Here is a 144,179-nt window from a genome sequence, read left to right on the forward strand (position 1 = left end):
GTTGCAACATGTGCACAGAATGAAATTTTCACTCTGCAGCGGAGTGTGTGCTGATATGAAACTTCCTGGCAGAATAAAACTGTGTGTCGGACCGAGACTCAAAGTCGGGACCTTTGCCTTTCGCGGGCAAGTGCTCTACAAACTGAGCTGGTAGAGCACTTGCCCACGAAAGACGAAGGTCCTGACTTTGAGTCTCGGTCCAGCACGCACTTTTAATCTGCCAGGAAGTTTCATATCAGTGCACACTCCATTACAGAGTGAAAATTTCATTTGGAAACAACCCCAGGCTGTGGCAAAGCCATGTCTCCACAATATCCTTTCTTCCAGGAGTGCTAGTTCTGCAAATTTTGCAGGAGAGCTTCTGTGAAGTTTGGAAGGTACAAGACGAGATACTGGCAGAAGTTGGGCTGTGAGGACAGGTCGTGAGTCGTGTGTGGGTAGTTCAGTTGGTAGAGCACTTAGCCGCAAAAGGCAAAGGTCGCAAGTTCGAGTCTTGGGCTGGCACACAGTTTTAATCTGCCAGGAAGTTTCAGCATCTGCATGTTTGAGGTTTTCAATAGGTGCTGTGTTTGTTGCCCATTTTTTGGGCAAGAATCTGACAAAAATTTATTTCTCTTTTCTTTTGAAATCTATTGTTATTAGTACTTGCTCTTTTTGTGTCACCATTTTGATTCCCATTCGAGTCTCTGTGACTGAAATCATCATGTTCTTTGTTCATTGCATCTAGACTTTCCACAAACATCAAAAAATCATTCATTGTGGACCATCCCCTATATAGAATCTCTTCTACTGGATTACTAAATATTTTGATCATGTTAAGTGCCATTCAGTATATTTCTGAAACTACCTCAGGAACTGTTATAGTATTTAGGATGTAACAACTCTAATGTTAACTTATACTGAATTCCCTGAGCCCAATATTACTTCTTAAACTTTTTCTGAAAATTGGACCAGGATTATAACTCCTCAGAGTAGACTGTTCCCCATTCTGCCACATAACAAACTAAATAACTTAGTGCAAAGTCTATCTTTTTTGTGGCAGGCATCTTGAAAATACTCTCAGGAAGTACGGTGGGTGTACATCTCCATCTGGCTTGAAACTTAGACAAATTCATGGCACTCCCTAATTTCAACTCTTCTACTAAATGTAGGCTTGGGTACTATTCCCCTGCTTTCCTGATTTTAGTGCCTGTCAGGTTTCAGCAATTTTGTCACATAATTTTTTAAACTCCTCCCTTTATCTAGTAGTATCATCCCTGCATGAGTTAATACTACTCAAATTCTTGGTGTTTTCTTGAAACTTCTGGTCTTCTAAAGCCTATAACTTTCCCTCCAAACCAATTGTAGATTCATTTGGCACAATAGTGTCACTGGACACACTGTGACATTCGAACACTTTGATACATGTGCATGCTTCTGAGATTCATTCCTTAATATCTTCACATTCATGTTCTGCAAATCCTCTGACCTCCTCCACATTTCCATGAAGCTCCTTACCATATTCATCTACTTCCTTCCACACTAAGTCACACTCTGATGAAATCTCTTTATGTACTTCTTCAGAAAAAATGGTAACCTTCTGTTGCAGTTCTTCACACTCTTGCTCCTCGATGGTACTGGTCACCTCTTCATTCTGTAGCTTAGAACTTTCATCAAAACTTTTATGTAAACTTTGGATTTCCTCACTTGGCTCAGTTTTTACATTTTAGTTATGTCTTTTCATTTCTTCGATGCAACATTGGAAGTGTTGTAACAACTTTTCATGCCTCCTCCTAGCCTCTTCGCCTCTCTTTTGTGACTCTTCTTGAAAGATGCAGAACCACTCAGGAATATCTGATGTCATTTTCCTCATAATCACAGGCATACACTAAGTCACCAGTCAAATAATGACTTGAATGGTATTGACATCTTTCACAAAATAGTTTCTTAAACAGTACTATGATCCGCAAAGGTATGCCGTTCCAAATGTCAGTGTGAAAACTGTTGTTCTCTCAGACTGATGAGAGGAAACTGTGTCACAGTGCCAATGACCTGCGTCACAGCATCAGCAAGTTGAACAGAGTGGTGGCAAGCAGTGGCATGATGTATAGCTTTTTGCATCAGCCCAAAGCAGCTCACTATGCCTGCTCTCGGATCAATGTGGAACCTTGTAATTGCGGGTGCTGGTCTTCCAGCACATACTTCAGCCACCTAATATTTGCAGCCACTACTCATCTTCATAATTTTAAATTTCAAAAACACCTTAGCTCTTACTTGTGTGAGTGACTTCTTATTTGGCGAGCAAAAACCATAGTCTATGGCTCAATAGCCTCTTGTTATTTTGTAACTAATGTTGATGATTGCCCTTGGCAATGCCATATATCTTCTAATAGCTTTCTCTTCTTCAGCTCTTATTCACTTATTGCACTATGCCCTGTTCATAATGCAGTGTTTATCATGTTCCTTGGTGCTGCTGTGCTTCACCATACTTGATATCAGATGTAACAGCCTTCTCTTCAGCTAGTTGAATGTACAGTATATTAAAACAGAACTGACAGCCACTTTTAATAAAAGTTATGAGCTGAAACTGCTAGTCAGTTCCAACTGGACTTCTCACCATGCTCAGCAACTACTTTTCCAAGGTGCAAGTGCTTGACTAGAAGAGAGAGGGTTTCTGCTATCTTTATCTGCATAAATTACTTTTGATGGTGACTTTGCTTTAAATGCTGTATTTTCTTCCATAAACTTTCACAGTTACAATTAGCAACCATATAACAACAACTTCTAATCTGGACCTTCACCCATAATCAACCAGTCTCTTTCGTGTCTTTACTAGTATTGACATTCTTGGAGAGGTTTGATTGCGTATTCTATGGTGGCCCCTCCAAAGCGCCTTCAACTTGCAGCAGTAAGTGTAGACACCCGCTCACCATTCAGACAGCACACTCAGGTGGCGCCTTATCTCACTTGACTCTGTACAGAGAGACACCTCTTGTCAGTGTACTATTTTTACAATGTCCCTCTAAGCTATATATGTCTCCTGTATTTTGTTCATGCAGCTTTTTTCAATACCTTAAAGAGCCTAAAGGTGTGCCGAGACCTTTCCCATGAAAGGTTATGGGACACCACAAGTGAACAACTGATTTAGTGATCAGTTGCTAGCAGCAATAAGGAATCAGGAAGGGAATCTTACACTAAAATTGGAATATCAGAAATACATAATAATGTTCAAAGATAAAATGGAATTTGGGCTAAAAGGCTTTTAAGGAAAAAATGGAAAGCCTTGTAGAGGGAATGGGGCGGTAAACTGAGGAATTAAAACTGGATTTGAAGGGCAATGTTGACAAGATTTCTAAGATCAGGAAAAATTTCCATGAAGAACTGTCAGGATCTAGAATTGAAATAACAGAAACAATTGAAGAGACAAAACCATAAATTTGTGATAAGACAGTCTGATGTGGAAGTCTCATCAAAAGAAAGAGCACAAGTGCTGGATAATGCTGTAAGAAAAGAGGTTCCCCTATGCAAGAAAGGATAAGATGAAATTAAAGATTTCTATGGTTGTCTGGTCCTGGAGCGCACTAACTATTGTAAATGGAAAGTATAGCTGTACATGAGAACCACTTTACCAATTTAGAATTTAATCCAAAGAGAAGTCTACATCATGTAGCACTTGTTAATGAGTTACAAGGGGAATTTGCAGAAGACTGGTCACAAATGGATAACCTTAAATGAACAGAGGATTGTTTGAAAACAAAAAAATATTAAATGGTGTTCATATATGACAGAGATATGAAAGTTTTCAGGAATTTGACAAGACACATTTGAAGAAGTATTGGTGTAGGAAAAAAAATGTATAAAGATCTTTCACAAGGACACCTCATTACGTAGGGCAGGTGTGGAGATCTAGGAAGCATTACTGTGAAAATTCAAGCAAGACACAGATAACAGTGATACGATAGACATTTTAACGGAGAAATTGCCAATTAATAAAAGATGTTATAGTGTGCCCATGAATTTATAAAGACAGCAGGTGAAGTTGACAGGTGGGATGTAAATAGTTATGGACATGATTTCAGGCAATATGAGGAGCCTTAAGATAACAAGACACACATTAATGGGATGGGTAAATAATGACTGCAGAGGTAGAGATGGCACACGTCGTGGTCTCTCTTTTTTTTTTTTTTTTTTTTTTTTTTTAAATGTAGATGTTACCATCAACAAAGACTTGACCCAAGATATGGAAACACATGAGTAAGTGTCCATGTTGAATAGGGTCACAATGAATAACCCAAATGTAATGTAAAATAGTACCTTAATAATAACAGAAGGAGGCATTCCACTAAAGTGGAAAAGATTACACTTGGTCAAGAAAGAAGGGAAAGTATTTGTGAATATCCAAGGGGAAAAAAGTGCAAAAGTTACAGATAAATAGAATGAAATTGCCAAGTTTGAATGTATGCTAAAGGTAGCTCATATAGGAGCAGAGCTAAAAAAATATAGGAAGGAAGAGATTCAGTAGGAGGAAAATGAAAGTAAAGAGAATAACAAAGTGGAGGAGGAGGAAAATGAGAATGAAGAAAGTAGTGGGAATGGAGGTAGCAGTGAGGATAGTGATGAAAACAGTGAGGTGCACAATGATGAAGGAAGTAGTTAAAGAAAAAATGAATTGTATTCAGAATGAATCTATGATACACAATGGCATTGCTCAAGGTGAGACTGGTAATAATGTGCTAAAAGACAGTATGAGTATTGCAGATCTATTGAATTCTTTAGAAAATATGGCAGGAGAGTAAGTGATAGTAGAAGACAGTGAGTGAATGCTATGAGAGAAAGCACCTAAGATTCTCTTGCACAAAGAAAGGTAAGTGATGAGTGGTTACAAGAGGCTATAAAGAAATGTCTACTCCAGGAGGAGGATGAGGAGCAGGAGGTTGCTGTTGGGCAGCCATAAGCGTGCATAGAGCCAAGGCCTTTAATAGATTACGCGAGTGAGGAAATGCAGGTAGAATACAGTTTTATGGCAATTCCTAAACATTGTGTGTGTGTTGTTATTGATTTGGACTGGTTAGTTAAACATAAAGCACAAATAAACTGTCAAAAGCATTATTTAACCTTTAAAGTTGAGTGAGTGGTTGCAGTATCAGAATTAAGCAACTAGTACTGACAAAGTTTATTAATTGTTAAGTTAACTTATAATGGATGCTCAAGATAAAGTTTATACCACAAACTGAGAAGAGAAATAATAGGGAAAGTGTCATCTAAACAACTTAAAACTTCAACATTTATTCGCTAGCACAATATTCATACAAACTTCTTAAACAATATTTATAAGGCAGCCTTTTTCCTTATCTATTATGTTTTTTTCCGTTTCTTTCAAAATAGCAAATAACATCAAAACATCTGTATTTTTCTTGTTTAGTAGAGCTGATTGTTAAAAAAGGCATTTATTGCAAATTGCTTCATCTATTTATGTTCTTATTTAGGTAGAGTGTAGACTCTTTCTCTGTCTAGGTATTTTAAAATTTAAATCATTTTTCAGTTTCTGACACCTGGCCTCTCTCTTGTGGAAGAATGCTCATAGAAAATATACACAATTCATAATAAAACATATGCAATTTGTTATGAAGATAGGGCAAAATAATGGAATAAAAACTGTAACAACACAAAAACTTGACATCTGCTACATCAGATATTTCTTCCAAAGAAACCTTAACCCTGACGTCGCATTCCATTCCGTTGACAGCTTGTGTGAATATAGTAATTTGAATAATCAGCGAGAAATGTTTTGATATTCCATTCCACTTAGTTCCGTTCAATCAAATGGGAATTGACTTTTGATCTGACAAGCTGCCCCCAGCCCTGGCAATGTATTCTCGACATTCTTAATTGTTTAGGTTAGTTTATCATCATCCTTTGCATCACATACATGATATAGGAATCATCATAATTCTGTACGGCATACCTATGCACAATGCAATTCTATAAAATTAATATAAAAAATATAAAATTAACATTTTATAATGTATTTAAAAAAACTGATACAATGAACTAATGCATTGCTCTTATACATGTTCTCTGAACAAATAAATAATGATTTGACATATACTTTGAGAAACACATTTATCACCTCATTCAGAGTTAAAAGTCTCTCCAAACAAAATATAAAATTGACAATGAGAACAGCATGATTCACATGATGATGAAGGAAATACAAATATTTCTTTGTGTTGGCACCAATATGATGCTAACACTGAGCAGGAACAGTTGTTTACTGTTTATTTGTGCAATTTTGAAGTGTGTGACAAAATGAATGATCACATCAAGTTTGAAGTTCTTAGTGTATTACCATTTCTGAATCCAAAAAATTCACTGAAATTTATAGACAAGACAACTGAAGTTTTTTGAAATAAGATGAATGAAGCTTCAGTTCGAAAACAGTGCATCATGTTTACTGACGGAACAAATATTCATGATAAAGAACGATCAGGTGTACCTTCTGTTGTGACTGGTGAAAGATATGCTTTGGCAATTTAACATGGTGGCTTCCACACCAAATGATGGATGTTTCACTGCCAGGACACTCCAGTCCATGGCATCAGATGTGAAGCTCTGCTCAGGCTACTGGCACACAAACAGTATCAGGCATGTGAGAAGATCGTAGTATAGGCCAGTATTTACAACTGTCATAAATAATAAATGCAGTGGATACAGTTATCGAAACTTGATTAGCCAACATAAATACATGCCTCTGCCTTCGACCTTTCTCTCTCTGCACAGTCCAAAGATTGTTCTCTTCTTGTGGTGAAGGGTCTCGGAATACTGTGTCGAAACTGATACATTCACAAAACCCTCCACATTGAGTGTGGAGCACTGTGGGTTGTTTTAGTCATATGCGTGGCTGATACAGGTGTGTTTGACCAACAAAGTTAAGGTTGGTGCGCAAGTGGACACAGCTGGACCATTTCTTGAGTAATTGTCATAATTGATGTGTAAGTTGTAAATGCACCATGGCACCGGGTGCTGCAGCAGATGTCGTGGGCAGCCGTAGCGTGGCCTGGACAGCAAAGCTTGGGCTGATGGTAGAACAGCAAGGGATTGGTCATTGAGAGACAACTCTGCTGGTGGGGAAGCAAGGTGCAACGTGCTTTGGTTGACAGTAATGTCAACCAAGATGTCATCCTCTGAATGCTGTGCATCCAGAGAATCTTGTTATACCCAAGTCAGCTTTAGTGAGGAGATAGGGACTGCTGTGGGCTTGCTGTGAAGCAAGATAACAAATGTCTGCAGCCTCATTGGAGTACCCGATATGGGCCAGTCTATGGCAGTTGCAGGGCTGCCCGAACTGTATTCTCCCTCGCCACAAATTTGTAAGTAGAGAGCTCTTTCTGTATGAATGTCTTGAGGACTGAAAGGGGAGTTGGAGGTGGCAAGTGCATCTTGTGAATGTGGTGACGGATGCACTGTATGAGCACCAGTAGAACCTGTTGAAGGACGTCAATAATAGGTTTACAAAGTCAGCAGGTCGGACTAGTGGTCCCCATACAGCACTTCTAATAGGGGGGCACATTAGATGAGAAACCAGGGCAGTACTTTGGATCATGAACCAGTGTGGCACATTTAGGCTGCCTTCATGGTGTTGTGCCACCTCCGTATCAGGCTATTGCTCTCCGGGTGATACACTTTTGTCTGTGCATGGGTAGTCCCACACAGCCGGCACAGGGCATTGAATAGACCCTTCTTGAACAGGCAGCCCTGATCAGTCGTGACCAACTTGGTTGGGTGTGCCAAAACAAGTGAAGGTGCATGCTGATTGAGTGGTGATGTCATGTAGAGGAATTACTTCAACCCAATGAGACATTTATTTGACGATGGAAAATGCACAATGGAATCGAAGGGGATGTGATGGAATTTTGTCTTGGGAACCGGGAACTGTCTGAGTTGTGGGTGGATATAGAAATTCATTTTTGTACATTGGCATGCATGGAAACTCTGCACCCAATGACGGCAATCATGCTTGATGTTGGGCCACACAAACCAGTCTGTCACTAATCATACCAATGCTTTGATACCCAGATGGCTACAGTCGTGTAGTTTGTCAAAAATTTGGCAGCTCATGGTGAGCGGAACTATGGACTATGGTCTGTCTTGAGAAAATTCACAACATAATGTCTTATTAGTGGAAGGCAGAGTGCTACGTTTGATCTGCAGGTCTGTAGTGTATTGTTGAGAAGATCCGTTATGATGGAGTCTTTTGCTTGCTCCTCTGCCATAAGTTCATAATCGTACTGCAGGGATATCGCACAGATTAGGGACAGCTAATAGATGATGATGTTATCTGTGATGTATATGTGGTGCATGTCAGTAGCATACTTCGCAATGAGTCTAAATGTGTGTACCACCAAGGGCTGGAATCTTGGGAGAGATTTATAATGACACTGATCAGTGACTTGTGGTTGGTGTTTATAGTCACCTGACGCCATTCAGTATCTTCCCAAGAATGTCTGACAGCCATGTACACTATGAAAAGCAGACAGTCGAAAGCCGACGATTTAGACTGAGACTGTAAATGTTTCTTGTTTGAGGTACTCAGCAATCTGCTGAAGTATCGCGCCCACCACACACACACACACACACACACACACACACACACACACACACACACACACACACACACAGAGAGAGAGAGAGAGAGAGAGAGAGAGAGAGAGAGAGAGAGAGATGGTTTCTCGTAAGCTATTCTTTGCTTTATGGAATACCTCAGACATTTCCTCTGCCTAGTCGATTTTCCTCTTACCCTGCTTGTCCTTGCCTGATAAACTGAAGCTTGGCAGCATGTGGGAGATATCTGCAATAAAAACTCGGAATCCCAAGTGAAAGATGTACGCCATGGTAAGTGGTTGGCTTAATGCCAGATGCATTAAGTGTGTGACCAAGAAATGTTACTTCCAACTGATATAGATGTGACTCAGCATCATTGACGATAACGCCACACTGCTGCAGTGCAGCTAGAACCTGTTCTAAGTTCAGCACGTGTTCCTCTAAGGAATGTGAGAAAACCAAAATATAGCCAAGATATGTATAGCAAAACAAAAACGCTGGAGGAGGCCCTCAACAAACTGCTGCCATGTTCGCGCAGCATTTTTTTAAGTCACATGGCGTAAAGAAGTATTCGCAAAGTCCAAATGGTGCTATGATGGCAGTTTGTTGTATGCCGCCAAAGTGCATCAAAATCTGTAGATATATGTACTTGCAGTCAATGACACTAAAGATTGTTGCACCTGTGAATGCATGCATAAACTCTTGGAGATTTTGGACTGGGTAGTTGTCATGGATTGTTCTACAGTTAAGAACTAGGTGGTCACCACAGAGTCTTGTTGTATGGTCTTTCTTGGGAACAAGTTTAATTCTTTACGCTCAGGGGCTGTCAGATCGGAGGATAGAACCTGCTTATACAAGTTCATAAATGGTGGTTTTAGCTGTCTGTAAATCTGTGGGACACAGGCAACGAGGCTTGTGTCTGATGGTGGACCATCTGTTGACACAGTCATTTGGATCGTACTGCTGCATACTGCACATGCCTAAGCTTGAGTATTGACAGTGGCTGGGGCTTGATGCACCATTTACTAACGCTGCAGGTAGCGGCGTGCTGACCTTGAAGTATGTGTTGTTGTCAGATGGCAGTAGCTGAGGCAAGCACTGCAATGAGACTGGTGTGGAAACAGATGGCAAGGAGGAGAGAGGTACCTTGTCTGCAGTGGCTAGTTTGAAGTGATTGTTGACATCTGGCATTTGCTTGTGGTGCAGCAGAATGCCTAATAAGTCCAGAGGGGGGGGGGGGGGGGTTCGCGGTGCATGGTGCCATCCCGTACATCAAAGCTGGCTGTTGTGAAGTGAGCTTAATTACATGTGTGTATGCTGTTACAAGTTCGGCTTCCGCAGTGTTGATGTGGTAGCGGAGGTCATAATTTTTGTTGTGAAGTAATCGTGCTTCGATGATGCAGTCAATGTACTGCTCTGAGTGGAGAAAATGCTTTGAATCATGGAGATGTACTAGTAGACTGTTTCTATAATAGACTCATGAATATAAATGCATCCGAAGAACAAGGTGTATTGGGCATAGTCTTAAAGAATTGTCCTTGAACCTGAACCCCCATAATGTGGTGTGCTAATGCCGAATGCTGTATGTCGGGCGAAAGTTTGTAGTGGTGTAGGAAATCCATATCGATAATAGGCTTGCACATGCCCATGACAAAAATTGCCCAGGTGCATTGTAAATCTGGTGTAAGTTGATCGGCATGTGAAGGGGTGCCGTAGATGTAGGTTTCCAAGTCATCTGCTGGGTGTAGACTAATAGCGCACAATAGCTTGAAAGCAGGCATGCTGTCGTAGGGCCGGAAACTGATAACCAGAACCCAACCCACAAGGAAGAATTGCTTTGTAGTTAGGTCCTGAATGAAGAGACACCCATCCACAGGTGCTGTAGAAGTGACATGAGCCTGTGCAACATGTGAATGTGATAGGCAACTATATTGTGTAGAGTGGGCTGAAGTGTCTGTTTCAGCCTGCTGGAGGCAAATTTGCCTGAAGGTAGTACGAAACCAGCAGAATGACAATGATGAACGGGTCGCATCTCCGGACATGTCCTTACCCATGGTGTGTGTGGGATGTTCTTGCTGTGGCTTATTGGAGCCAGATGGTGAGGTGTGACATCAACCTCATACTGCACTGATCTGGCTCAGAAAGCAATGATTGCTGTTGAAAATGATAATGCTTGTGTGCTGCCTGGTGTGTCATTGTCCTGGTCGTTTATTAGCTGACGGTGACAGATGACAGAAAACATAAGGCTTGCTAGCATGAGTTGTTTGTTGAGAGGTTCAGATTCACGTGTAATCATCACTAGTTGTAGTTCCATCAGTAGTTTAACCATTCATAGTGTGCACAGTACTGTGTCTGGTATGCGGGCACAGTTGACGGTTACATGGAGATGTTGCCAGAGGTGTTGTCGTGTAGCTGTTGATTGCACATAGGTTCCTGTTCTGTTCTTCAGGGGTATGTGAGAGGCATTGTAGGATTGGAAACTTCACTGCTTTGTACTTGTTTATTTGATACAGTGGCACTATGATGTCACTGATGACTTCCACTTAACTTACTAGATGGCAGAGTAAACTGATGTATCTAGCGTTGTCATTGAGGTTTCTTGTTGCTGTAAAAATATTGTCAATTGTAGGGAACCACAAGGTGGGGTTGGCGACATCAAAAGATAGCAATGTGAGGTGAGTACTAAGCTTTGGAAATGAAGCATGACCAGAATCTGCAGCATTGTTTCTTGTGGCAGACAAGGTAGCTGCCAATTAAGCATGAATCCCAGTCTGTTGGGGTGAAATGTTAAATGACTGGACATTTGCATTTCGCAGTGCAGACAACTTGGGATGCACACAGTTTATGTCCACGTATGTTGCACTCGTTTTCAAATGTGGGCATTGCCTGCAAAGGCACGATCTTCCAAATCTAAAAGCATGTCCACAGTGAGAGGCAACATGGTCGGCGTTTGTTCATGAGACACAAATAGTTGATGCACAGCTGTATGTCAGTGTCCATATTGCATACGTGATGCAGAAGGCACAGATGTCGCAAAACTGTTCCTACAAACAATGTTGGCTCATTGTACACCAGTAACATTGTTAATGGTGCAGTTGTACTCACAGTGTGAGGAGGGATTCGTAAGTGATAGGCACTGTTGATGTACTGAAGGTTCGACGATGTTGGTAGGGATGAGCCTTCAGTCATCAGCGCACTTGGTTCCAACATTGTTTGTGCATACTGAAAACACTTTATATCCTGCACTGCAATCTAGACGCAGTGTGCTGGTGGAGCATTGTGTGACAGCCACATCTTCGCGATGAAAAATGGTGAAAATTCAAAGAATTTTAGTTTCACAACTGACATGGGGTCAACAATGTGGGTGGATCATTGCATGGGGTGGTATTTATGACTACCATAAATAACAAATGCAGTGGATACATCTACATAAACTTTATTAGCTAACATAAATACATACAATTGCCTCGGACCAAGACTCAGATTGCACTACCTCTCTCAGCACACTCCAAAGATCATTCACTTATCATGGTAGAGGGGGTGTGGGGACTGTTGAGATCCGTACTCCAAGTGTTGGGCTCTGCTGTAGCTGCTGACAACATTGTGGCAATCAACATGTTAAACACTCACATTCTTTACCTAACTTTCCAGAAATGAGTATAAGGGACGGTGTTCTAAATTTTAAAGAAAAGGTTAAGGTTTTGGTCATTGGGAGTGATTTTAAGCTTACCTGCTTCAACACCTTAAGAACTTGAAAGCACAGTCCCTGAAACACCGAATATTTTAAAATGCATTAATCAAGATTTGTGGGGAGTGGCCATGACCTGTTTTCTCCAGTTTTGCAGAGCCATCATGTGCCACCAGTTTTATATGGGTGCAATGTTTATGGGTCACCTAGACAAATATTTGAAACTATTAGACATGGCTCACAGTAAGGGGATTGGATTAGGCTGACTACTGGAGCCTTTAGGGCCTTCTCTGTTGACATCTTCTGTGCTGAGGATTGTAAGCCACCACTTAAATTCATGTGGTGACTTATGATGTTATTAAACTCTATTCACATCACGAGCACCTAAACACCATATTTTTGCTCACCAACAATGGAAAAACTATCTGCTCATCATATGAGAGCAATGAGGCATTTGGCATTCTTCAGACCAGAGCTATTTTATATTTGACAGATGTTAAGAGTAAATTTTAAATCTTTATTTCACAACATTTTAGAAAAGCACCACAATATCAGTATACTATGCTCTAATGGCTGAAAGCAAGGGGGACTCTCATGAATTTCAGGCTTTGTGTTCCCAGTTGAGTGCACTGTATTTTGTGCAGAGCTACATGCAAACCTGGAGACACAGGAGTGGTATCCATTGCTATTGATTCAAAAGCCATACAAATGTTGGAGGAGCAACTCGTGGGGAGGGAAAATGAGCTGCTGTCCATAAAACCAATCATCCAGCCAAGTGATACATCGTACCAGTCACACTGATGGGACAAAGTAAACCTGATGTACCTCCAAACAAGACACTGTCATGTCACACATTTCTTCATACTCTAGCAAGAAACCCCTGCTGTATGTTGTGCCTGTGATATATAAAAAAACTAAACATGCCATTTCATTTGAGGGCATTTTATGTTTTGACAAGAGGGTGACAGCAACCTTAGGTGGGGATATACCCTCCTCTTTAATTGCTCTGCAATGGGTGCAGAAGAACTTTATGTATTGTCTGCACTCCAGCATAAGTTCTTAATTTGTTGTAGAGTGGCTGGCTCATTAGGCAAGAGAGAGTGTACACACAGTTTTAAGGAACTTTAGTTCTTGTTGAAGTTTTTATCACTGTGCAATTTTAAACCAAAATTCTCTCATAAGATTTTAATACAGAGATTATAGACTTAGCTTTTTTGTTCCCAAACAAACACACCCTTATTAGAAAAAAGTGAACAAACTGGATGTTGAACAAGGTGAACTATACCAGCACACTTACATAACTGAATGTCATCGGTGAGACAGATCAAGGAAAACAAACTAACAGATCAAGGAAAACAAATTACGGAAAACTTATAAGATCAATTTCAGAAATACTTAAAATGACTGGCACAATGCTTATTTGCTGCACAAATATACCACTGACACTGCAATCCTCTTGCATCACATTATATGTAAGATAGAGAATAACAGAGATGGCTGTCTTAAATGTTTATCCTCCTCATATGCATAAAGTTTAGTGACAATTTCTGATCACTGGTTTGGTATGCAGAAAAATTGGCTAAAGGCAATGGAATGGTCCAGTAAGCAATATTTGCTGTACACATTTTAGAGAGTGATGAAGTGTGATATCATTGGAAGTTGCACCAATAAGGCTTACGTCAACAGAATATGTGCAGTAAAAGCAACCCCAACTGCTTGGCACTGAAGAGTGTTTCCACTGGGCACACCAATATGTCCTCTAAACTGCAGATTAATACAGAGCTCCCTTTTCATGAATGGATCTTGGTTTACTTGAAACATACATAAGTTTTGATATGACAAAATTCAAGGACCCATTACTTTCCATTTAGTTTCTGTGAAAATGGTACCTCCACACCCTGTACATGTATCAGATTGTATACCTGCAGGTGGACACATTGACCTCTATGTCTTTCCCATACTATACCACAATTCCATTTTATTAGTCTCTATTGTGGGATCAATAGCTTCATAAATAACTGGTTTTAACCATACTTGAGAAAAAGAATGCAAAAAGGACTGCTAAATAATTTTAACAGTACAGGAAGTTGAACATTTTAATGACTGGGGAGAAGGAGAGAAATCACAAATGTAGTCCTTCAAGTTTCAAACCTGGTCTCACTCTTATTCCTTTTATGTTTGAAGACCTTCCACTTATGCAGCTCACAGACTGGTTATTTTTATAGACGATGCAAGTACAGGGTGATTCAAAAAGAATACCACAACTTTAAAAGTGTGTATTTTATGAAAGAAACATAATATAACCTTCTGTTATACATCATTACAAAGAGTATTTAAAAAGGTTTTTTTTCACTCAAAAACAAGTTCAGAGATGTTCAATATGGCCCCCTCCAGACACTCGAGCAATATCAACCCGATACTCCAACTCGTTCCACACTCTCTGTAGCATATCAGGTGTAACAGTTTGGAAAGCTGCTGTTATTTCTCGTTTCAAATCATCAATGGTGGCTGGGAGAGGTGGCCGAAACACCATATCCTTAACATACCCCCATAAGAAAAAATCGCAGGGGGTAAGATCAGGGCTTCTTGGAGGCCAGTGATGAAGTGCTCTGTCAGGGGCTGCCTGGCGGCCGATCCATCGCCTCGGGTAGTTACGGACAGATAAGTGCCAATGTGGTGGCGCTCCATCCTGCTGAATATGAATTGTTGTGCTTCTTGTTCGAGCTGAGGGAACAGCCAATTCTCTAACATCTCCAGATACTGTAGTCCAGTTACAGTAGCACCTTCGAAGAAAGAGGGACCAAAAACTTTATTGGCTGAAATGGCACAGAAAACGTTCACCTTAGGCGAGTCACGTTCATACTGAGTTGTTTCCCGCGGATTCTCAGTGCCCCATATACAGACATTGTGACGGTGGACTTTCCCGTTAGTGTGGAAAGTTGCTTCATCACTAAACACAATCTTTGAAACGAAAGATTCATCTGTTTCCATTTGAGCAACGATAAAATCACAGAAATCGATTCTTTTAATCTTATCAGTTGCAGACAGTGCTTGAACCAATTTCAGACGATAAGGTTTCATAACTAACCTTTTTCATAGGACTCTCCATACAGTTCATTGTGGAATTTGCAGCTCTCTGCTAGCTCTGCGAGTCGATTTTCCTGGGCTGCGAACAAATGCTTGCTGGATGCGTGCTACATTTTCATCATTCGTTCTCGGCCGTCCAGAACTTTTCCCTTTGCACAAACACCCATTCTCTGTAAACTGTTTATACCAACGTTTAATAAACCACCTATCAGGAGGTTGAACACCATACTTCGTTCGAAATGCACGCTGAACAACTGTCGTCGATTCACTTCTCCCGTACTCAATAACACAAAAAGCTTTCTGTTGAGCGGTCGCCATCTTAGCATCAACTGACGCTGACGCCTAGTCAACAGCGCCTCAAGCGAATAAATGTACAACTAAATGAAACTTTATAGCTCCCTTAATTCACCGACAGATAGTGCTTAGCTCTGCCTTTTGTCATTGCAGAGTTTTAAATTCCTAAAGTTGTAGTATTCTTTTTGAATCACCCTGTATTATAAACAGTCCTGTTGGAGAGACAGCAACAAAATAGTTAATAATATTTTTCAAAGAATTATTAAGTGGTGTTTGGAAACATGCCCCCACTTGACATGGTAACTGCCACAAGGCTGCTGGCAACCACAGTAGAGTGCTACACCTGATGCTATGGCCTGGCAATGAAGCATCCATTGCTATGCATGTGGCAGCCAGCATGTTAAGGAAGATACAAATAGATTTCTTAGTTATAACTTTTTACCCAGCAAAATGAACTGAATACAATTTGCATATGACAATTTGTTTGTTCTAGTTTCTTTACAAACTTGAATCCCACAGATAGAAATAAGCTGTGAAGTTTTTCCAAAGTTGGTATCTTGTTGCATTGTTCATAGCATCTCATGAATAAGCTGTGAAGTTTTTCCAAAGTTGGTATCTTGTTGCATTGTTCATAGCATCTCATGAATTTCTGGCTAACAACACACAGATTTCTGAAGAGCAATGGGATATTTATATATAGTTGCCTATCACATTCACATGTTGCACATGCTTACGTCACTTCTACGGCACCTGTGGATGGGTGTCTCTTCATTCAGGACCTAACTACAAAGCAATTCTTCCTTGTGGGTTGGGTTCTGGTTATCAGTTTCCGGCCCTACGACAGCATGCCTGCTTTCAAGCTGTTGTGCGCTATTAGTCTACACCCAGCAGATGACTTGGAAACCTACATCTACGGCACCCCTTCACATGCCGTTCAACTTACACCAGATTTAGAATGCACCTGGGCAATTTTCGTCATGGGCATGTGCAAGCCTATTATCGATATGGATTTCCTACGCCACTACAAACTTTCGCCCAACATACTGCATTCGGCATTAGCACACCACATTATGGAGGTTCAGGTTCAAGGACAATTCTTTAAGACTATCCCCAATACACCTTGTTCTGTCGGGTGCATTTATATTCATGAGTCTATTATAGAAACATTCCACTAGTACATCTCCATGATTCAAAGCATTTTCTCCACTCAGAGCAGTACATTGACTGCATCATGGAAGCACGATTACTTCACAACAAAAATTATGACCTCCGCTACCACATCAACACTGCGGAAGCCGAACTTGTAACAGCATACACACATGTAATTAAGCTCACTTCACAACAGCCAGCTTTGATGTATGGGATGGCACCATGCACCGTAAACCCCCCCCTCTGGACTTATTAGGCATTCTCCTGCACCACAAGCAAATGCCAGATGTCAACAATCACTTCAAACTGGCCACTGCAGACAAGGTACCTCTCTCCTCCTTGCCATCTGTTTCCACACCAGCCTCATTGCAGTGCTTGCTTCAGATACTGCCATCTGACAACCACACACACTTCAAGGTCAGCACGCCGCTACCTGCAGTGTCAGTAAACGGTGCATCAAGCCCCAGCCACCATCAACACTCAAGCTTAGGCATGTGCAGTATGCAGCAGTACGATCCAAATGACTGTGACAACAGATGGTCCACCATCAGACACAAGCCTCGTTGCCTGTGTCCCACAGATTTACAGACAGCTAAAACCACCATTTATGAACTTGTATAAGCAGGTTCTATCCACCGATCTGACAGCCCCTGAGCGTAAAGAATTAAACTTGTTCCCAAGAAAGACCATACAACAAGACTCTGTGGTGACCACCTAGTTCTTAACTGTAGAACAATCCATGACAACTACCCAGTCCAAAATCTCCAAGAGTTTATGCATGCATTCACAGGTGCAACAATCTTTAGTGTCATTGACTGCAAGTACATATATCTACAGATTTTGATGCACTTTGGCGGCATACAACAAACTGCCATCATAGCACCATTTGGACTTTGCGAATACTTCTTTACGCCATGTGACTTAAAAAAATGCTGCGCGAACATGGCAGCAGTTTGTTGAGGGCCTCCTCCAGCGTTTTTGTTTTGCTATACATATCTTGGCTATATTTTGGTTTTCTCACATTCCTTAGAGGAACACGTGCTGAACTTAGAACAAGTTCTAGCTGCACTGCAGCAGTGTGGCGTTATCGTCAATGATGCTGAGTCACATCTATATCAGTTGGAAGTAACATTTCTTGGTCACACACTTAATGCATCTGGCATTAAGCCAACCACTTACCATGGCGTACATCTTTCACTTGGGATTCCGAGTTTTTATTGCAGATATCTCCCACATGCTGCCAAGCTTCAGTTTATCAGGCAAGGACAAGCAGGGTAAGAGGAAAATCGACTAGGCAGAGGAAATGTCTGAGGTATTCCATAAAGCAAAGAATAGCTTACGAGAAACCATCTCTCTCTCTCTCTCTCTCTCTCTGCGTGTGTGTGTGTGTGTGTGTGTGTGTGTGTGGTGGGCGCGATACTTCAGCAGATTGCTGAGTACCTCAAACAAGAAACATTTACAGTCTCAGTCTAAATCGTCGGCTTTCGACTGTCTGCTTTTCATAGTGTACATGGCTGTCAGACATTCTTGGGAAGATACTGACTGGCGTCAGGTGACTATAAACACCAACCACAAGTCACTGATCAGTGTCATTATAAATCTCTCCCAAGATTCCAGCCCTTGGTGGTACACACATTTAGACTCATTGCGAAGTATGCTACTGACATGCACCACATATACATCACAGATAACATCATCATCTATTAGCTGTCCCTAATCTGTGCAATATCCCTGCAGTACGATTATGAACTTATGGCAGAGGAGCAAGCAAAAGACTCCATCATAACGGATCTTCTCAACAATACACTACAGACCTGCAGATCAAACGTAGCACTCTGCCTTCCACTAATAAGACATTATGTTGTGAATTTTCTCAAGACAGACCATAGTCCATAGTTCCGCTCACCATGAGCTGCCAAATTTTTGACAAACTACACGACTGTAGCCATCTGGGTATCAAAGCATTGGTATGATTAATGACAGACTGGTTTGTGTGGCCCAACATCAAGCGTGACTGCCGTCGTTGGGTGCAGAGTTGCCATGCATGCCAATGTATGCCATGAAATCAAAAAAGATAAGGAATGCTTTATTCTCCCTTCGGTGTACAGTATTGGATCCTCTCACAACGAGGTGTCACGTGCTAGAGACTGCGGTATCCAGATGTCAAATGGGGAAGGGGCTGGTATATGCTTTGCCATTGGTAGGTCTTGGTGGCTCCCTGCTCCCCTCTCACTCCACCTCCACTTCAGTGATAACTCTGGGATCGGAAAGCTACATCCAGTCAGCAAGGGACAGTAACTAGCAACCTGCTGTTGGTTTTCCACACAACTGTCCCATTTGTGGCCTGGTTAATGGTGTTTAGGAACATGATCTTTGGTTACTGCACAAATTTGTTAAGGCCTTTATGGCTACTCGATGACAAACTGCCTGTTGTTTTCTGTCTCAGGTTCTTCCGCCCATGTTTGTCTGATGATTTTTCTGACGTTTCACCAGCATGAGTGGCTGGTGGTGTTGGCCACTTGTGCTGGTGAAATGTCAGAAAAATCATGAAAAAAATGTTGACCAAATAACCCGAGACAGAAGCAAACAGGTTGTGTTTAATAATTCAACATTCTGGATCCATCACCTGCTGTGAGGTACTCTGCAGTTGGCTAGTTCTTGAATTTATGCAGAGTGGCTTAGTTAACACTAAATATGGAATGGCACTCATTGCTCCACTAGGGGAGTGAGGGGCTTGTTGTAACAGGGGTAAGTAATAACAGGCTCTTTTCACTAGGATCTTAAACTTTATTAGCGTATTTCTTTGACTCGATTTGACCTATAAACCGAGCTGCATCATGTTGCCATAGCCAGTGTCCCGCTGGCCAGTGCAGTGAGCGGAAGTGTGCACACGCTTCACTTTTGCCAGGTAATATAAAATTGAACTGTCGTAACATTTTGGTTTGCGTTACTATTATCGACCAATTGCACACTTCCTATATCTTATTTCCATTCAAATTTATCTATCTCTGATAATGTGTAACAGTTTTTCAGATTGCTGAATTGTTTAAATAGTTATCTTGATAAACGTTAAAAATCATAGCATGGGTTAGTTGTAACAAAATGCCGGGGCTTGTTGTAACGTGTAATTCCTACTTATTTTTTTCCTTTCTTCTAGAATGAGGGTGTATAAAAGAAAGTCAGATTCAGAATCTGAATCAGGAGAGTGGTATTGTCTGGTACGTGGTGACGCTCATACAGATTCAAATTAAGAAGATTGGGTCGAGTGTTGCATTTGTAAGATGTGGGCACATGTAGGATGTGTTACAGGAGACACTATATCTTTTATTTGTATTAACTGTAGCTCAGATGAAGACTGAATTTAATTATAATGAAACCCACCAAATGTTGATTCGTATATAAGTGCAATACTTTATTAGATAGATATTAAAGAGAGATAATTACGAAGCATACCTTAGATATAAATAATTTAATTACTTACTGTGATTGAAAAGTGCCATGATGATTATAAGTAGTGTTAAACTAAATAAAACTGTTAATTACTTAATTTTTAGGTGTTGATAACTTAAAAAGTGTATTTAAGTTGATTTTTTATAATAATTACATAATACCTACTTTAGAAAGATGTCAATTTTGATAACAATAAACAAAGAATAAATGATTAGAGGTTTTTTTTCCGTTACTACTTGCCCCGGTAGATGTTACAACTTGCCTCAAGCATGAGGTAAGTTGTAACACTGCACTACTTCTAGCAAATAATTGATTGTAAAATAATGACCAATAGTTATGGTATTATTTTTACTTGATTTGGTAGAGGAAAAGTTACAGCATCCATCAATCTTTATTTACCATAGTAGCAATTTCATCAATGGATCTCAAGATATAATAGTTTTCATGAAATCTGTTACAACAAGCCCCTCGCTCCCCTACTGTACAGGATACTTCATATTTTGCCTGAAGGAGTGTTGACATAAGCTAAATATACTACATTCATTCCCCCCAAATTTCCTACTCTGTCTGTGTATGGTGGATGGAAAGAATTGTCAGAAGGACTGAAACTTTCTGGCAGACTAAAACTGTGTGCTGGACCGAGACTCGAACTCTGGACCTTTGCCTTTCGAGGTGCTCTACCATCTGAGCTACCCAAGCTCGACTTACACCCCGTCCTCACAGTTTCACTTCTGCCAGTACCTTGTCTCCTACCTTCCAAACTTTACAGAAGCTCTCCTGCGAACCTTGCAGAACTAGCACTCCTGAAAGAAAGGAATTGCGGAGACATGGCTTTGCCACAGCCTGGGGGATGTTTCCAGAATGATATTTTCACTTTGCAGCAGAGTGTGCGCTGATGTGAAACTTCCTGGCAGATTAAAACTGTGTGCTAGACCGAGACTCGAACTCGGGACCTTTGCAAAGGTCTCGAGTTTTGACTCAGTCCGGCACACAGTTTTAATCTGCCAGGAAGTTTCACATCAGCGCACATTCTGCTGCAGAGTTTTGTTAGCTCATACTTCTGTGATGTTATGATAATGATAATTTCAGGATGGTGGAGGTTCAAATTCAATCTGGCCATTCAGACTTTTTATTTTTCTCTAACCACTTGAGGCAACTGCAGGGATGATTTGTTTGAAAAGGCACAGTGACTGGCTTACTGAGTCTAAGCTTGTGCCTTTCTAATGACATCATTATATCCTAATATTCCTTCCTTGAACTGCCAGAGCAAGTCCCAACAGCCTAATTCTGAAAGTTAATTGGTCTGTAAGTATATCTTCCTTTGTTTTCCATCCTCCAATAAGGCTCACCAAAATAATTTCATTGCTAGCAGCAACAAGAGAGAATATCTCGTGGTAATTAACAATGGGCTAGTAATTGACACTAAAAAACTTTCATTCTGCATTTGTACAGTTCTAGTTTCAGTACGGAACCAAAACCCAACCTGCAGTTAAGTTGTTCTTACTTCCTTGTTTTGTTGAAGTAATACACACTTGACAAATTCAGTTGAAATCCAGGCACTCAGTCGACAAGAAAAATTAACTTCACTATATGCAAAATATAATCATCCAAGGCACACAGCCAGAACATTTGTGCAAGTCTCTTGAAAAATATTAACTTACCCAGTCTGGCGAGCACAGTCTACCACCTTCCACTTCATCAGAAGAATATGTCTGCATATAACATGGCTGGAATCATTCTTACCATACCAACACCACTCACCAAACAATAACAGGTTATATACTAGCTGATTTTTGTTACTATAACTGGCAATGCTCAACCACTAAAACAAACTGATATTTGGACAAAACAAAGAATACGAATTTCAAACAACGTAAGTATTCAACTAGGCAGTGTGAATATGTCTTTATTGTTTGTCTCAAATGAGTATTTGTATGGGCATAGAGGTGTTAGGGAGGGGCTTAAGAAAGGATTGTGGCAGCAGGAAGGGGAGGAATATTTGCAAGAGCAACATGGTGAGTGAAGAGAATTTTTAGGGGAAATGGCTGGGAGAGCCAACGATTTCATAATGGGGGCTAATACTGTGTGATTCCATCAGAATGCAAAAGGGGTGGTTGAGGATGGGGTATAGTGGCAGTTCAGACCAGGGTGATGGCAAGTACATGTGTGAGACAGTTCTCATATGCGAAGTTATGATGAGTAGGTAGTGGGATTTGAATTGAACATGTATTGAAGCAGCATTTGAAGCCGTCAGTGCTACGGTGTGCTGCATGTTCAACTACCAAGTGGCTAATCATGTGTGCTGTTGGTGATTAATTGCCGGTTGCCATACCCACAGAGAACACTGCACTGTAGTTGCAGCACAAGTTGCAAGTAGGACACAATAAATGCATGACAGTACAGAAATAAAGACATGGGACAGGTCTCGCATGTCGGAACTACATGGGAAAAATGTGCAGAGGTGTGTGTGTGTGTGTGTGTGTGTGTGTGTGTGTGTGTGTGTGTGTGTGAATGAGGGAGGGGTGTAGGTCTAAGTTATTGCATGACCTAGGTGGGTCATAAAATTCTATCTGTGGAGAAGCAGGGGAGGATATCCATGTCAAGGCATGATAAAGGATGTGATAAGTTTCTCATGATATTCGAAAGGGAATACTAGTCAGTGGATGGTATAAGGAGAGAGACAGTCACAGGTTTAGCAGATACAGTTGGAAATTGGAACAGAAATCCATAATAGACTACATTACAATAACTGAAAAAAATCAGAAGATGCCTGACAGATGTGAAAGCAATAACAAGTATTAATCTCAACCCCAACAAATACCACCGACTGTTGGGAGGTAAATTGAAAAAATTCAGGAAAGATACATACGGGAGAAAAAAAGACAGGCAAAAATCAAGCGCCGGAAACTGAAAAGATGGAGAAACCCAAGAGATATACAGAGAGAAGATTAAGACACAGCTTCCTATAGATGAGAGGAAGAGATTATAACGGACCCTAACCAAGGCAGCAGAAGAAACATGTGGAAGGACATCAACAAAAGTCAGACAAAAAGAAACTTCATGGTGGGAACAGAGAATTGCAGAAACTGTCAAGAAAATAAATATCACATGGGAAGAATGGTTCAAAAACATAATGGAACATAACGCAGACAAATAAAATGACTAAACAGAGCAGCAAGACAAATGATAGCCCTGGTTAAGAGGATGTCTTGGGAAAAATTCACAAAAGAAACAGAAGACAATTTTAAGGATGATACTATACCACACATTACATAACAGAACAAAGCAAAAAGAAAATACTTCAAAAAGTCATCAACAAAGAAGGAAAATCTGTTTGAGAGGAAGTAGTAATTTTGAAAATATGGAAAGAATAATTCCAAAATCTATTTTAAGGAAGGGATGAAACAAATACACATGATGAGAAAGGGGGAGACAAAAGAAATATCAGTATCACAAAGGAAACAGAAATAGATCTGCAGATGATGGCTGCAGAGAAAGCTGTATTAGAAATGAAAAATGGCAAAGCTTCTGGAGTAGATCACATCACTGTAGACATGATCAAAGACACAGGACCTATCGGAATACAGAGGAGAGTATGGACATATGGACAAAGACAATTATTGTATCTATCTTTAAGAAAGGTAACAAGGTGCTCTGTGAGATCACAAAGAAATAGCACTACTTTGCCACTACATGAAGATTTATGAAAAGATAATTTTGCAGACAATCAGGAGTAAGATAGAACTACAATCAAGAAAGAAACAACAAGGATTTAAATCTGGAAGGTCAACTTTAGATGACATATTTGTAGCCAGACAGGTTGTAGAATAAAATGGGAATTTGGGAAAAACATCGCAGTTGCATTCGTAATAATAAAAAAGTCTTATGATTTGTTAGAAGGGAAGAGATATGGCGAGGTCTCAATAGACTGGAACTGTCAAAAGAAATGCAACTGAGAATCAGAAACATGCACAAACAATGCTTGAAATATGTTATAATAGATGGCAAAAAAGTGTTTACAATGGACAGAAGGGCTCAGCAGGGAAGTATGTTCCCACCAGTGCTCTTTAATATAGTTCTGGACAAAGAAAGTATGCCGAAGGTCAACAGCAGATGATATGAAAACCATAGCATATGCAGATGGTGTGATAATTTGGAAATAAAATGAGCAGAAATTGGAAGAACAACTAAATATCTAGCAAACAATAAATTTAAGATACAAGCATGGAGATAAAACATGAAGTAATGAAAATCAGCAGGAAAATGATGTTACTTGCAAAGGGAAAATTATTAAAGAAGTAGATGCTTTCAAGTATCTAGGTAGCAAATTAACCAAGAAAGGAAACATCATGCATCAAATTTTGGAGAGAATAGAAAATTGTTGAGAATTTTATTATTATGTATTGGACATAGTTAGAAATTGGAGAATATCTGCCAAAGCAAAAATCATGATGCACAAGTACTATTATCTACAAATTTTCTTCTATGGATCAGACTGTTGCAATTGAATAATGAAGATCTGAGCAGAATATAAGCAACAGAGATGTGCTTCCAATGAGGGATCTTAGTAAGACGAGAAGTGACAGGATAAGGCACGAAATAATATGAAACACCCTGCAGATCAACTATGGAGAGTAACAGGCTTAAATGATATGGCCACATCAGAAGAACGGGACCAGAAAGACTTCCGAGAAGAGCCCTAGAATGGACAGAATCCGGATGAAGACCAACTGGAAGACCATGAACAAAATGGAGAGAACAGGTAAAGGATGATATGAACTGAAGAGGACTGCAATGGGAGGAGATGCTAAATGACAGACTGTAGGAGGAAAGAGAAGCTTGGAAGAGGCTCTGTCAATGGCCTGCACAAGCAGGAATGTTCAAAGAAGAAGAAGAAGAAGAAGACTCATCAGTGTGTGGTGATGAGTTTGTATGAAGAAAAGCTACACACGGTAAATGTTTATAGCCTATTTTGGAGGATATTGACAAGGCCACTGACCAAAGGCTTTTTGTACAAATGAATGAAAATTCCTTTCCCTCTGGTTGTTAGATTTATCTTTTAGGCTTCAGCTACAGAATAGCCTGTTCTGAGGATGCTGTGTGGAGAGGAAAGGTCAGCATTTTATGAACCGATTTTACTGCAGATCATCATCTTGTTGTTGTTGATCTTATTATTATTGTTGTTGTTGCGTGCACACCAATGTGGGCACCAGCACACAGGCTCAGTTGGTATGAAGTTCTGTCAAATGCTCTATTACACATTGCAAAAATATAGCATTTAACTTTTTAAAAGCATTAAAATCCTTGGTTCTTTACAAGAACTTACATTAAAATTACTCTTTAAGGCTGCACAGCTGATGATAGCTCACCAGCAATGACTGACAGACTACGAAGAGAAACAATTTCTTTTTACCATGACACTTGGAACTGATGATTTTACAAGACTGATTTCATCTGGAAACATTTTTAGGCCACTTGAACAGACAAAAAGGTCAGATATACCTGTTGGTAATTCAGTGAGAAATGTGCTACATGAAGTATATTTTTATGGCATTTAATCAATAAACAATACACACTGAAACTTCATTTAATAGGACTTTTTCCACACACTGTACAATATTTAGTACAAAACTGCTCATAAAAATTATGAACACAAACATGCACATTCACAAACACACAAATTAACAGTAATAAAATTCAACAAATGATGGCTGTAAAAGTAAATAACCAAAGTTAATATTGCAGGACTGTACAAAAACGTACAAAGTTTACTAAAAATTGGCATGTGTTACCGATTGCCTCTTCAGCCAGGTGCAGCGATACCCAACTGATTGCAATCAATTATGACTCCTGTGTATGACTCAAATGCAATCTTTCACTGCACAAAAATGATTTTCACTTCAGCTACATGAATAATACATGCATCTGTGGGCTCTTTCACATGAAATCTGCACTACAAGGTATGACATACATAGGGGAAATCACTGTTAAATGGTAATGTCAAAACACGCATCAGCAGACAAGATACAGATAAAGAACTCACTCACACCCCCAAAAAAATTATATATGGAAAGGAAAAATTCCAGATAATGCTCCTGGTGGGGCTAAGGGATAAAAGAGTGGAAAAGCAAAATGATGAAAAAATCAGAACACTAACTGGGCAACAGTAACTGAGAGCCATCAGAGAAAGAAATGGACTGCACTGAAAGAAGACAAGGTATGTGACTCGACAAGTAAGCAGTGGATGAAGACAAGACAGAAGGAAAGACGCAGAGAAAGAAGAAAAAGTGACAACAATCTATCTTTTAGACTCATTTTTATTTAGCCAGTTTCCTCTTGAGAACAAAGTCTTTTGCAGTGGCACTGTTGTATAAAACATTCTCAAACTTCTTGCTGCATCAATTCAAGGTAAAACCTTCAGATTTTGGTGATTACCTCCATCGTTAGGAGCAACTGACTGTCAAAACTGCTGCTGTAGTGGCCTTATATAGCCGACAGAAGGCTTCTGATTGGTCAGTAATTACATAATGCCGTTGCTGATGGTGGCAACACCTGCATTGGTGGCTCCTTTGCATAAATATTGCAATGAACATCTCCAGTTCTTCTCTGCATTGAGACACTTCCATGCACCACTAAGATTATAGCCACTGTTAAGGTTGAAGATCTTCTGACACATTCTTACTTCTACAGCTTCATTATTACAGAGTCCCAGTATGCAGAAGCCTGGAACAAGACTTTCATTTTGACAAATAGTATTTTATGGTTGTTTGTGTGGCTGCACTCAGCAACTGCAGATCTCTTCAGTCCTTGATTTCTAATATGCCTTTGATTTCCTTGACAGTGTTTGGAAACGATGTGGATGGACTGACCTATGTGATTGTATCTGCACTCATAAGGGATGTTGTAAATCTAAGGGATCCTGAAGCTGAGACTGTCCTTAACAGTGTGTAGCAACTCCTCTATTTTCTTAGGAGGTTGAAAATACATCTTGTAACTCCTCCTCCCGGGATTCTTCCTACTTTGCTGGATAGAGTGCCACAGATAGGAAGGAGTGTGATCGGTGCTTCATCATGAGAATACTCAAAATTTTCACGTTTCCTTTGACCAAGACACCCATCTGACTTACAATGTACCAAAACATCTAACAATGGCAGCATTCCTTGTTTCTCTGTCTCAAAAGTGAACAGTTTGGGTGCATACTGTCCATATGTTCAATAGCTGCTACACTGTGTGGCTGGACCATAAATGTGTTGTCAAAATAACAAGAAAATTAAGATCGACAAGGAGAGCCAAATTTAATGCACATACTTCAAGATGAAAAGAGAGCAGTTTTAAATACATACTCCGGTACACAGGGTGAAAACTATTTCTGACAAGGACTACCTGGATTCTGAAATTAATCATCTGAAGTATGTGTACCGACACAATGGCTATGAAGTCAGCATTCTCCGAGAAAAGGATACGTGAAAATCTTGAATATTCACATGATGATGCACCAATTGCATTCCTTCCTTTCTGTGGTATTCTATTTAGTAAAATATGAAGAGCCTTGGAAGACAAGGCACAAGATCTATTTTCTGACCTTCTAAGAAGATAAAGGAGATGCTACAACTTGTTAAGGGTAGTCTCGACCTCAGGATCCCTGGAATTTACAACATCCACTGTGAGCGCAGAAGCAATTACATAGGTTGTGAGCACAGAAGCAATTACATCAATCAGACCATTTGCACGATTTCTGACCACTGTGCAGGACATCAACGGTACTTTACAAAATTGAGAACTGGAGAAATCTGCAGTTGCTGCGCACAGCCTCACAAACAAACATAAAATACAATTTGACAAAACAAAAGGTTTTCCCAGGCTTTTATATGCTTAGAGTCTCTAAGTACAGAGGCTGTAGAAATAAGAATGTGAGAGAAGATCTTCAACCATGACAGCAGCTATAATCTTAGAGGGGCATGGAAGCGAGCTCTTAATGCAGAAAAGGGCAACAGAGGTTTGTTGCAATGTTTACACTACAGCCAGAGTGGTGGCGCCATCAATGCAGAAGTTGACACCATCTGAAATGACATTATGTAATTACCAACCAATCAGAAGCCGATTTTGGGCTGTATAAGACCACCACAGCAGCTGTTTGATAGTCAGTTGCTCCTGATGATGCAGGTAATCAATGAAAGCTCGAAGTTTTACCCTGAACTCATGCAGCAAGTCTGAGAATGTTTTAAACATTTTCCTATTGTTATCACTGAAAAAGACCCTCTGCTTGCACCACATAACCACCTTCTTTTTAAAACCGAAGCAGCTACAGTTTCTGTCAAATTTTGTTTTATTTAAACCACATACCGACTCAGCTTTATGTGCATTATCAGAGCTTAAGAAGAACCATGACACACGAAGTGTCATAGGGTTTTGGCTATTTGTCCTGTCTGTCACTTTTTCTTTTATTCAAAGGTGGTTGTGAAGCTGACACCTACAATCTGTTTACATAAAACCAAATGTTACTAAGCCTGACAATTCTTCAGTTTGTTTAGATATCAAGGTCACGAGTCTCCTGCAAAGGCCCAAGTGCCCTTCACTTCAAGAATTTTTTTTTTTACTAGCATGGATGATACAATATATATTCCCAACACATACTCTTAAGGCAAAGCTAGTGATACAAAAAAATTAACATGTTACATGATGACATATACAACTGCAGAAGTGGCATGTAAACTCACATAAAACCAAAGATTTTTTTATAGGGCATGGTGAATCACAAGTAATACAAAGATATGTCAGCAATAGCACTGCTATTCTAAATATGGTATAAACAATGCTATCATCTGTAGAAATATGTGGTGACAAGGAAACTAGATGCAAAATATTTTCAAAGAAAAGGCTCTCTAAGCCAATGAATTTTCAAATGAATTGTAAATTAAAAAGACATATGATAAACTCTATCATCATCTCCAGCACAGTTTTGTTGTTGAGGTGGATTTAATGTTGCACCAGACTACTACTTCCACAAGAAATTGTTGGTCTTCCTATTATTCTAGTTCCTACTGTACTATAAACATGATCCAAAGGTAGGATGTAAACATAAACATGACTACCAAACAAAGCCCAAGTATGTTCCCTTTAGCGAATGGATGGGAAGACCACAAGTGCTAAGACATAAAAGACAAGACATAAAAGTCATTCACAATTTACTAACAATAATGTAGCCAAGGGAAAAGTATTAACATCTGTGAGCTCTGAAAGCTTTGAACATACAGAAAATACAATTTTTATGTTATTTTCACAATTATCACACTTAATATAGCTGTGGCATTTTACAGAACTGAGATGCATAGAATCCAGTAACTTATCTTCCAAATGTGAATTTTTCCACCAGAATTTGTTTCACACATGTACAACAGACTCTGTTCATTCCTGCTGTTGAATACTATCACCAATTAATGATAAAACATGTATCTAACACCAGATAATTGTCTACAGCACACTTGAACATTTAATTTTTAAACTGTTGCTATTGTGTTACTCGAGCTGGAGGGAAAAACAACTTATATTTCACTTAAGGATAATTATTTTGTGAATCTTAGCACCACTTTTTCAGTAGTAGAAAATATTATTTTGAAAATTATGTACTTCTCTTTTATCTAGCCTAAATAAGCAAATTGAACACAACCTATCATTTCTTATGGTGCATTATAATTAATCTAACCACATCAAATGTCATTTATCGTGAAAATCATTTCCCTCAGAATCTTAAACTTTGATAAATGATGACAAATTGTGTCAAAAGAAAATTTACTCTAGAGAATTAAAAAAAAAAAGTTATGAAACAGATTTGTTGGCATGTACTTTCCTTCAGGGGGCGAAAACAGACAGACAGAGTGGCAAACACACACACACACACACACACACACACACACACACACACACACACAATTCTAGCTTTATTAGTACCTTTGCCAAAGAGAGGAGGGAGGGAGGGATGGATATACTATGGATAGTCAAAAAGGAAGGACAGGTTACTCAGACACCAGAATGAGGGGGACCCCTCCTGTTGTGACCCACATATCTTTTTCTACACACACACACACACACACACACCTATTGGCAGTACTATACATCTTGTCTCCTGAAGGTAAGTACTTGCCAGCAATTATGTCTAATATTTCTTTTTTAAATAATGACTAATAATACAATAAGACACATTATAAAAGCATGAACAACATTAGGATACTAGTGTAATTAACATTCAAACAACTGTCCACCTAACCTCCTCTACACACACACACACACACACACACACACACACACACACACACACACACTCTCTCTCTCTCTCTTTCAAGTAACTTATTTACACAGCCAGTTCTCAAGAGTGCCATGAACTGATTCCTACTTACATACTGTACTGATGACATTGGTTAAAGAATAATGATCGTAAGGCAAATAAAGGAAGACTAAATCATTATGTATTACAAGACTGGCTTCTTACACTTTTTGCCTCCTATATTGAACTTAATACTTTGGAGACCAAGCCCGAGCATAATCTGGATCGTAACTTTGTGTTAAAAAGGCTGTGCCTGAGTAGAAATCGGGCTGCAATTTTGTCAATGGTTGAACCACCATTCATTTGAAAACTGGACTCATTTTGTGTGAAACGATATACAGATGTCTCGTGACCTGCCCCCTGACTGGTATTGCCTTCTGTCATCAATTTCTAGAGTTATTCTGAAGAAACATTAGTGAACATATGAGCTGCTGTCATCAACTGCTGAGGCAATATGATCACATTGATGTAATTTCATGCTTCTAGTTGTTAGATCTAGCTGTTTGTCATAATACTGCTATAAACATGTTACATTTGCTGAGTGAGCAAGAAATTTTGGAAGCTCAAGAGGAAGAAATTGCTCAATAGCTCACCTCACACTTTTTTTTGGGAGGACAATTATACTTTCTGTCATCATGATTTCAAAGTTTGTAACCTATCAAAGAACTAAAATAAAAATGAAAACAAATCTTTAAGTTACATCAACTGAAGGTACATCAATTATATATGTGCCAGTAATGCATAAAATAACAGCATAAAAACTGCCAGTTTCCTAGGCTCAATATTCTTCTAAGCGGCTCTTCTAAGTAACCGGTCTCCAAAGTGTTAGGTTTAAAAATGTAAAAAAAGTTCAAATTGCACGTAAAAACTATTTTTTTCGCCGACAGTGCAAGAAAATGCAAATAATTCTGCCTTACTGAGCAAGATTCTTGCTATTCAATATTTGTTTTTGTACAATATTTTCAGAAACAGACACATATTATTAATAAGTAACATTACAAAAATTCCAGAACTATGAAACTCATTTCATACAGAATGAAAAATTCTTATACGTATGCATAGTAGCTGTTGCTTTTATACAACATACAGTGAAGACTGAAGTAAAAGACCATACATATTTTGATCACATCTCACACATGGAAAGATGAGCAACTCACTTAAGTAAGTAGCTCGTAAAATCCAAATTGTAGATCTCTTCCCACATCTATACAAAAAATATATTTTATTATTTAGTTCACTCCTTCTCCGCAATGTTAATTGTAAGAGGAGAAATGTTGCCACTCACAATATTACCAATCATATGAATGACTAATTTGTAACTGCTAACCAAATTAATGATTTGAATGAAATACTGCTAAATTATTTGCAAGACTTCATTACAGACATTGAATTTCAAATGTTAATAAGTTGGCAGCAACGAAACTTTCAGAACTAGGCAATATAGAATTATACTTTCTTAAAAATGCAGTATTGTGAAATTTGTGGTAACACAATAACCAACAGCAGAATATTTAAAATAGACTAAAGTGTATCGCATAAGAAATTTAAGAATACTATGAAGTCAACTTCCAGTGACATTTGTACACAGACTTGTGAAGATAAATATACAAAATTAGCACGATTATGTGTACAAAATATTATAAAGTTCCTAAATGTTCATCTCCGTGTTTCCACACTTACACAGTCTTTACTGACAACACATATACATGTTACAAATGAAAATGAACGCTAGAATAAATAAAGCAAAAAAGGAATTGAGATTTTAGAAAAAAATATAAATGTTTATTACAGCTCTGTGAAGAAGAAAAATATCTATAATGAGCAGACAATTACAATATCTGACTTCTATTTAAAATAAATAGTTTACAACAGTGTACATATAATAAGTGCCTTTCTTCTGAGCATGAACAAGCTTTCATTTTGTGTTAAACACAAACACAATTTGCCAATTAGTTTTTTTGCACCATCTGTAGACAGAATTATATATGTACTGATTCTCATAGTTTTATCCCATATTTCACCATTATTATGGACCATTTATCACATCTAATCTGATTCTGTGACAAACAATGTGTGTCCTCTTGGTACCTATACATTCAGAAGGAAATGTGTTCAAATCTGATTCATTTGTAAAACACAGCTTGGCATTTCCATTATTTTTCACATTTTGCAGAGATTAAATCTAATCACTCGTAAAATGTCTGGCATGCCACATGTTAAAATCAAAATTCTTTGAATGAGATCACATTACAATAATGCAGCATGTGAATATGAACAGAAATGGATACTGTAACCAGATACTCACAGGGCAATGTACACCCAGACAACGTCATACATGTCTAATTCTTAATCTTGGAAACTGTGTCAGCTTCCACCACTCTCGATGTCATGTCCGGAGAGATCTACCACCCTACAGATTTAGGCATTACAGGCATCTGACATCCGCGCAAATAGATCTCACGCGGAATGTGACTTGAGTCAGACGGTGCCAATACCGAAGGAGGCAAGATATTTCCTCTTAATGTCAAGTACATGCAAAAGCTCTGAAAGAGAACCACGATGACTATCAGAAATGCGAGTATTGACAACATTCTTATGTTGTTTAGTTTCTTCTGAGATTGTCACCACAGCATCCAATTCTGGTGCCAGCTGCTGTGTACGCCAATATTCCAGAGCACCTGATAACTCATCAGTTGCCTCACCCAGAAGTCGCACCAGTTGACCGAATGCTATCAGCTGCCTCGTTGGCACTGGTGGTGCTTGCGCCTGCCAACATGTAGAATATAAGTAATTTCCTAGTATCAACTGTGGAACTGCGAATAACAACTGTCTGTTTGAAATTATGAAATGTAGAGGGAAAAAAGGGGGGGGGGATGATGTGATGTACATGTACAGACAAACAAATGATTACAATTTTGGGAAAAACTGGATGACTTATTCAAGAGAAAGAGCTTCACAAACTGAGTGAGTCAATAACATGTTAATTGACCTCTGACCCATAGTTCAATGGTGTGTTAGTTTGTCAAAATCCCCAACCGATTGAGGACCCTGCCCATAATGTTCCAAATGTTCTCACGTGGGGGGGGGGGGGGGGGGAGGACCTTGCTGGTCCAAGACAGGGTTCAGCAAGCATGAAGGTAACGAGAAGAAACTCCCCATATGTAGGAGGCATTATCTTGCTGAAATGTAAGACCCGGATGGCTTGCCATGGAGGGCAACAAAACGGGGCATAGAATATCGTCGACACACGACTGTGCTGTAATGGTGCCACAAATGACAGCCAAAGGGGTCCCGCTATAAGAATAAATGGTAGAGTCTTTGGCCTGGAATTTCATTGACTGGAGCCGAATTGCCTTCAGTGGTGAGTCTCGCATCGAACTGAGCTCTGATGACCAGTGAAGACATCTTGTCTGGAGATGCTGTGAACAGCACTGGGATACTAACCTAACTGTCATCTGCCATACGGCCCAACAACCAGGTGTGATGATCTGCGGTGCCGTAGGAGAATGCTTTTGGGGTCATCTGTGACATGCTTACACCACATGTCCCATTTAATTGCTCTTCATGCAAACCCTCTTGGGCTTACATTTCAATGAGATAACGCTCGCTCACAAACAGAGTTTCTACTGCTTGTCTTCATGCTTGCCAAACCCTACCTTGGTCAGCAAGGTTTCCGGATCTCTCTACAACTGAGAAAGTTTGGACCATTATGGGCAGGGCCCTCCAACCAGCTTGGGATTTTTATGATAGAATGTGCCAATTGGACAGAATATGGTGCGATATCCCTCAGGCACACTTCCAACAATTTTTATAACCAATACCAAGCTGAATAATTGTTTGCATAAAGACGGGAAGTAGACCAGCATATTACTGACTTGCTCAATTTGTGAAGCTCACTCTCTTAAACAAATCATCCGGTTTTTCTGAAACTGTGATCATTTGTTTGCCTGTATATGTACATCACATCTACAGATTTCCATCCCATCTGGATAACTCCATCATGGTGATCATATTTTTTTGGTCTTAGTGTGTACATCTTGTTTTCCCCAAATAGGGTATCTAATTAAACAACTGAAAGATATTCTATGGCACAATTTAAATGATTGATTAATTTTATGTGTATTACGAACATTCAAAATAATACACTACTGGTTTATAAACAACAGGAGTGAATCAAATATTATAAATCAAAGCACACTAGAATTGCTGATGCATCCTGCTTTGACCATACAGTGGTCAATGCTGAAAATTCAAATACTACTTCAGCTTTGCAGTGGAGAAGATTAAGTAGAAGCTCTGGCACATTCCTTTCTTCCATTTACTAATATAATGGTAGACTCACGGAAAATCTGAGATAGATACTACACACCCCCAATGAGTACACGCGCAGATGTATTGTGTACGACAGATGAGAAAATCTCACTAGCATCTACTCTTATTTTAGTCTGTCTCTCTCTCTCTCTCTCTCTCTCTCTCTCTCTCTCTCTCACACACACACACACACACACACACACACACACAGAGGTACACACATTCATTATGCGCTCAATGATGATTAAGCTGGGGTGCACTTCTGGAAGAGCGAGTAAGAGGATGTGTGCGTACGGGCTTTGGGCATTGTTTTGGATCTCGGAAGAAGTTTGTCCTAATGATATTTGTATTCTATCCTGGAATTTCCATTCCCAAAATACAGAAGTCGCCTGTTAGCAGAATCTGCCAAAAGGAATAACTCATTTGTTGGCAGCATATTGTTCCTGTAGGAAACAAACAACAAAGAGATTACGCAAAGGCCAAACGTAACCAGAAGTAAAACTGAAAATACTTAATCAAATAATAAAGAAAATAAATTTAATCAGGTTATATAAAATAATAAGGGCAGTGGAAGCCCTAAAGAGAAAATAAATCAGCACATTAAATAGAGAAGATCAGATCCAGCAAAAGAATTCACCCAGAAGCTGGAGTCCCAAGAGCCAGATAATTGAAAGCAAGTGCCAGAAGCACTAGTGAAGACAGCTAACAAAATGGCTCCACTAAGAAAACTGAAGAAACATCCATGGTGGACACGCAAATGAGAGATGGTTTTGAGATGAAGGCAGCTTGTGTGGCAGCAATGAAACTCACAGAATAAAGGTAACTGGATGAAATTCCTTGATGTGAGAAAATACACTGCTAGAACTATCTGTGTAGCAAAATGTGGTTTCCACAAGAACCAACTGCTAAGGATTGAGCAAGACTTCAGTAACAACATTTTAGACTTCTATAAGACTTTATAATGAAATCACAGCAATTATAATCCCTCAAATTACACTTCAAAGGTCCTGAAGGTAAAGTTATCTACAACAATAAGGATAACTGTCCTACACTGGCAAATTATTTTGATTTCACCCTCAATTGTGAGGCTCCTAAATCAAGTTTCTAGTTTGAAAGCAGCACACTCATCCATTCTGATTCATCATCTCCTAGAAGAGAAAATATTAAACAGAGCATACATTTACTACTGCAACAGTTGGGGAACTGGGGATCTTCCATGTGCCTAGTCCTCTACACTGATTCACCGATTTCACAAGAGAGGTGACAGAATGAGCATAGACAATTATCATGACATTTCTCTTCTCCAAATAACATACAAGATTCTTTCAAAGGCACCTTCACTCTAGGAGGAAAAAAAAGGGGCAGGGTTGTACTCTCATTAGGGGGAATACTGAAGACAGTTCCAGAAAGGATGATCATGTGCCAAATACATGATGAATCTTAAATGTGTTCTCTCTTACCTGAAATGAAGACCTCCATAGATTTCAAAGGTTTAAGGTTCACTTGACCAAATAATGCTTCTTTAAATCCTCAAAGTATCTGGCTTAGATAACAAAACAAGTGTTTTTATCTGACAGACTCTTACTGACACTACCTCCAATGTGAAGTTTATGGGCAAGGTTTCAGATGGTTTTGAATTCAAGATGGACTGGAAAGAAGATGTACTGTGGCCTCTACTTTTCAATTGGGCATTTGAGAAACTGAGCTGAGACTGGCCAAAAAGGGCTGAGTGGAGTCATGCTTGCTATAGAAACACGAATCAGCCTGCTAGCTTTTGGAGATAACCTTACAATTGTTTTTCTGATTCACTGGATACAGTGGCAGAACACAAATCAATGAACTGAAGATGCAAGCAGTGGGGACTCCTGGTCTCCTACGAGAAAACACGCACACACGCACACACGCACACACACACACACACACACACACACACACACACATAAAATGGTTGGGGGGGAGGGGAAGGGGGAGGGAGAGGCAGAGGCAGAGGCAGAGGCAGAGGCAGAGGCAGAGGCAGAGGCAGAGGGAGAGGGAGAGGGAGAGGGAGAGGGAGAGGGGGGAGAAGAAGAAAATCTGATAGAGAAATTAGAAATAAGAGGGAGACAGATCATGTGGAAAATCCTAGACCTTGTCAACAAAAATGGTGAATCCAGGAGATAACACAACAATGCACTCTATAAAAGCATGTAGAGATCACAGAAATCATTCATAGGACGACGATTGTTTTCTATGGCTACACTGCTCATTCGATTACTACAAGGTTGAGCAGTCAGATATTCCATTAGCTTCTCAATAAGAAAACCAAAGAAGCATGGTTCCCTGATATAGAAAAAAGATCTGTAAGAAGTGGTGATAACACTGGAGAATATCCATAGACACATTCAGCCTAAGAACAAACATTAAGCACACTTTGGTTTCCAAAAAATGCCAGAACTAAAAATTGGCAAAACGTGGACTGAAATGACGAAAGAATAGTACAGGAAACAAATGCAGGAATACTAACCTGGAGTTATAGCTCAGGTACAAGGAAAAGGAAGAGTGTAGTTGAAAAGGGTGTAGTCTGGATATGACCAGGAAATGTATATATACCAAAAGAGTAAAAATGACCTGGCTTCATTGTGGTAAATCAAATATAGTTTTCAAAACATTGATTCCAAGGAATCTGGCATGGGAAGTTAACGAGCATTATCTGTTATGACCTATGGCAGTAACATATTTATGAATTTTAAATATTACAACAATTAGCAAGCATTTCTCAATAGGCCTTAGTGAGATGCAAGCTGAAAATTACTGAGAGACACACGAATATAAATGGGTTAGAACACAATTACTGTTAAAGATACATTATGACAGTAATGAAATAGAGGTGGAGGAGGATATGTAGCCATGAAAGTGTATGGTAAATGGGCAGGAAGTTCTTTGTTGGGTCTAAAGAACCGATGAAAGATCAATATGACGAGCTAGTGTAGGTGAGTAGACATCATTACTTGATATGTAGTAGAAGTATAAACATATATTAATGAAGATTGTAATCAGCGAAAAAAGTAAAGAAGAACACTTTATCCAATATGTGTCAAATTGTTACTGCTGCTCATGATGATGATTCACACACAAAGCTATGTGATACAGCTGGAATTGTTTGTGTTACAAGCAATAACCACATGAACAACAAATCAACCATAAAAACATAATCTGTGCTAAAACGGTGCTGGCTGTCAGTTGTTGCTGATCATAAATGAGCAGCAGTGCTAGTGATCACACACATATATCACACTTGATGGCCAGTTCACCATCCGTGGCTTGCCTTCATACTTTCATACCAAATGTCTTATCTCATGATCATTTAAAATTAATTTCACACTTGTATCAGATAAATACAAGTTGTGTATGGCACCATATTACTACAACAAAGAAAGTGAAACTGTAAATTAGACCTCATCTTGAAAACTGTGCAAATTTTGAATTGCTTTGTGTTCATGATATCCATCATCTGACATGAAAAATCAAGCAGAATTTTAGATGTGTCATAGTCCACACTAAAGAGCTCAATGAATGTGCCAACAAATGAAATGTTCTCTTCAATCATTTTCTGAATGTAAGATGTGTCTTCATTGGCAGTTGCCACATACAAGAGAATTTTTTTTCATGTAATTATATAAGGCTTTCACAGCAATTAACACTACTAAGTTAAAAACTACTTAGGTTATAATAATGCACTATCTTCAATATTTTTGAAACTGCCCATAAGCTGTCTATTGTGCTTTATGTACACAGAAGTGAGGAATACTGTGAAAGACAGTTCTACGAATGGTGACAAACACCAAACAATAGAAGACACATCTAGTTGCAGACAGGCATGATTAAAAGATGCTCACATACAGCTTTCGGCCACAGCCTTCAACAGTATAAAAACAAACAAACAAACAAACACACACACACACACACACACACACACACACACACACACACACACACCTCATGCACACACTACCACTAACTCCAGTATCTTGGGCCGGAATGCAACATTACGTGGGATGCAAGCAGCATTCTGGAGGGGGAGGGATAGTAGTGTATGGGTGGAAAGAGAGACAAATCCTGTCTGGTGGAGTGTACAGGGACTAGACTACCAACAGGTGCTCTGTCAGGAGGTTGTGGGGCAGTGAGGAGGTGAAAAAAGTAACTCTTGACACTGCACCTATTGGCAGTCTAGTCCCTGCACACTCCACCAGACAGCATTTGTCTTGCTCCCCACCTGTACAGTGTGTAAACTTTTAGATGGCAGACCTCTCCCTAGTCCTGAATCGGCAGAAGTCGGTAAACGTCGGGAGGCTTCGGTACGCACCCAATTTCGACTGCTGCCAACATTACGTACCTGACTGTGTTGTACAAGGTAGCCATTGTCGTCTGCTTCGATATTGTTTTGCGCTGTACTGTTCTGCGTGTTTCTATTGTGCAGTTGTGCTAAACATTATCAAAATGAGTGAAGAGGCAGTTGCTTGCCCATCTCGGGAGTCGCCAACAACCCCTACTGGTAAGCCTACGGTTAGAAAGAAACCAGTATTACGTAGAGATGCTCGCAGAATTGCATTGCGTGTGATTGAATGCTGCGAAAGGGAAAGGGAGCAGAAAAAATTGCTTCACTCCATTCACAAATCTTCAGTGAGAGCTGCTACATACACAAAACAAAGCATGTGTAACATTGGAAGATTCAAACAGTTTTCCAAGAATCATCCTGGTGTATCACCACAAATGCCTGGCAAGAAAAGGTGAGTTTCCATTTCAGATATTTTGTTCGCAATCACTTTGAAGGAATCACCAAAATTTCATCGCAATCGGATGAATGGTTTGGGAACGCACAGAGGGCAGACATACATACATTCATTTTTATATATAGATATAATAGAAGGAAACATTCCACGTGGGAAAAATTATATATAAAAAAAAGATGAGGTGACTTACCGAACGAAAGCGCTGGCAGGTCGATAGACACACAAACAAACACAAACATACACACAAAATTCAAGCTTTCGCAACAAACTGTTGCCTCATCAGGAAAGAGGGAAGGAGAGGGAAAGACGAAAGGAAGTGGGTTTTAAGGGAGAGGGTAAGGAGTCATTCCAATCCCGGGAGCGGAAAGACTTACCTTAGGGGGAAAAAAAGGACAGGTATACACTCGCACACACACACATATCCATCCACACATACAGACACAAGCAGACATACTTCTGCTTGTGTCTGTATGTGTGGATGGATATGTGCGTGTGTGCGAGTGTATACCTGTCCTTTTTTCCCCCTAAGGTAAGTCTTTCCGCTCCCGGGATTGGAATGACTCCTTACCCTCTCCCTTAAAACCTACTTCCTTTTGTCTTTCCCTCTCCTTCCCTCTTTCCTGATGATGCAACAGTTTATTGCGAAAGCTTGAATTTTGTGTGTATGTTTGTGTGTCTATCGACCTGCCAGCGCTTTCGTTCGGTAAGTCACCTCATCTTTGTTTTTATATATAATTTTTATATATAGAGATTGACAGTTACGTTATACTATATGACCTGTTTAAGTATATTTAAATTTTATAATTAATAGTTTAACACTGCGGGGGCAAAAAAAAAAAAAGCGAGTAATGGGAATCGAACAAGGATCCGCTGCGTGACAAGCCCCTACCTAATCAATTGCACTACGCATACAACTATGTCCAAACTGTTTTCGGGTGTTCGGAGAACAGCTAACCAAAGTTTCATTGCAATCGGATGAATGGTTTGTGAACGCATAGTAGACAAACATACATACATTCATTTTTATGTATATAGATTTTAATGTACATGACGATTTCAGTTCCGTTTACGAACAACTTTTAAAGCGAGTTTTATTTCCAAGCCTTTTGTCTGCTTTCGTGTAAGCATGACGCGCAATTTGTAGTGCCAGCACTGCAACTGGTAGGCGTGCTTTCTCCCCCCCCCCCCCTCCCCCCCAACAGCTCCTCTTCCCTCGCCAGCCAATGCTTGCTTCCTCCTCTCACTGCACTCCCCTCACAACTCTGCCATTTTACAGTTAACACACTGTACACTACTATCCCTCCCGCTTCCCCACCCCCTCCAGATTGCTGCTTGCATCCCACGTGATCTTGCATTCCGGCCCCAGATACTGGAGTTGGTGGTCATATGCATGTGAAGTGTACTTGCTTGCTTTGTGTGTGTGTGTGTGTGTGTGTGTGTGTGTGTGCGCGCGCGTCTCTCTCTCTCTCTCTCCCTTTACTGATGAAGGCTGCAGCTGAAAGCTATATGCGTCTTTTAATGGTGACAAAACATTGAAAGGAAAAGTATTGAAGATGGTGCAGCCCTATAATCTAACTTCATCTTCTTTTATGTCCGAAACCACAGAACTATTCAGTTCTATGGGCACGGCAGAAACAGGATATCCAAATTATTCAAAATTTGATTGTCAAGGTAACAATTTGCACTCAAATCTAGTTCATTAAACTTACTTATGTAACTTCCCTATTCAATTCTATGGGCATGGCAGAAAAAGGATATCCAGATTCAAATTTGATTGGTCAAGGTGCCAACTTGCACTCAAATCTAGTTCATTAAACTTACTTATGTAACTTCAATGTGACACATATATAAATATTTCAAAAATTAACTACGCTGAATTTATCTTGGATTAATTTCTTATTTTTAATTTGCTGATTCTTACAACGTATGTACTTCTCATGAAAGTGTTGCTAGCAAATTTTGCTGCTGTACTTGTTAGATTCCAACCTTTTCCATTATACTTTTCTTGAACTGGTTTTTATCCACAATGTCACATACTTCATTCATTAATTAAACAATTAATTCAGATCTTTGCATAATATATCATGATTTTCAATGGCCCAACGATTACTCATACCGCAGCTACATGCAACCTGTATGCGGCAGTATGCATCTCAGTCAGGTCAGTGCCTAAGAACTTGCATGAAGCTTCTATAATACAAGTTTGTCAATATTCTGATTAGACTTTGTTGTGGTTGGTAGAAGGTTTGGACCACCATTGCCATTGGAATGACTGTTGTGGGTATAGTGACTTTCATTATGGACTGCACTAGGTCAAATATTGCTGTGTATCTTTCTTTGAGAAATTTCTGCAAGAGTATTTTTCTGTGTTGTGTGGTGTAAATAAGAATAGTGTCTTCTGCAAAAGTTAATAATTTCACTTTTGGTGACTTGTTGCACCCACTACTGATTCTTGGACAGTGTTTCAAAAAAACTGTGCTCCAAATAACGCCGTAATTCATCTGATGAATTCTGCAACTGGAGTCTTGTTTGGCTTTGTAAGGAGAACATGGCTTTTGTGCTATTCATCTTACGGAGCTGAGAAGCTGGTCACTGTCCCAACAACAGGACATCAAGGATAATAAATGTGTGAAAAAGTGAAACCAAAACTGTAGTGTTGTGTACATTATTAAGTAAACATCATCCACTACTTATTAAGATTTTCAGTTTTGCAACTACAAACTGAGATGCTACAGAAAAGGCAATGGCAAAGAGACTGTAGAAATCAGGTGAGTCACCTTAAGAAAGTAAGGAAGATTGGGTTTAACATCCCATCAACATTGAGGTCATTAGAGATGGAGCAGAAGCTTGGATTGTATCACGGATGGGGAAGGAAATTGGATGTGCTCTTTGAAAGGAGCCATCCCAGCATCTATCCAGAGTGATTTACGGAAATCACAGAAAAACTTAAAATCTGGATGGCCGAACATGGGTTAGAGCCGTCGTCCTCCCGAATGCGAGTCCAGTGTGCTAACCACTGCACAACCTGGTTTGGTGTGGGTCATCTTCCAATATATAAAAGCCACTATGGGAGATGGTAATCCTATCCAATATCAGATTGCTTGTTGCTATCATTTGCCTGTATTGTAACTGCAATAATGGACCAAAACATTCCTCAAACTTTCAGAGGGATTCTTGTATTTGTAATAACTTATCAACCCTCTTTCTACTCTTTACAGATAACAGTAAGGTGAGTGATGACTGCTCTATCACTTAATTTCACATTTGAATATTTCCTTTTCCATCAACTTTTCATTAAATTGATGACGATTTTTTATCTATACACTTTCAGTAATACAATTTAGCCTACAATAATCATAGTTATAACAAAGAAAGAATTACCTGTTGATTTACTGTTGCATCTTTTTTCTTCTTTCCTTTCTTTGGAACAGGTGTAACTAATGGTTTTAGGTGACTATGACAAACACCACAAAGTAGGACTGCCAGGCTAATAGACTGTAATGCAAGAGGAACATTCTTCATGCATAAATTGCTTTACAAACAAGATAAGGGAGCAAAGGGAGGTAAATTTGTATGTACATAACATTATGAACACACATTTAATGACAATCATACATATTTATAGCAATAAAAAACAACAGATGTAACATCTAATAAAGTAAATTGACTCAGTAAATGTCTGAAGACGGCCCAGTAAGCCGAAAACCGGTTAACAATAAAAGTAATACTGTAGAACAAAAAGCAAACTGGTGCTTTTCATTTATTAAATTGACTTTATTTAAATACCATTAAATGATGTAATTGGTTCAGATCACCTATAAAATCTGTACCACGTCTTTCAACCATCTAGTATACATTACATTAAATGTAGAATTTCCAATGAATTGATCAAAAAATAAAACTCAATTGCATATATTCATTGATTCTCATGTTCCTATAGAGGGCCATGAACACAGTTCCAAAAATAAATTAATTACATTCCTGTCCTGTTAACTATCAGATGATGTATTGAGTTCCCTCGATACATAAACTGTGTAAATTCGTAATAATACATTTAAAGCTCTAAATGTCTGGCCAGTCAGCCCATTAGTAACAGGTAAGTCAGTTTGGGTTGAACTTCTTGTTGTATGTTCTTTGTGACTCATGCCACTATCTTGGCTTACTTGAAGAGAGCACTTATATGTCTGGTGGGGACAGCACATAAACTTAAGGAAAGGTCCCCAGCAGTGCGACTGACTTTGTCGTTTCCTTACATATATAATGTTGATGGTGCTACTCATCCTTACTTTGTGCGATTGCGATCAAATGCAAATAATTTGCATACCCAAACATGTACATTTCATGACTTCTGACATTTGGTGTATACTGTCTCCACAATGTTGCAGTTTTAATGGCAGAGTAGTGAAGTTAAGAACCAGAGATGGCAGCCTTTTCTGTTCTCTTTGTGAGTACCATTTGTTCCTGTTCATCTTAAGTTGAATGAATTTTCTCTTAAAGTTAAAAGTTTTCTGTGGGTAAACAGCTTCTTTGGAGGAACTCCTGTGTTAGTGAACATCATATGCTCAATTTGTTTGTGCACTGCAATCTCTGTGTTGTACAGTTTGCCTCCATAGCTGAGTGGTCAGCATAGATCAATGCCAATTGATAGGCCACAGTTTGATTCCTGGCCAGTTTGGAGATTTTGTCCACTTGGGGACTGGATGTTGTGTTATCCTCCTCACCATTTCACCTTCATCAACAGGCTAGTCACTGAAGCAGTGTCGAATAAAAAGACTAGCACCAGGCCATCACAATCCCCAAAAGGGGACTCCTGACTAAAATAAGCCACATGCGCATTTCATTTCTATATTGTAAGATTTCATATTTAAAATGTGTGTACAATTTAAGTAAAAATGAGAAACTGTTCTAGTGTCGAACAAAATAACTGTGGAAAACAGCACCAAACTCATATGTAGAATGAGAAATATAAAGAACCAGCGACAGTTAGTTGAAAGAACAGATCGGACACTAGTTCAATTAACATTCCACCTCAACGTAATTCTTCAGCAGATTACATTAGCCGAGTAAGTCCAAGCCTGTTTCTTATATACTAAATAATGTTTCATGTAATATGGATTACTGTGGAACAAATCTATCTTCTGAACAAAGAAACCTAAATTCTAGGTACATTATGTATCATCTTCATAGAAAGATGTCAGAAGTCTAAGTAATAAAATGCAAAGTAAAATCTAAAAACACACACACACACACACACACACACACACACACAAACACAGAGAGAGAGAGAGAGAGAGAGAGAGAGAGAGAGAGAGAGAGAGAGAGAGAGTCAGTAGTAAATATTAATTTTGTTAATGACGGAGTAATGTGTAATGTGTACACATAACATACACAATGCCCTTATTGACAGTAAAACAACTAAGAGGTTATCACTCAGTATGGTTATTTAAATGTTTTAATTTGAAATATTCTAACCTCAATAGTTATGACTGCAGTCTCCAACAAACTGTGACGGTTGCCAAGTTGCTCCATTGCTGAAAGGGATTCTTCAGAACGTATTCTTGAGGAAACTCGCATGGCAGCAGCTTCTGCTAATCCAGCAGCTTTACCACAAAGAAACATTGTGGCTTGACCACTTGCATCATCTCCACGAGATACCGAAGATACTAACCGCAACATCTCCACCAAGAGTTGTATGTACAATGGGCAGCTCAGGTAGCCATGTAATCGTGATGGCAAAGGCGCACTGACCACATCCTGTGCAACAACAACAAATGGCTGATAAAGGGCAGCAAGAATGAGCTTTTTTATTGTAGCCTTTCCTCCACTTAGATTTAAAATAATAACATTTTCTTTTGCTAACCCATGTATTCCTGGTATTATTCACTGATACTAAAGAACATCAATAACTGCCCAGCTGAGATGATCCCGTTTCTGTGCACAATATTTTGTACACTGCTCTAATCACATTTGTCAGGTGATGAGTGTAATGATCTTACAACTGTTTCATTCTGGACTTTTACAAGGCACTTGTAAACGAAAATTAAAAAATACACACATAAAAAAAAGTTTTGCATCACTCTGGTTCCCAGAACTCTCATACATAGATGTTGAGTGTGAATACCGTATCACAGACACAGTCATTTTGACTGTTCAGAGATGTCACTAAACCAGCCCAAAGATGTTAACAACCGTGCATGAGCGGCACCTATTAGACAGAGGCGGTCCGACAGACGATCTGGTCCAGTCATTCCACCAGGAAGGAAGTACATTGTTCGTGTTGTCTGTAGTTCAACCGTGCCTAGAAGGTCAATACCATGGTTTGATCGTGTCCACATTGTTACTTTGTGCCAGGAAGGGCTCTCAACAAGGAAAGTGTCCAGCTGTCTCGGAGTGAACCAAAGCAATGTTGTTCAGACATGGAGGTGATACAGAGAGACAGGAACTGTCGATGACATGCCTCCCTCAGGCTGCCCAAGGGCTACTACCGCAGTGGATTATGACTCAGAGGAACCCTGACAGCAATGCCAACATGTTCAATAATGCTTTTCGGGCAGCCACAGGATGTCATGTTATGATTCAAACTTTGTGCAATAGGTTGCATGATGCACAACTTCACACCCGATGTCTATGACGAGGTCCACCTTTGCAACCACAACACCATGCAGCGCGGTACAAATGGGCCCAACAACACGCCGAATGGACCGCTCAGGATTGGCGTCACGTTCTCTTCACCAATGGGTGTCACATATGCCTTCAACCAGACAATCACTGGAGACGTGTTTGGAGGCAACTCGGTCAGGCTGAATGCCTTAGACACACCGTCCAGTGAGTACAGCAGCAAGATGGAGCTTCCCTCCTGTTTTGGGGTGGGATTATGTGGGGCCAACATACGGCACTGGTAGTCATGGAAGGTGCTGTAATGGCTGTATGATACACGAATACCATCCTCCGAGCGATAGTGCAACCACATCGGCAGCATATTGGCGATGCATTCATCTTCACAGACGACAATTCACGCCACCATCGAGTACATCTTGTGAATGACCCCCTTCAGGATAAAGAAATCGCTCGAATAGAGGGGCCAGCATGTTCTCCAGACATGAACCCTATTGAACATGCCTGGGGTAGATTGAAAACGGCTGTTTATGGACAACGTGATCCACCAACCACACTGAGGGATCTACATCGAATCGCCACTGAGGAGTGGGACAATTTGGACCAACAGTGCCTTGATGAACTTGTGGATAGTATGCCACAAAAAATACAGGCATGCATCAATGCGAGAGGATGTGCTACTAGCTATTAGAGGTACTGACATGTACAGCAATCTGGACCACCACCTCTGAAGATCTGGCTGTATTATGGTACAACATGCAATGTGTCATTTTCATGAGCAATAAAAAGGGCAGAAATGATTTTTATGTTGATCTCTACTCCAATTTTCTATACAGGTTCCGGAACTCTAGGAACCGAGGTGATGCAAAACTTTTTTTGATGTGTGTGTATTGCTTGATTATTTCTTTTCTTTCTACCCCTTCCCCATCTACAAATCCATAACCACTGCAAGTAACAAATCCTTTGTAAAAGTTTGGTGAGAAAATATCCAGTTGTACTGGAAACATCACAGGAAACTGTTTGTCAACTGTTCTCACACATGCAGGAAAATAGAAAAATATTTTAGTTACAGAAAATAAATCAAATTCTTCTCATCACTCAATAGGAAGTTGTTTATTATATTTTCTCTTAGAACTTATTATTTTTTGCTGCCCTTTAACTTGATTATGCTTACAAGTTAAAAAAAATTGGTGCAATCAAATTTGCCACCTTCCTAAATAAAAATTGGAATTCACAGTCTTAGTCACATTTTATTTTTTTTGTATGGATAACTAGTTTAAGCTTTCCAGAAATCAGATACAAGTGTTACGATATTAAGATTGTCAATGTGTAGACTGCTACATAGCAGAAGATACTCATATGGCTGCAAATTCTCTGCATTGCTGCCTTATACAATATGATGGCGGCTCTAAAGTCAAAACCAATTACCTATTCGAATAAAATAAAATGTGACCAGAGGCCACGAATATTATAATTTATTTAGATATCAAGGTAACTGGCCTTATCTAAAAGCCAAAGTGGCTTTATTTTATGACATTACATTTCTCTGGCCAGTCAGGTTTTTGTCTAGTTCATTTGAATTTTCTGTTCCTTTCCAAAAGAATAACACACGATTAAAAAGCCAATATTCTGGTATGGAGGTTCTTGACACTTCAACTGAACCATCAAATCAACAATAAGACAACAAATATATAAGTTAAAAAAATGAAACTAATTCATGCATTCTGAAAGACACCATCATCTTTACACAGCATCCATGCAAAAAACTTAATCTAATTAAAAAAATCAACTAAAGCCACAGAAACAGTTTTAATATATTGCTTTGTAACAGTCAATAGCAATCAGATCACATTATATTACTGTTTATCAAATATACCTGGGAAGTCCCCTGACTAATGCGAAGTTATTTAAAATTTGTTTTTACATGTCACAAAATGGGGGTGTATTATGAATAAAACAGGCTAGAAAAACATCACAAAATTGACAAGTTGTCTAATAAACTTGCATATTGGAGCATCAAAAATTTTATTTAGTCACACATTTTTCTTTTTGCCCTTGTAGTTCATAATGCACACTCAACAACAGGAAGGTAGACAGTGCATGAAATACTGAAACATATGAAAAGGAACCAAAGGATCAGCTTACAATGTCTAAAAAAGTCACGGTGTTCCCTTTTCACAATCCTTTGACAGAGTGGTATACTAGAGCCAATTAAAATGACTCCAAACTGACAACAATCACAAGAAGTGATCAGCTCTGAATTACTATGTATTAGGCTATGATATCATGTTATGCTTTTCGTGCATTAGACTTTGTGATAGAGTACCAGAAAAGGATGCCAAAGATAAATGTTCAAATTTTACACATGACAAACAAAGCATTCTCTGGCAGGATAAATTTAGATATGAACTGATGAACCACACAAAAACTAGTAGCTATCCAAATTGCACTTGTACTCATAAATCAGTTGGTACCCAAATTCTACTCATCCTAAGAATCTGCCCTGGTAACAGTTAAGCATTAATTTTTCACGCTAACATTTATTGCAATACAACAGTCACTTCTAACTGATAACCAAGATGAAGTATCTACGATTGGCAGCTTGACAAGGAGCTTACACTGCTGGCAAACAGATTAGAGTCACCTATCTATCTGCTTAGTGACTTCACTGGTCCCAAAATGAATGGTGATATAGAGGAAGATGAAAACTGAACTCCCGTCATATGAAATGATCTCACCAAGAAGATTTCATGATATTTAATCTTTTAAATCATTACACAAATTTTGCAAAAATGAACATATAGCCTCTGTTTTAGAAAAAAATCCACAGTCAATGGTTTTACCACAAATTTTACTGTTTTTCTACATATCGGAAGTAGTTTGATGGAACTGAAACCGTTTGTAACATTAGTACATTAAAATATATGCAAATCTACAGGACGACAATAAAATTTGTTGGAAATTGTTCAAATGCTGAAATGACTGATAGGAGAAAAGCAATTTTTTTTGATTTTCTATTCCATGATCACCTAACGGCGGAAAAGGAAAATAGGCTTGATGAGCTATCTGTAGGGTTCTATATAGATTAGGCAACTTAACTAGCTCCCTTTTTAGCAGCAGTTTATTACAGGAAACAGGCAAAGGCCTTTTTTTAAGTCGGTTTGTTGGACAGTTTAACACAACTATAGGCTTATATTGCTGACATGAAGCTGTTGTAGAATTGTGAAATGAATTTTATGCTGGTTTATTATGACAAAAAATTTCCTCACGAGATATATATGACAGGTACTAGTATGTTGCTTGAGTATTCTTGCAAAATAAATGCTTAGAATTTTAACAGCCAACCCCACTGTGCTGCACAATGTTCCTCTTATAGTTTCTGTCATAAGTTGCATGAACACCTTTGTGACGCTCCCATGCTTATTAAATAAACTCCTGAAGAAGTGGCTACTCTAGTTTGGGTCTTCTCTATCCTTTATTAATCCTACAAAGCAAAGATTCCAGTGTGACAAGCAGGACTCGAGAATTGTTTGAACAAAGATTTTTCGTGGGTATATAACATTCCTTTAGGACTCTTCAAAGAATGTCAGCCCAGAATGTGCTTTTTCTACAACTAATTTTATATGGCGACGTGAATATTCCACTTGATTTGAAACACACACAAATTCAAACTTTGTGACCAATTCAGTGTTGAAGCTATGGTTTGTTTGTTTTGTTTTAGGGCACAAAAACAACTAGGGTCATACACGCCCATATCAGAACTGGAGAACATGAGGACAGGACAGGAGTTAAAAACAACTATACGTTAAGCCCAATTGATGGAAGGAAAGACAGCTAAAAACAGGGTCTTGGAGAAAGGTTCATAAAAAAAGCCATAGAGAAATGAAGATCCTGAATTAAAGATTAAATTCCTTCGCCATAAAGTTACGACACATAAAGAGCCCGCGCATCGTTCGCTAAAACGGCCAGAGGATGTAAGTGTTTAAAAAAAAAGGCATTCTGTCCGGAAACGGCGAACTGTCAAAGGTTGAGGGCAATGAGGACGAAGTGGTGGTAAAGCACTACTTAACAAATGGCGATGGCTAAAAAGACAGTGCCCAAACATTGCCTTTCATGAGCACATTATTGTTGCACCTTAAATCACTCTACAAACATACAAAATTTGTACTGTTGTCACCAATTCCTGTAATGGTTCAATAACAGTTTACTATACCATAAAGGCTGCTGAAAAGCAGAGAAGATTGTAAGGAAATAGGAGGAGAAGGCTAAACTAGGAATAAGGAAAAAATGATGCTCTAAGGGTAAAAAAGTCACTCACTAAAGAAAGAGGTTAGTAACTGAAGAAAAAAGGTTACTCAATAAAGAAAAAAAGGTGGGAGGGGAGGCATTGGCAAACAAAGATAATGGATCACTAAACAGGTGTGAAGCAGAAGAAGAAGAAGAAGAATTGCTAAGTATGGAAGAAAGATCACTGAACGTGGAAAAATAATACCACTGAAGACATTTATGTACATCATGAACAGTGACAGTGCTATAACACTCCCTTAAGGTATTCCTCAAGCTACTCTCAGATCTGTCGATATATCTCTCTTGAGTAAACAAGGCTGTCTTCTATTTCCTACGAAGTCTTCAATCTAACCATGATGGTAATCTGATATTTTATAAGCCCACATTTTGTTTGCTGCATGAGAACTCAGAATTGAACCAAATGCTTTTCATTAATTAAGGAATAACATTTCAAACCGTACACTGCATCTACTGCCTTCTGTACTTCATGGAAGAGCATAGTAAGCTGCATGAAACTACATTATGTTTTAGTTTGGTTTCTATGAAGAACTGATGTTGTCTTTCGAACTGTAAATGTTAGTTTTCATTCTGTAACTTGGACATTTATTTTCTCTTATTGATGATTTGGTGGTCCAACTTAACTGTCACGAGGATTCAACCAGAATGTTGCCTTTGTCACTTCTATTATACTGTTAGGAAATGAACTGAGTAAAAATGTATCTGGTCATATAACAAACAATTTTAAGGAGAGCCATACTGTTTTGTAAATTTTAAGCAAGTACATGCATGTTCATGAACAGCAAAAAGTGATAAGATTTAAGCAACTATATGCAAAACAATTTACTATGTAAGGAGGATGAGATTTATTTTCTGGAACTGAAGTAATCTTTTGTTAAAAAAGTATTTTTTATTGTTACTTTGTTTCCTGCAAATATGTGAGAAAAACTGTCTGCAAAAACTGTTACTGATCTTTCTGGTACAGCTAGATATGGTCTCACTAAAATTTTGCAAATGACTTGTGAATTTTAGTGATAAAGTGTTTACAGATGGGGAAGGATAGAAGGAAGAGAAATATGCAGGCAATATGTTTTTGGATTTTCTACATTTACATCTACATCTATAATCCGCAATACACCTGAAGGCATGTGGCGGATGGGTACTCTGTGTATCAATGTCAATTCCCACGTTCCTCGCTCCAGTTGTGGATGGTTTGCAAGAAGAATGATTGCTGGTAAGCCTCCATGGGAGCTTGAACAACTCTAATAACTCCACGTTCATGGTCTTTTCCTGAGCTATACGTACGAAGAAGCAATACATTTGTTGACCTTCTAGGAATGTACACGATCGGAATTTTAACAGTTATGCAGAATGCCTCTTTTTTAGCATCTGTCACTGTAGTTGGCCAAGTATCTCTGTGATGCTTGTACACTTACTCAATGAACCTGTAACCAGTGTTTAATTTGTAACGGTACGCACCAATACCCCATAGTGGTACCTCTGACAAAGAAAAATCACAACCACAAAATCTGAATTGTGGCATGACAGAACTTTACTTTTTACCAGTATGAGTGTTGAGTTCATACTTAGATGCTCAGAAAAGCATCAAAATAATGTTTTAAGAAGTACAAATTTCCAAGTCCCCCAGAAGGTCACAGTATTGGATCTTCTTTTCTTATAAATCAAGTGCTGCCTGTACCGAAATGTGCCCTCTTCTTAGGATCTTCTTAGCTTCCTCAATCAATCCTATTTGGTACAGAAATCAGACTGACAAGTAATATGAACAATGGTTTTGTACACTATCTCTTTTGTGAGTGGCCTACACTTCCAGTGAGTCTCTTGTCTGGCATGTGCCTCACTTGTGAGAAGTTTTATGTCGTCCTTCTACTTTATATCACTCTACATGCATACTCCACATATTTTATGGCCATGTCTGCTTTCAGTGACTGTTCTGCAATTGAATAATTGAACAATAATGGGTCATTTTATATATTTATGTGCAATGCACTACATTTGTTTATGACAAGGACCGACTACCAATCCCTACACCATTGTCAATCCTTCGCAGGCCTCCCTGCATTTTGATACAGTTTACTCATATTGTGAATTCTCTGCGTATAACAGCATCATCCACAAAAATCCTTATGGAACTTCTGATGTTATCCACTAGGTCGTTTATATATAACATGAAGAGTAATGCTTCTGTAACACCCATTGGGGTACAAACAAAGTTACTTGTACACCTGAAGATTTCTGTCCCTCAGGAATGACATGCTGTGTTTTGTTTGCTACAGACTCTTCAATGCAATCACACAGGTTGTCTGATATCCTGTACATTCTTATTTTGCTCATTAGGTGGTAGCGCGGAAATGTATCGAATGCCTTCTGGAAGTCAGCAGCATGGCACCAACCTGGCCCCCAGTACCTAATGGGTTCTGGGTCTTGTAACTGAACAGAGTGAGTTGCATTTTTACACGATCAATGTTTTCAGAAACCATGTTGATTCCTAAAGAGAAGATATCCAATTTACAGATATATCATAATGTGTGTGCACAAAATATGTTCCAAAGTTCTGCAATAGGCTGACATCAGAGATATACCCCTATAGTTTTTTTTTTCTTCTTTCTGTTTACATGTAATGAGGAGGTATTGAATAGAATTGGGGAGAAGAGGAGTTTGTGGCACAACCTGACTAGAAGAAGGGATCGGTTGGTAGGACATGTTCTGAGGCACCAAGGGATCACCAATTTGGTATTGGAGGGCAGCGTGGGGGGTAAAAATCATGGAGGGAGATCAAGAGATGAATACACTAAGCAGATTCAGAAGGATGTAAGTTGCAGTAGGTACTGGGAGATGAAGAAGCTTGCACAGGATAGAGTAGCATGGAGAGCTGCATCAAACCAGTCTCAGGACTGAAGACCACAACAACAACAACAACAACAACAATCATGTAGAATTGTATAAGTATCTCATCAAGTCCTGTGGCCCTTCTTCCGCTCAGTCATTTTAGTTGCTTTTCAATCCCACAGCCACTTATTTCGATATCTGTAATTTTAATTTAAAGGAGAAGGCGCTGGAAAAAGGCATTTCTGATGGCAGCATCCATTGCAGCATCACATGATAAGCCTGTCCTGGCTGGCTGCCGGCCTTCAATGATACCTGATCTTGAAATCGTTTAGTTGATACAAGCACTTTTGCACATGACATACAGTGTGTTCATACACACAACAGACATTTGGGAATGAATTTCACTTCCTGACACACATACTACACCTTGCATTTCTCTTTCCCAGCCTCCACAGAGAAACTGGACACACACAACACATCGATCTACACTGAACATGTCTAACAGACAAATGTCACAGGGATGAACTTTTACGCTGTTCTTTCCTGATTCCCGAGAGGGTACTTCTATACATTATACACACCTACCTGCATTACAAATGGCTGTACCGTGCTCATTACATAGTCTGTCTCATTTTCATTTGAAGTAAAATTGTTTTGCGTAATGTAGTCCAGAACTATCAAGGGTCTTGAAAGGAGCTCACTTGACTAGCAACTGCTGTTTCTGCTTGTGCCAGTTACAGTATGATATGTTATGTTAATAACTTAGTAAAGTGTAATTAAAAAGAAACAATATTTACATGATACACATAAAATAAGTATACTGACATAGTCAGAATATTTTAAAATCTGTACAGAATTACATTTTGAATGGTTGGCACACAATTAGTAACACTTTCGACTATAGAAGTAGCCTGCTGATATAGCTATGGAGGGAGCATGCAGAATGGGTATCCCAGTATTCGGCTAAATGTTCAAGCTGTAAACTGACTTAAACCATTGTAGAAATAAACAGGTCTATGTACTTATAAAAAAAATAGGAGACCTTACTTTTGGGATTACCCTCATATTTCTTTGGTATCTCTTTCCTATTTCCCTTAACCCTTAACTCACGAGGTGTGGTCTCTCAGACCAAGTGAAAATTTTCGAACTTGCTCTCCAAGGCCAGTTGTGGTGGAATGCTTCTATACTCCCCCTACCTTCCTTAAATTGCCAAGCCTACAATGCTTTGTTGTTGATTGCATTATCGCCTTCTGCGTTTATTGCTGACATGTGTTATTGATAGGTGTTGAGTCTCCAAGACTGCACCTCGTGAACTTTGTACCTGTTTTCTTCAGTACGGTGCCGTACAGCTCAAAATGTGTTGGCACGGATGTGTCCTTTTAACTTTCCTGAGTTTGATGAAATTGTTAATCGGTTTATGGAGGAAAGTGTCAGTAATATATATCAAGAAATAAATGAAAACGACTATGATTTTACGTTAGCCAGTGATCACAGTTCTGCTATTGAACAATCATTCAAAGGAAAAACTTCTAGAAAGCTGTGATGGGGCTGTGTCTATTTCTTCATTGAAACACTTAAAATGTCTCTTAAAATCGAATGTGTTATGAGTGGTGATAAGAAAAATGTAGTCCTCAGCAACGAATGTCAATTTGACAGACTCTTTTTGTACCTATCGGGTGGAATTTTTAAGCACAAATTTAAACCCTGGAATTTAGTTTTATTTGAATATTTATTTGCTACAGAGATTGTATAATTTTTCAGAATGTAAAAGTCAGTACTCTAACAATCTATTTTTGTGTACCATTTAAAAGAACCACACAAAATTATGTAAAAAGCTGCAGGCTTTGTTTAGTGCAATAAAATAAACTAGAAGCATTGAAACAACACTTAAATAATTGTACAAATAAATGTTATATAGCATACATTAAAAATTTCAAATGAGTTTTGCCTTAAATCTCGGTTTAAGCTTAGGTGTCCCAGAGACCCGTCGTGGTATACGTTACAGGACAGTCACCTCGCAAGTTAAGAGTTAATACAAATCTTATTTTGTTATGACTGACATCATTCTTTAAGAGTGGGCTTCATTGAACTCTCTTGTCCTTGGAGAACACCATATTATCAAGTTCCATCTATTTCTCAACACATTTTGCAAAAGAGAACACACTGTCAAAGGCACACAGTCAGACATCTCTCTTCATACCAACGATTTTGTGTTTGTGTGTGTAAAAAAAAAAAAAAAAAACAACCACACTTCTTACTGTCATTGTCCATTCATTTAAAGTAGCCGTAAACCATGGCTGTTGTTCACTTCTTAGTTTATCTAAATATTACTTTAGACTTTTTTCGTTGACATCTATTGAATGATGTCCAGGCACTAATTCCTCTATTTTGCACTTTTGTTAAAGTTCAAGGACTTCTTCATTGGGACCCATCAAGAGAGATTTTGCTATATCCACATCTATTTGCTTCGCAATGACTTCACAAATACTTATTCTGGTGATTTGGTAGAGACTTCATTTCTCTTTGCTGTACGTTCCTTGTGGTAGTGTGTAAAGTATTTTGAGCTTCTGTAGTGCTTCTGAAATAGCTTAGGTGAGGCCCAATGACAATATCAACATGAAGAAAAAACACATCTGAGATACAAGTCAAACGGAGATGTCCTCCTTTAAGACCTGGAGGAGAACAAGTAAAGAGTCACAGAGTTATTAAACTTTGAAATCACCCACTCTGTACAAAAATAAAATAAATGCATTTGATATTTCACACACTTTGTGTTTTTCTCCTCCCATTTTTTCTGTGGTGTCACCGCCAGACACCACACTTGCTAGGTGGTAGCCTTTAAATCGGCCGCGGTCCGTTAGTATACGTCGGACCCGCGTGTCACCACTGTCAGTGATTGCAGACTGAGCGCCGCCACACGGCAGGTCTAGAGAGACTTCCTAGCACTCGCCCCAGTTGTACAGCCGACTTTGCTAGCGATGGTTCACTGCCTACTTACGGTCTCATTTGCCGAGATGATAGTTTAGCACAGCCTTCAGCTACGTCATTTGCTACGACCTAGCAAGGCGCCATTATCAGTTACTATTGATATTGTGAATCATGTACCGCCATACCAATGTTCATCATTAATGGATTAAAGTTAAGTATTCCACCAGCTACGGCCGTTTTTCTAAATTCTAATTTCCTTGTCCTGTTCCAGACCTCTCGCCAGCCTGCGTGAGCTAAAATGCGTGCATTTCGGCCTCCTTTAGTAAAACGGTGTTGGCTCTCTTGCCAACCACAACATTGGCGATGAGGCAAAACCACGTTCTTATGATATTGCCCTGATTTACTTCTGTAATGGCTTCGCCACAATCTCCAGACATACTGTCCGAATTTTATCGCTTACAGAATCAGCAGACGCAGGCCTTACTGGATGCCCTTGGACAGCTCGTCCAGGGTCAACGTGCGATGCAAAATGATGCAGCAGCAGCTGCTCCACCGCTAACGCAGCCACAACACGCAGCTGCACCAACTTTTTGACCTTTTGATGCTGCACTGGAAAGCTGGACGGAGTGGTCACACCAATTTGGATTCCACCTCGCTGCCTACAGAATTCAAGGTAACGAGTGGCGGCCGTTTTTGCTATCATCAGTCGGGGTGAACACGTACCATGTGATAATCAAATTATTTCCCCAACGCAACGTTGCAACTCTGTCCTACGAAGAAATTTTGTCTGTATTAGATGCATATTTCAAAGAATCAGTCAATGTAGTTGCGAAATGGTATACCTTCTTTCGTACAAAATGTACGGCAGGTCAGACTAATCGGGAGTGGGTTGCAACCTTGCAAGGCCTTTTGAGTGTCAATGTGGACTCCCTTATTCAGATACTATGGTACGTGATGCAATTGCACAGAACGTTTCTGATGTTCGTATAAGGGAACAGATTTTGTGACTAGTCAATCCCTCTCTTTAACAAGTGATGGACGTATTGGATCGGCAGGACACACTTGACTTTGCTCAGGAATCATTTGAAACTTCACCAGCCGTGTGTCAGGTTAACTGGCCCGCCGGGCGAGCTGCACGGAGCAGTAAACAGCCCTCGCGCCCGGCCGTGCCGCTGCTGCCAGGCTCTCAGCCACGTGTGCCGCGCAGGCAAGCAAATGCAGTGCTCAAATCCTGCCCGCGGTGCGCTACTAGACATTCGCTTGAGAATTGCCCGTCACGCCAAGCTATTTGCTTTTATTGTAATAAAAAAGGACATGTTCAGAGTGTTTGCCAGAAAAAGCTCAGATCAGAAACTCACATACATTCCAGGCCCTTTGCTTTGCGCCGGATTCGAACCAAAGATACTCAGGCTCGTGAAACTTCGCCCATGGAAATTCATGTAGTTCATTCCACTCCGCTCAGTGCCACTCTCTCTAACAGTGACTGTGTTCGTCCCACAAATAGTGTGCGTCGACATTGCCGGAAATCCCGTCAAGTCACAAGTGATTATGTACCAGTGTCAGTTCACATTGCATGAGACAGTTGCTCTTGTCGTCAGCAAGACAATAAACTTTTTGTAGACTTGGACATTAATGGCAAAGTGATACCATTCCAGCTCGATACCGGAGCTGCAGTTTCACTGATCAATCAAGACACGTACAAACAGCTGGGCACACCTCCGTTGCATGCCGTAAATGTTAAGTTAACTAGTAATTCAGATCAAGATATCCCTGTGTTAGGACAGTGCAGCCTTCTTGCAACATACAAAGGACAAACAAAACTTTTGTCATTTTACGCCCTTTGTTCTTCTTCTGCAGTAAACTTGTTTGGTTTCGATTTATTTCAGTTGTTTAACTTGTCTATAGTAAACCAGGTCCTACCAGTGAACCAAACTGTGCCTTCCGACAGTGTTTCTCGTCTATGTGAAGAATTTGCAGACATTTTTGCACCGGGCCTCGGTTGCGCTAAGAACTATAAAGCACATTTGGAACTGAAAGTAAATGCGCAACTGAAATTTTTCAGAGCGCGCAATGTTCCCCATGCTTTGCTTGATGAGGTCACAAAAACATTACACGATTTGGAATCACAAGGTGTAATTGAACGTGTGCAGGCTTCTCACTGGGCATCACCCTTAGTAATTTTGCCAAAACCTTCCGGAAAATTGAGACTTTGTGTGGACTTCAAGGCAACAGTGAATCCACAACTAGTGACTGCAACTTTTCCTTTACCCTGCCCGGAAGATCTTTTTGACAAACTGTGCCCGGGTAAATATTTTTCGAAGTTGGATCTCGCAGATGCGTACTTGCAAATACCGGTGGACGAAGAATCCCAGCGCATTTTGGTGGTTAACACACATCTTGGGTTGTATCAATTCAAACGACTGCCATTCGGGAGTGCATCCGCCCCTGCATTGTTTCAGCAATATCTACAAACTGTGCGTCGGTCCCTACTGCAGCAAATTATCTGGACGATATTGTGATCTCCGGAAAGACGGAAGAAGAACATTTGGCCAATCTCAGAACATTATTTCAGGTCTTGCGACAAAATGGTATTCGATTGCGGAAGGACAAATGTGTGTTTTTTGCTCGTGATTTGCCATACCTGGGACATGTACTCAATGCCCAAGGCATACATCCCAGTCCCACGCACCTTCGTGCCATACAAGACTTGCCTTCGCCACAGAATTTGAAGCAGCTACAGAGTGTGTCGGGAAAAATAAATTACTATAACAGATATGTTCCACATGCCTCTTCAATTTCAGCTCCGCTTCATCGCTTACGCCGCAAAGGTGTTCCGTTCGTCTTGACGACGGAATGCGAACGCGCCTTTCGCCAGTTGAAACCGGCGTTGCTTTGCAATACTTGCCTTACGCCATTCGATCCCCAGAAGCCCCTTTTGTTGATGGTGGATGCATCGGATTTCGGGATCGGTGCTGTGCTTGCGCACAAAGATGGATCGCACAACCGCCCTATTGCCTTTGCGTCCAAATTGCCCTCGTCTGCGCAACGAAATTATTCACAGATCGAGGAAGAAGCACTGGCTCTCATATTTGGTGTTACAAAGTTTCATGATTTCTTGTATGGTCGTCACTTTACCATAATCACAAACCACAAACCTTTGACATCGCTTTTTCATCCAACCAAGCCTGTACCTCCACGTACAGTGCAGAAATTCATTCGCTGGTCTATTTCCCTCTCGCAGTACCGCTACGATATCTTGTATCGGTCCACTGCTAAGCACGGAATCGCCGATGCATTGTCCCGCTTGCCTGTTGCTGAGGATAGGGCATTCGATTCCTCCGAACTTGCTTGCATGTTCATTGATGCGGAAACTGATGACATGGTCAAATCGTTTCCGATTGATTTTCGTAGTGTAGCTACAGCCACAGCTGCCGACCCTGACCTTGCTACCGTTCTGCGTTTTGTTGCTACGCAATGACCCTTGTCAAAGTCACGGATCGGGGACCAGTTGGTTCGCCGATTTTTTGCTCACAAGGAGAGACTTTTTGTTCGACGTGGTGTTCTGCTGTTGCGTTCTGATAATGATCAGTCCAGGGTCGTGCTGGTCCATTCTAGAATGCTCGATGGTTGGTTGTGGTAGATTCATTCAGTAATTTTCCTTTTGTTGTCCGGATGTCTTCCACGACGTCACCTGCCACAATCCAAGCGTTATCTGCTACCTTTTGCATTGAAGGTCTTCCACAGACTATTGTTTCCGACAATGGCCCACAATTCATGTCCGCAGAATTTCAGTCATTCTGCAAGGCCAATGGTATTCAACATCTGACGTCCGCACCGTTTTCGCCACAGTCAAATGGTGCCGGTTTTCGCCACAGTCAAACGGTGCCGCTGAACAATTGGTCAGGACTTTCTAGTCACAGATGTTGAAGTTAAAAGAGTCGCATTCTCGGGAGGACGCGTTATTGCTCTTTTTGTCCTCGTATCGCTCTCAGCCCCGAGATGGTCGCTCACCGGCTGAGTTGCTCCACGGTCGCTCTCATCGAACCTTGATGTCTTTGCTACATCCGCCGCATCAGGTTCCTGTGCAGCGTCAGACACCTGTTTTTGCCCCAGGCGACGTTGTTTACTACCGCCAATACCGAGGTTCACGGCGTTGGCTCGAAGGGCACATTCTTCGCTGCCTCGGACGTGCTATGTATCTGGTTTTGGGGCCCTCTGGTGAGGTGCGCCGGCATCTCAACCAGCTGCGCCTCTGTCATCGCATGGGATCTGCCGCTCGCCGTCTGCTTTCAGCGACGGTGCCGTCCGGTCAGCGCCCTGGGGACCCATCTACTGGCTCGCCTCAGCCCCATGTGTTACCAATGCTGCCTTCCATTTTGCCCCATGGTGACGCGCCACCGCCGCCGCTGCCTGTTCTCCCGCCGGCGACGCCCGCAGTGGACGCGTCGCTGCAACCGCCGGGCGCCTCCCTGGGTCACGCTCTGTCGATCACTTCCCGTGACCAGTTGTCCTCCGACATGGAACTCTTGCCCGCTCCGGACCATATGTCATCTTCGCCCGTTGGCTGCCCCGGCCTGATGGAGGTCGACCCTTCGGCCCCTCCTGTCTCTCTGCGGTCGCATACACCGCATGTTGGCGTGCACCCTGGGGCAGGTTTTCAGGCGTTTCCTAGCTCCCTGCAGTCCGAATGGCAGGGTGTGGGTGGCACAGCCTCGCCTGTTGTTAGGCCTCCCCACCTCATTGCATACGTCAACATGGGGTCCTCCCCACGGCGGGCGGAAGCCTTATGCCACAACCGTATGCGATTTCTGGGGGAGGAATGTGGTGTCACCGCCAGACACCACACTTGCTAGGTGTTAGCCTTTAAATCGGCCGCGGTCCGTTAGTATACGTTGGACCCGCGTGTTGCCACTATCAGTGATTGCAGACCGAGTGCCACCACACGGCAGGTCTAGAGAGACTTCCTAGCACTCGCCCCCAGTTGTACAGCCGACTTTGCTAGCGATGATTCACAGACGATAGTTTAGCATAGCCTTCAGCTACATCATTTGCTACGACCTAGCAAGGCACCATTATCAGTTGCTATTGATATTATGAATCATGTACCGTCAAGACCGAAATTCATCATTAATGGATTAAAGTTAAGTATTCCACCAGCTACGTCTGTTTTTCTAAATTCTAATTTCATTGTCCTATTCCAGACCTCATGCCAGCCTGCATGAGCTAAAACGCATGCATTTCGGCCTCCTTTAGTAAAACGGTGTTGGCTCTCTTGCCAACCACAACATTTTCCATGGTCTATATTTCACTTCTTTGCTCAACACAAAGTTTTATAAGCTACTTCACTGTTTCATTAATATATGGGACTAAAAAATCTGCCTCTCAAGCAAATTTTTCTTTGCCTGGATCAATCTGCTTATGTCTCCACATTTCTGTGGACATGTGGTGTAATCTTGATTCCCGGGTCACTAATCGAGTCCTCGCAAAATCTGTTGTTTTTCACCATCTAAAATTCTCTCTCAATCCATAGATGCGAGGAAATTTTTTGGATTTTTTTCTTATTCTTCCTTCCATTATTACCCTCACTGGAACCTTCCTTTCATCTTTTTCTCCTCTTCCGATCACAGCTGGTGGGTTCCTCTCAGCCTGCAATCTGGATGACCAGTTATTCCTTTTAAACCTTCCTCAACCTAACCCTCTTTCCTCCTCAAGGAAGGAACTAACAGTTCTGAAAGATAGGATAGCTTTATTGGCAGTACTACATGTCACCTGCTGAAGAAAAGTACTAGCAAGCGATTTTGTCTGATGATTTCTCATTCTATATACATCCTTTCACTGCATTTCTCCACAGTGCAACTTAGTTTTGACCACAAACCTAGCCTTAAGCAGTTAATTACTTTCTCTGCAACAATTTTCAATACTACATTAGGGTTCTGTACAATTTGTTTCTTTCTGCCATTTTAGATGATTAGTGGGTTTCTATATTCTCCTTCATTTTCGAAATCTTAGTTATCTGTTTAACAATATTTCAATTACTTAATCTCCTTAATTTCCAAAGGCAAAGCACAACATCACAAGCATGCACGATTCATAATGTACCTTTTCAAAATACTTCTTGTGCTTTTGTTTGCACAAAAATGCTATCTCAATTTTTAGCTTGGTACAGTTACTACATCAAATTTAAACTTTATATTTTTCTTTCCTCATAATGATTCTCTTGTTTCTCATCTGAAAAAGTTTCCTAACTATCGAATTACAATTAATGAAACTTTCCATCAAAAATTCCGCTGGTCCAATTCCATCTTGATCTTAAATTAAGTGAAAAGAGGGCTATCTAGAAAGCAGATTATGTTTCCAACTGCAGCAACAATGGACAGAGCTAGTGTGGCCATACTGTTGTCTGAGCATTTGTCCATTTGGTCAGTATGCAGTGGTGCCAATGTGAAGTTCATGCCGTTTCCAGTTATAAATATGCGCAGCAATTGAAAAACGCGCAAGTTGTGAAGCACAGTCAGTAATAAGATTTTTGGTCACAAAAACCATAAACTAATTGAAATTTATCAGAAATTGAGTGAAGTATATGGAAATAAGGAAAGCACTAGCCAAACAAGCACAGTGACTGATGAACTAGTTGCAAAAGTTGGTGAGAAGATTCAAGGAAGCTGTGACAGAACAATACACTGAATAAGGTATTGTCAAATTTTGGAAAACTTTAGAAGAGCAGTTCAAAATAACCACGGAGGAAAGCTGAGCTCAAAAATTTTGTTCTTGCATGACAACAGTTGACCACACAAGGCATATCACACTGGAGAAGTATTCGATGCATGCAAGTGGGAGGTGTTTTCTCATACACCACTGTCCAGATCTTGCCCATCTGTTTCCAACAATGACAACCTGGCCTCCAACACAGCATTTTGATGGCAGGAAACTGTGGGAGGGTGTGAAGTCTCAAGCAACAGAATTCTACAACACTGGAATTTCAAAACTTGTTCACTGCTTTGGTAAGTTCGTAAATTTGTGTGGAGACTATGTTGCAAAATAGTACTTTAAGGGTTGCTTTAAAATGTATAAAACATTTTTCTTTCTTTTTTTTAATACCAATACACAAACTACTTTCTGGATAGCCCTTGCATATCAGGATAAATTGTTTTCTCTCCACAGGAAACTTGAATATATCCTAGACAAGTTGCCAAACTAAATGAAGCAGTAATAAGGCTATGGTTAGCCTTTCACGACAGCTGAAAGGAATACAGCAGTCCTTCAGAATGTACCTCAACAAACTGTATGCCTCTCTGCCCTACAAGTGATAGCCAACTCTTCTCTAATGCAAATTATTTTACCATTACATACACATTGCATCAATTTTAGCATTCATGTTGCAGATCATGCATATAAGTTTACGAAGTTACCACAGCATTCACTGCAGTCATTTCCACTATCTGAAATTTACATAACAATGATAGATCATAAGCACTGCCACAAGAAATGCTGGCAGTGTTTAACAGAAAAATCTATGAAACTGACCATAAGTGTTTTCACTGAACTCCTGTGTTCCAGTTCTGCTTGTAGCTCCATTAGCTCATCTGTGAGAGAAGATAACAGGGTCCTTGAATCACAGTCCAGTTCTCCATTCATGATGTCAGCATTGTTGTTGCTGTTGCTACCACCAATGTTGTTATTGTTGTTCATATGAGCTTTTTGACTGTTGCTTTTATGGTGAGAATTTCCATGATGACCTTGGCAGCAAACATCAGCAGACTGAGGAACTGTTGAAAATGCAGCACCCAGGCACCGCAAAATCAGACTACGAAATTTTAAGAAAGCCTTTTCATCAGCAAACGTCTGCTGCACAATTTCTGGAGACATCTGCCTGTTACACAGAATAAGAAACTGTAGCTGCTGGTACACAATGGTGTGACAATAGAAGTATACAACTTATTCAAATACTTTTACAAATAGAATAAGTTAAGAAACTACAAGCATTGGATACAGAATAAAATTGTAAGTACTCAACACTAATGTAATTGAACTACATGTTTACAAACTTGAGAATTATCCACATAATGAGCAATGAAACTCTCACTTAACTTAACCATAAAAACTAAGACTGCTGCTACAAAATACAAACCTTGAAACAGGCTCCCATGACAGCATCACAGTCAAGTCACGATTATCTTGTAAACTGTTCCAATCTATTTTGTCTTTTGCTGGATTTATCTCCATTGCTGTTACAAACTGCAAACAGACACACATGAAAAGCATAAAGTGTTGACTATTAGTAAACGAAACAAATTCATTATAAACATTCATTATGGCCTTCATCTGTTGACTATATTTACATAATCTGGCATGAGTACTGTGAGAAAACAATAGCAAAATACAGTAATAAACATACTGGGTTGGCACAACTGTAATGTCCAACACACACACACACACACACACACACACACACACACACACACACACACACACACACACACTTTCTTGCATTACATGTGAGGATCATTGCAAAAGGACTACACATTTCTATTTCAGATGTAGTATGAATAGAAGCATATTTCCAGATACACATATCAAAAAAAGTATTGCATCACCTCAGTTCCAAGAGTCCAGAACCTGTACAGAAAATTAGAATAGAGATCAATATAAACACCATTTCTGCCCATTCTGTTGCTAATGAAAACCACACATTGCATGTCCTACCACAATACAGCCAGACCTTCAGAGGTTTACATACTAAAATGTACACTTTCACAGCAGGAAACGTCATGTCCATTATAATTATCCAGGCTGTTATGCTGTGGTCGGTTGATAAATTCTGTGCCAATTCCCAACATTTCGTCCCCGTCTGCGGAGGACATCTTCAAGGGAGTCTGTAGATCGATGGAAGGTCCAACACATCCACTGGCTCACTACTGACTGCCGCTAAATTCCATGTCCGTGCGCTCCCGCACCGAGGTGTGATGTCACGTGTTTTGAAAATGTCACTGCAATTGGACACTGTCCGCTGCCGTCGACCGCCGTTGCCATCACCCAGTAGTGGACGGGTGGTACACATCTTCAACACCAGTATCCATACACCATTTAATTTCACGCCCTCCTCCTCTCGATTGAAATTATTAGGGTGTTTGGCGATTTCGATTGCCTCCCTGTAGAGCCTTTCTTAATATCCACTTGTGGTCGCTAGTACTTGCGTCTCCTCGAAACGAATATGATGGTTACCTGGCTGGAGATAATGCTCCCCAACAGCTGATCGTTCCGTTTCTCCTCTTCTACAATTGCCCTTGTGCTCTTCCAAGCGTTTTGAAACAGTTCTTTTAGTGGTACCCACTTAAACATCTTCACAGCTGCATGGGATCCTATACACTTCAGTTTTTTCCAATATCTTGCAAGCGTCCTTGGCAGGCTTAAGGTATTCCTGTATCTTCCTGGTGGGCTTGTAAATTACGATAATATTCCGCTTCGTCAAGATCCTCCCTATTCTTTCTGTTACATTTTTAACAAACAGCAGGAAAACCTTAGATTTTGCAGTAGCCTGTATGTCTCTATGACTTCTGCGTGGCTGTCTCAACGCACGTTTTATTTCAGCGGATGAATATCCATTCTTCAATAGTGCATTGTGGAGATGTTCCATCTCAGTGTCGAGCAACTCAGGTTCACACATATTTCTCTCTCTGTCCGCTAACGTCTTGATAACACCCTGCTTCTGTTGTGGGTGGTGGTTTGAATCCTGGTGCAAGTAACGGTCCGTGTGTCTGGGTTTGTGGTATACTGAGTGGCCCAAACTACCATTACCATTTTCATTTCTAAAGACAAGCACATCGAGGAAATATAATTTGCCGTCTACCTCCTCCTCCATTGTTAACTGAATTCTTGAGTTATACTATTCAGATGTTCCTGGAACCACCTTAGTTCCTCCCTGCTATGTCTCCACAGCACAAATATGTCATCCATGTATCGGAATCCTACATTTCGTTTTTTTTGTTGGCCTGTTTTCGAATTTCTCCATAAAGAAGTTTGCAATTATGGGACTTAGGGGGCTTCCCACAGCCACGCCAACCGTTTGTTCATAAAACTGTTCATTCCACTTGAAGTATGAGGTCATCAAACAACACTTAAACAGTTCTGAAATATCGTCAGGAAAAATTCGATCCAGCTGTTCCAATACATCATTAAGTGGAACCATGGTAAACAACGATACCACATAGAATCTGACCAATATGTCCTCCGGCTGGACCACTATGCCATTCAATCTGCTGATGAAATGTGTCAAATTCTTTATATAAGAGGCCAAACGGCCCACATGTGGTTTTAACAGCATACTCAAAAACTTGGCTAACGAGTAGGCGGGCGAACCAATGGCGCTTAGTATCGGTCTTAACGGCACATTTTCTTTATGAATTTTGGGCAATCCATAAAGCCTCGGTGGTAGCGCAACTGAACTGCAGAGACCATTCTGTACATTCTCTTCAATGGAGGACTTTTTTATTAACCGTGACATAATTCTAAGAACGTTATTAGTGGGGTCCCTATTCAGCTTCCTATATGCTTGCGGATCCAGTAGATCAGTAATTTTACTCTGATAGACTTCAGAGATATGCTATACACGTCGGTACCTGTAATAGCTAGTAGCACATTCTCTTGTATTGGTGCATGCCTGTATTCATCGTGGCATACTATCCACAAGTTCATCAAGGCACTGTTGGTCCAGATTGTCTTACACCTCAACAGTGATTCAGCGTAGATCCCTCAGAGTGGTTAGCGGGTCATGTCATCCATAAACAGCCCTTTTCAATCTATTCCAGGCATGTTTGATAGGGTTCATGTTAGGAGAACATGCTGGCCACTATAGTTGAGCGATGTTGTTATCCTGAAGGAAGTCATTCACAAGATGTGCATGATAGGGGTTTGAACTGTCATCCATGAAGACAAATTCCTCGCCAATATGCTGCTGATATGGTTGCATTATCACATATCATACAACCGTTACGGCACCTTCCATTACCACCAGTGATGTACGTCGGTCCCACATAATGCCAGCCAAAAATAGCATGGAATCCACACCTTGCTGCACCCGCTGGACAGTGTGTCTAAGGCGTTCAGCCTCACCGGGTTGCCTCCAAACACATCTCTGACGATTGTCTGGTTGAAGGCATGTGTGACATTCATTGATGAAGAAAACATGATGCCAATCCTGAGCGGTCCATTCAGCATTTTGTTGGGCCCATCTGTACCGCGCTACACGGTGTCATGGTTGCAAAGACGGACCTCGCCATGGAAGTCGGGAGTGATGCTGCACATCATGCAGCCTATTGTGCACAGTTTCAAGTCATAACACGATGTCCTGTGGCTGCACAAAAGCATTATTCAACATGGTGGTGTTGCTGTCAGGACTCCTCGGAACCATACTCCACAGGTAGCGATCATCCACTGCAGTAGTAGCCCTTGGGCGGCCTGAGTGAGGCATGTCATTGACAGTTCCTGTCTCTCTGTATCTCCTCCAAGTCTGAACAACATCACTTTGGTTCACTGCAGATGCCTGCACACTTCCCTTGTTGAGAGCCCTTCCTGGCACAAAGTAACAATTCGGACGCGATCGAACCGTAGTAGTGACCGTCTAGGCATGGTTGAACTACAGACAAAATGAGTCGTGTACCTCCTTCCTGGTGGAATGACTGGAACAGATCAGCTGTCAGACCCCCTCTGTCTAATAGGCACAGCTAATGCATGGTTGTTTACATCTTTGGGTGGGTTTGGGACTGATGACCTCGGAAGTTAAGTCCCATAGTGCTCAGAGCCATTTGGGTGGGTTTAGTGACCTCTCTGGACAGCCAAAGGGACTGTTTCTGTGATACAATATTCACAGATAACATGTATCTTCAGGAGTTCTGGGAACCGGGGCGATGCAAAACTTTTTTTGATGTGTGTGTATCCCAATTTACTTCATTTCCCTATGCAAGAATTGCCGCAGCAGTTCATCAAAACAGCTGCCGCACTAAATTTCAATACATCATCAGGTGGCAAGAGTTCTGGTGATGTAGGAAATAAATAGTGGGGATATAATCATCAGCAAAGGGAGAATAATGTTTGTGGGAATAATGTGGCCGGCTATAATACAGCAAGACAGTCAATGGATGCACAGATTATCTGGTGAAGATAAGCACAGCTGCAGTCAGGATTCTGTGTGTACCAGAATACCACAGACAGCCTACACGTAACATGTACAACATGACGATATGGTTTGGAAGATAAAAATGACTGTCAAAGAATTGCCAGGTGTACTGAGAATAGGTGTAGCAAGTGTGTGATAAGTGGAAAATACCACGGTTTTTGTTCTTATTCTATTTTTTTAGTTTTGAAAACATTTTATGCAGAAATAACTACAAGAAACCATGGCAACTCTGACTAAATTTAAAGCCCAGCAATATGAATTTGATCTTATCAGGGGGTACAGGTTTCACTACAGCATGACAATGTGAGGCCCCTTATCTGCCAAACTCCTTGATCAACAAAATGGGACTGAAAGTAACACCTACTTGCAGCGTTCTTTTCTAGCTCTGTAAAGGTTAGTTCTTTGAAAGGTTCACAGAATCTCTTTGCATGAAGAAGGGGATCATGCCTACTGACAGCTACTAAACAGTTTAATTTTAGAGATTCTGTGAAGTTATATTTTGACCTAAAACACATATCAATGTCATGCACAAATAGCTAAACCACACAGAAGAAACAACAAATTTGTGGGGAAAAAGCCCTTATGTTATTCTTTATAAATAATATTTGTAGATGAAATCAATACTACCTGCTTAATGAAAACAGCTTGGCATACAAAAATTCTAATTAAATATGTTTCTAGTATTCTTTTATTTTTGTGCTAGGGTGAGGGACAGGACATCAATACTGAAATTATTAGACACTGGCTTCTAATTCAGTTTTGAAAAATATATAGAATGATATCAAGAGTCCCCTGTGGAGAAGGAACATCCCAGCATATGATAGCTAGGATTCATGAAAACAATACCAATCTCGAGTCAGAATGGCCAAAAACCACCATCCCAAATAAGCTCCCTGCATTCTATTGTTGTGGTACACTTGGTATTTCTTCAAACAGAGAACAACTGGATTCAGATGAAGTCTGCAGATACATTTGTGACAGGAGGGATCCACACACATAAAGAGATATGCAGCAACTTATCATTTTTGTTATGACTACATCACAGAACAAATCATAGGATAATGAAGAATGATCACAGTAAACACATTGGTCATCACAATCAAAGTGAAAGAAGTTACTCAATTCCACAGATCATTGCTTGATAAATTGTAATGATGGGGAACAAGCCATTTTCATCCGCATTGAAAATTAATTCATAAATATGACTACACGCTGAACAATTATTTATTAAACAATAATAATTATTATTATTATATTATTATTATTATTACTATTAAATATACAGATATGTGAGTTAGTAATTCCTACCCACCGCCCTTTATGCAGCGTAATAATAGAAATTCTTCTTAGGAATAGTAGGATTTGTCAAGGACGAAGTTTTTCAGTTTGTTTTCAAATTTTACTTTGTAGTCAGACTGGCATTTTATATCACCGGGTAAGTTATCAAAAATTTTAGTTGGGGCACTGTGCACCCCTTCTTGTGCTAAAGCAATAAATGTAGTATTTTCTTGTAGTTTTGTAAGAAGTACGTGTCGTCATTCCCTTTGAACTACAATGGATTACTTACGACATACTTCACATGGATCTAAATATACTGTGAAGCGCTATGGGTGAGTTTCACTGAGTTCCCTGCTTAGTTCCCCACTAGTTACTGAAGCGAAATTCCAACCCGCAGTCTACATATACCACTCCCTCTTTGACTATCCTAGGGCAACATCCTCACTTATCACACATTGCAATACAGATTACACACTTAAAAACAAAATCAAATCACACTTTACATTACACCAATTTTCGTTATTTACGGGCCACAAAATTTAGGCCTACAGGTTATTGCTTCAGGTTTATGATATAATGTAAAAAGTCAATTATTTCCACTTACAAGAAGAATTCAGCTCTCACTTAACTGCAGTATCTGTTAATTAACTTACAATGTGACAAAACTCATGGGATAGCAATATGCACATATACAGATGGCAGTAATATTGTGTACACAATGTATAAAAGGCCAGTGCATTGGTGGAGCTATCATTTGTACTCAGGTGATTCATGTGAAAAGGTTTCTGATGTGATTATGGCTGCACAATAGTAATTAAAGACTTTGAACATGGAATGAGAGTTGGAGGTAGGCAATGGGATGTTCTATTCCAGAAATCATTAGGGAATTCAATATTCTGAGATCTACAGTATCAAGAATGTGCCAAGAATGCCAAATTTCGGGCATTACCTCTCACCAAGGACAAAGCAGTGGCCAAAGGCTTTCACCTAACGAACAACAGAATTGGTGTTTGCACAGTGTCATCAGTGTTAACAGACAAGCAACACTCCACGAAATAACTGCTGAAAGCAATGTGGGACATACGATGAATGTAGCTGTTAGGACTGTGCAGTGAAACTTGACATCAACGGGCTATGGCAGCATATGAACAACGCGAGTGCCTTTGCGAACAGCATGTCATCGCATGATGTGCCTCTCCTGGGCTTGGACCATAGACAACTGGAAGATCATGGCCTAATCAGATGAGTCCTGATTTTAGTTGGTAAGATCTGACAGTAAGGACAGAGTGGGGTGCAGGCCCCATGAAGCCATGGACCCAGGTTGTCAACAAAGCTCTGTGAAAACTGGTGGTGGCTCCATAATGGTGTGGGCTGTGTTTACATGGAGTGGACAGGGTCCTCCATAAAGTTTGCCTACTTTGAGACCATTTGCAGCCATTCTTCATGGAGGCCGCGTTTCCAAACAACAATGGAATTTTTATGGATGACAGTGTGCCACATCATTGGATGACAACTATTCATGACACGTTTGAAGAATATTCTGGACAATTCAAGCAATTTGGCAACCCAGATTGCCTGACATGAATCCTATTGAACGTTTATGAGACATATTTGACAGTTCAGTTCGGGCACAAAATCCTGCACAGGCTAGATTTCCGCAATTATAGATGGCTATAGGGACAGCATGGCTCAATATTTCTAATATTTTTGCAAGGGACTTCCAACGACTTGTTCAGTCCATGATACACTGAGCTGCTGTACTACACCAGGCAAAGTGAGGTCCGGGACAATATTAGGAGGTATCCTATGACTGTTGTCACCTCAGTGTATTCAAATCGAATGTAACTTTAACATATGCAAACTGTATATAAACAAAGTATTAATGCAAAAGTTTCTAAATGAAACAGCTTACGAGTTACACTATTTTCCAGAAATACACACTTCATAATGAATAGACACGATCTACTTAAATTGCTGGAAGGAAAAACACAACTACCAAATTGTATTCTCTAAGTTACCAGTGTCAAAATGCAAACAAAAATACGACTACAACTTGACATTATGGTTTTTTTGGGTTTTCTGGAATAAGACAACAGAAACTGATACCTTTAATAAAAAGTGTAGAAATACACTAATACACATATTTGATGAGTAATTTGTACTAAACTAACAGTTATTACTATCGATATAACTTATCTTCACAAGAGTGCAGAAAATCGCACATGAGCAAAAATGCTTTGTGGACTGGTACTGGAAGCAAAACATGACAAAAATTATACAAATTTAAGAAAAAACAAAGAAGAAAAGGATAATGTCAACATCCTCCCCGCACCCTCTGTTCTTAAAACGTCCTTTGATCCATTACTTCCTATATTCTCAAGCCTAAACAATCTTTCACCCTCCTCTTTCAAGTCATTCAGACTTAATTTCCAAATTCTCATACAAATCACCATTACATTTGTGTCTGGTGAGGGAGGCACTTACCATAGCCATAAATGAGTATGTGCTCTCTGACCATCAATACAACCTTCTTCTCTCAAATAACTGTACATTAAACACCAGAGGATATAATTATTTGCTCTTCTATACTGACCCCTATATCTCACCACAACTCCATTCTTTTATAAATATTTGAAGGAAAACAAAATTAATTAATATTTTCATTAAATAACACATTTTGTTTTATTGTATACTTACAACTGATGTCTGAGCATGCGATCTACAACTCATAAGCTCAAGTAGCTTTTGTTCCACTGAGATAATTGCATAGTGAATTGAATTGTTCAGTCGTTCCCTAAACTCAACAAACTCCTCAATCTTTAAGAATGAGCCAAACTTGTAAGAGAAGGTCAGGTGGTCCACACTCTGAAAGAAATCAATGTGTCATAAAAGACTAGAGCAGATGATACAACATAGCATTTTAAATGCAGTTGATACTGTTACCGGGAAAGTAAAAAAAAGTTCTCTTGTAAATAGTCAAAACCACCAGTATTATTTTTCCCAATAGTTGCTTAAACAAATATTTGAAAACATTATATAATATGAGACTATGTAGACTACATCCACTTGGAAATAACTATGTTATGGTTCATAACACATTGCTGCATTTTTCATCTTACCCATAACAACTAGAATTCCTTTCACCTTAATTATTACTTAAAATTAGGGCTGGATTAAACTATTAATTACAAGTAACAAGTTGTTCTAGCTACAACCAGATAAAAGGTTCCAAAATCCATTAATTGTTTCCATGCAAACTGAACAGTACGCTGGAACTAGTAGTACACACTGACGGAACAAAATCGCAACAACAAAAAAATAATTAATGAAGAGTAATGAAATTTCAGGAATACATTTGTCTTGGTAACATATTTAGGTGATTAACATTTGCAAGATCACAGGTTAATGTAAGCATGAGATTAGCCATTGCAAATGTGAAATGTTGGTGCATTAATAACCGGTGTAGCCAACTAGAATGTTGAATGCAAGCATGCAAACTTGCATGCTTTGTGTTGTACATTTGTTGGATGGAGTTCCATGCCTGTTGCACTTTTTCAGTCAATACAGAGATGGTTAATGCCATTTGTGACGTTGGAGTTATCATCTGATGATGTTCCATATGTTTTCAATCGAAGACAGATCTGGTGATTGAGCACATCCAGTCAATATGTTGACACTGTAGAGCATGTCTGTTACAACAGAGATAGAGCATTATCCTATTAGGAAACACCCCTGAAATGCTGTTCATGAATGGTAGCATAACAGGTCGAATCACCTGCCTGACTTAAAATTTCCAGTTAGGTTGCATGAGATAATTGTAGGTCCAGTGTGTCTAGCATGCAGACAAGTTGGCTAGAGGCCCTCAACTGTCCTCCTCCTAATCTATTCTATGGATATCTGCGAGTATGTGAACAAAGTGATTTAAAATGGAACAACAACATAAAAGTAATTGCATGTAAGGCAGAAGCCAGACTGATACTCCCTAGAAGAGTCTTCAGGCAGTGTAGTCCTCCCATAAAGGAGGTAGCTTACAAAACCATAGTTTGACAAATAGTTTAATACTGTTCATTAGTCTGGAGTCTGTACCAGACAGAACTGATATAGGAAGTAGAGAAGATCCAGGGAAGAGCAGCACATTTTGTTACAGATTCTTGTAGTAATTGCAAAAGCCTCATGGAAACGCACATCAAACTCCAGTGAGAGACACTGCAGGAGAGGAGTTCTTCATCATGATGGGGCTTACTATTAAAATTCTGGGAGCGTATGTTCCTAGAAGAGTCAAACAACATATTGCTTTCCCCTGTGTATATTTCGCAAAACAACCACAAAGGTAAAATTACAGATATTTGAGCTAACAGAGAGGCTTACCAGCAATTGTTCTTACCATGAATAAATTGTGACTAGGACAAGAGAAGGGGAAAGTGACAATGGTACACAGAGTATCCTCCACCACACACTACAAGGTGGCTTGCTGAGTGTGGATGTGGATGGTGGATAAAGTAATTATAGGTTCAGAATACAAATCCCCTACTCTGATGAACCATGGCACTCACGGCCAATGGGGTGACTTGCAAACCTCAGCAATACAGATAGTCATACTGTAGTGCTGCCACAACCGGGGGTGAGGGGTGGTGGTGGTGGTGGTGGTTATATCTGTTGAGAGACCAGACAAACATGTGGTTCCTGAAGGAGGTCAGTGTCCTTTTGAGTAGTTGCAGGGGCAACGGTCTGGATGACTGACTAATCTGGCCTAGTAACATAACCAAAATGGTCTTAGTGTTCTGGTACTGTGAATCGCTGGAAGCAAGAGGAAACCACAGCTGTAATTTTTCCCAAGGGCAAGCAGCTCTGCTGTATGATTAACTGGTGGTGTCCTCTTGGGTAAAATATTCCATTTGGATCCCCAGGTGAGGTCCACTCAGGGAATGTAGTCATCAAGAGAAACAAAACTGACATCCTACAGATCGAAGCACGGGATGTTAGAGTCCTTAATCACGCAAGAAGGTTAGAAAATTTAAAAAGGGAAATGGACAGGTTGGAGTTAGATACAGAGGAGATTAGTGAAGTTTAGTGGCAAGAGAAACATGACTTCCAGTCAGATGAATTGACGGTTATGGATACAAGGTCAAACAGGGGTAATGCAGGAGATGGTTTAATAATGAACAGGAAAATAAAAATACTGATAAGCTACTATGAACAGCATAGTGATTAAGACACAAAGCCAATACCTACCACACTAGTACAAGCTTATACATCAACTAGCTCTGCAGATGGTGAAGAGACTGAAGAAATATATGATCAGATGAAAGAAAAGAAATTAGTCAAACATTTAATGGAGACAAAAATTTAATTGTGTTGGTGGACTGGAATTCAATAATAGTAAAAGGAAGAACAGAAAGAAAGGAAAAATAGTCGGTGAATATGGACTGGGGGAAAGGAATGAAAGAGGAAGCCACCTGCTAGAATTTTGTACCTGGAGACACCGGAATGTTTCAGACTGATTATCTAATGGAAAGACAAAACATTTTGGAACTAGATTTTAAATTGTAAGGCATTTCCAGGGGCAGATGTGGACTCTTGACCACAATTTATTGCTTAATGAACTGCAGATTAAAATTGAAGAAATTGCCAAATGTAGAAAATTAAGGAGATGGGACCTGGATAAGTTGAAAGAACCAAAGGTTGTTGAGAGTTCCAGACGGAGCATTTGCCACTGGTTGACTAGAACTGGGAAAAGGAATACAGTAGAAGATAAATGAGTACCTGTAAAAGCTGAAATAGTGAAGGCAGCAGATCAAATAAGTAAAAAGATAAGGTCCAGCAGATATCATAAGGTGTTAGAGGTGATACTGAATGTAACGGAGGAAAGAAGAAAATATAAAAATGCAGGAAATGAAGCAGGTGAAAGGGAATTCAAACAGTTAAAAATGAGACTGACAGGAAGTGCAAAATGGCTAAACAGGAACGGAAAGAGGACATACACAAGGATTTAGAAGTATATTTCACTAAAGGAAAGATAAATACTGCCTACAATAAAATTAAAGAGGTCTTTGGAGAAAAGAGAAACAGCTATATAAATATCAAGAGCTCATATGGAAAACCTGCCCTAAGCAAAGAAGGGAAAGTAGAAAGGTGGAAGGAGTATACAGAGGGTCTGTACAAAGGAGATGAACTTGAAAGCAATATTACAGAAATGGAAGACAATGTAAATAAAGATGACAAGGGAGATATGATACTGTGAGAATAATTTGACAGAGTACTGAAAGACCTAAGTAGAAACAAGGCCCCAGGAGTGCACAACAATCTGTTAGAACTACTTATAGCCTTGGGAGAGCAAGTTATGATAAAGATACTCCATCTGGTGTGCAAGACATATGAGACATGCGAAATATTCTCCGACTTTAAGAAGAATGTAATAATTCCAATTTCAAAGAAAGTAGTTGCTGACGGGTACGAAAATTACCAAACTATCAGTTCAATAAGTCATGGTTGCCAATAACTAACACAAATTCTTTACATAAGACTGGAAAAACTGGTAGAACCCAACCTAAGGGAAGACCAGTTTGAATTTTGAAGAAATGTAGGAACACATGACAATACTGACCCTATGACTTACCTTAGAAGATACGTTAAGAAAAGACAAACGTATGTTTATAGCATTTGTAGAGGTAAAGTTTTTGATAATGTTGACTGGACTACGCTCTTTGAAATTCTGATGGTAGTAAGGGTAAAATGCAGAGAGTGAAGGGCTATTTACAACTCTTACAGAAACCAGATGGCAGTTATAACAATCGAGGGGCATGACAGAGGGGCAATGGCTGAGAAGAGAGTGAGACAGGTTGTAGCCTATACGTGTCATTAATCTCATAGATTGAGCAAGCAGTAAAGGAAAAGAAAGAATAATTTGAAGTAGAAATTAAAATCCATGAAGAAGAAATAAAAACTTTGAGGTCTGCCGAAGACATTGTAATTCTGTCAGAGACAGTAAAGGATCTGGAAGAGCAGCTGAACAGAATGAACAGTGTGTTGAAAGGAGGATATAAGATGAACATCAACATAAGCAAAACGAAAGTAATGGAATGCAGTCGAATTAAATCATGTGATGCTGAGGGAATAAGATTACGTAATGAGACACTGAAAGTAATAGATGAAATTTGCTATTTGAGCAGCAAAATAACTGATAATGGCTGAAGTTGAGAGTATGTAAAATGTAGACTGCTAATGGCATGAAAAGATTTTCTGAAAATATTTGTTAACATTGGATATAAATTTAAGGAGGTCTCTTCTGAAGGTTTTTGTCTGGACCGTAGCCATTATGGAAGTGAAACATGGGTGATACACAGTTCAGACAAGAAGAGAATAGAAGCTTTTGAAATGTGGTGCTACAGAAGAATGCTGAAGAACAGATGGGTAGATCACATAACTAATGAAGAGGCACTGAACAGAATTGGGGAGACAAATCTGGGGTACAACCTGACTAGAAGAAGGGATCAGTTGATAGGACACAGTCCGATACATCAATAGAACATCAATTTAGTACTGGAGGGAAATGGGGGATGTAAAAATTTTAGAGGAAGATCGAGCAATTAATATAGTAAGCAGATTCAGAAGGATGAAGGTTGCAGTAGTTATTCAGAGATGAGCAGGCTTGCACAAGACAGAGTAGCATGGTTAGCTTCATCAAACCAATCTTTAGACTGAAGACTGCCACATCAACAGAATAAAATCCCAGAAGTAATGACTGCAGTTATAAGAAAACTTCTGTCACCTTTTTTAATTCATACAAGTAATGTTTTGTGAACATTTTAACTTACATCTTTGTAATTACCGCTGAAAAATTTCAGTGTATTTTCATACAAGGTGCTGGCAGCTGTTAACTGACCAGCAGTGTAGAGGTGGCAACAGTGTAGATAACCCAGGGAATCCAACTGCATATGCTTGATATCCAATAGATCATATATTTGCTGTGCAGCTGCTCCTGCACCTAGAAACACAGATGTCAATTAAAGACAAGTAAACACTTGAATTTACAAAAGATTATACTGAGTTCAGAACTTTCTTAGTGGGATAATTTTGTGGCACTTATGAAATAATAATGTACTGTTCACAATGTGCATATTTTCTGCAAATAAAAGTAATATGTAACCGTTTAAACTGCACTAAATCTAGAACTGGACACACACACACACACACACACACACACACACACACACACACACACACACACACACACACACAAGCCAGCCTTCCAAAACTCCAGTGTGAGTGCACAATTGAGTGAAATCAAGTTTTACACCACAGAATACATAGTAAATGTGCTACAGCCAATAGATTCATCAGATATGAAACATTGGAAAAAAGAGGATATTGGAAGAGGTTTCTCTGCAAGAGTATTACAGAGCTGGCTCCAAGTTCTGGCAAACAGTTGCACATAAGCTTAATGAATATGAAAGAATCTGGAGTGAGTGTCTTGTATCAAGTGTGAGCTACTGTGTAAAAAGATATTTTTAATGAAAATAAGTTTGGTATGTTTTTAATGCTCCTAACTTAGTCATGTCAATATTCTTTTGTAGACAATTTCTAAACGCAAAAGCTAAAATTAGCTGGCACATTATTTTAAATCTGATTTATATATTTACCTTTCCAGTTCCTTACATTTAGCCAGAAGAGAACACTTTAATACTGTTGTTTCATACACTTAAAGGAATGTAACTTTGCTGTAATATTATCAGAACTCACCTAACATATTATAAAGCTTGACTAGCAACAGTTTGACATGAAAGTTTGATGGGCTTGAGGCAAGGACACACTCCAATAAGTCTAATGCTTCCCTGAGATGAGAGCTGTCATTTGTCACAGTCCACGCTTCATACAGCACATGTGCAGCCAACAGTGCGTATGAATCATTACTCCTAAGAAAAACAATACAAATTCTGCATACAATATGTACACAAACATTTTGAGAATCATACAAAAGCATTATGACTTAGACATCACTCCTAAAATTACAAATGTAAATAATTTTTATGAAAGGTAAATTTCTTTTCTCTGCGAACATGACTAGGCTGCAAACGGAAACAAATCAGAAATTGTGTGACTATAATTTTGTTTATTGATAAAATTTTCTAATTGTACAAAGTTCTTGCTAATAGTATTATCACTAATGAGCAATTCTAGTGATACCACACCTTGCAGAACATGTCTGCACATACCACCACTCACAATGACATTTGAATAGCAATCACTGCCAGCTCTTCTGACAAAAGGAAACAGAGTACAGTTTCCAAAGCAAATTTTCCATTCTGTAGCAGAGTGTGTGCCTATATGTAATATCTTGGCAGATTAAAACTCTGTGAAAGAGCAAGACACGAGTTTGGACCGTTGCTTTTCATGAGCAAGTGCTCAACTGACTGAGCAACCCAAGTACAACTCATGACCTCTCCTAGAAGTTTTACTTCTGCCAGTACCGCATCTCCTTCCTTTGTAGGAGATGAGGTACTGCCAGAAGCAAAGCTGTGAGGACGGGTCGCACATCATATCTGGGTTGATAGGAGATAATGGCAGAAATAATGTGAGGATAGGTTGTGAGTCATGCTTGGGTACCTCAGTCAGTAGTGGTAGGGCACCTGTTCATGAAAGGCAAAGGTCCTGAGTTCCAGCACACTGTTTTAATCTTGCAGGAAGTTTCAGGGTACTATTTATTATGCAATAATAAGCTCTCAGAAAAATTTGCATTTATTAGAAATGTAGCTATATGAGGGGCAGTCAACATTTTAATTATCAACTCAAAAAATTAATAAAATTATGTAATTAATTTTTTGTTTGATTGCAGACACAGGTCTATGTTCATGGTATACACTAAAATCCCGGACAACAGTACCACAGCACACCACTAGAGATGACAAAACAAAATGACACAGCCCAGTGACATACTGGAGAATTGTGCAGTAATTAATTTTCAGCAGAGGCAGAAATATTGCAGCTTCATCATGCCAATCCAGACACTTCTTTATTAATTTGTCTGAAGCAGAGTAACTCACTTTGACCTAAATAATTCAGTCATTTTACATATCAACAGATACTCCTCATAATGATACAATGATGCAAAAGTTGTGCAATTCCACAATGCAACAGTACAACACTACAACAGCAGAGCAGCAGTGACTGCAACTGGCAGTCAACACACATTCTCAAATTACAGCATGCACCAAGAAACCACTGATCTCATGAACTTATTTAATTTCTTACCCAAATTCAGTCTGCAGGCTGCCGGCGTTGAAACACTTTCCATGCTCGTAACACCTGAGTAAGTGTGTTACCAATTCTAGTCTTTCACCATCAGTCAGTTGTGAATGTAGGCCCATAGTACGCACCAACTGTATGCTACTTATATGTTGTTGCATTTGCCGTACCTACAAATTAAGGTTCTTCTTTTTAAAAAATTTTTAAAACAAGTGAGACAGCAATCACTCAGTAACTTAATTTTTAATTGTAACAAATAACATTTTTTGTTGTTTTAATTTTTTAAGTTTGTTTTCTTGCTACTTATTCCAAAACCAACACCAACATTTTTAGTTTAAGGATTTTATTTATTGAATGCAGTTGAAAACGGAAAACATTTAAAACAAAGATATTGATAAAAAACTGAGCATTTTCAAAACAATTAACCACAGCCACTCAACCTTGTATCTTTATAATTATTCTACAAAATTAATTTTTTGTTTGCAACTCACTATGAATACGTACAATAGGTCTACTTACTGAAAAGATGTGAGCCAGTTGGGTAGACATGTAAAAACACTAAAGGTTTTACAATAACCTAAAGGGAAAGGGAAAATTTGATTTGCTAATGAAACCCAACACAAAAGCTGAAAATTCAGCAATGGATGGCATTTTATATACGTGTGCTGTCATTCATTACCTTGTAGTCACATCCCATAAAAGGAACATGACAAGCAGTGACTTTTAGAGGAAATGAAATAAGTAAAGATAAATGGGTACCAAAGGTGTACAGAAGCAAATCACTTGTGAGCAGAGGGACAGCTGGCGAAAGTTACAACCGTGGCCGCACAGCTCGTGAGACATGTCTAAAGTCTGGCTCTAGCTGCCAGAGGCTGCGCTCATGTGTGTGTGAGTTGTCACGCAGGTGTGTGTGTGTGTGTGTGTGTGTGTGTGTGTGTGTGTGTGTGTGGTCTCTATAAAGGTCTTATTGGCTGACAGGTAGGGAAAAATTCCATGTGGGGAAAAATATATCTAAAATTATGTCTGCTTGTGTCTGTATATGTGCGGATGTGTGTGTGTGTGTGTGTGTGTGTGTGTGTGTGTGTCTCAAGTGTATACCTGTCCCTTTTCCCCCCTAATGTAAGTCTTTCTGCTCCCGGGATTGGAATGACTCCTTACCCTCTCCCTTAAAACCCACAGCCTTTCGTCTTTCCCTCTCCTTCCTTCTTTCCTGATGAAGCAACCGTGGGTTGCGAAAGCTTGAATTTTGTGTGTGCGTGTGTTTGTGTTTGTCTGTGTGTCTATCAACATACCAACACTTTCGCTTGGTAAGTTACATCATCTCTGTTTTTAGATATATTTTTATATTTTTCCCACGTGGAATATCTCTCTCTCTCTCTCTCTCTCTCTCTCTCTCTCTCTCTCTCTCTCTCTATATATATATATATATATATATATATATATATATATATATATATATATATATATATATAAAATAGAGGGAAACATTCCACGTAGGAAAAATATATCTAAAAACAAAGATGATGTGACTTACCAAATGAAAGTGCTGGCAGGTCGACAAACACACAAACAAACACAAACATACACACAAAATTCAAGCTTTTGTAACAAACTGTTGCCTCATCAGGAAAGAGGGAAGGAGAGGGAAAGACGAAATGATGTGGGTTGAAAACTCTTTGTCTTTAAATATGTCTGCTTGTGTCTGTATATGTGTGGATGGATATGTGTGTGTGTGTGTGTGTGTGTGTGTGTGTGTGTGTATATACCCGTCCTTTTTTCCCCCTAAGGTAAGTCTTTCCGCTCCCGGGAATGGAATGACTCCTTACCCTCTCCCTTAAAACCCACTTCCTTTCGTCTTTCCCTCTCCTTCCCTCTTTCCTGATGAGGCAACAGTTTGTTGCGAAAGCTTGAATTTTGTGTGTATGTATGTGTCTGTTTGTGTTTCTATCGACCTGCCAGATGAGGTGACTTACCGAACGAAAGCGCTGGCAGGTCTGCTTGTGGCTGTATGTGTGGATGGATATGTGCGTGTGTGCGAGTGTATACCTGTCCTTTTTTCCCCCAAAGGTAAGTCTTTCCGCTCCCGGGATTGGAATGACTCCTTACCCTCTCCCTTAAAACCCACTTCCTTTCGTCTTCCCCTCTCCTTCCCTCTTTCCTGATGAGGCAACAGTTTGTTGCGAAAGCTTGAATTTTGTGTGTATGTTTGCGTTTGTTTGTGTGTCTATCGACCTGCCAGCGCTTTCGTTTGGTAAGTCACCTCATCTTTGTTTTTATATATAATTTTTCCCACGTGGAATGTTTCCTTCTATGCCTGCTTGTGTCTGTGTATGTGCGGATGGGTGTGTGTATGTGCAGATGGGTGTGTGTGTGTGTGTGTGTGTGTGTGTGTGTGTGTGTGTGTGTGTGTGTGTGTGTGCGAGCGCGCGAGTGTATACCTGTCCTTTTTTCCCCCTAAGGTAAGTCTTTCTGCTCCCGGGATTGGAATGACTCCTTACCCTCTCCCTTAAAACCCACATCCTTTTGTCTTTCCCTCTCCTTCCCTCTTTCCCGATGAAGCAACCGTTGGTTGCGAAAGCTTGAATTTTGTGTGTATGTTTGTTTGTCTATCAACCTGCCAGCGCTTTCGTATGGTAAGTCACATCATCTTTGTTTTTATATACAATAGAGGGAAACATTCCACGTGGGAAAAATATATCTAAAACAAAGATGCTGTAGCTTACCAAATGAAAGCGTTGGTATGTTGATAGGAGACAATAAAAAACACACAAGCACACACACAAATTTCAAGCTTTCGCAACCCAAGGTTGCTTCATCAGGAAAGAGGGAAGGAGAGGGAAAGATGAAAGGATATATATGGGGGTAGGGGTGGGAGGGGGTGGTAGTAGTATGATGTTTGACAGGTTTTCTATTGACACTCAAAATAGAATGCAAATATGCAAAATCATCATTTACTGCTGTCGAATTAGCAAAATTCATTTTAACAATTAATGGTGTACTAATATATTCATATTTTTTTATAGTTTGAACCATGAATGAAGGTGGGCTGAATACAGATGACCTAGGATAGTAACACATTTTTGTCTTTTCCCATACACTTAAATTTTTAATTATGAGGTCTCTACACAATAAATGGAAAAAGACAACAAATACAATTGCATAAAGTTCCAAGTGAAATTTGTGACTAAATTGAGGATTTTTTGGTAAGGAGGAAGCAATATGTTATCTTGGATTGAGAGTAATCAATAGATGTAGAAGTAACTTCGCGTATGCTCCAGGGAAGTGTACTGGAACCCTTGCTGTTCATATTGTGTGTTAATGACCTTGCAGTCAAAATTAAAAATAAACTAAGACTTTTTGCAGATGTGCAATTATCTATAACAAAGTGCTGTCTAAAAGAACTTGCATAAATATTTGCTCAGATCTTGATACGATTCCACAGTGGTGCAAAAACTTGTAATTTGCTTTAAATGTTCAGAAATGTGTAATTGTGCACTTAACAAAACAAACAAAAAAACATAGTATTCTACTGTAATATCAATGGGTAACTGTTGGAATCAGTTAGCTTCTACAGATACCTTGGTGTAACACTTTGTAGATGAAATTGACTTATCACTTAGACTCAGTCATGGTAAAACAGGTGATAGGCTTTGGTGTATTGGTAGAATACTCGGATAATGCAATCATTCTACAAAGGAGATAGCTTGTGAATCACTCGTGTGACCCATTCTGGAATATTGCTCAAGTGTGTAGCACCTGTATCAAACAGGACTAACAGCGGGCACTGAACATATACCGAGAAGGGCAGCACACATGGTATCACGTTTGTTTGATCCATGGGAGAATATCACAGAGATGGTGAAGAAACTGAACTGGAAGACCCTTGAAGATAGACAAACTATCCTGTGAAAGCTTCCTTACTGAGTTGCAAGAACCAACTTGAAATGATATATCTAGGAATTTACTTCAAGTCTAAATTTATCACTCATGTAGGGATCATTGGAACAAGATTAGATTAATTATAATGTACATAGCTGCATTTAAATAGTTATTCTTTCTCTGCTCCATATGTGAATCGAACTGGAACAAGCCCTAATAACTGTACGGTGGGACATACTCTCTGCCATGCACATCACAGCACATGCAGAGTATAAATGTACAGACTAACCACACTGTTATATGCAGTTCCGCAAGGCGCTGCACTAACCAATAGTTTCTTATTTCTCAGCACATCTATTAAAAAATTGCTGTTTGGTTATTGGTATAGCATGTCAGTGGCCCAGGAAATATATTACTTCTTGCACATTGTTCTTCCTCTTGTTTTTGGTCATCTGAGAACCACACTAATTTGGATCAAATTCTTTCCTTTTGGTCTTTATTCCGACCAATAGTCTTTCATTCATGTACTTTGAAATAATCTTGATTCACCTGCCCACAATGTTTTTGTGCTGGGTCTATTCTGCCCTGGATATCTATGGCATCCATAACTTTCTGTCTGAAAGTTACTCAGCTTGAAACCTCTTTTTCCTTTACTTCCCTATCTTCTGGATCCCTTTGAACTCCTTGAATCCAGCATATTTTACTACTCTTGTTGACAAGATACTCCAATATCTTAAGTGTAACCCTTCTTTAGGCAATTCTATGGGTGTCCAAAGAACATAATCCTTTTCTTGATGTATGTCCGAGACCTTCTCAACCTGGGCATACAGTTCTTGGTTTGCTTCCCTTCTATATTGACAGCCTCCTGTTGCTGAATTCCTAGCATCTTCCCATAAAGCCTTTGTTCCGAAAATTCTAGCCTCTTAAGTTATCCTGTTCTTACAATTAACATGTTCTCTTATGTGTATAAGACCAGAGTGGGTAACTGTCTAGTAAAGTCTTAATTTTGTATTGCTCAAAAGATCTAACACAAATTGTTGATGGTGTACAACAACTGTCCACAAATTGGTTTCAGGTTTTTTATTCAAAAAGTACTGTCATCGGATTTGAATTTTTTACACTTCATCACACGGGTTTTCATGCTCCCATCAATACATATTATACATTGGTTTCTTGTTAATCACCCTAGAATAAACAATAATTTGCAAATTACAAACATGTAACCAAAATGGTTGCACTGCATATTTGTTTTGGAATGTAACTTATGTGAAATGTCCATGTGGTGCATTTTTATAACCAGTTTTCTTCCAACGAAATGCATTCTTAATGATGTTTGTACTCCTATTTTCACAGTAAAAAATATTGCACCACTTTGAAAGTACTTTCGTTTGGTCATAAGATGAATTTTCACTGTGCACTATGTTTTGATTTACAGCATACAAAAACAAATACACAGTTTGCAAAGTACATGAGTATCAAAGAGGCTACAATGCAATCACACATTTTTGGAGGGATGAAGGTAATGTAAATTACTGTTATGTTAGACTGAAATAGTGTTTAACATTAAATCTAGGGCATTAAACGCAGACAGAAATCAAATATACATGGGATTTTGTGAAATACAGCATTACAAACTCATTTTATACAATGGATAGTTAAAAAAATCTACTCACGAAGCGACGGCTGGGGCACATACACACAAAAAGGATTAATGTTTATAAGCCAGTCACTCCATCTTCTAGGTAGAAGAATTGATGGGAAGGAAAAGGGGTAAAGGAAAAAGACTGGAGAGGTTCAGAGAAATGGGTACAGTTCATAAAAGTCACCCAGAACCCTGGGCCAGTGGAGACTTACCAGGTGGGATGAAAAGGAAAGACTGATCGTTGGGAATTGCACTGGACGAGATTTGAAAACTTGAGAGCTTAAAGGTGGAAGACAGGTAAATATTCAAGACAAAGATTAGTACTGAAACATTGTGCACGAGTTAATAAGAGTGAAGAGTTAAGTGCACTATATGTAACAGAGGTGGGAGGGGGGGACGGTGAAAAATAGACAGGTCAGAAAATGAAAGATGTAGGAAACTAAAATGGAGTAAAGAAAGTAGTAGTTACTGTGAAGAAATGCCGAGATGGAAGGAATTAACATAAATTAAGGCCAAGTTGGTGGCAAGAACCAAGAAGAAGTTGTAAAGCTAGTTCCCACCTATGGAGTTCTGGAAAACTGGTGTCTGGGGGAAAAATCCAAATGGTGCATGTGGTGAAACAAGCACCGAGATCATGACTGTCATGTTGTACAGCATGCTCTGCAACAGGATATTGTGTGTTGCCTGCATATACCCTCTGCCTACACCCATTCATCCTTACTGAGAACTGTGTGGCGCTCATGGCAACGCAAAAGGCTGAACAGTGTTTACGTAACAGCTGGTATATGATGTGTACCATTTCACGCGTGACTTTCTCTTTTATACTAATGTTTTACCCGTTACAGGTCTGGAATAGGTGGTGGTATGAGGGCGCATAGGACAAGTCTTGCAGCGGGGATGGTCACAGGGGTAAGAGCCCTATGGTAGGGAGATGGGTGCAGAAGCTGCATAGGGCCTGACAAGGATATTGCGAAGATTGGAAAACAATGAAAAGCTATTCTAGGTGTGGTGGGCAAAATCTCTGACAGCCTTGTTGTAGCTGATTAATACGTTCAAGACCAGGATAATACTGAGTGACCAGTGGTGTGCTCGAAAGTTGTTTTTTGGTGGGATCAGCAGTATGAAGATTGGATGCAATGGCCTGGGAAATGTACTTTTGAACTAGGCTGTTGGGATAATTACATCCAGTGAAGGCTGAAGTGAGAGCGGTGTAGAGTCACCTGTGAAATGGTACACATCATATACCAGCTATTATGTAAACACTGTTCGGCCTTTTGTGTTGGCATGATCACCACACAGTTCTCGGTAAGAATGAATGGGTATAGGCAGAGGGTATATACAGGCAACACACAATATCATGTTGCAGAGCAAATTGTACAACATGAGTCAAGACTTCAGTGCCTGTTTCACCATATGCACCACCTGGATTTTTCCCTAAGACACCAGTTTTTCAGAACTCCACTGATGGGAACTAGCATTACAACATGTCCTTGGTTCTCGCCACCCACCTGGCCTTAATTTATGTTAATTCCTTCTGTCTCAGCATTTCTTCACTGTAAATACTACTTTCTTCACTCCACTTTAGTTTCCTACATCTTTCATTTTCTGACCTGTCTATTTTTCGTCATCCCTCCTCCCACCTCTGTTACATACAATGCACTTAGCTCTTCTCTCTTATTAACTCATGCACAAGGTTTTAGTACTAATCTTTGTCTTGCATATTTACTCTGTCTTACGCCTTTAAGATCTCAGGTTTTCAAATCTTGTCCAGTGCAGTTCCCAACAATCAGTCTTTCCTTCTCATGCCGCCTATTAAGTCTCTCCTGACCTGGGTTTCCAGGTGACTTTTCTGAACCATATCTATTTTCCCAAACCTCTCCAGTCCTTTTCCTTGACCCCTCCTCCTTCCCCTTCAACTCTTCTGCCAGAAGAAGGAGTCACTGGACTATCAGACCAATTGTGTGATTTGAGTGAAGAGTTCCTAGATAACAGAACGCAGCACGTCATTCTCAATGGAGAGAAGTCTTCTGAAGTAAGAGCTATTTCAGGTGTGCCGCAGGGGAGTGTCGTAGAACCGTTGCTATTCACTATATATACAAATGACCTTGTGGATAACATCGGAAGTTCACTGAGGCTTTTTGCGGATGATGCTGTAGTATATCGAGAGGTTGTAACAATGGAAAATTGTACTGAAATGCAGGAGGATCTGCAACGAATTGACACACGGTACAGCGAATGGCAAATTGAATATCAATGTAGACAAGTGTTATGTACTGCAAATACATAGAAAGAAAGATTCTTTATCATTTAGCTACAATATAGCAGGTCAGCAACTGGAAGCAGCTAATTCCATAAATTATCTGGGAGTAGGCTTTAGGAGTGATTTAAAATGGAATGACCATATAAAATTAATCGTCGGTAAAGCAGGTGCCAGACAGATTCATTGGAAGAATCCTAAGGAAATGCAGTCCGAAAACAAAGAAAGTAGGTTACAGTACACTTGTTCGCCCACTGCTTGAATACTGCTAACCGGTGTGGGATCCGTACCAGATAGGGTTGATAGAAGAGGTATAGGAGATCCAACGGATAGCAGCGCGCTTCGTTACAGGATCATTTAGTAATCGCGAAAGTGTTACGGAGATGATAGATAAACTCCAGTGGAAGACTCTGCAAGAGAGACGCTCAGTATTTTGGTACGGGCTTTTGTTGAAGTTCACCGAGGAGGCAAGCAGTATATTGCTCCCTCCAACGTATATCTCATGAAGAGACCATGAGGATAAAATCAGAGAGATGAGAGCACTCACAGAGATATACCGACAAACTTTCTTTCCACGAACAATACGAGACTGGAATAGGACGGAGAACCGATAGAGGTACTCAAGGTACCCTCCGCCACATACTGTCAGGTGGCTTGCGGAGTACGGATGTAAATAGCTTATAAAAGTTAATCCCTTTTGTGCGTGTGTTCCCCTGCCGTTCCTTGGTGAACAGACTTCTTATCTTTCTAGTTACATTATGCTGTCAATAACTGATGATTTTCCATGTTATCTGATAGAATAACAGACATACAAGTGTGGGCAAGAAGTGTGTGAATTCTTACATTCTATATGAACATCAATGATGATAACACATTAGAATTTATTCGCACTTAGCACCATAAATAATACTGACTATTCTAGGAACACACAGTATTATGAGATTTGTTACTGGATACACAGAGAGGTGTACAATTATTGTACTTGAGCACAGAAAGTACTTTCTGGAAGTTTTCAGAAAAGTGTGTTACCAAATTCAGTCTGCTCATTAAGGATGTTATCAGGGGGAAGTGTTTTTGTGTATGTATTTCTATTTCCTCTAATAGATTCATAGTGGCTCCTTTTTCTGCTGAATGTATTTTCATATTCTTTCAGTGTTCTTCACTGAATGGTTTTCTTCTCCAATGTAGGCTGATTTACTGCAGGGGGCCTTGGAAAGATTTAATTGTGGATCACTTTTTGCTGTAATTTATTGATGGTAGAGAAGCTAATATTTTTCTTCTTAAAGAAATCTGCAATTTGGTATGATACACTGCTGTGCTGTGGAGTTGCGGCTTTTGTTTTTATTTTGTTGTGGCGTTTTTCTATTATTATAGGAACATAACCATTATTGTGGGCAACTGTTTTAATTATACCGATTTCATTTTGCCGATCTGTGTGATTCATAGGTACTTTTTGCATTCGATGTTCCATGGCTCTGAATTATGACATTTTGTGTTGGCTGGGATAACATGAGGAGTTGTCAATGCTGACATCTGTGGTGGTGAGTTTCTTGTAGATACTAAATTGATGTTTATAGTTAAATGTTACAGATTTTAAGATTAAGAAAATTTATGTTCTTATTTGTTTCATGCTGAACTATGAATTTCATATTTTTATGCTTTTCGCAGAGGTCTGTTGCCAATGTATCCATTTCAGTGTTTGCACCATCAAAGATAAAGATCGTATCATCAACAAACCTTTTGGTTGTGATTTGTTGAGAAATATTTTTGTTCCATGTGGTTGATGTAAATTTCTGCTAATGTCCCAGCTAAGCTACTTCCCATTGCCAAACCATTATATTGATGGTAAAGCTGTGTATTTGTTTCTGTATACTATAACTCAAAACATGTGGTGAACATTGAAAATTTGTTTTGTGGCTGAAGGAAAATGGTTTAAAATGCAGTGCATCATTTGTGACTGTGGAAAAACAAACTTCCTTGAGAATGTATTTAAGTGCAAGAAAACTGTTAATACAAATGTGCCAGATGGACATTTGACTTAAGTTGCATTCCTACACAAATATGTAGCACAGCCATTTTGGTTACACATTTGTAATTTGTAAATTATTGTTTATCCTAGGGCACTTAACAGGAAACCAATTTATAATACATACTGATGAAAGAATGAAAAAAAACTGTGTGATGATGAATGGTAAAAATTTCGAAACTTTTAACATTACTTTTTGAACAATGAAACCAATTCGTGGCTGGTTGCTGGACACCATCAACAATTTATTTTATATAACAGCCATGGTCTCCTACCACGTCTACATATGATAAAATTTCATTCTTCTTATTGTATATGTACATAGGAAGTTAGCTTGCTAGATTTATCTTGTTTGTTTGTGAACCCATAGATCCTTTTTCCGTCAGAGTAGTTTTTATCCTTTCTCCAAGGCATTTAAATGTCCCTACCTTCTGAATTTTTCCTCCACTAGATGTTTGTCATATACTGTCTCCTCAACAGCAACCGGGAAACATGCTTTAGCCGCTGGTGGTTGGTTTTGTTCATTTAGTTGTGCCATTGTTTTCTGTTCTTCCTAATTTGATTCAGTATTTCTTCATTAGTTATCTGATCTACTCACCTAATCTTCAGCATTCTTCTGCAGCAACATATTTCAAAAGCTTCTACTCTCCTCCTTTCCTTACTGCTGACTGTGTATGTTCGAGTTACAGATGAATATCTTCAGAAAATACTTCCTTACATTTAAATTCATATTTGATGTTTACATATTTCTCCTCTTCAAAAATGCTTTTCTTGCTACAGTCAGTCAGCATGCTAAATCCTTTGCCTCTGTCACTGCCACACACATGGTAATGGAAAGTTATAGTAGGATGCAATAAATCAGGAGCAAAGGTAACAACTCGCGCAACACGAGAGATACTGAGATGTTGGAAGGCATGTAACAAGTCTGCAAACTTCATTAGCTTTCAAACGACTCCTTTTTCATACAAAAATCAAACAATGGAAAATCCAGGATGGAATGTAACACCACCAGAGACGGAAAGTTGCTACTCACCATTTAGCTGAGATGCTGAGTCGCAATAGGCACAACAAAAAGATTCACACAATTATAGCCATTAAGGCCTTTGTCAGCAGTAGACACACACACACACACACACACACACACACACACACACACACACGAACCACGGTGTGGTTTCAACTCTCTGAGACTTCAGACGTGTGTGTGTGTGTGTGTGTGTGTGTGTGTGTGTGTGTGTGTGTGTGTGTGTGTGTGTGTGTGTGTGTCTACTGCTGACAAAGGCCTTAATGGCCGAAAGCTATAACTGTGTGAATCTTTTTGTTGTGCCTACCGCGACTCAGCATCTCCGCTATATAGTGAGAAGCAACTCTCCTTTTTCCCCAAATGCACACATGAGCCTTCCCCAAGTCGTCATCACTTATTTTGTTGCCCAAGTAGTAAAACATCTCTACCGCTTTTTGTGGCTCATTTTCTAATCTAACTCGTTCATCACTGACTGATTTATTTTGATAAATTCCATTACCCTGAATAATGCAGCAGATAATCAAGTAGTCAAGAGAACAATCTCTAGGTTCACAACAACAGACTTAGGCAAGGACAATAATACACAATACACACCTATCTTCTGAGATAAGTTTTGGGTCAGTATTGCCTCATGTGTTCCCACATTTCTCTGGAAGCCAAAACTAATCTCCCTCAGGATCGGCTTCTACCAGCCTTTTGATTCTTCTACAAACAATGCTTGCTACTAATTTGCAATCATAACGTACTTCACCTGTCTGGCAAATCTTGAATATCAGGTGGAATTGTTTTGTAACGGATGGCTCTCCGAAAGACTTCAATAACTCTGAGGAAACACTGTCAACTCCATGGGCCTTTTTTCTTTTAATAAGGATATATTGTAACATTCTATTACCTTGTGTCACTGACAAACCCAATAGGGTAAAAACAAATGACTAAATAACCAACAGGAATGGTATTGACATTCTAGAAATCTGGAGTTGAGAAATCAGAGATGGTGATGTAGTTGTAACAAGATAGTTACAGTTTTAATGTCTCCATGAAAAAGAGTGTATGAACAGATCATTATTGGGTGAGTAGGGGGAGAGGAGATGGTTGGCAGGTAGCAGGCGGTGGGTAGGGGGGGAGACCAAACTTGACGAGTTAGTGGCAACAACATAATTGATAAACTATTTTTTGCTTCGGGTATTCATGAGTGTATGTGATGAGCTTCCCGCTTTCAATAAAATTTATGTCACCCTCAAGACTGACTGCACAATATTTAGGAAAACACCAGAAAAACTTTATCTGTGGATGATGTGCTGCTGAATTTTATGTTCACCATTAGCCTACTGAACAAACTATACAAAGCATCAGGCCTTGGAATCTGAAGCAGGATGACTATATGGCATACAACATTCCGACTGTCCTTTCTGTCAGTCTCCAATAAATATTCTGGCAAACTATCCATGTATTGTTTTTCAATAACTTTCAACATAAATTTTTTTCTCTTATTCTCTTTGTGTATATATCAGTGCCAATGTATCTTGTTGCTTAGATGGAAGATTCTATTTTATTTATCTTAACACAATTTAATCTCTCACTCTGACAGTTTCTCTCTGTTCTGTTATTTCTCCTTTTAACAGAAATAAGTGAACAGTTTAATGAGCAGTCAATGCTGAGGTAGTGACATATGCAAATGAACAGTGGTAGTATTTGCCTGAAGTGATATAGGAAAATTACTTGAGACAATGTGGGTTATCAGGTGAGGATATGAACCTTGTCTCCCCCCACCCCCTGCTACAAATGAGAGTCTTGTGTCTTAATCATTGTCTCACCTCACATCATTCAGCATCTCCATCCAGTTTCAATTACATGAAAAGATCACTATAGATTTTTGCAATAAATACTAATTTTACAATTTTTTAAAACATATACTCCCAATAGATCTTCAGCAACTGCAAATGATATTGTAACACGAGTTTTTCCACATCTCCTTAATGAATCTTCTAAAATTCTTTCCACTAGAGATGTGTTCCTTCAGCATGTTATTTATATGAGAAGACAGTAATGAATGATCAGCTGCCACCCAGGTGACACTTCTAACTAGTCACACATAATCAACATTGTGCACACTCTGCAAAAGCAAGAGACAGAAAAAATAAAAAAACCACCACCACAACTAGACACTGTGCAAAAGCTAAAATCAGCATCATGCACCTAATCCGGCATGGCTGGCCTGGCTCACAACATTTCAGCATCTCAGTGGAATTACGAAGAATGGAGGCGGCTAGTAAAATTTTATTTTACAGTCAGCCTCAGAAACTACCAATAACACTGAATTTGGTTAACAAGGGTCCACGTTATACAAAATGCATTTCCCCCCGTCACATTATATTTTATTGAACTAAATTATCATCAGTGTTCCATAAACTACAAGTATTTTATGATTAAATTTTGCTGGAGATTCAGAAACAGTGGTTTTTCAAGCTACTGCAGTACAATTCATTTAGTTACAGCACTTCCTGGTGTATTTTGGTTGTCACATGTACATAAACAAAATGTTCACATTTAAGTCGAGAAACACAAGGCACTGAATAGCACTAAATGGTGTGTGTGTGTGTGTGTGTGCGACGAAGGTCATATAGACCGAAATCTAATTTGTGACAGTCTTAATGTTGGGCCTATCTCAGCATCTCTGCTATATGGCGAGTCGCAACTTTCCTTTTAATAATATTGTTACATTCCATCCTGGATTTTCCATTGTTTGAAAGTGCATATGAAGATGGAAATACTCTCAGGTACAGGCAGCATCACCATTAATAAAGTATTCGATACATATTGTTTTACTAGAATTAACAGTACCTCAACTCATGATGATAAATGCTCTTGTTGCCTATAAAAATTAAGGTTTTATAGGCCGGAACATGCTTATGTAAAAAATCTTACACCTTTTAATATGCATCATTTCTTTCCCCATGTATATCCTCCCAGTGTCACCTGCACTCACAACTCTACAGAAATACTGGATGTGTTTCGCATTTTCACACCATAATACACATCTCAAAAAGAATATTTCATAATAATACGTTATCTGGCATATTTTTGTATGCTTGTGGAGAGCAACAACAGCTACAAATTGGTTTACCACAGAAGTGAGAATGATTTGTTCTATTAAATTGTGTATTCTTCAATCAATCTAGGCAGCACATAACTTGGTATCATTTTGCTCAGGTGACAAACCAAAAGAGGCAGCTAATGTAAGTATATAGCCACAAACAAAAATGAAAGTAATGATCAAGTTAGCATATGTTTATTAATTAATAAATATACACAAAACAAATGCAGTAATGTGAACAAATACTGCTGTCGAGTAAGTCATTATATATTGTAGGAACATACCGTTGCTGGCATTTCTCTACCCTGCAGTCCAACAGTCTGTTCCACTTGAGATACAAATTCCTGGTGGCGATCCTCGGGCAGAAGGGAAACAAACCTCTTTAAGTCAGACACACAACAAGGTTTATCGCTGAAATTTCTGAAGTACGCCATCATCAAGTCCACAATGTCACCTATTCAAAAATTCCAAACTGAGTGATGCTAAAAGGGTCAAACACAGGGATACACAATATTCAATACTTTAATAAAAGTTTAAAATAAGTAAGATGAAAATGGAACATATAAAGCTCGATTAACTTTCTTCTATTAACAATGTAATGCTCCTACGAAACTATGTTTCTTTTTTTTAATTATAGCAATAACATATTTTAAGTTTTAATATTCACATCAGTCACCATATACAGTATTCTAAATTGTGAAACTTCTATTTCAGCGCCACCTCTGCTTAGTTAAATGTCTTTTTTATAAATGATCATACAGACCAGATTCTGTATTCATACTACCAGCAGGAAAGGTGCATAAGAGAATGTGATAAGCTACAAACTTTGAACAAATAAAATGAGCAAGAAATGTGACAGATAAATAAATAAAAGGGAGAAAGAGATGTGGGATACATATACTGGAATTATTGCTTGCGCCTTGTCCCGCGGTTACGCAGGGTTGGCCATGGTTAATTGGATTTGGCATGTTAATTTTAAGGGGTGGCCGGATGCCCTTCCTGCCGCCACCCTGTACCCCCTACGATGGAATTAGTTTACCTCAACTGTCTGTGTCTAGTGGAATCCATGAAATAGTGTGAATGTTTTCAGATGTCTGCGAGCTGTGTAACTGAGGCGGAACATAGGGACCAGCCCAGTATTCACCTAGTAGGATGTGGAAAACTGCCTAAAAACAACATCCAGGATGGCCGGCACACCGACCCTTGTCGTCAATCCATCAGGCGGATTTGATCCAGGGCCGGTGCACCTACGCGAGTCCAGGAAGCAGCGCATTAGCGCTCTCGGCTACCCTGGTGGGTGTGGGATACATAAACTGGAATGGTTGCTGTTAAATCGTGCTCATAACTAATTATGTTGTAATAAATGTATTGAATGTAATTACGTGCAGAAGTTGCTGGATTTTTCTTTTTTATTTATTTATTTTTTTACTCTCAGTGCAATACGAGACACAATCATTGTGGATGAAACATTAATACTGTTGATAATGAACACATATAAAAACAGTTCATAGGCTGTTATTTTTAAAAAAAAAGGTATAAACTATTTTACATGCAACCTATAAATGATTGCATGTACAGTTAATCCTCACTAATTTGAAATCTGTGACCGTTCAGACTGGTCTTTTGTCGTGAACTAAAATATGGCCTCACTGTACCAGAAATAATTTCTGCCAACTGTAAAATGTTGCATGCATCACCTCTCTTCTAGTTCACTTCACATGTGGCCAATAACAAGTAATGTGTCTATCATCGTCAGTCACAAGCACACAATAAAATCAAAGCCTACTCAGTTGCTCAAGCTCACACAATGACTTATGTAAAATCCCATGTTTGTAATTGCTTAAAAGTGTATTGTAGTGTCATTCAGTACAATACAGACACCAATATGCGTGTTAGGAGTATACAAAAATACTTTAGTTTAGAAGATAAAATGAGATTTCATGATAAAATCCAAGCTGGGTTTTTGTACAGAGTGTAATGAGAAGAGTTTGGATTTGCTAAGCCAACTTTTGATAGTATTAGAAAAATCGCAATAAAATTTTGTACAAGGCCTTAAAGCAACATGAAATAACTGGAAAATGAAAACTGACAACTGCATTAAAACTGACCACCATCATTGGTACTCGGTACAGTTCCTACAAACAAAACTCTTTTGGAGTTCCTGGAAGTGGAGTTGAGCTGCACCCTATAGCAGAAAGAAGAGGAGGTAAACTTGAGCAACAGGTTTCCAGCTCAGTACTAGATATCTATTCAGATTGCATAATCAGTATACTATCTTCAAGAGAATAGTGTGTGGCAAAGGTTTCAAGTGTATTTGTTATTGTATATTGTAAATCAAATAATGTGGTGCACATCGTAAATTCGTTTTGTGACCGAACGAAAGTGGTTTCAATGCAGTGCAACATTTTTGACTGTTAAAATACAAACATCCTTGAGAATGTATTTCACGGCATTAAAACTGCTAATACAAATGCACAAGATGGACATTTCACGTAAGTTGCATTCCAACACAAATATGTAATGCAACCATTTAGGTTACACATTTGTAATTTGTTGGTTGGTTGGTTGGTTTGTGGGGGTTGAAGGGACCACACTACTTGTAATCTGTAAATTGTTGTTTATCCTAGGAAAGCATACAGGAAACCAATGCATAATCTGTATTGATGAAAGCACAAAAAAAAAAAAAAAAAAAAAAAAAAAAAACCATCTGCTGATGAATTGTAAAAAAAACTGAAACAGGTAACGGTACTTTTTGAATGTTGTGGTTGTTGTGGTCTTCAGTCCTGAGACTGGTTTGATGCAGCTCTCCATGCTACTCTATCCTGTGCAAGCTTCTTCATCTCCCAGTACCTACTGCAGCCTACAGCCTTCTGAATCTGCTTAGTGTATTCATCTCTTGGTCTCCCTCTATGATTTTTACCCTCCACACTGCCCTCCAGTACCAAATTGGTGATCCCTTGATGCCTCAGAACATGTCCTACCAACCGATCCCTTCTTCTAGCCAAGCTGTGCCATAAACTCCCCTTCTCCCCAATTCTATTCAATACCTCCTCATTAGTTATGTGATCTACCCATCTAATCTTCAGCATTCTTCTGTAGCGCCACATTTTGAAAGCTTCTGTTCTCTTCTTGTCTAAACTATTTATCGTCCATGTTTCACTTCCATACATGGCTACACTCCATACGAATACTTTCAGAAACAACTTCCTGACACTTAAATCAATACTCGATGTTAACAAATTTCTCTTCTTCAGAAACGCTTTTCTTGCCTTTCCCAGTCTACATTTTATATCCTCTCTACTTCGAACATCATCAGTTATTTTGCTCCCCAAATAGCAAAACTCCTTTACTACTTTAAGTGTTTCATTTCTAATCTAATTCCCTCAGCATCACCCGACTTAATTCGACTACATTCCATTATCCTCATTTTGCTTTTGTTAATGTTCATCTTATACCCTCCTTTCAAGACACTGTCCATTCCGATCAACTGTTCTTCCAAGTCCTTTGCTGTCTCTGACAGAATTACAACGTCATCGGCGAACCTCAAAGTTTTTATTTCTTTTCCATGGATTTTAATACCTACTCTGAATTTTTCTTTTGTTTCCTTTACTGCTTGCTCAATATACAGATTGAATAGCATTGGGGAGAAGCTACAACCCTGTCTTACTCCCTTCCCAACGACTGCTTCCCTTTCATGCCCCTCAACTCTTATAACTGCTATCTGGTTTCTGTACAAATTGTAAATAGCCTTTCGCTCCCTGTATTTTACCCCTGCCACCTTCAGAATTTGAAAGAGAGTATTCGAGTCAACACTGTCAAAAGCTTCCTCTAAGTCTACAAATGCTAGAAATGTAGGTTTGCCTTTTCTTAATCTTTCTTCTAAGATAAGTCGTAGGGTCAGTACTGCCTCACGTGTTCCAACATTTCTATGGAATCCAAACTGATCTTCCCCGAGGTCAGCTTCTACCAGCTTTTCCATTCGTCTGTAAAGAATTGGCGTTAGTATTTTGCAGCTGTGACTTATTAAACTGATAGTTCGGTAATTTTCACATCTGTCAACACCGGCTTTCTTTGGGATTGGAATTACTATATTCTTCTTGAAGTCTGAGGGAATTTAGCCTGTCTCGTACATCTTGCTCACCAGATGGTAGAGTTTTGTTAGGCCTGGCTCTCTCAAGGCTGTCAGTAGTTCTAATGAAATGTTGTCTACTCCCGGGGCCTTGTTTTGACTTAGGTCTTTCAGTGCTCTGTCAAACTCTTCACGCAGTATCATATCTCCCATTTCATCTTCATCTACCTCCTCTTCCATTTCCATAATATTGTCCTCAAGAACATCGCCCCTGTATAGACCCTCTATATACTCCTTCCACCTTTCTGCTTTCCCTTCTTTGCTTAGAATTGGGTTTCCATCTGAGCTCTTGATATTCATGCATGTGGTTCTCTTTTCTCCAAAGGTCTCTTTAATTTTCCTGTAGGCAGTATCTATCTTACCCCTCGTGAGATAAGCCTCTACATCCTTACATTTATCCTCTATCCATCCCTGCTTAGCCATTTTGCACTTCCTGTCGATATCATTTTTGAGACATTTGTATTCCTTTTTGCCTGCTTCATTTACTGCATTTTTGTATTTTCTCCTTTCATCAATTAAATTCAGTATCTCTTCTGTTACCCAAGGATTTCTACTAGCCCTCGTCTTTTTACCTACTTGATCCTCCGCTGCCTTCACTATTTCATTCCTCAAAGCTATCCATTCTTCTTCTACTGTATTTCTTTCCCCCATTCCTGTCAATTGTTCCCTTATGCTCTCCCTGAAACTCTGTACAACCTCTGGTTCTTTCAGTTTATCCAGGTCCCATCTCCTTAAATTCCGACATTTTTGCAGTTTCTTCAGTTTTAATCTACAGTTCACAACCAATAGATTGTGGTCAGAGTCCACATCTGCCCCTGGAAATCTCTTACAATTTAAAACCTGGTTCCTAAATCTGCGTCTTACCATTATATAATCTATCTGATACCTTCTAGTATCAGCATAGTGATACTACAGGTCAGTGTTTGCAATGGAGCTTTTCATGAAAAAGAGGCTGAAAATTAGCTTAGTGTGATGCCAAAGACAGGATATGTAACATTTCAGGGTTTTAAACAAAAGCCCTACATGTTAACATTTATAGGTAATACACGTCACAGCACTCACCTTTTCACTGGGGAATGAATGCTGCAAGTGAATTATTCAATAGGAAAAAAGGATACTAGCTGCTATTTCATCTTATTAGATAAAAAGTTTTGAGTGATAAATGTATTGAAAGATCATCTGCCTTCTGCATACAATCATTTGCAAAATACTTCGTATAGTAACCCCGCTGGGCATACACGGGATGATACACACATATTGATATGCGTAATGTCTCACACATCCAGCACAGATGCCTACGGCAGGAATGCACGCACTATTGCAAACCAGTCATGTGAGCTTCCATAGTGGGCAAATACGAGACTGCTTAGCGGTGGCCTCTTCGAGTTTTAAGTATTCTGACTCACCTCTATCTCTACGGAATCTGTAACACTGACTGTTTACTGAGTATAGAGCAACAAATCATGAGCTTGTGGTTTCCACCACTGCTTACCTATATGGAACTTTGAATACGAAATTTGAGTTATGCGATTAACTCACACTTTGACCTTACTCTACTACTATGGATCTCAAAATAATTTATGTTTTTGGCTCAGATGACTTTTTCTCCAAGAACTATTACTGTTTGATTCCAGGACTAACTGACAATTTAGAATGTTGTTACAGATTTTATTTTATGTTCATTAAAAGTTATGTCCCAAAATGTGGGTTACAGCATTGCTGGTGATGCGGTCGCAGTTGTGGTTCACCAAGCATTACCACAGACACCAGTTTACTTGAGCTTTGGCAGCAACAGTATTTAGACTTGATCAAACACTTAACTAATTCAAAACACTCAACTAGTTCACAGGAACAATGGCAACAACAGCTAACCTGGCAACGACAACTGCATCAAGAATTACTCAAATATTAAACTAGGGCTGAGGAGGAGGACGAGGAGGAGCTGCAGCAGACACTGCCAATCATTTCAGCCTTTAGGGAGGTTCAAGAATAGTAGGAAGTATTGTATTTACCTGATTACAACATGAGGTTTTTCCCCAAATTTGTCAGTCGAAAAATACGGGGTCGTCTTATATTCGCAGGTTAAGCTATTGCTGCTCAGGTGAATGTTTTTACATTGTGTAATATATTAATATAGGGCTCGTCTTACATTTGCGGACGAAGCTTTGGCTAGTTAAGTTTCGTACAAATTTATTCCGAAAATTCCAAAGGGTAAGACATATCAAACAATACTTGTGTTTGAATAGGGTCAAGATTTCTGGATAAGGCAAAGTGCTCAAAACAAAATCAACCTTGCTCGAACAATCATGTGACATTTCTCTCGTGGTGCCAGGGCCAGGCATGTGCAAGAAACTATGAACTAGCCATTACAACAATCTAATGCTCTGCTTAAAAATCAACAATTCTGTGAAACACAGGAGGAAATAACATTAAATTCTATCAACTTACACACTTTTGTTGTATCTGAACTGGTTTGCAACAAGAGTTCTCATATATGTATGGATACCATACACATACATTTAAGCCACATTTTAAGTAAAGCCAACCTTCAAAGGAGAAAATCTTGTTCTTCAGAAACCATTATTTGATTCTGACTTCAAGTCACTATTTTATTTGGTTATGCGAAACTAATGATTTACCAAGTGGGTTGCAAATGATAAATTTGGTCACTGTACACATATTACAATATTGGAGAAAATTGTTACAAATTTTTAATCAGGTTTAGAACAAGACGATGGCTTTCAGATGAAACAAGAAGGAAAATTAATCCAGAATGAAATATATAATATTGCACTATTTGTAATTGCCAAGAAAAATACATAACAGCAGAAAGACCCATTTGGATTTAGTGCAAACATAAGTCCCTAGATCACTGGACGAGTGAAACTTTGATATTTGGACTGAATAGATAATGCGATCTTTTATTTATGTATTAGTTGCTGTTGTTACATATGACCTGCACTCTAGAGGATATTGTTGCCCATGTTTGACTGTTTCTTAAGCACAGCACTTCGGGATGTTGGAGGGGGAACAGTGACCCAGCTTTGGCTGAGAACTACGATGAGTATGGTGAAGGGAGAGTTGAGCAGGGAAAAATTTCGTCACACAGCCAACCACAGGAATGTATACTGTGTACTTTTTTAAACGTCTACCATCTTTAAACTGCAGTTTTCCTGAGTCCATTTGTATTCAGAATCAAACTGATTCTAAAACTGGTCTAATAATCAACGATAGCATACGTCTGTTTTGAATAATAGCATACACTTCCCCGCATGAACCATGGACCTAGCCATTGGTGAGGAGGCTTGAGTGCCTCAGTGGTACAGATAGCCATACCGAACATGCAACCACAATTGTATGGAGGGGGGATCTGTTATGTACAGTTCCTTTTCAGTAGTTTCAGGGGCAACAGTCTTCAGGATTGACTGATCTGGCCTTGTAACATCAACCAAAATGGCCTAGCTGTGCTGGTACTGTGAATGGCTGAAAGCTTGGGGAAACTACAGCTGTAATATTCCCTCTACTGTACAGTTACACAATGATGGATCCTCTTGGGTAAAATATTCCACATGTAAAATAGTCCCCCATTCAGATCTCCAGGTGGGGACTACTCCAGATGATGTAGTGATCAGGAGGAACAAAACTGGCATTCTAAGAATCGGAGTGTGGAATGTCAGAAACCTTAATGGGTTGTTGTTGTTGTGGTCTTCAGTCCTGAGACTAGTTTGATGCAGCTCTCCATGCTACTCTATCCTGTGCAAGCTTCTTCATCTCCCAGTACCTAACGCAACTTACATCCTTCTGAATCTGCTTAGTGTATTCATCTCTTGGTCTCCCTCTACGATTTTTACCCTCCACGCTGCCCTCCAACACTAAATTAGTGATCCCTCGATGTCTCAGAACATGTCCTAACAACCGATCCCTTCTTCTAGTCAAGCTCCTCTTCTCCCAATTCTATTCAACACCTCCTTATTAGTTATGTGATCTACCCATCTAATCTTCAGCATTCTTCTGTAGCACCACATTTCGAAAGCTTATGTTCTCTTCTTGTCTAAACGATTTATCGTCCATGTTTCACTTCCATACATGGCTACACTCCATACAAATACTTTCAGAAACGACTTCCTGACACTTAAATCTATACTCGATGTTAACAAATTTTTCTTCTTCAGAAACACTTTCCTGGCCTTGACATTCTTCATTTTATATCCTCTCTACTTCGACCGTCATCAGTTATTTTGCTCCCCAAATAGCAAAACTCCTTTACTACTTTAAGTGTCTCATTTCCTAATCTAATTCCCTCAGCGTCACCCGACTTAATTTGACTACATTCCATTATCCTCATTTTGCTTTTGTTGATGTTCATTTTATACCCTCCTTTCAAGACACTGTCCATTCTGTTCAGCTGCTCTTCCAAATCCTTTGCTGTCTCTGACAGAATTACAATGCCATTGGCGAACCTCAAAGTTTTTATTTCTTCTCCATGGATTTTAATACCTACTCTTTTGTTTCCTTTATTGCTTGCTCAGTATACAGATTGAATAACATTGGGGATAGGCTACAACCCTGTCTCACTCCCTTCCAAACCACTGCTTCCCTTTCATACCCCTCGACTCTTATAACAGCCATCTGGTTTCTGTACAAATTGCAAATAGCCTTTCGCTCCCTGTATTTTGCCCCTGCCACCTTCAGAATTTGAAAGAGAGTATTCCCATCAACATTGTCAAAAGCTTTCTCTAAGTCTACAAATGCTAGAAACGTAGGTTTGCATTTCCTTAATCTTTCTTCTAAGATAAGTCGTAGGGTCAGTATTGCCTCACGTGTTCCAATATTTCTATGGAATCCAAACTGATCTTCCCCGAGGTCGGCTTCTATCAATTTTTCCATTTGTCTGTAAAGAATTCGCGTTTGTATTTGGCAGCTGTGACTTATTAAAGTGATAGTTCGGTAATTTTCACATCTGTCAACACCTGCTTTCTTTGTGATTGGAATTATTATATTCTTCTTGAAGTCTGATGGTATTTAGCCTGTCTCATATATCCTGCTCACCAGATGGTAGAGTTTTGTCAGGACTGGCTCTCCCAAGGCCGTCAGTAGTTCTAATGTAATGTTGTCTACTCCCGGGGCCTTGTTTCGACTCAGGTCTTCCAGTGCTCTGTCAAACTCTTCATGCAGTATCATCTCTCCCATTTCATCTACATCCTCTTCCATTTCCACAACATTGTCCTCAAGTACATCGCCCCTGTATAGACCCTCTATATACTCCTTCCACCTTTCTGCTTTCCCTTCTTTGCTTAGAACTGGGTTTCCATCAAAGCTCTTGATATTCATGCAAGTGGTTCTCCTTTCTCCAAAGGTCTCTTTAATTTCCCTGTAGGCAGTATCTACCTTACCCCTAGTGAGATAAGCCTCTACATCCTTACATTTGTCCTCTAGCCATCCCTGCTTAGCCATTTTGCACTTCCTGTCGATATCATTTTTGAGACGTTTGTATTCCTTTTTGCCTGCTTCATTTACTGCATTTTTGTATTTTCTCCTTTCATCAATTAAATTCAATATATTTTCTGTTACCCAAGGGTTTCTACTAGCCCTCGTCTTTTTACCTATTTGATCCTCTGTTGCCTTCACTATTTCATCTCTCAAAGCTACCCATTCTTCTTCTACTGTATTTCTTTCCCCCATTCCTGTCAATTGTTCCCTTATGCTCTCCCTGAAACTCTGTACAACCTCTGGTTCTTTCAGTTTATCTAGGTTCCATCTCCTTAAATTCCCACCTTTTTGCAGTTTCTTCAGTTTTAATCTACAGTTCATAATCAATAGATTGTGGTCAGAGTCCACTTCTCCCCTGGGAATGTCTTACAATTTAAAACCTGGTTCCTAAATCTCCGTCTTACCATTATATAATCTATCTGATACCATCTAGTATCTCCAGGGTTCTTCCATGTATACAACCTTCTTTCATGATTCTTGAACGAAGTGTTAGCTATGATTAAGTTATGCTCTGTGCAAAATTCTACCAGGCGGCTTCCTCTTTCATTTCTTAGCCCCAATCCATATTCACCTACTATGTTTCCTTCTCTCCCTTTCCTACTTCAAATTCCAGTCACCCACGACTATTAAATTTTCGTCTCCCTTCACTACCTGAATAATTTCTTTTATCTCATCATACATTTCATCAATTTTTTCGTCATCTGCAGAGCTAGTTGGCATATAAACTTGTACTACTGTAGTAGACGTGGGCTTCGTGTCTATCTTGGCCACAATAATGCATTCACTATGCTGTTTGTAGTAGCTTACCCACACTCCTACTTTTTTTATTCATTATTAAACTTGCTCCTACATTACCCCTATTTGATTTTGTATTTATAACCCAGTATTCACCTGACCAAAAGTCTTGTCCCTCCTGCAACTGAACTTCACTAATTCCCACTATATCTAACATTAACCTATCCATTTCCCTTTTTAAATTTTCTAACCTACCTGCCCGATTAAGGGATCTGACATTCCACGCTCCGATCCGTAGAACGCCAGTATTCTTTCTCCTGACAACGATGTCCTCCTGAGTAGTCCCCGCCCGGAGATCCGAATGGGGGACTATTTTACCTCCGGAATATTTTACCCAAGAGGACGCCATCATCATTTAATCATACAGTAAAGCTGCACGCCCTCGGGAAAAATTACGGCTGTAGTTTCCCCTTGCTTTCAGCCGTTCGCAGTACCAGAACAGCAAGGCTAGTTTGGTTAGTGTTACAAGGCCAGATCAGTCAATCATCCAGACTGTTGCCCCTGCAACTACTGAAAAGGCTGCTGCCCCTCTTCAGGAACCACACGTTTGTCTGGCCTCTCAACAGATACCCCTCCGTCGTGGTTGCACCTACGGTACGGCTATCTATATCGTTGAGGCACGCAAGCCTCCCCACCAACGGCAAGGTCCATGGTTCATGGATTAGAAAACTTAAAAAGGGAAATGGATATGTTAAAATTAGATACAGTGGAAATCAGTGAAGGAAACAAAAGAAAAATTTGGTGTAAGAATTAAAGTCTAGGGAGGAAAAACTAAATAGTTGCCGATGACATTGTAATTCTGTCAGAGACTTTGAAGCACTTGGAACGGCAGTTGAATGGAATGGACAGTATCTCGAAAGGAGGATATATATAATGAACATCAACAAAAGCACAATGAGGACAATGGAATGTAGTCGAATTAAATCAGGTCATGCTGAGGAATTAGATTTGCAAATGAGAAACTTAAAGTAGCATATGAGCTGCAATTTGGGCAGCAAAATAACTGATGACGGTTGAAGTAAAGTGGATATAAAATGCAGACTGGTGATGGCAAGGAAAGTATTTCTGAAAAAGAGAAATTTTTTAACATCCAGCATAGATTTAAGGGTTGGGGAGTCTTTTTATGAAAGTATTTGTAGGAGTATAACCATGTATGGAAGCGAAACATGGATGATAAACAGTTTAGACAAAAAGAGAATAGAAGCTTTTGAAATGTGGGACTACAGAGGAATGCTGAAGATTAGATGGGTGGATCACATTTCTAAAGAGGAGGTAGTGAGTACAATTGGGGAGAAGAGAAATTTGTGGTACAACCTGACTAAAAGAAGGGATCTGTTGGTAGGACACATTCTGAGGAATCGAGGGATCACCAGTTTAGTAATGGAGGGAAGTGCGGGGAAGGGGGGGTAAAAATTGTAGACAGTGGCCAAAAGATGAATACAGTAAGCAGATTCAGGGGGACGTAGAGTGCAGTAGTTATTTGATGATGAGGAGGCTTGCACAGGATAGAGTAGCACGGAAAGCTACATCAAACCAGTCTTTGGACTGAAGACAACAACAACAAAAACAACAGCATACATTTCTGCAGGAGACGTAAGAGTCTGGATAGATACCAGAAGCATACTTATGCATTTTGTGCAGCAATGTTGTCGACACTCACTGTGAGGTATGATGGGAGCGACTGGGGGTGTGTCAGCCGGTGGTTCTACACAGACAATTGGACAGCAGCGGGCAGATGATATTTTTTGGAAGCAAGAGACATTGTAACATTCTCATGTCAGGATGGAAGTGAAATACACTGTGTGTTCAGAAAAAAACTGTGTTCTCAGGTTCCACTGTAACCAACACCTCAGAAAATGCAACATATCTGGAAGAAACAGCCAAATATTTGTGGCAATGGAGATATAAGTTTAACAACTATCCTGGACAATGATGATTAAAAATAGTGAAACTACAGGAGGAGGACAAGTAAGCAAAAAACGCAGTGAAGATAAAAATTAATGTAAATCATCTGTTTTAATTTCTTTTATTTCTTCTTGTATTATCAAACTGTAAACAATCAATAATAGAATAGGTGTAATGGAAACATTTTAGACAGAGCCCTAAGATGAATAAAAGTTTGTAATTTTGATTAGTCAGAGTATGTTAAAACATAAATTCTTCTCAAGGAGCCTCTTAAAAAAAGTGGGGACAATGTTATATTAAAGGTTGTCTTATACTAGAGTAAATAAAGTATGTCAAAAATGCCTCATTCTGCATTTTCAGGCAAGTCAGATTAAATGTCTGGATTGCCAATAAGCCTTTTTCCTCAGTTACGTTAATTGGTTCAAAAGTTTGCTTTGTTGTCTGATGTATCAGTGTTACAGCTGGCCGGCATATTTTCCTTACTGTCTCGACGTTTTTTCAAGAAAAATGTACATAGTTGCAGCTAAGTTAGGATACTTACAACACCCAACATCAGACGCTGTAGTTTAAGCATCCTGTATTGTGGATTTGCAGGAGTCAAACTGAAAATGTAAATTCATATTTGAAAGTATCAATCACGTGTGGAAAATGGTCTGCTTATGTCCAGATAAGGAGATCCATGTGCAGGCTTTAACCCTTTCCAATCCAATTTTTCTGTTCACTGCATTCTCTCTAACCCTTATTTATCACTGTCCAACATCAGAGACGTAGTGGCAAATCGTATCAAACGTAGTTAGACAGTGGATCTGAAAGGGTTAAGACAGTCAGGCCCCTCCCTAGGTGGAGTACTGTGAACTGTGTCTGCATTTGATGCATCTCAATTGGTGCAACAGACCTTATTGGCAGATTCTGACATTTCGCATGTGACCTAGAACTATTATGATACAGAGCAGCGAGATTTCATCATAGGCTCTAAAGTGGTAAACACATTCCATCCAGCAACGGCCACCCAGTCATGTTTTCACAGTCCTGGGCTAGTGCTGGGCATTGCTTGTGACAGTACACACTGTTTCCACAATTTTTTCCACTGTCTGATTCTGGTTTGTGGAAAGCAAATGACTTTCAGTCTTACAGCCAACAGTTAGTTCAAGATGTTTTTGCCCAGGCTGCTGTAAGTGCACCTTGGTGTGACCAGCTTCTTCTACGGGTCCTGCAATATATATCCTGGCTGGCTGGTCTCCCAAGCTCTCAAGGGGCAGATCCACTTTTTCTCTTGGCAGTATTAACTTCAAGTTCAGCAAGGTGTGGTTCTCTGAAGACGAGGAATGGTGCTGAGTGGTGGTACCATTATCCCTGCAACGTCGCATGCTTCAGCCAACTTGGGAATTTCCAGTATGAAGCAACTGGCACACATGTCTACTGGCCTTGTATCAATGACAATGTTTCACAAGTGGTGTGACAGTGTGCCATTTGCCAGGCAAACCAAACAGACCCAGTCCACGCAGCCTCACCATGATCAGTGCCAACATAGCCTGGGACCAAGTTCGGGTATATTTCAGGGCTCCTTTCTTGGAATCCATATCATTAATTGCCATGGACTCCTTCCCCCTATTACCATGTGTCATCCACCTCCAGCAGAAAACAAAGGCAGCCATGATAGGAGCCCTGGAGTGAATCTTTCCAATAAAAGATGCGTCCTCTACACTGGTGACTGACAACAGTCCTCAAATCACAGAAGCCAATTTCAAAAGATTTTGCACCTACAGCCCAATTAATTAAATATCTTATCACAACTACTCCCCGTACAGCCTCAAATGGGCTGGCACAGAGGTCTGTAGAACTTAATGTTTCAAGCCTTAGGGTCAGCAAAAATTGGCTTCAGAACTAAACTTCATCCTAGTTTTTTTAATGTTCATACCCGTCAATGGTCAAAGTTGGGTTGAAGTTCCTTCAAGGGCACTGTCGAAGGATACTTCTGGACTCTCCACCCCTAAACACGAAGCTGACAGACCCATCATTCCATGCAGATGCTTAATTAGGGGTATGCACATTTGGGACGACACTATGACAGAACAGCAGGGCAGCCACGTATACTGGTAGCTATAGTCCGTGAGACGAGTGATTGGTACTGACAGTTCCGGCGGGCAGACGGCGCTGTTGCCGAACGTGGCTCACAGCACGCGGCACCCTCGCGGCGCCCTGTCTGCTACACGCATTCTCTAGCAGCAGAAATAAAAGCGAGACAAAATACAAGTCGTATTGGTACGCGTGAATTTATTTAAAGTTGATGCTTGAAATATATTAACTCGAAAACTGATAAGAGCTATTTAGTACAAGTATCTAAGATGCTGAAACATAATAAAGTTATTTGTTAAACTTCACAACTGAAATGAAAACTATTTTCGCAAGTTGTTGAAAATTGGCAGTTTTGGTTTCCATTGTTAAGTATTAGCATTATTAATTTGTTCTACAACAAGCTACAGAATAATTGGTCAGTGTATTAAGAGTTATAATCTGAAGAAAGTACTCACAATATGACGATCTGGTTGTAGATCGATAGCAAACTCCCTCCTTACATTCCTGAATACGTTGTAGTTACTGTAATGGAAAAACACCACTCACATCACTGTCAGAATCTGATTTGACATTGTCTTCCTCAGCACTACTCGAACTATCACTGCTCTCTCCCAGATGTATAATTAAATTTTCGATGCATTCTTCCACAACCCCTTCGGTTTTGGCCGCCTCTCTGATGGCACTTGCAGTGCTGTTTACAATTTTATCCCACGTCTCGCTTGTTACTTTATTGATAGCTGCTGGAAGGAGAGTTTCCACTTCAGAGATCGTGAATTTTTTATTGTTTGCAGCAATGTAATTTTTTATCTGCGCCCACACTCCTTCAATTGCATTGAAGTGACAGTGGTATGGAGGAAGCCGAACGATTTCATGCCCGTGCCTTTTAGCAATCTCGTTAATTACATATGTTGGAAATTGGGGTTTCTTTTGTGCCACAATTTCGAGCAGTTCTGCCTTCCTTAAATCTTCTCTGAAATCTACTTTTCGCCGTTTCAACCACTGAATGATATAGTCTTTTTTTGTTGCCAAGGTTGGTGCCTTATCGTGAACAACGGAATGATAAGGCGCATTGTCCATAACAATCACTGATGGACTTGTCAGATTCGTCATAAGCGATATCTCGAACCATTCTTGAAACACTACACTGTTCATTTCTTCATGGTAATCTCCCGTCTTTTTTGACTGGAACATTTTCAAGCAGTTTGGCACAAAACCTTTCGATGTTCCTGCATGTAAGACAATAATACGCCCTCCTTTGCCAACAGGCACTGCCATTGTCCCCTCGGGCGTTCCATCATTCCAGCCTCTACGTAAAGAATGGCTGGCATTGACCAAAGTTTCATCTAACCACACTATACTTTCGAATTCCACACCCATGATCCTGTGCAGAAATCTGCACTGCCATGCAACTACATCTGTCCTTTCCATTAATATTTTGCGTCCGTTAAACAGTGAATAGCTGAAGCCTATGTCTTTCAACACTGTACGCAATGAAAATTTGCTCCCTTTAAAAAGATCGTCTTTCTGAAGCGACACCAGTAATTTAGATAGAGTGGGATGTTCCCTTCTCTTATAATATCTGTATATATGACGACGAATAGCGTCTTTCTGAAAATCGTCCAAAGCTGTCACCTGCTTATTTCTCGGTTGCTTCTTTCTTGGTGTGTGCAGCTTTGTTGTGCCACTCTCGTCACAATCTACACTATACTGTTCTTTCCCTATCTTTACAACAGTGTTCTTACTTGTTTTCAATGCTGCTGCAGTTCTCTTCACAACCTGAACAACAGGAATTAAGGGCCCACCTTTGTCCTTTTCTTTCTCAAAGTAATCCCTCACAGAGCACACGAATTCACGGGCCTGGGTGTGTAGCACACTTTTCTTCCTCCGTTTCATTTCTTGTGTTGGGCTGGTACTACCCGCCGCACTAAACATTGTTTACAACGAAACATAAACAAAGAAACACTAAAAACAACAAAAACGAAATAAACTGCGAATTCAACTTCAGACAAACGACAAACGACTGCACCGCCTGCATGCGAGACACTGGTAAGTTTCATAAGCGCGCGCGAGCGGGTTTCAGAGCGGCAACATGGCCCTTGCTACCCGCTCAAAGTCAGGCCGTCATTGGCTGCCTACCTGCGGTCGCTAGGCAACGGAAAGACGCTACCGAGCTGTCAATACCAAAGATTTGTCTCCCAGACTATACAACACATGGAATGCTGTTCCAGCACTGCAATCAACTCCAGTTGCAGCACCCTAGTCAGTGGCCTTCCTCGTCAGGCAGTCTGCCATCGTCGCCACCTCATAGTTCTGTCCACTCTGGAATTACAGAGAATTGCTGCTTGGCCCTTCCTTTCCACAAACTGTGGGACATGCCCCGTCATCAACAGATCCTCAGAGTCATGCAGCGACTCCTCATCTCCCACATATCTTCATTCATATGCCAGAAGCTCTTGCTCCACAGCATTGCCGGCAGCCCCAGATGTCTCCGAGACTCCTGACAAGATGCCACCCAACCCTGGGCTGTTTCTGCTGTGTTCTCCCTCGCACTGGCATGGCAGGTACCAAACGTGTGTGTCAGTGGCTTGATGTGGGAGGAGTTTAATAAACCCACTGGATGTGCAAATAGATGGTATAGACAGGTCAATAGGTGTAATATCAGCAAAGGTGCCTCTGACAGAAAAGCAGCTTCTGTTGCAGGCTGGTCACATGAGCTTCCATAGTTGACAAATATAAGACCATTCAGTGGCGGTCTCTTCCGAGTTTGGTATCCCACCTCGTCTCTACATGTGGACTCTGCAATACTATGAGTGTTTACTGTGGGGTCCTAAAAACCTTCGATTCTTTAAAGACTCAAGCATCCATGGATAAAAGAGCTTGAAACATCTGATAGCTTTACGAATGAGTTATTGTGTTAAATATTTGATTTTAAGCATGTAAGCGAGAGAAAGTTTACAAAAGGTTTGAAATTATGCATAAAGTTTGTTGGAAGTTGTGAAGTCCACTCCTTTTCAAATACTGGATGAATGTACTCCAGATATTTGTGCACCACCAGTTACACTGTCTCAAGACAAGCACACAATTTCTAATTGTAATACTTGTCTTATTGTGTTAAACTTTTTAACATAAGATTATGAGAATATGATGCCATTTTAAATTTGGACAATAATTATGTAAAATATTGAAAATCAAATTTTTGTTGCCCCTGAAATCCATTAAATAGACAAGCAGCAACTGGTACCAGGTTCTGGGTTAAGTCACTTAGTAAAACTGGCAGTGCTACCAATGATGAACTTGTGGTTTCCACTACTGGCTACCTATAAGGAACTTTGATTGTGAAAAAAATTATCTGGCTGAATCATACTTTGGTCTTATTCTACTATTCTAGAATGATATCAGAACAATTTATTTGTGGCTTAGATAAATATTTCTCCAAGAATTATTACTGTTTGGTTCAAGGCTTAACTGACAATTTATGCTGTTGTTACAGGAGTTATTTTATGTACAACAAATTATCTGACCTGAAGTGAGGGTTACAGCCTTTGCCTCAGTATTATTAGGGGTGTTATCACTTTGGTGACTAATGTTGTATATATATTGAAAGATCACCAGCCACCCACTAAAAATAATGTAATACTCATTATCCCTTATTATAGTGCTATGTCGCCTACCTAATAGGGCCTCAGGATGATCACCTCGCTCTGCCATAAGTCGATACATTTCCAAACGTGCAAGGTAAGGGCCCCGTAGCCGACGTGGTAGTTTTGTTTCGTTGTCTCGAACCAGACGTGCAAGGAAGTCCCGAACTGCTTCTGGCGTGGAATCTGCACCCGGTATCCCTTCACTGGGGTCTGCTTGGCCCGAATCAATTAGTTTCAATGCTGATGATAAGTACTCAGTAATGTATGACCACCTGTCCATGCTGCCAACACAAAAAGATACAATGAATTATAGTTGGCATGTGACAATATATAGTTTTAAAAACACAGTATTAAATGGTGTTCAAAACATTTTTGTGTGTGTGAAGCAGATAGTTTAGAATGCTGCACAATGTCTTTCATTTGCTATTTTTGTACAGGTACAATGAAAATACTAAATTACAATAATTTCATTTAAAACAATTCTTATACTTCAACAGCTATCAGGACACACATAAGAAAATTTAGAGAACATATGCAAATATATCTACACATAATTTTGTATCTACATCTGAAACCCAGGTGTAAATCATACACTACGTAATAGCCAAACACCACTTTCAGATGTGCAAAATTTGAAAAACTTTTAATGAATTTGGTTAATGGTTTAAAACTGATTATAATTGACTGTTCTATTCCTTTAATGGTAGATAATATATATGGAGACAGAATGGCAAAATTCCAAGTACTAAAAACCAAAATACGTGAAAGTAGAAAATACTATTCCTAGCTTTTGGAACCTTTAAATTCCTCCCTCAGGAAGCAAAAGCACCTGGTTGGGAATGTTGGAAAGGAGATGCAGGTCATTCAGATAGAAGGTAAAAAGAGACTGAAGGTGCGCAATCCCACTCAGATCTTAATGCCTGAATACCTGAATAGTAGTTACACTCATTGTTGCACTAAAAAGGGTGAGCCTATCCCAATGCCAATGCGACTGCAGGATCTTAAACCTATGGATATTTTTCTACAGGGCAACATAAAATATGTTGGTGTGTAAAAAACCATCAGAAATTGACGAGAAACTTCTTGGTGCAGTTCTAGCTTCTTGTCTCAAGGAGCAACAAACAGAGACATCAAAGAATCTGACTAAATTGTGGGTGACACGGTAATGCACATGCTACTGGCCTGCAGTGGATCTGGGTGGAAACTTATCGATTCCCTTTCCTTTAACTTCCCAGGCCTGCCAACTGGTTAAAGTTCTACAGTTAAGAGCTATCCCCCTTCTACTGTCCTTGAATCACACTATGTTAGGAGCTGGTTTATGAAACAGATGCGATTCTTGATGACTACAATTGTATACTGATTACATAACGCCTAATTATTGTATTGTAACATTTCCACCAACTTAAAAATTTCAGATAGGAAACTGTAGATAACAATGCCATTTGCGGCTGATACAGTATGCACTAAAACTTACTCTTCCTTCAGCATTAGCTTGAAAAGGAGATTGGCCTGTCGCCAACGCTTCAACTTCATGAGGAGAGTAGCTTTCTTGTACGGGACATGTACATATGATACCAGTTTTTCACCTAGTGGGCCAGTCACAACATCAAGTGCTTCACTGTATTTTCCCTGAAAACAAATGTCAAAGTTTTCAAATCTTTCGGATATGATAAATAACTGATACAATACACTGAACTTTATTAACCCCACACAGGCACTTTATAGCTCAGAAAATTCTACATAAGTTATACTTCTGTCCTTTCATCACTACAAATTCGCTAACAGTCTGAATCTTCCATTCTGCAGGCGAGTGTGCGGTTTTTGAAGGATTAAAACTGTGTGCTGGACCAGGACTCAAAAACCAATACCTCGCCTTTCTTGGGCAATGTTCTTACTAATCGAGCTACTCAGGGACGAATCTCAGTCACCCCCACCACTTCACTTCTGTCAGTACCCCTTATGGGCTCAAGTCCTGTTCTGGTACTCAGTTTTAATCTGCCAGACAGTTTCATAAATGACTTTTATGCCTGTTAAGACTATGACTTTGCACACAGTATTAAATGCTCTCCACAATGAAAATTCAAAATATCACAGCAAGGTTTTTTACTTTACCTCTCTGGAAAAAACAAAAACACACACATGCATTAGAAATTTAAAGTGTATAAGAAAGGACAATAAATAAGCTGTAGCTGTCAGTACGCTCTAATGCTCTGTATGAGAATCAACTAACCACAGTTAACAAGTAAGAGAATTAAGCAATGAAAAAAGGTCATAGGATGAGTATATGCTGCTCCCATTAAGGAGTTAATGGACTATCATCTCAGTTTTTATATCTTTATAAATAAAATGAATCACAACTTTAATAAATGAATAATATTATGAAAATTTTAGGAGACTGGTCAGAACATTAAATTACATGACAAACTTTAGTACTAGTCTGGTCCTAAGGAAAGCTGACCTATATCAAAAGGTAATGGCGTCTTCTGAGAAATGTACCAACTGATACATACAGTACATACAAGATGCTTTTGGCTAGATGCGAGCCAATACTCAAAAAGTAAACTGATCTATAGAACAGAAAAAAAACATGTTTTATTTTGCTTCTTTATTATTTTTAGTGAAGGTTGTGGTGACAGACTGATCTGTAGAGTACCCCAAAGTCTAAGTAGAGTTGAAAGGTAAGAATTTGGTTGCAGTTTTGCCACGACAATGCTGTTACAGGAAGAATAATATTTCTTGTTACAGCGCAAATTTTACAGATTTTGAAGTTGCAAATTGGCTGCAGTTTCGTATCATCGTATCAGTACTGTAATGATGACATTATCATTTTCATTCAACAATTTCACTTAACCCATTGTCATCAGCTATACTATATCTTTCTTTGCAGAGTACTGTATAGTAAATAAAATGATTTCAAGTAGCAGATATCACTTGTGATCTACAGTAGTAATTAATAGGTCTATGCCCTGAAAATATTCAAAGACTTGTGCTTAAGTTCTACTCCTTAACTGATAATTAATTATACCTCATACAGCTCACCTGCATTTCCAGAATCATAAGATACAACTGAACTTCTTGTTCTGCCTCAATTTTATCTTCATTCACAAATTTTTCAACCATTCTCTCAGCTAATGGTAAAACAATGCTCTTTGATAGTTTGTCATCTGCCTTGTATGCCTAAAACAGAAAATAAATAAAATTTTGGAAGTACTTCCAGGTAGGCCTGTAATAGGGTGTGAAATTTACTACACACGTTATATTAGCACACCAGTTCACATTGTGGGACTAAGATTTGAAATATATTATGTCACTGTAATGTTGTTATTTGTAAGGAGAAAAATAATTTGTGAGTGAGAGTAATATTACATTTTCAGATTACCTCTGAAACACTAAATTACCGAATGGTAAATATAGTGTCGCTGAACTTCTAAGAACTAACAGTTCCAAAGAGCAATTACTTCAATGTGACAAAATATGTATACAAATGGCAATACCATATATCAACATTAATAGTGTCTTTACTATAAATTACAGGCAGTCTTTTTCCAAGTAAAAAACAGTAGCCCATGTCAACAAAATAAACAAGAATAACAACAATCCAATGATAGAATATACCACGGTGAATAACCATCAAGGCAGCTTTGAAGCTGTGATGCTCCATAGTGTATTATAACAGCTGGTGAAAACTTATCCAACAAAGACTTGAAGAGATACAAAGAAACATTATTAGGTAACAAATGTGAATAACAATTAAAGAATTCTGCTGCTTGTAATTTAATGTGTTATTTATAAAATGAACATGTAAATTTGTATTTTGAAAGTAACTGATAGAATTATACTTTTAAAATACAATAATTTATACTTGTTAATAAGCGCCAAAGATCTCTGCACTTATTAACATCAACTTAAAAAAAATGTTTACTGATGTACTGTACAACATATCATCATATATATATAATTCGTAACAAGTTTTTCTTCATATGGTTCAACTTCAACATTTCATATAACGCTTACACGAACAAAATGCAGTATGTATTTTCATACTGATTAAAGAAAGGCAGAAATGGTTTAAAATAACCGAATACTAACAAAATATAAACAGGGCTTAAGGCCATCATACCTGCATCACCACACTCATAACAGCCCAAAAGTAATATGGGTTCTTCGGTTTCAATTTGTAAAGCATAAGGGCAGTTTGATGTTGTCTTTTGTAATCGGCAACACGTACATATGCCATGAAGAGATGTGTAAGCAGCTCTTCGTTGGTAGGGTCTTTCTTTGTAGCTGCTTCGTAAATTTCGCATATTCTCTCCGCTGTAAGAGTTTGGAAATTGTTATAAAATATTTATTCACAGTCACAAAATTTCCTGTTGAAACACTGATAGCCAACAGAAACTAATCTAAAATGTGTCTATCAGAAAATAATTAAGTTAATTTCTAGCACTGGAATCTTACATTAAAAACACTGACACTGGAAAATAATAATACTTAGGCCTAGTTACTGTAAAGTGCAGTATGACTGATAGCTGCAGTTTGTCACACAGAAACACAGTAAGAAACAAGTGCATACGCCTGTGGATTTCTCGGTAACATATTGTCATAGCCTGTAGAGTAGAGTCGTCGCATGGAACTTCTGCCCGAACAGCCTCCAGAAGCTCGATGCATTCTTCTTTTTTGCCCATACGCAGAAGGGCAAGTGCTTTCAGTACCTGCAATGATGAGTCTATTTAGCATCAATACAAAATTTAGTAGGCATTTTCATTACTTCCATGTAACAAGAAAAGTATGTAACTATTTCCTGGCTTCACCTTTGCACATTGAAAATTTGGCTGCTTCTTCAGAACTTTGTCTGCTTCCTGCAGTGCCTTCTTACTATTGCCAATGTCCAGCCAATCTGTAAACGGAAATAACAATTGTGTATATGGAAGCATTTCCTACCGCCAACTTCTATGTTAAGTTGTGAAAACATTAGACGCATATATTCTCTGATATTATAATACGACTAGAGACAAATATTTAAACTTCATATATGATTATGACTTCGTACTTTACTATTATTTAGAGGCAGCAGATTCATTATTTTCAGATATGAAAATTTATGTTTACATTCTGTGTCTAGTGATATCACACGATTATTTTCTACAGATGAACCACGATACAAAACTACCATTATCCACCAAAAAAATAGGTGATATTTATATCAATGCGTAACAATGCGACATTTATATATGTCTTCGTACATTACCATATATTGGACGAAGTCTTCGTTCACCAACACTACTATCCACATGGGTTTTAGCAGCCATATTTATTAACAAGTTACTACACAAACAACTTCGAACAACTGACGCTAGATAGCAGAAGTTTCGTAATCGGTTGGTTAGAGCGCTATCTTAAATGTACAAACAACCCAGTCAAAATTTCAATTTGCTCTTTTACTAATTCAGTGCCACGCACTGTGCACTTTTCACGCTAAGTGTCATCTGAGTCATCGGATTGCATCTGAAAAATGTTCCGAAATGTCTGGAGTATTTTGCTGACATTGAAAACTTCCACTGAACATCCGGCACCTCTGTACACATAAGGCGAGAAATATAACAACAATAAATTACAAAAAAACTTCTGTCTCGCCGTATATCATAGCACCTTGATACGGGACTTAAAAAAAGAGAAAAGGGTTCTATGAACGGTAACAAACTCTATAATATTAGAAACACATTAAAATTCAACGAATCATAGACGGCGAAATAATTATATAAAAAGGAAAAGCTAGGATTGAACAAGAATGAGGCAGATATGGAACCTGCCTGACCTTTCCAAATGAACTATAATCCTTGAGGATCTCCTCATTGTGGATCTATGGAACAAAAAGTTTATCACCTTCGAGACATCTCTTTAAGGAGTTGGGTTTCCTGACTACTTCACAGTACATTAATTCCCTCATGTTGCTGGTTGTAAATAATCACTACAGTTCAATAGGAACAGTTATGTACATAATTATAATTCCTGAATGAAAAATGACATTTATCACTCTATATTAAGGTTGTCAATAGCACAAAAAGGGGTGCATAATGCCTCAACTAAGAGTTTTGATTACTTACACAGTGATATGAAATGTGTGACAGACAACAAAGTAAAATTTGGAAACAAACTGAGAAAGTTTCTTATTCCGTAGAAGAATTTATATTTTTGTTATGTATAAAAGGTATAAATATGAAAAAAGCAACTTAGAAATATATATAGAAATAACAATATGCACAAATTAATTTGCGGCATGACTGTAAAATCACTCGTTCCACGTCACTACGATCTACGGTGCAAAATGGTCCAAGGAACTTGTAACTAACTAACTAATTAACTTTCTACTTTATTTATATTGCATAGAGTGAACAAATACTTTTGCAAACGTCGTTGTTGTTATACAATATTTTGAGAATTTACAGAATGAATTTTTCACTCTGCAGTGGAGTGTGCATTGATATGGAACTTCCTGGCAGATTAAAACTGTGTGCCGGACCGAGACTCGAACTCGGGGCTTTGCCTTTCGCGGGCAAGTGCTCTACCGTCCTTCCTTCCTTTTTTTTGTTGTTGTTAAATTCTGTTCGTTATTGTTCGTTGTGTTGGGTCGGAGCGGACGTCACATGACATGCGTTGTGAGTTAGTTATTAATCACTTCACTCAGTTTCTTTACTACAGAAAGTAGCCAACTCTCTGGCCGAACACGCTGAGCTGTCCCGTCTGAGCTAACCAAGCACGACTAACAGCTTCATTTCCGCCAGTACCTCGTTTTGTTTTATTTTGAGAGTTTCTTTCAAAATACGAACAAAACAGACAGTTGATATAAATTAACAAAACTACAATACAAGCGCACAAAAGAGAATACAAAGCCACAAAAGTAGGTATACGATTAAGGTATGTCTAATTTCCAACAAAAACTGTAAGATCACATGTTTTCAACTGAAAATTCAGAAAGTATACAAATTTCTTTATCAGGAATTTCCTTTTGAAGATATTTCCATCATGCGCACATAAGTCTCTTGGCAATTTGTTAAACCGTATGTGACCACTGATGTGTGGGCTGTTGGGCTGTGGTCTGTTATTTTTAGATTAATTCTTTGCCTAAAAAATCTTTTTGATGATGTAAAGAAATAAAATTACCTTATATAAATACTAGGAATATACTATAAGGTACTTACGTTGCACAAAAACCTCTCTACAAGAATCATGATGACCTAAACCATGCGTTATTTCAATTGCCTTCTTCTGCAGCAATATTGATCTATTGACGTCTGTATCTGCAGCACTGCCCCATAGTTCAAAGCCACAGTTTAGTAATGTTCCATAGTGAGCAGTTTTGGTAGTAGTATTTTTGCTAGGTGACTGAGTACATGCAATCCGCTACTAATCTTCCCACGTACAAAGTTAACATGATTTGACCATCGCAAGTTTTTTCTAAGTATAGTCTCACGCCGATCATGCTATACAAAACATCGATGTTTTAGGGGTCCAGTGCCTCAATCGATAAAAACGGAACCATCACACATTAAATGTATTCGCAGTTGCGAATGTGGACAACCATCAGCTGTAGAATGGAGTCACGACAATGAAAATTTGTGCGGGAGCGGGATTCGAACAAGAATTTCCTGCTTATCGCGTGCGGTCGTATGAACATTTAGCTATTCTTGCACGACTCCTGCCTGGCCCCAAACTTCCATACGTCGTCAACCATGCACCAACAATCGGTACTCGTACATTCTTTATGTATATTCTCGTACAGGTGAGGCATTTTACTTGCAACTTGCTTGCACGGTGTCGGCAGATAAATACGATATTTCAGTGCATTGCAAAAAAACTGAAGGGAGCTATGTGAGGCACAGTTGTTGAATTAGACCTTAAAAAAGTCGTAAAAAATCATCCAACGATAAACAAAATTTTCATTTTTTCACAAAAATCTTTTTTTAAACGCCTGTAGGAACAAGCTACTCCGGCAACTTCTGAGTTGCCATTATTTTAACATTAAACACTAGTTTGCGCGACGAAACTAGATTGCGAATACATTTAATGCATTTCTGGACATGGATGCATGTCGAAAGGAACTTGAGGTCGTAATTCAGAATAATGCAGGCTCTGCAATGTCGTATCGTATCGGAACACCATTGTAGGACCGGATAACTTTGTTGTCCACCTGTCTGTAGTCTATCAGTCGGGCTTCTAAGACCCTTTTTCTCATGAACAGTTCGCGATCACAAGTTGAAATTTGCATCACATACAATACTGGCCATTAAAATTGCTACACCACGAAGATGACGTGCCGCGCGGGATTAGCCGAGCGGGCACGGCGCTGCAGTCATGGACTGTGCGGCTGATTCGGGCGGAGGTTCGAGTCCTCCCTCGGGCATCGGGATGTGTGTTTGTCCTTAGGATAATTTAGGTTCAGTTGTGTGTAAGCTTAGGGACTGATGACCTTAGCAGTTAAGTCCCATAAGATTTCACACACATTTGAACATTTTTGAAGATGACGTACTACAGACGGGAAATTTAACCGACAGGAAGAAGATGCTGTGATATGCAAATGATTAGCTTTTCAGAGCATTCACACAAGGTTGGCGCCGGTGGCGACACCTACAACGTGCTGACATGAGGAAAGTTTCCAACCGATTTCTTATACACAAATGGCAGTTCACCGGCGTTGCCTGGTGAAACTTTGTTGTGATGCCTCGTGTAAGGAGGAGAAATGCGTACCATCACGTTTCCGACTTTGATAAAGGTCGGATTGTAGCCTATCGCGATTGCGGTTTATCGTATCGCGACATTGCTGCTCGCGTTGGTCGAGATCCAATGACTTTTAGCAGAATATGGAATCGGTGGGTTCAGGAGGGTAATACGGAACGCCGTGCTGGATCCCAACGACCTCGTATCACTAGTAGTCGAGATGACAGGCATCTTATCCGTATGGCTGTAACGGATGGTGTAGCCACGTCTCGATCCCTGAGTCAACAGATGGGGACGTTTGCAAGACAACAACCATCTGCACGATCAGTTCGACGACGTTTGCAGCAGCACGAACTATCAGCTCGGAGACCATGGCTGCGGTCACCCTTTACGATGCATCACAGACAGGAGCGCCTGCGATGGTGTACTCAACGACGAACCTGGGTGCACGAATGGCAAAACGTCATTTTTTCGGATGAATCCAGGTTCTGTTTACAGCATCATGATGGTCGCATAGGTGTTTGGCGACATCGCGGTGAACGCACATTGGAAGCGTATTCGTCATCGCCATACTGGCGTATCACCTGGCGTGATGGTATGTTGTGCCATTGGTTACACGTCTCGGTCACCTCTTGTTCGCATTGACGGCACTTTGAATAGTGGATGTTACATTTCAGATGTGTTACGACCCGTGGCTCTACCCTTCAAATGGTGCAAATGGCTCTGAGCACTATGGCACTTAACTTCTGAGGTCATCAGTCGCCTAGAACTTAGAACTAATTAAACCTAAGTAACCTCAGGGAGTCACACCTAGTGATACGTGGCTGGCGACCACGGGGCCCCGAGCTGAGTCCTGGCATTGCTTCCACTTACTTATGCCAGGCTCCTGACTTTTATCTTTCCTATCTGGCCACCCTCAGCCAGCTCTTGTTCTTTTCCGACCCTGACGCTATTAGGTTTCGAGGGCTAGGGGTCTTTCATTTTCCAACCTATACTTCTCATGCAGCGTCTGACCCGGAGCGGGCGGCTGCAAAAGGCGTCTGTATCCCATGTTAGGGGCGGCCTCCAGAACTGCGGAAGGCAACGGAATACCACCGCAGATGATCTTCCCTGCATAATGCAGTCTCCATTTTATGCAAAAAAAATGGCTTCCTCTCATGTTAAATCAGTGTCCGGAAATAAAATAGTCCCCCATTCGGATCTCCGGGGGGAACAACTTGAAAGGAGGCAAAAAATCAAAACGAGAATTGGTACCTGGAATGTCAGAACTCTGCTACAAGCAGGAAAACTAGAAAACCTTAAAAGAGAGATGGAAAAGAATCATATGGACCTCGTAAGAGTTGCTGAGGTAAGATGGAATGGACATGGAGAGTTGCAGTCAGATGAATATGTATTCTACTACTCAGGAGGAGAAGTAAAAGGAATTAATGGAGTAGGAATGATTATGACAAAGGAATTGGCTAAATGTGTGGAATATGTAGACTATGCAAATGACCGGGTTATTGGTGTAAGGCTGAAAGGAGCACAAAAAGATTTACTGATTGTCCAGGTGTATATGAAAACTTCAGAACATGATGACCAAATTGTAGAGGAAACGTACAATGTAATAGAGAGAATAATGGACGAAAATAAAAAATGCTGCAAAATAGTAATGCTGGCCGGAGTGGCCGAGCGGTTCTAGGCGCTACAGTCTGGAATAAGAGAAATATTGAAGTTATGTAATAAAATATATGACAGTGGTGAATGGCCTGAGGACTTTTTGACAACAGTAATGATTCCATTACCGAAAAAACAAGGAACCAAGAAATGCAGCGAGCACAGGACAATCAGCCTCATTTCACATGCAGCCAAAGTGATGTTAAGAATAATTAATAAAAGACTTGAAAAAGTAATAGAGGAGAATCTTGGCGAGGAGCAGTTTGGCTTTAGACGGAATACGGGCACCAGAGATGCAATAGGGCTCCTACGAATCTTGGGAGAAAGGTTTATTGAAAAAGGAAGAGACCTATACACGTGCTTCATCGATTTAGAAAAGGCATTTGACAGTGTGGTTTGGGACAAGCTGGCGACTATTATGAGGGAAAAGAGAGTGGACTGGAAAACCAGAAGACTTTTAAACTCATTGTACCTTAATCAAAAAGTTTCAGTTAAAGTGAGAGGAGAAAGTACAAACTGGATCAGACTAGGGAAAGGAGTAAGACAAGGATGCTGTTTATCACCTACTCTTTTCAACCTGTACTTGGAAAATATGATTGACCAATGCTCATTAGATGACAAAGGAGTAGAAATTGGAGGAAGAAGAGTAGGGTGCTTGAGATTTGCTGATGACATGGTCCTTCTAGCCACAGGGTAAAAAGAATTACAGGATTTGGTGGACACCATTGCAACTAACGGAAAAAAATATGGAATGAAAATTAACACAAATAAAACAAAGTATTGGCAATAGGAGGAAATAAGGAAACAAAAATTGTGCTGAATGGAGAAACACTAGAACAGGTGCAAAATTTTAAGTATCTTGGAAGCAGGATAGACACCGACTGGAAGTGCACCACAGAAATTAAAACAAGGATAGCAATGGCAAAAGAGGCGTTTTATAAGAAAAGGAGAATCTTCTGCAGCGGTCTGTACAGAGAACTCAGAAAGAGACTCATAAAATGTCTTGTATGGAGTGTTCTTCTATATGGCGCTGAAACATGGACTATGAGGAAAAAAGACAGAGAAAGGCTGGAGGCTTTTGAGATCTGGACATGGCGGCAGATGGAAAGAATAAGTTGGATGGACAGAGTAAAAAATGAAGAAGTACTGAGAAGAGTGGGAGAGAAAAGGCAGCTACTAGATGTAATAAAGAGAAGAAAAAGAAATTGGATTGGGCATATATTAAGAAAGAATGACGGACTGATAAAAACAGTTTTAGAAGATTATGTAGAAGGGAAAAGGAAGCGAGGAAGGAAGAGATTCCAGATACTGGATGACATGATGGACGGTACAACATACAGCAGCCTTAAGAAGCCGCACTTTTGGCCCATTAAGACACATGCCCACGATCACTGTCTGTATTCAATGTCGCGGTATTTGTGTGGAAGACTACTTCGTTAGGAAGCAATGCAATTCCTCAATTTATACAGCATGTATAGTTTTTAACATGGACATTGTTAGCGATACTTGTGTGTGCCTGTAGAACCAAGACCACTTTTTATGCAGTGTGACATTATACAGTCATTGCGGTTGTATTTTTAACACCTAGTCGCTTATAGGACGAGTACGTCTCTCATCCTAAGAAACGCTGGTACCACTCGAAAGAAAAACGTATGATACGTGATCATCCATCGCGGATTTTCACTCAGTATTGTTTGATACCACCAGCATTAATCATCATCATTCATCCTCATTACGGTTGGAGGAAAGCAATGGCAAACCACCTCCGCTAGGACCTTGCCTAGTGCAGTGGTGCACGTCTCCCGCATCGTCCCCTATGCTCCTCGGAGTATGGGACCTCATCATCATCATAGCACACTTCCAATTGAGATGTCAAATTCCTCATTGGTCAATTTATTGTTTCCAATAGTGGTACTGTGAGCACACACATCAATCCAACCCCTCCACAGATTGTTTAAGAATACAAAATGCAATTGAGCTGAAATTTGAGATTCTCAACTACCTCCAACGTAATGGACTTCCTGCCAATTGATGTAACTCTGCTGGTATCCACCTATAGGAGGCGAAGGAAAAAAATCCAGAAGGATTTGGAAACCGGGCAGTTGCAGGATCGAATCCCACCACATATATCAGTCCTACTATCCACATATAGGATGCAACGAAAAACTGTCCCACAACGATCAAATCGATTTAATAAATTAGACAATCAGTCTGAAAGTGAGGGAATATTTCCAAGACATCCACAGCTGGTGATTTACCAGGTATCCACTACTTTGTTCAGAACAAAAGAGGGGTTAGTGTGGTACACGACAGATGGGGCAGGAAGCAACTACTTGAGAAAGAGAGTGGAATTTCTCAGGTATCAATATCAAAGAGTTGTCGCCACCTGATGCTTTGTTCATGGTTGCGAGGTCAAAGATGGCCGACATCTGGTCTGTGACAGGTAGTATTTAGTACTGTGGTCTGTAATTAGGACATTTGGTGGCTTTTCTCCTCTGTGGCCGCGCTCTGACGACAGATGCGTGCAGGAGACCCAAACAGCGGTTACTATATCGCACTTCATTCCATTCCTCACTGTTTACAGTTATTATATCATGGGAGTCGGCGGTCGAGGTGCAGACGTGAGCTCTACCCAAGTGGGGGAGCCCTGTCTCCCACAAATTGATTAGATAAACAATATGCACCAATATATTAATGACACTGATTCGAATTTCGTGTCATGAGATCCTTCCTAGTCAGCGCATAGTGAGTCTTTTCCCGCCAATTTTTTTCTGGAAGGGGTGGGGAGGGAGGGGGCGATGGATGGGAGGGGGGGGGGGGGTGGGATGCCCCTGATGGTGTCACTGTGAACTAGCTCGGTTGGTATCTGCAATGAAGGGCAAGCATATAGAACAGTTGCTTCCACTGACCTGGTGTGGAACGTCTGGGAACAAAACAGGAAGTGAATCAAAAATCAAATTTCAAAGGAAGCCGACATCTGGTGTCACACATCCCTCTGCAGGTGACCGGCTCCTCCTAGTCCAGCGCTCAGAGCTCAAAGGGTTGCCAGGGGATCCAGTAAGTATTGTACAGGGCGGTGACCGCTGGAATACAGGAAGTGGCTGGCATGTCTGCCCTGCAGTCAATGCAAAGATAGGATCGCGAGATTTTTAATCGTGTAGTTGTTTGCGTCGAGCTATGTTGACATCGGTTTTGTGATGGCATCCCTTACTCGATCGGAAAAAGCGATGTATTTAATTACTTCTTTTCGATGTATTTTACCTGCATCTTCCCAAATAACAAAGAACAGTGTGCTTTCCCACCAACCAGAGGGAGATCCAACGCCTGTGAATTGAATTCTATAAATAAACGGTATATCCTTTGCTATGGAATTGACACATTTGAATTTCCTGTCGTGAGATCCTTCCTCACCAGCGCAGACTGATACCTTTCCCACCAGTCTCCAGATGGGAAGGGGAGGGGCAGGGTTGCAGGATATCCCAGAGGTGGAGGGGCTAGTTAATTGATCGATTTAATTACTTAGTCGATTAATCTGATATCAAAAGTGTGCTTGTATCGTCGATGGGGAGCAAAAAGAGGTAGATGATGAGGAAGGGGAGGTGTGGGCATGAGGGGTGGAAGCATGAGGGTTTCTGAGAAGGACAGATTATCCCCATAAATGAACCTCCAGTGGGTCATAGATCAATTGTCAGAAAAACACTCTATGTATGCAAACCGCACCAACCAATTGTCCTTGTTCCCACTTTGCGCCCCTACTGCTGGTCACAAGCCTGGTCCTGATGCTGGGGTCACTGCACGTTACAATCCTGTATTTGACCACGAATGGCACCTATGCAATGTCCTCATACGTTGCAAGTGTCAGAACAGAGGCAGAACAGCGCTCAGTGCAGTAGTTCATGCATTATGTCAGAGTTAAGTGAATTCGAACCTTAACAAATTGTTGGTACTCGTAGAGTATGTGCTTCTATAACCAAAGTGTTTGCTGTTGCAGGAGGCACTTTATCACAAATTTATATCGCATTGAGGAAATGCAGGTCATGGAAGATGATTGCGACGAAAAATAAGAGGATGACAGCTAGAGAAGTCTCTGCAGAACTGAATACCGGCTAGCGAACCCCATCACCAACAAAACTACATGAAGGAAGCTCCACAAACAGAAAACTATAGAGCGAGGTGGAGTTCCAAAATCACTCATCAGTGATGCAGATGCCTGTAACAGGATACGTGGTGCAGAAGACAGAAAACTCGCGCTATGGAGCAACAAAAGAAAGTCTTTTGGCTGGATGAGTCTTGTTTTACACGTCTGTTTCGCATTTCTGGCTGATTTTATATCCCAAGAATAAAACATGACGGAAGTTCGGTGACGATTTGGACAACCATATTGTGGTATTCCATTGGCCCCATGGTTGTTCCTCAAGGATGGATTACTTCGAAGGATTGAGTGACCATTTTGACTGATGATGGCTCCGAGCCCTATGGGACTTAACATCTGATGTCATCAGTCCCCTAGAACTTAGAACTACTTAAACCTAACTAACCTAAGGACAGGCAGGATTCGAACCTGCGACCGTAGTAGTCGCGCGGTTCCGGACTGAAGTGCCTAGAAGCGCTCGACCACAGCGGCCGGCACAATGATGAGATCCATCCCAAGGTGCAATGTTTGTTCCCCAATGGAGATGCTGTGTTCCAGTGCGGCAGGCCCCCTGTTCACATAGCTCTCATTGTCCAAGTCTGGTTTTGTGAGCATGAGGACCAATTGTCACATCTCCCAGGGCCATCATAGTCACCAGATGTCAATATTATTGAGCTCCATCATCATACATGAACTTGTCACTATTTGGTGGTAAGAATAGTTTGAGACTCCATTGTAAACCATACAGGACCTCTATTTATCCATTCTGAGGCAACTGGAAGTTAGTTTGAATGCCAACAAATTTCCTACACCATATTACGCACGGTAATGTGTTGTGCTCTTGGTGTTTCCTTACTTTTTTTCACCCCCCCGTATGTCCATCTGACCTTTTTTGATCCTTATGCTCTCAAAGATAATTTCCTACAGTTTGTCCCCATTTACCAAAATCACCCTGTATGGGATGATTAAAAGCAACATTTGATTTCAAAAGCCTGTTTCTTCTACGTGAATTTAGGCAGAAACATCGAGTAAGTTTGATAGAAATTAGAAGTTTACAATGGAGCTAGTATAAATTGCCAGATAACATGGTTGCCAGTAGAGCTCGTTGATGCAACTAGTTCTCTCGCTTCCTTGTTCATTACCCAATGTACGTCGAATTAAGATGGCTATAACAAAGGAAGAAAAGGTGTTTTGTGTCATCCGAGTCAACAGGTGCAATTCAGTTACAACTGTGCAGCGTGATTTTCGTCGAGATTACGGCACAGTATCTCCTACAGCTCAAACTGTTCCATGACGATACCAGCAGCTTCAACGCTTATTGTTTATGTAAGGTGAATCCGCAGGTCGTTCCCATGCACTTGTTCAAGGCGCACAGCGCATTTAACATTTTTTGCATGTATTGTTTGTTCACTAGATGACGACTTCTGGGGGAGGGGACAGGGGGGGGGGGCGTGGGGGGCAGAGGAAGCAAGCTCCGCCCACAGATTCCCCGAAGACAGGAAGGGGTGTGACGGAACAAGCCGAGCTTACGTCAGGCAGTGCTGACGCTAGAATAGTCCAACACGGTATTACTGCACCTGGAAGTGAGACCACTTCGGCCGGCCTATAGTGAGTTTTTATCGTGATACTTCACGAGAACACGCGGAACCACCTGAAAACATTTACAGTGCGATGTTCTTTTGTTAGTCACCGCTGTACATGTTTACTGTAACGTCATTATATGTTTCCGATAACGGCCACAAGGGGCTAAGTGCAATAATATTGTGGTCGAGTACTTCTCGCTTGTACTTAAAATGTTCATCAAAACTTGTGATTATTTTCCTAACTCCACTACTTAAAGTGTACCCCTTGCACTTCTGCGAAAAAGGGCCTGTGACGGGCCAGGAACCACTTTGTCACTCTCCAAGAGATGTACACTAATGGCCATTAAAACTGCTACACCACTAAGATGACGGGCTACAGACGCGTAACTTAACCGACAGGAAGAAGATGCTGTGATATGCCAATGATTAGCTTTTCAGAGCATTCACACAAGGTTGAGCGCCGGTGGCGACACTTACAACATGCTGACATGAGGAAAGTTTCCAACCGATTTCTCAAACACAATCAGCAGTTGACAGGCGTTACCTGGTGATACGATGTTGTGATGCCTCGTGTAAGGAGGAGAAATGCGTACCATGACTTTTTCGACTTTGATAGAGGTCGGATTGTAGCCTATCGCGATTGCGGTTTATCGTATCGCGACATTGCTGCTCGCGTGGGTCGAGATCCAATGACTGTTAGCAGAACATGGAATCGGTGGGTTCAGGAGGGTAATACGGAACGCCGTGCTGGATCCCAACGGCCTCGTATCACTTGCAGTCGAGATGACAGGAATCTTATCCACATGGCTGTAACGGATGGTGCAACCACGTCTCGATCCCTGAGTCAACAGATGGGGACGTTTGCAAGACAACAACCATCTGCACGAACAGTTCGACGACGTTTGCAGCAACATGGACTATCAGCTCGGAGACCATGGCTGCGGTTACCCTTGACGCTGCACCACAGACAGGAGCGCGAACCTGGGTGCGCGAATGACAAAACGTCATTTTTTCAGATGAATCCAGGTTCTGTTTACAGCATCATGATGGTCGCATCCGTGTTTGGCGACATCGCGGTGAACGCACATTGGAAGCATGTATTTGTCATCGCCATATTGGCGTATCACCTGGCGTGATGGTATGGGGTGCCATTGGTTACACGCCTCGGTCACCTCTTGTTCGCATTGACGGCACTTTGAACACTGGACGTTACATTTCAGATGTGTTACGACCCGTGGCTCTACCCTTCATTCGATCCCTGCAAAACCCGAAATTTCAGCAGGATACTGCACGACCACATGTTGCAGGTCCTGTACGGGCCTTTCTGGATACAGAAAATGTTCGACTGCTGCCCTGGACATCACATTCTCCAGATCTCTCACCAATTGAAAACGTCTGGTCAATGGTGGCCGAGCAACTGGCTCGTCACAATACGTCAGTCACTACTCTTGATGAACTGTGGTATCGTGTTGAAGCTGCATGGGTAGCTGTACCTGTACACGCCATCCAAGCTCTGTTAAGGCCAGAGGTGGTTGTTCTGGGTACTGATTTCTCAGGGTCTATGCACCCAAATTGTGTGAAAATGCAATCACATGTCAGTTCTAGTATAATATATTTGTCCAAGAATACCCGTTTATCATCTGCATTTCTTCTTGGTGCTGCAATTTTAATGGCCAGTAGTGTATTAACTTACAACACAAGTGCCTGGACACAATATATGAGTAGATCCATTGTCGACCAACTTGTACCGACTTCCGACGATCCACAACTAGGGAGCCCTCGTTCCATTGTCTGTGAAGGGACTGTAGTCCATGAAGGACTACCCGTCGCACCAAATGAGAATTACCGCAATGAATTCGCACAGCGCTACTGACCCGTTCCATTACAGGCGTCCAAGTTCACGTGATCTCGCGGCATTCTTTTGTGGCGGTTTGTAAAAGACTCAATTTACGTGCCCCTCTATCCATGAACCCTGGCTAAAGCGCGACGTCGCTTGGCAACCGTTGTGAATGCAGTAATTCTAGAAGTGTTCGCAAAGTATGCGAGGTACCGGGGCTAGCAGTGTATTTAACACTAAATTCTTCTAGAATCTACATATGTAAATGATGCTCTAAGCCCACCCTATTCTAACTCCGAATTTTGCTGTTGCATATGGATTAAACAAAAAAAATACGCGAACTGACTAATCAACCCTGCCAGTGGAGTAGAAAAGAGTTTGGCACCTACGATAATTTAATTTGATAAATAAGTTAAATAAAGGAAGGTTTCATTAACGAAGTGAGAAATGATAGGGTTGCTCTACCGATTAACAGAATGAAAGTTCTGTCCAAAATAACAATATGATTTATTAAGACTAAACACAAAATAATAAACAAAACACATGAAACATTTACAATACATCAAATTGGCTCAAATTGGATACTCAAACAAACGCTGTGAACGTGAAGTTGTCCCTAAACTAGATTGTGAGGATTATGACGAAGTGGTATGTGGAGCCAATTCCTTGCCACTCAAATCTTAAGAGAGACACACAGCTAACCCAACATTAATTGCTGCTACATTAGTGAGAACTCAGACGATGAACACCAAGACAGAACAAAGTTAGAGAAAGGTGAACAGGCGCGCTCTGCTTAGCTCTGATTATCACCTAGTAAAATCCCTATCTGCCGGTGCTGCGGACATACATTACCAAACTGTCTTCTTAACTGCAAGAACACGATCTGGCGTACCGGAGGCGATGGCTGGCTGCTTCGACGTTCCGTCGTGGTGATGATAATGTCGCGAGTATAGCCCGAAACTAATTATCCTGGTCTGGTTATTCCAGACTAAAGACTTCCTAGCAATACAAATGCGCCTCTGAGGGAGACGAAGAAGGCTCGCCACACAATAACTGACAGTACAGTGATTGATTTTATGAAGCAAAGTCACACTGTAACTCCAATACAGTCAACTTTAGCCAAAACTGCTCAAGACAGACAACATAGGCCGCTTGTACGCAGAACGCTCAATTGCCAATTGTGGGAATATAGTGGTACAGGCGCTGCACAGTACCAAGACAGGCGAGCATGGGGAAACTAGAGGATGGTTGGCGTCGAGTTCACAGGAATGTGGAATATCCAGAAGTGTTAAGTATGGAAGAGAAGACTGGGGAGTTTTATAAATTGATATAGGATTCACGTAGAGCACTCCTTCAGTTGCAGAACTATTATTTCAGAGACGACTTTGGCATTCACAAAACGACGGAAATAAGTGTTCACTGATTTCGCTATGTATAGCCATACATGAAATCATTTTCGTTCATCTTTTACACTCATCCACATACAACTTTGGGGTACTTTTTATTATTACATTTAACGTCAGAGTTTTCATTCACTTTTCACAAATGTTCACTGTGCCCTCCAATGGCCGAACGACAAACATATGGTAAAAGTGTCTCATACTTGAGAGGTGGCATGAGCCCCCCCTCTCATATTTCTATCTTACGATTTTCCTCTCTAATTGAATGTGGTGAAAAGCTGCTATTCCTTCACACGCGGACTTCCCACGCAGCGTCTCTCGTCACCCAGGTGGTCCGGTGACAGGCGGGCACTGCCGATCTTGAAAGGGTAAGTCGATGGGTGTGAGGGAGTCGAGTGAATGCTTTCCAGACGCCGACATTGTCAAAAGACACGCCCGGAGGGGCCTGAAGTAGCGGCTGGGCTAGAGGTTCCGTTACTTCGCAGAAACTTAGCGAAAACACTTTCTGGCGGGCTACCAGCGAGGCGTGGGAATGACTTGTGTTCCCAAGCAGCCTTGGCGCGCAAATTCCCGCGTTTTCTGCCGTATAGTAACTGTGATTGGCTTGCTCAGGGCATAGCTCCGTGACGTAGCAAAATCGGCGCAGAAATTGGCGCCAAGAATCTCCATTGGTGGAATGATTGTGCTCCGGCAATAGAGTGGAATTTTCCGCCGGTTTTCGAGTTGCTGATTGGAACGGTTAACCACGGCCACTGTCGTGGGGGCGGGAATGTTCTGTGTTCGGTTTGTATGGGTGCTCTTGTGGGTAGTCGGCTCTTGCCTTTCAGTCGGAGTAGGTTACAAGACTGAGTTTTTCGTTGCGACAGGATCTTCTAATGAAATTTAGATCACCAGTTTTCTCCTCCGATTGCGAAAACATTCTGTTGGCACTCATCTACATAGGGAGAAATGATCATGATAAAATAAGAGAAATCAGGGCTCCCACATAAAAATTTAAGTGCTCGTTTTTCCCACATGCCGTTCGAGAGTGGAACGGTAGAGAGACACCTTGAAGGTGGTTCATTGAACCCTTTGCCAGGCACTTTTTTGTGAGTAGCAGAGTAATCACGTAGATGTAGATGTAGACCTACTGAAGTATCGTAACATTGATGCTGTCGATGACCTCCTGAATGGCCGTTTTCAGCTCTGAAATGGTTTTGGAGTTATTGCTGTACACCATGTCGTTAACATAGTCCCACAAAAAAGAGTAGCATGCGTTCAGATCTGAAGAATATCGAGCGCAATCGAGGCCCATGCTAGTGGCCTCTGTGTACCCCAGAGCCAGAATGCGGTCCTCAAAGTGTTCTGCAGGACATTAACACTCTCCTGCTTCGATGGGGTCAAGCTTCGTCTTGCATGAACCACATCTTGTCGAAATCAGGGTGTCTTTGGATAATGGGGATGAAATCATCTTCCAAAACCTTCACACACCAATTTGTTAGTCACTGTGCCATCAAGGAATATCACACCGATTATTTTGTGACTGGACATTGCACACCGCACAGTCACCTGTTGAGGGTGAAGAGACTTTTCGATCGCGAAGTGCGGATTCTCTGTCTCCCAAATGTGCCAATTTTGGTTACTGACGAACCCATCCAGATTAAAGTGGACTTCATCACTAAGCCAGACCATATTCACATACTAATCCCCACCATGCCCCACAGCCAACCATGCAGTTTGGTCGTCCTAATGCAAACCGTTCAGAAGTTACGACGATTTTATTTCATATACTTCAATAATTGTCATTCTGTAACTACATTTGGAACAAGGGGGTATTCTGCAGGATCTAAACCTGTTGAGCACGCATATTATGTGCCATCAGTTGTCAATACCACCCCTGTGAGGAATGGAATGATTTTCACACACCTAGGTGAGCACGTAAACACCCTCATTCATCAACACTTTTTCGTCTTATTTTCATCAGGGTTACGTATTTTCCATTAATTTTCGTAGTTTTAGTAGGTTTTGAGTAATTTCAACGCATTTTACTCAATACTCTATGTTTAAACACCCACTTTCGACCAGCTGTCACGTCAATAAATCATCTCATTGCGTCGATCTCGTGGTGTTATCGCCCAGTGACATTGCAGCATGGTTCTCAATGTCTGTATTGCTGCTAAACCACCCTCTCCATTACTTTGTGAGGATCATATACATTTGGACATATCACAAACCCTGTCACACAGCCTACATCGCATGACACAAACACTGTTTCTTATTGTATGTAGTAAATAGTCATCAGCAGGGCGGAGATGTAAAAACTACGTTCCTTAGCCGGAACACTCTATAAACTCAGTAAGATTTTATTACGATTTGCCATCTGCCCCTATGTAGATGGAGTCACAAAGCATTCTTACATTCATGAGATAAAGCCAGAGATTCGAAGCTCTAGTACTTAGTCCTCTATTTCGAAACGAACTACCCTTTCGTTAAACCTATAGGTTAAGGGCTCTGCGCAAAGCTCTAGATGGCCTCTCTTTATGCATCTCGTAACTCTTTTTCTATCTTTAAACAATCCTCACTGCAACTGTGTCCCCGGTTTAATCTGAAACTGACCGGAAGGAGGAGGGTACTGTACCCGCTGCATTCGACGTCTCATGAAGGAACAGAAAGAGCTGAGTTCCACGTAAGCAATACGTTTCGATATTTTGCTCTCGCAAAGAGTATAACACCTGCTCCAAACTTTTACTGACCGACGCTAATAATATAGATCGGTTTTCTCGTTCCAATACTGTAATGCTCAGTCACCCATCCAATTACACACGATCTCTCTAGATGATTGCATGCTGAGGAGTTTATCACTCCTTGTTGAAACACAGTACACACGAGCCTGATACATTTGACTGTGTTGTGGTGATATAACAGACAATTAAGAAGAAGAGGAAGAAGAAGAAGAAGAAGAAGAAGAAACGTTTGAGTTGTGTCGAAAATGCAGTTGTATATGAATCAAACGCAAGTTATACCACACAACTGATACTCCCCGAGAGAACATTTAAAAGCGGTGAATAAGCCACATAGGATCATTTTAAGAAACATGTGCCAGTAAATACATACAGGGTGATTTTTCTAGAGGAACAAGCAACAGGAAACGAGGAAAAGGAGCATAAAAGGTCATGTGGACATATGCGTGAAAATGCATTCGAAAGGAGATATACCTACTTAAAGGTGGAGACAAAACACCTCTGTCAGTGTATGTTTCAATGATTGAAAACACACACGAGAACACACAGGCGAGAACGTTCTGTGCATACTAGTGTTCTAGCTACACACAAGAGGGCAGTAAAGTTTCCGTGACGCTGGCGCACTCACACACAGGTGCTAGGGGATGTCTGTGTCACTGCCTTTACTGACTCACTCTGGTGTAGAAGTGTGCCGTGTAGGCCAGCGCTGAGAGACGATGGCCTGATGTACCAATTAGAAACAAGCTGACATATACTAACAGCAAGTGGCACTGGGCAGTTGGCAGCCCAACTTTACTGAAGAAGGTATCCCCGCCGACAGCAATTGCACTAAAAACTGTTTGTAATAGTATTTCGTCATTTGTGTGACATAGGGTCATTCATGAGACTGCATAACCCTGAAAGACGTGTGCGATCAGTATATGTATATAGAACATTCTCCACAACTACCACTATATGTATCACAACACGTGCAGGCCTTATTACCTAAGGACCTGCCTGTACAACGCCGGTTTGTCGCCAGTTCGTTGCACAGACCTCCACGGTGCTGGGATTTCTATCATCCGTCATATTCACAGATGAAGCTACCTTTACGAGGGGTGGTGTCATTAACCAGAAAACCGAATTGTGGGTTACAGAGAATTCCAATGGTGTGGTGGCAGCGAACCATCAGCACTGGTTCAACCTCTGTATGTGGGGAGGGACTGTTGACGACTGCTTTGTGAGACCAGCCATCCTGCCACAACTCTCACAGATGATACATACCAGCACTTTTGGCAGGTGACACTGCCTCCCGTGCTGTAAGACATACCTTTGGTGGGACGAAGGGTAAGGTGGTTACTACGTGATAGACCTTCAGTTCACTTCCGCATCTCCATGTGGGGGCATCTTGACATCTATTGTAGCCGATGGTTCACATGAGGTGGTCCAAACACAGGACCCATCTGATCGCCAGACGTCACCCATTTAGATTCCTATCTGTGGTGCTAGCTGGAAGAAATCATGTATACAGAGCCCATTCTGGACGTGCAGACACTGGAACAACACATTTATGCTGTCTGTGACGAAATTCTGTTGCAGGATGGCACACTGAATGCATGCGTCAGTTTGCTTGCGTATGCTTAGGGGTCTATGAGGGGCCACTTTGAATACCTTATATGATGGTTGTCTCATCAGAGCATGTCCTGCATTGTTTTGTACTGTAGGGGCATGATGTATTAATAAATACACTTTAGGTACCATGAATTTCTGGCATATGTCTACATAATCTCTTTTGCTACTTATAGTCTCAGGGATGGTTTCGTGCAGTTTGTCACCATTTAGTAAAACCACCCTGTATAGCTTTTTGGATAGAGCATCCGTCTTGAAAACTGAATTCTGATTTGATAACTATCCTGTTGTTGCATATGTGGGTGATAACCTTCAAGGAGCACCAAAAATTAGAATATATATATATATATATACATACATATATACATATATATATATATATATATATATATATATATATATATATATATATATATATATATGAGTGAATCTATATCGAGAATATTACCTAGTGTTCTCCCTCTCGAAAATATTCATCCTGGTGACAAAACTGGTTTATGGACAAACTTTCTGTAGTAGATGACGGTGTGGCACCAGGTCAAAACACTTATAGAAGTTTAAAAACAAAGAGTCCTACTGCAACCGCCGGGAAAAATTCCGTGGACAAGAGACCTGCAGAAAATAATGATCAATAGTAAAATAGCCCAACATTGAGAAGACATTCCCCACAGCCAGAAGATGAAAATATATATGAACGTTGGCTCTTTCCACGTTGGAACTCATTTTCTACGTGTTGTGAATGTATTAATGAAGGCTACTATTAATTCTTCCCAAACATCCACGGTTTTCGTGCTGTAGTTTATTAACGGTCGTTGTTGCACGCTAAGATTCTTAAGAAGTTGTCTGACAGGGCGTATTATAACACAAATGTGGCAACACGTTAAGAAATAACTAAAACATTTATTGAGAGTATGTTACAAAATGGTACTTAAGTTTGGTACAGTTTGATGCATGGCAGCTGATGTTCTAAACCTAACACCACGCTATCCAAATAAGTATACTCTCTCTTGGCAGTATGATATTGTCGTTGTGGGTGACTGTAATTAGGCAGATACTGTTACTGTTTGTAGTTCTCGGTAAATAACGAGTGTTAGGTCGGAAGATAGTCTTGAGGGTACTGTGCTGAGCTGACTGCAAGCTCTGAAGTGAAACGTATGACTGCTGGTTCCTCTAATCACTGGTGAGGAACATCTGAGTGTCCGTGGTGCGTCGAGTTTGTTGCCTGTCCAGTAGAAGAATTTCCATGGCCGCCAGTATGAGGCGGAAGCAAAGTAGTCTGCAATTGACAGCGTTCCCTATTGGCTACCCACACCATTGGCGGATGTGTACGGTGGCCAGAGAAAGCGGTGCAGAAGCAGGAAGAGGACCGTTTGTGAGCGCCATATGGAGGCTGCTGCACAGAATTGAGGGACGCAAGACGAGTGGTGGCGGCCTGTCGCGATGTTGTTGTGTACTTCTTGCTTGTTACACAACAGTACAACTCTCCATAGCAGATTAATCATGTGAGACTCACAGGAAGAGATGTGACAGTGTACCACGTGGTACTCTTTCTTATATACAGGGTGGTCCATTGCTCGTGACCGGGCCAAATATCTCACGAAATAACCGTCAAGCGAAAAAACTACAAAGAACGAAACTTGTCTAGCTTGAAGGGGCAAACCAGATGGCGCTATGGTTGGCCCGCTATATGGCGCTGCCATAGGTCAAACGGATATCAACAACGTTTTTTTAAATAGGGACCCCCATTTTTATTACATATTCGTGTAGTACGTAAGGAAATATGAATGTTTTAGTTGGACCACTTTTTTCGCTTTGTAATAGATGGCCCTGTAATAGTCACAATCGTATAAGTACGTGGTGTCGCGTAACATTCCGCCAAGGCGGACGCTATTTGCTTCGTGATACATTACCCGTGTTAAAATGGACCGTTTACCAATTGCGGAAAAGGTCCATATCGTGTTGATGTATGGCTATTGTGATCAAAATTCCCAACGGGCGTGTCCTATGTATGTTGCTCGGTATCCTGGACGACATCATCCAAGTGTCCGGACCGTTCACCGGATAGTTACGTTATTTAAGGAAACAGGATGTGTTCAGCTACATGTGAAACGTCAACGGTGGTGTGGAACCTCAATGGAAATAAATTAACGTGATCACAGCCCTAATAAGGCGAAGCAATTTGCGATATCACCGTATGTACTGCGTTCGGTGCGTCGAAGTGATGGTTCTCGTACTCGTTTGCGACGATGGAAGAACTCCAGCCACAAATAAACTCTTTCAAACACTAGGACGGCAGAAGGACGGCCTCTGACTAATATACTCTAATACTGTTCTCCTCTTTGTGTTCTACAGACGAGAAACGCGAACTACCATCCACAAGGACGGAGTTCAGATAACGTCTCAACCTCAGTATAGGCAGACGAAGTGCTCTCAATTACTGAAAGCTGCGTACTCAACAACGACTTCCAATCTGGAGGTGAAGTCCAGAATCGTATAGGTTCGTAAAGTTCCTAACTATTCTAACTCTACTGAGAGCAGACAGCAAGTCCGTCTGTACCAACAAAAGCTGATATCGAGCGACCGTCACACACGGGCGCTCACCACGGAAGACCTCGTCTCTCCACCGCTGGCTTCCCAGCAAGGCTCGGCTCCCCACCATCGTAATTCCGAAAACGAATCATATTCCCGAAACCACGGAATATTCTCCCTCTCTACAGATTCTTCCGAACGCCGACCAACCATATTTTAGTGTTTTGTCGTCTAGCGCAGAAAGTTTGCGAGGAAAAACCTATTGTCGTACACTGGTACACTTCTGAATAAAAATCCTTGGAAATAACCCAGCCTGCGTGGTTTCCGAGGTGGCGCTTCTTCGTTCCTCTCACCTGCGTTCAAGATTTTCAGGGTTCGGAAGTATTATCCGGTTATCCTTCCGGCCCCTACTACAATAGCGGCCGGCCGTCACCCTATTGTGCTCCAGAGCTCAGGTGCCACGACGTCTGTCTAGCTACTTCCTGTGTTTAAGCAGGACCAACACTTGTGAGGGCTTTCCACCCAGAGCTTGAGTTCTGCCTGCTGTTTCATCTCCACTGTCGTTCCAACCTCTACTAGTATAGGCAATCATTCATTACGCCGTTTTTATAATAAAGACACTGCGTCACCTTTCATGCAATAAGCGTTAACAATTATTTACAAGACGTGCGTGACAATGTCAGTCTCCTTTAGACATTTATATATACGATGCACAACCTATCACATGATACCTAATTGTGTTTGTAGATAACGGCAAAGTATGTGGATGAGTTCTTGTAAGGTGCGAAATTATAGCCACCTTACATAAAATTTCAAAGTGGTTCACAGATTGGCTTTTTGCTTTAAGTGTTCGGAAACGTAAAACTGTCCACTTCACAAAACGAAAAAAAACTTACATTCTTCGACTACAGTATCGACGAGTCACATATAGAATCGGCAAACTCATACAAATATCCTTGCGAAACACTTTGCAGGGACATGAAATGGAAGAATCACGTATGCTCAGTCGTGGGTAAAGTAGGCAGCAGACTTCTGTTGATTGGTGGAATACTGGGGAACGAAATGGGTCTACCAAGGAGATTTGTTACGTATCACTCGCTCGTCTCATCCTAGAATATTGCTGTAGCGTGTGAGACCCATAAAGAATACGCGGCTAACAGGGGATATTGAACGTATACAGAGAAGAGGAGCAAGAATGGTCACGGGTTCTTTTGATCTGTGCCAGGCTCTTGAAACAATTCCATTAAAGCCTACTTCTTAAGTTTCTAGAACCAACTTTAAGTGGTGAATCTGAGAATACACTACAACTCTCTTCACATCGGTCCCATAAAGATCGTGAGGAGAATGTTAGATTAATTCCAGCATGCACCGAGGCATTTAAACAGTCATTCCTGCCATGGACCGGGAAAAAGCCCTTATAACTGGTACAATGGGATGTCTTCTCCGCCATGCACTGCACTGTGGTCTGCAGAGTACGGATGTAGATGTATATGTAGATTGTATGCATTTCCCTTCGCAATGTTCGCTCGGAAACTGGTAGGGATGGATCTACTTTTACAGACAGCAGCAATTACTGTCGAGCTTGCAACAGATCGTCATTGACATGGCATGACTGTAGCCAGATAATTAGCAGATTCCTTAACAGATCGATAGAAAGAGATGGACTAGTTTCCTGGCGTTACGTTCTCCAGTTTTAGATCCACTGGACTTTAGAAAGCATCCTTTTGCGACCACTGTTCTTACGATGAGTTACATGGCTGTGAATGTTATGATATTCCCCGAACTCACGTTGAACTGTCCGCTTAAACGACGAGTGTGCTATTTTAAAGGGGTGACTAATATTTTGCGCCGTGAACTCACGTGCATCAACCCGGCGCTTCAACAAGTCCCAGATATGCTGATGTATTCATCTAACAGAACGTATGCTGTCGCTGTGTTTGTAGCATTCTACAATGCGGGCACGAAGAATCCTGCATCTTGCACCGATGTTTCGATACACAAGAGCTTTCTAAAGTCCAGTGGATCTAAAACTGGAGAACGTAACGCCAGGAAACTAGTCCATCTCTTTCTATCGATCTGTTAAGGAATCTGCTAATTATCTGGCTACAGTCATTAACACTAAAATGAAAAGGAGATCCGTAGTGCATGAAGTACATGTTTCGCAGTGCTGATGGAGACATATCTTCCAGCAGGTCTGGTAGAGTATTCTCTAAGGACTGAACTATGGAGAGTTGCAGAAAATGAGTTCTAACATGGAACTAAGGCTTTCCCAGACCATATAACATACTGTATATCGCCCATATTTGCATCGGCGCGATAGTTAAACTGGGGAAGTACTCTTTGATCTTCCTGTGTGATGGAACACTTAAAAACAGGGCTTCGCTTTTCTGTTTTTTCTTTCCTGCATTGAGTGTGTACGTGTTTGCGTGTATGTAGAGAGAGAGAGCGATAATTACGTATTATCTGACCAGTAAATACGTCGTGGTATCGCGACAAGAATGTGCTGGGACACAATTTTGGCAAGACAACAGCTTTGGCTGCTAAATGAGAGAGTATTACGGGAACCTTCCCCTCGTCTCCCTTCTCCTCCACACACCCCTCCCCTTCCTTGCCAATCTTCTTCCTTCTCTCACCTTCCTCCAGAATCTCGCTCTTCGTTCTTCTACATCTTCCACAATATAAAAATAAGACCAGTTTTCGCAGTTTGACATTTGAGTGAGGACGCTTCGCTGCAGTATTCTAGGACCTGTCACAGAAGAGAAGAGAAAACTGTAACAGTGCCAGAGAGATCAGAATAGCTGTGTGTAATACATGCCTCTCCCCACATTTCACGGACTCGTGTGCACTAGCTGATTAAATGTAACCGGACACCCGCATGTAATGCGGAACTGACCGCTACACGTCACGAGAAGCCAGTATAAAAGAAGGTGAGGAGTATTGTGTTGTCAGCAGAGAAATAGTAACAGCAGAATCGTTAGGTGAGGAAAGCTCAGCGATTTCGAACATGGACTGCTCATTGGATATCACCTGAGTAATAAATCGATAAGGGACATTTCAACCCTTTTAAAGCTGTCTAAGGCCACTGTTGGTGATGTGATTGTGAAGTGAAACCCGAAGGAAGAATCACATCTACACTACTGGCCATTAAAATTGCAACACCAAGAAGAAATGCAGATGATAAACAGGTATTCATTGGACAAATATATTATACTAGAACTGGCATGTGATTACATTTTCACGCAATTTGGGTGCATAGATCCTGAGAAATCAGTACCCAGAACAATCACCTCTGGCCGTAATAACGGCCTCGATACGCGTGGGCATTGAGTCAAACAGAGCTTGGATGGCGTGTACAGGTACAGCTGCCCACGCAGCTTCAACACGATACCACAGTTCATCAAGAGTAGTGACTGGCATATTGTGACGAGCCAGTTGCTCGGCCACCATTGACCAGACGTTTTCAATTGGTGAGAGATCTGGAGAATGTGCAGGCCAGGGCAGCAGTCGAACATTTTCTGTATCCAGAAAGGACCGTACGGGATCTGCAACATGCGGTAGTGCATTATCCTCCTAGAATGTAGGGTTTCGCAGGGATCGAATAAAGGGTAGAGCCACGGGTCGTAACACATCTGAAATGTAACGTCCACTGTTCAAAGTTCCGTCAATGCGAACGAGAGGTGACCGAGACGTGTAACCAATGACACCGCATACCATCACGCCAGGTGATACGCCAGTATGGCAATGACGAATACACGCTTCCAATGTGCGTTCACCACGATGTCGCCAAACACGTATGCGACCATCATGATGCTGTAAACAGAACCTGGATTCATCCGAAAAAATGACGTTTTGCCATTCGTGGACCCAGGTTCGTCGTTGAGTACACCATCGCAGGCGCTCCTGTCTGTGATGCAGCATCAAGGGTAACCGCAGCCATGGTCTCCGAGCTGATAGTCCATGCTGCTACAAACGTCGTCGAACTGTTCGTGCAGATGGTTGCTGGCTTGCAAACGTCCCCATCTGTTGACTCAGGGATCGAGACGTGGCTGCACCATCCGTTACAGCCATGTGGATAAGATTCCTGTCATCTCGACTGCAAGTGATACGAGGCCGTTGGGATCCAGCACGGCGTTCCGTATTACCCTCCTGAACCCACCGATTCCATATACTGCTAACAGTCATTGGACCTCGACCAACACGAGCAGCAATGTCGCGATACGATAAACCTTAATCGCGATAGGCTACAATCCGACCTTTATCAAAGTCGGAAACGTGATGGTACGCATTTCTCCTCCTTACACGAGGCATCACAACAACGTTTCACCTGGAAACGCCGGTCAACTGCTGTTTGTGCATGAGAAATCGGTTGGAAACTTTCCTCATGTCAGCACGTTGTAGTGTCGCGACCGGCGCCATCCTAGTGTGAATGCTCTGAAAAGCTAATCATTTGAATATCACAGCATCTTCTTCCTGTCGGTTAAATTTCGCGTCTGTAGCACGTCATCTTCGTGGTGTGGCAATTTTAACGGCCAGTAGTGTATACCAAGACCAGGCAGTCCTTACGCACTGACGCACGAGAATCATCGATCGTAGTGGAGGATCGTTATAAAAAATCTTATGAAATCAATTGTGAGTTCCATAGTGCTACACCATGACTGTGTGTAGCCAGTCAAAAAAATGTGGTGTAAGGGTCTAGCATCTCCTCATAAGCCACACATTTCTGTAATAAAGCAGCTTCTGTGAGGCAATTGTTTTTGGTTCTAAAACATTCCTGAAATGGACTGGCCAGCCCAGAGTCGCAACCTGAGCCCAAAGCAAAATCTTTGTGATAAGTTAGTTCGTCGGCTCCGCTCCAGAGTCCTTCAACGTTGCTACCTTATCTGGTTTCGGCTCTTAAGGAAGAATGGACAGCCATTTTTCCACAGTCATTCACCTCATTGAAAGTGTCCCCTGCAAAGTTCAAGTAGTCATAAAGGCGAAGCGTGGAGAAATCCGATATTAATGGCCACTAAAAAAATGATAAGATAGTGTATACACTTAATTCAGTTCTTAAAGAAAATGCTGGGGTGGTACAATGTGTCTCAAACTTTCAGTATCAATATTACTTTGATGGTTAAGGATCTTAAACTGAGTACTTTGGGACGAGGAATCAGTGGGCGAAAAAGAATATTTAGATTTTTATTTGTATAAACAAGCATATCTCACAACAGCAACTTAAGAGCATATCAACTGTACACAGCGCTCTCATCAGTTAGAGCACAGATACTACATGTTTATATTGCCAACGCTTCTCCGAGCCCTTTAAGCTGACTTGTTACTGTGTAACTTACTCAAACGCGTGTTGTTATGTGTAGAACTTAATTTCATTTGTAATTTAGTGTTTTCTATTCGTTTTTGTTGGTGACTTGGATATAAGTTCAAGTCAGTAACGAGACCACATGTGTGACCTAATGCCGAGATAACTAACGAAAAATTGTAACAACTCTTCAGATCCTTCCCCATGCATGCGGACACAACAGTCCTGAAAATTGTGAGACCCTGCCAACTAGATCCCCTTCGTTTCCTGCTGGCATTTCCTACACCTACGACTTCATGTAAACCTGTAGAAAAGGAACACGCTGTGGGTGCACAGCAGATCATTGTATATTGTTTACAAGGTAGTGATTGAACATCGGCCTGGAAATGGTTAATTCAAGGCTTCGAACCGTCGATCGTAGGTCCTCATCTCAAAATACGAGGGTAATCCCAAAAGTAATGTCTTCTATTTTTTTTGCAAGTACAGAACTATGTTTATGTGGCAGTTGGTGACACTGTTATGAAGAGTGCTTCACGCGCTGTGTGTAAACATGCGCACGCCGCGCTGAGGCGTTCAGTCTTGGCTTGGGACCCGTTGAGAATTCAGCTCCCGTTGGATGTTACCGCCAAGTGCGAATTGCGAGCAGTTATTCGGTTTTTGAACGCAAAGGGCACTGCGCTGATTGAAATCCATCGCCAATTGACAAAAGTGTATGGTGAATCGTGCATGGATG

At 40.2% G+C, this 144,179-nt stretch overlaps 1 protein-coding gene across 1 annotated transcript; it reads right to left on the bottom strand.

Moving 5' to 3' along the window:
• Positions 1-32,465: 32,465 nt before the first annotated feature.
• On the bottom strand, positions 32,466-117,279 carry LOC124711193 (N-alpha-acetyltransferase 25, NatB auxiliary subunit). The gene is made up of 17 exons (XM_047241122.1): positions 117,219-117,279; positions 116,782-116,867; positions 116,544-116,682; positions 116,094-116,287; positions 115,013-115,150; positions 113,448-113,602; positions 112,004-112,254; positions 94,222-94,391; positions 80,022-80,185; positions 78,513-78,685; positions 77,588-77,757; positions 72,471-72,638; positions 64,452-64,558; positions 63,848-64,193; positions 45,122-45,403; positions 43,031-43,144; positions 32,466-33,335 (listed from the first exon to the last, which is right to left on the bottom strand). The coding sequence occupies exons 1-17, from the start codon at positions 117,277-117,279 to the stop codon at positions 33,048-33,050; spliced, it is 3,006 nt and encodes a 1,001-aa protein (XP_047097078.1). The 3' UTR covers positions 32,466-33,047.
• Between the last annotated feature and the right edge of the window lie 26,900 nt (positions 117,280-144,179).

Source organism: Schistocerca piceifrons, chromosome 8 (genome assembly GCF_021461385.2).
Source record: "Schistocerca piceifrons isolate TAMUIC-IGC-003096 chromosome 8, iqSchPice1.1, whole genome shotgun sequence".
Classification (NCBI taxonomy): Eukaryota; Metazoa; Arthropoda; class Insecta; order Orthoptera; family Acrididae; genus Schistocerca; species Schistocerca piceifrons.

Excerpts from the sequence above, each read along its gene's own strand:
- LOC124711193 (XM_047241122.1), bottom strand. The coding sequence starts at position 117,279 with ATGGCTGCTAAAACCCATGTGGATAGTAGTGTTGGTGAACGAAGACTT. Across the intron at positions 45,404-63,847 it reads GTTCAGTGAAAACACTTATG|GATGTGGTCAGTGCGCCTTT; the intron begins GTCAGTTTCATA and ends GTTGTTGCACAG. Across the intron at positions 33,336-43,030 it reads ATGCAACAGTAAATCAACAG|GCGCAAGCACCACCAGTGCC; the intron begins GTAATTCTTTCT and ends ACATGTTGGCAG.